The 125,217-nt window shown below is 31.9% G+C and overlaps 10 protein-coding genes and 3 non-coding genes across 23 annotated transcripts; 10 read left to right on the forward strand and 3 right to left on the reverse strand.

The window, feature by feature from the left end:
• The first annotated feature begins 2,164 nt into the window (after positions 1–2,164).
• Positions 2,165–10,121, forward strand: LOC105176444 (polyadenylate-binding protein 2). The gene is made up of 6 exons (XM_011099241.3): positions 2,165–2,330; positions 2,428–2,530; positions 4,033–4,103; positions 9,040–9,231; positions 9,599–9,726; positions 9,808–10,121. The coding sequence occupies exons 1-6, from the start codon at positions 2,220–2,222 to the stop codon at positions 9,854–9,856; spliced, it is 654 nt and encodes a 217-aa protein (XP_011097543.1). The 5' UTR covers positions 2,165–2,219; the 3' UTR covers positions 9,857–10,121.
• Positions 10,122–24,133: 14,012 nt separating this feature from the next.
• On the forward strand, positions 24,134–27,747 carry DHS1 (3-deoxy-D-arabino-heptulosonate 7-phosphate synthase 1). The gene is made up of 5 exons (XM_011099243.3): positions 24,134–24,822; positions 25,151–25,428; positions 25,818–26,094; positions 26,402–26,647; positions 27,158–27,747. Exons 1-5 carry the CDS (start codon positions 24,289–24,291, stop codon positions 27,410–27,412), a joined length of 1,590 nt encoding a protein of 529 aa, XP_011097545.1. The 5' UTR covers positions 24,134–24,288; the 3' UTR covers positions 27,413–27,747.
• Positions 27,748–30,282: 2,535 nt separating this feature from the next.
• Positions 30,283–34,017, forward strand: LOC105176447 (uncharacterized). Its single transcript, XM_011099249.3, has 3 exons — positions 30,283–31,140; positions 32,268–32,378; positions 33,507–34,017. The coding sequence occupies exons 1-3, from the start codon at positions 30,493–30,495 to the stop codon at positions 33,702–33,704; spliced, it is 957 nt and encodes a 318-aa protein (XP_011097551.1). The 5' UTR covers positions 30,283–30,492; the 3' UTR covers positions 33,705–34,017.
• A 311-nt stretch (positions 34,018–34,328) lies between these two features.
• Positions 34,329–42,630, reverse strand: LOC105176446 (F-box protein FBW2). Of its 5 annotated transcripts, none has more exons than XM_088877041.1 (5): positions 42,301–42,630; positions 38,027–38,150; positions 36,130–36,255; positions 35,663–36,008; positions 34,329–35,160 (listed from the first exon to the last, which is right to left on the reverse strand). In XM_088877041.1, the coding sequence occupies exons 4-5, from the start codon at positions 35,968–35,970 to the stop codon at positions 34,521–34,523; spliced, it is 948 nt and encodes a 315-aa protein (XP_088733167.1). In that variant the 5' UTR covers positions 35,971–36,008; positions 36,130–36,255; positions 38,027–38,150; positions 42,301–42,630; the 3' UTR covers positions 34,329–34,520. The 5 variants fall into 5 exon arrangements, with proteins under 5 accessions (XP_088733167.1, XP_088733166.1, XP_011097548.1 ...); XM_088877040.1 differs by having other exon boundaries at positions 36,130–36,258; XM_011099246.3 differs by lacking the exon at positions 36,130–36,255.
• Positions 42,631–54,493: 11,863 nt separating this feature from the next.
• LOC105176448 (EPIDERMAL PATTERNING FACTOR-like protein 1) lies at positions 54,494–55,187 on the forward strand. Its single transcript, XM_011099250.3, has 2 exons — positions 54,494–54,725; positions 54,840–55,187. Exons 1-2 carry the CDS (start codon positions 54,591–54,593, stop codon positions 55,077–55,079), a joined length of 375 nt encoding a protein of 124 aa, XP_011097552.1. The 5' UTR covers positions 54,494–54,590; the 3' UTR covers positions 55,080–55,187.
• Positions 55,188–57,173: 1,986 nt separating this feature from the next.
• TRNAM-CAU (transfer RNA methionine (anticodon CAU)) lies at positions 57,174–57,258 on the forward strand. The gene is given in 2 exon segments: positions 57,174–57,211; positions 57,223–57,258. It is a non-coding gene; the product is annotated as a tRNA-Met (tRNA).
• Positions 57,259–59,307: 2,049 nt separating this feature from the next.
• On the forward strand, positions 59,308–59,392 carry TRNAM-CAU (transfer RNA methionine (anticodon CAU)). Its single transcript is given in 2 exon segments — positions 59,308–59,345; positions 59,357–59,392. It is a non-coding gene; the product is annotated as a tRNA-Met (tRNA).
• Positions 59,393–60,701: 1,309 nt separating this feature from the next.
• LOC105155215 (wall-associated receptor kinase-like 20) lies at positions 60,702–61,776 on the forward strand. The gene is made up of 2 exons (XM_011071086.3): positions 60,702–61,585; positions 61,671–61,776. Exons 1-2 carry the CDS (start codon positions 60,745–60,747, stop codon positions 61,721–61,723), a joined length of 894 nt encoding a protein of 297 aa, XP_011069388.2. The 5' UTR covers positions 60,702–60,744; the 3' UTR covers positions 61,724–61,776.
• A 2,762-nt stretch (positions 61,777–64,538) lies between these two features.
• TRNAE-CUC (transfer RNA glutamic acid (anticodon CUC)) lies at positions 64,539–64,611 on the forward strand. Its single transcript has one exon. It is a non-coding gene; the product is annotated as a tRNA-Glu (tRNA).
• A 3,862-nt stretch (positions 64,612–68,473) lies between these two features.
• On the forward strand, positions 68,474–78,173 carry LOC105176451 (putative LRR receptor-like serine/threonine-protein kinase At5g10290). 5 transcript variants are annotated; one of them, XM_020698621.2, is made up of 14 exons: positions 68,474–68,724; positions 68,819–68,963; positions 69,577–69,758; positions 70,158–70,290; positions 70,469–70,540; positions 71,387–71,530; positions 71,615–71,686; positions 71,797–71,862; positions 72,024–72,088; positions 72,304–72,450; positions 72,656–72,997; positions 73,379–73,773; positions 74,330–74,645; positions 77,269–77,407. In XM_020698621.2, exons 3-13 carry the CDS (start codon positions 69,692–69,694, stop codon positions 74,642–74,644), a joined length of 1,818 nt encoding a protein of 605 aa, XP_020554280.1. In that variant the 5' UTR covers positions 68,474–68,724; positions 68,819–68,963; positions 69,577–69,691; the 3' UTR covers position 74,645; positions 77,269–77,407. The 5 variants fall into 5 exon arrangements, with proteins under 5 accessions (XP_020554280.1, XP_020554279.1, XP_011097557.1 ...); XM_020698620.2 differs by lacking the exon at positions 77,269–77,407 and adding an exon at positions 78,034–78,173 and having other exon boundaries at positions 68,475–68,724; XM_011099255.3 differs by lacking the exon at positions 77,269–77,407 and having other exon boundaries at positions 68,475–68,724; positions 74,330–74,744.
• Positions 77,534–79,212, forward strand: LOC105176452 (4-hydroxyphenylacetaldehyde oxime monooxygenase). Of its 3 annotated transcripts, none has more exons than XM_020698622.2 (3): positions 77,534–77,763; positions 77,834–78,440; positions 78,512–79,212. In XM_020698622.2, exons 1-3 carry the CDS (start codon positions 77,636–77,638, stop codon positions 79,142–79,144), a joined length of 1,368 nt encoding a protein of 455 aa, XP_020554281.1. In that variant the 5' UTR covers positions 77,534–77,635; the 3' UTR covers positions 79,145–79,212. The 3 variants fall into 3 exon arrangements, with proteins under 3 accessions (XP_020554281.1, XP_011097562.1, XP_011097561.1); XM_011099260.3 differs by having other exon boundaries at positions 77,843–78,440; XM_011099259.3 differs by having other exon boundaries at positions 77,534–78,440.
• Positions 79,213–97,006: 17,794 nt separating this feature from the next.
• LOC105176453 (uncharacterized) lies at positions 97,007–98,485 on the reverse strand. Its single transcript, XM_011099261.3, has one exon. The coding sequence runs from the start codon at positions 98,399–98,401 to the stop codon at positions 97,259–97,261; it is 1,143 nt and encodes a 380-aa protein (XP_011097563.1). The 5' UTR covers positions 98,402–98,485; the 3' UTR covers positions 97,007–97,258.
• Positions 98,486–111,261: 12,776 nt separating this feature from the next.
• Positions 111,262–113,331, reverse strand: LOC105176454 (transcription factor MYB53). The gene is made up of 3 exons (XM_088877157.1): positions 113,065–113,331; positions 112,824–112,953; positions 111,262–112,175 (listed from the first exon to the last, which is right to left on the reverse strand). Exons 1-3 carry the CDS (start codon positions 113,195–113,197, stop codon positions 111,461–111,463), a joined length of 978 nt encoding a protein of 325 aa, XP_088733283.1. The 5' UTR covers positions 113,198–113,331; the 3' UTR covers positions 111,262–111,460.
• Between the last annotated feature and the right edge of the window lie 11,886 nt (positions 113,332–125,217).

Here is a 125,217-nt window from a genome sequence, read left to right on the forward strand (position 1 = left end):
AGTTGAGAGACCCGCCAATTAATGTTGTCAATACGTGAATCCACCTTGGTGGAATATTAAATTATCAAATCCACCAAGAAATATTTGAATCCAAGTCATACATCCCAAATTTCTAACGTTTAATTTGCAATAAGTCAAAATACCCTCGAATTAATTTTATTGAGAACTCAAGTCAACACCAAAAGAGATCAAATCGTCAAGGTCCACCTTCAAAATCATCAAAGTGAAAGATCATTTTTTTTAACTGAATAATCAAAGGTTTCAAGTAGAGATTTTGTACCCACGAGATACTGAATTATATTAAAAAAATCATTTGTAATCATTATTCCCTTATAAGTATAAAAAATACATGAGAATGTTAAATGAGGAGCAAAATTAAAAATTTATGTAATTTCTTGTTAAAGTCAGCATTTTTCATCAAAGCCTTAACGGAAAGACGTTAGGTGTAAATGAAATTTTTTTGAAAAAAGTGAAAGTATAATTTGAAGTTTTTTTGAGGTGAAATATTAATTTCTAGCTATGTGTTTATCAATATATTGTGTAAATTTTCTTTGATCGTTAGTAATACATACTGAAATTCAATAAGACCACAAGAGTTGACGATGTTCAAAGAAATCGATAGTGTTATATCAAACTTTAATATGATCATATATTACTACTTTAGTACAATGATTAGTAGATGTAAATATATATTTTTCAATTGATAATGATGCATACAAAATTTTAACCGTACGAAAGATTTTTAGAAAATTTCTAAATCAACAGGACTAACCCTGTAAATTAAACATTAGCATTTTGAAGTTTAAGTCAGTAACATTTTATTAAGAAAAAGATGAAAGAAAAACTTGAATCAAAATAAGAATAATAGTAAAATATAATATTGAAGTAATATATATTCTTATAGAGTACAAAATATAAGCTTAAAACAACTTAAAATTGAGAGAGAGTTGAAATAATAAGTGAGAGTTTGAGAAAGAGGATTGATGTTACCAAATGATTGTATAAAATATCATTTTATAGACAATCGTGCAGCCAGACTCGGAGGGTGGTTGTCGAGTTCCTTACGCCGTTGGAAAGGTACACAAGTTGGCTATATTTTTGAAAAATTCTTTCGGGGTTTGGATAAGTATTGATTGAGATATGACTGATTTACTAGGTCTTGCCAGGTTTACTCAAAATCTGCTACTTGTAGAACCAGCTCGTTTGTCATCAATCTACTAGGAGCCAACTGAAAATATTTTAGAATGGGTGTCTTGATGTGTTGGCAAGTCGCATGACATGTTCTCCTAGATGTATGATAATATATCCGGCTGGAATGAACTTGATTCTTGGGCTTGCCAGTTCAATTTGACTTTATGAGCTTTATCTCCTTACCCGAGAGTTAGCCATTTGGTACCAATTGAGCTAGTGTGCATGCCTTGGGCCGGCTTCCTTTGCTTTGAAGTTTGAGAGAAATAAATATCTGAGTGGACATCATATATAATGATTTAATTATATATATAATTATATTATTTATACTATATTTTGATATTTATGGTCTGTTAAATATTTTTATATTTTTTGAAATACTCCTACTCTTCTTTTTCTCCTTTTTTTTTAAAAAAAATTGCGCTCTCTCACTATTTATTTTTAATATATTATATTTATATTTTATTATCAAGTGAAAGTACGTTTTTGGTATCTGATTTAATTATTGTCTTTCATTTATTTTTAATATTTTAAATTCTTATTTTTAACTTCTCCATTTATTATGGTATTTCAACTACCTTTTGATTCTTTTTTTTTTTCTCATTCATTTTTTGATTTATCCAACATTATGTATTATCTTTCTTACTAATACTTTTCTAAATGAAAAAATATTGATATTAACTTATTATCTTAATACATATTATTAAATTAATTTTTTAATGTACAAAAATTAATAATATAATTTATATAAATATTTTTATTTTAACTAATTTTAAAATTATATATATTAGGATGTGCCACACTCACTTGTTTAAATTATTTTGCATACGTATCTATATTATGGGCCTTGTTGGTGTTAACTTACGGATCCGACAACATTTGGGCTTATTGATGGGACTTATGGGCCTTCAAACTGAATCATAATCCAATCCAAAAGCCCATGTTCACATCCACTACAATGTGCAAACACAGTGGTTACCACTTTCACACACACACGGAGAGAGAGGGAGAGAGAGAGAGAGAAGAGAGAGATGGAGGAAGAGGAGCATGAGGTGTACGGCGGAGAGATACCGGATGAAGGAGAAATGGAGGCCGATGCCGATGTGGAGATGCCTGCAGCTGATGATGACGCAGCCGCCAAGGTTATTATGCATTTAATGTTATAGTTAGGGTAAAAATGGATTTGGCACGATAGTTATATGCCTATATGTGAGCTTGATTTGATCTACGATTTGTTAGGAATTGGATGAGATGAAGAAGCGATTGAAGGAGATGGAAGAGGAAGCGGCCGCGCTTCGTGAAATGCAGGCAAAAGTGGAGAAGGAGATGGGAGCTGTTCAAGGTCTTCTTTCTTTCTTTTCTTGTGTGAGATTTGAAATTTGAATTTACTGATGTCGTTTTCCTCTTTGTCATAATTTGTTTTGGGTGCTTTTTTTATTTTTTATTTTTTTGTGTATGTTAAGCAAAATCTACATTGATTTATATGCTAAAAACGTGGTCTTTTGATTGAATATACCCTTTTTTTGGAGAAAAGAATAGAAAAGATGGAACCTTTGAAGGGAATGGTAAATGAATATTTACGTATGCACACATAAATTACACCACACTGCATAACTTAAATATTGAAAGATTTTATGCTTGTGGGAGGTAACTCTGTGCAGTGTATTGTGCATTTGGGGTGTCTATTGCACGGCTATTTTGTTTCAATGGTTCACCAATATTTCTTGTTGTTAATGGAGTATCCTACTTTTAGTGGAATTAAGTGTTAGCTAGCTGAAAGTTTACTGGCTAGGAGGTGAAGGTGGGGACTTATGCCGAAGGTTAGACCTTGCTTTTGATTTGTGCTCACCACATAGCTGAGTAGTAGGTACTACTAGTAGCTACTACCCACCTTTAGATGTTTATATTCTAGTTCATATTACTGTATTTTATCAATAAGTCGCACTTTGAGAATCTCCATGAGATGAGTGTATGTTGAAAATCAGGCCAGTTACCAAGTACTAATCACAGAGCATCCTATTTCTTTCTAAAATTTTGTTGCTACTTGACCTCCTGTTATTATCAATTTTTACAAGTTGGGGTTTGTTCTTTGAAGTGGCAAGGAGTCTAGTGCAAACAAATTTGTTGTATCTTCTTCCATACTTTCATGAAAAGCTTGGGGCATCGCGTTTTTACAGGAACTTTACATAAAGATTTTGTATTGTTTATCACAAAACTTCATGGTGAAACATCAGTTGAGAAGTGTGACTTGTTAGCTCTGCTTCTTCCCATATGGGGTGCAAGACTGTCGGAAAAGAATTTATCTCTAGTTGATAATGTGATGAAATCTACTATCATGTGGTGCTGTCTCATGCCAAACATTTGCAGTTGGGACAACTTACGATTAGACTTTGTAGGTTAATCAAATTTGCGACTCTAATTGTTGTACAATGCAGATTGTTATAGGTAGTTTAATTTGTGATTCAGTAGTCTAGCATCTAATACTTTATGGAGTCTGGACCCATATGGTTAAAAAATGATAGCAGAGGAAGCAATCTTTGTCTCATTGAACTGTGAAGAATATGTGTTCGTATTAGCCATCATTGTAATTAATCTGTCAAGAATTGGTGATAATCTTGGTAGGATATATGTGGCTTACCTCAACAAAAATGAAAGCAAATGCATGGTAGACTGATAGTATTGGCATGTAAAACTGAATCCTGAAGAAGTTCTTTGGTTTGCACAGACTCCCAAGAACAGATTTAATGTGAGCTGTTCTTCTATTGTAGTGGGTTAATCGATTGGATTTGTCTGTGAATTTTTCCTTATGCTCTTTCCATCATGTACTTTTTTGTGGTCTTCTAGATCCTGCTAGTGCTGCTGCTGCCCAGGCAAGCAAGGAGGAAGTGGATTCACGATCAGTGTTCGTTGGCAATGTGAGTGGATGGATATGCTTGAGTGCATACTTGATATACATTTGAACATGTGCATGTCTATGTCGTCTAATTAATACTTTTTCTTCTCAAATATTTCTTTCCACGTAATTGCAGTAGTCTTGACTATCTTTTGTCAGAATTATCATATTTCTGCCTATAGTTTTTCTTATGTCTTGTGTCCTTATGTGCTTCTTGCCAAGTATTGTCTTGTCGGAGTTGATAGTCTGCTTCATGCTTTTTTAGATGACCATGGTTTTGTGTGCCTCTTATTCCTACATTGCTTAGACGCATTGGAAATAAATCATACCTGAACGCATTTTCCCTAGAATGAGAAACTGGTTTTTATGGTTTAAGTGGTGTTATACATTTGTCCGGTCGGGCTTCATGGATTTTTTCTGCCTCTTGTGCGCTAGAACAAAATATGTCTTGCATTAAAAGATGCAATATACACATCTATATATTCTATGTTGATGTCTTAATCCAGTTCTCTGCACTCCCCTGTTTTTCTTGGCATGCAGTCTTGTGCATTTCTTGTTTTCTTGCTGATCCATCTTATGAATATGTTTTTTGTTCTCTTATAACTGTCTGATTTGAAGATTAAAAAATTGGCTTTTGCAACAAAGTGGAAACTAAAAATTTTGCCCCTTCGCTATAACTTTGTCCAAACATTTGGTCCCCGTTCATTATCATTGCAGCTTTAACAATTGATGCATTCTCATTTTGAGACATCCAAGATCATATGTGTGCCAGGAAGGACAAAGGTTCAAATGAAATATATTGGTGGTCAGAGTATTATATACTGTTATTACTATTAATCTGCTTAGCTGACACTTGAAATGAACCTCTTAATGCAAAAGAAGTTGCACTTCTCTCAGCAAGTACCATAAGAGGTGATGGAATGCTAACTATCCTCTGGTTCATTGCTCAATTGTGGTATAGTTATCTGTGGGAGGAGTTGGTCTAGCTGTCGTCTTTGACGATAATAGATTTTCATGTTTGAAAAGGAAACATCTCAACTGGTGCTCTGTATGTGATCTCCTGCTTAGGTGAGTGGAGAAGAGCCAACTTTGCTGAGTGTTTCTTTTAGGAAGTATCCATAATACATAAGATAAGATTCTATATAATGTTTGCCATAAGAAATGGGAAGACAACATGAAAGGATTGAGAAGTCCGATTTTTTTTGCACTGTGCTAAATAGAAATACTACTATCTTCGTCCCATAAAGGATCAGTTTTCCATGAATTGTTTGTAGCGATTGTTTCCCAAAAATTATCCTTAATTGTTCAGTCTCACAAAGGATAGACAAAATTTATTCTAAACTCCCCATTTTACAGAACTTTCCATTTAAAAACAAACCATTTATTACAACAACATTATTAACTCCTAGGACAAATATGATGTTTATGGAAACTCATTGTTGGATTCAAAAGCAGTTCCAGCCATTTGCTGTCTATCAAATTTCAAAGTCTGTCCCTTGCATTATGGTAACAATGCTGTAATTTCCATTTCACAAGTTCTTACATGAAAGGTATAAACTGTCAGTTACAGGTCAATTGACTTTTGGACAAAACAAAATCCCAACATCCTATGTAGGGCTAAAGAAGTAACTTGTTACAGATTTGCGTTTTCCTTGTGAAAAGAAAAAGATTGTGACACATGCCCTTCTATTGTTGTTAACTAGACTTTCTGATATTAGAGCCTTTGGAAGGGCATGGGGTATCATATATGACACCTGCAACAAAATATGGACTGATAAGCTTGTGATGTTCATTTTGTTTGATAGTATAATAGTTAAGGTCTGAGTATCCAGTTTGATTCTAGAAAAGATGTGATGGTTTTTCACTTAAAAATGAGAGGTGGATGTTGTTTGCTTTATGCAGGTAGATGCTATTTTTCACTGATGCGTATGGAAGTAATCTCGAAATTAGCCTACTTGCCATGGCAAAACCAAACTTTTTGCAAAGTTTCTGACTGAGAGAAATTTTCTCAGAGAAAGACATGAAGGATGAGAATGGCGTGAATTGTAATTTGAAACAATATTAGACGCAACACCACTGAAAAGATAAACAGAAAGATAGATGACTTGTTGTTACATTTATTCTTTATAAAATTATAATTGAACCCTCGAGTTGGCATTCTCATGCCACAAACAATTCTTCAATGAATAAACTGATGCCAACATTTGTGTTTCCTTTGAATATGGTACTTCCCTTGGCAAATTTTGTGAACCTTTGCTTGATGAAAGAGAGTGCTTTGATTTGAATGGATGAACATAGATTGAGAGTTCAGTAGCCTCGGAACAAAGTAATCAGAAGACAAATTGCATCTATTACAAAGGGAAGAGAAACCTGTTTTGTCTATAGCTACAGGCATCAGGTCAAATTCTGCTTTTCTTTTGGTTCATTCATTGTGATTTTTGTACTTTTCCTTGTGGCTATCAAAGACCAGCCAGGAAAGGAGAACATCTGGATTAGGACATGACCAGTACCTAGCAGACTCTTGAAATGTGCCAGAAGGTTTCCCTTTCTTGGACCTGCTGACGGCATAATCAATTAGGAAATTAGTTACTTGATGGTCCCAAATGGCTAGGTGTTCCTTATAAGCAGTCTATCTTGTCCTTAGATGCGAATGCAAGTAATTTTTTAGCTGCATCCTTCGTTTATGAATTGTCAAGCCACAATTTGTTCTCCCCTGATATGTATCTGCCTTGCTTGTGAAGTTCCTACTCTTACCTGCTTTCAATCATTACAATCTGCAGTATTGTAAAATCTATGAGGAAAGTGGATTCTGAATGTGGCTACATGGACTTCTTACTGTTATCATTCTTTGATGTTGTCTGGAACACTTTCGTTCTTTTGGACTTAATGCTTCTCACTATGATCGCAGGGTGGATCATATCCCTGAGTAGCATTGGAATTAGCCTTGTATAGTGATGGTGAAAGCAGTTCTTGTGCCCTTAGGTGGGCATGCGTAGTATTACCTTTTGTACCTGCATATTTGTAAAAAGGCAAGTTTTTAATCAAAAAGGAGAAAAAAGTTAAAAGGTAATGAGAGAAAAATGTTATGATTTCCCCATGTTAAAAAACATTTCAAACTGAAGAATGGGGAAAAAGAAGGGGAAAAAAGAAGCAAAAAGCTAAAAGAAAAAAGAGAAAAAAAAAAGAGAAAGAATGCAAATGAGATATGCAGTAAATTCCTCAAGTTCATGCTATTATGTGAAGGCTAGTTTTGTCCTCAACATGAAATATCTCGTAGAGGTCAAATGTAGTCATGATCTGAAAATCCCTCAAGAGCCCTACTATTCTGCAAGAGGAATTGAAGAGTGGAGGCTGGTAAATGACATGCCAATATCAGTGGCGAGTTTGGTTGCTGATCGCTGGTGGATGTGGCGCATCAGATTTGATTGGTATAGAGCCTGATGTGGTGAGGTGTTGTTACTCTGATGTGCCCTTATTCTGCTTTCTCCCAATTTTCCTAGGTCAAACCAGTGAACCATTCGAAGAAGCCTCTCACACCCTTGATATAACAACTAAATTGCTTGGCATTGTTTGGGTAGACTAATAAACATATACTTTCCTGTGGATTAATTACTTGGAATTTCGTCTATTGTGCAGAATATTGCTTCACTCTTACTCCTCAGCCAACATGTAACAATTTGCGTATTGCATTTTTATTCAATTTTAAGTGCCTCATTCTGGATGCCATATCTTTTCTATGCTTTGCAAGAAATAAAGTGATGATAAGATAATGTTGCTGAATCTTCCCCTTCTGCAATAGGGGGGCGTAGCCTCATACTTGAGCCTAAGTTTACACGGATTATCTATTTCAGTTGTATTACAACTTAAATCTTTTATTTCTTTTTTTTTTTTTTTAATCAGAGCAGACTGGAAGGTGAACCAAAAGCCATTGGAGCTTCTCCATGTTTTTATTTGTCAAATCCTATTGTAATTCATTTATGGAATTTTTTTTGACGTGTCTGAATAAAACATGCCAATAACATGACTTGTAGGGATTAAGTTTGTGGTATTGAGAGATTGATAAGTGAATGAGATGCAATTTTTACTGCAAAAGCTTTGTTGTAACAGCATGATTCCTGTAGACTATGTTCTGCTCTGACAATTTTCTTCCCAAGCTTAGGTACTGCAACCTCAGAACCATTTCATTCGAAGTATTTTGACATCAGAGGTTGCAAAGTTAATAATCTGACATTTTTGTTAGAGAAAGAGTTGTGTCAAGGGGACAAGAGTGAGAAGCCAATTCTATGACCCATTATTACTCTTAAGAATCAGTTTCTTGCACGATGGGGGTTTTCTTCTGAATCTGATTTATAAATTGAAACCAAGTGTAGTAAACGCTGATGTGCTTGTTTTTTAGCAATGTTCTTTCTGGAATTACTAGGGGTTTCAGAATTACAAGAGCTGAAGTTTGTTTTTGTTCACTTGGTGACATTCCTGTTTTAATTATATGCAGCAAAACTTGGAAAAACTTGTGCTGCTGCATCTATAGCTGACATTTGTCACTAGTGTGATTTTGCTTCAGTGCTTGAATAGCAAACTGCTTTGCTTCCTGTGGTTAGGATAAGATATCTGTAACTTAGAGAATGGGCGATGATGCCGTAAATTTGTTTTTCAATTCTCTGAACCCTGTGCTGTAGAAACTGTGTAAGGTGATATGATTCATCTCCTGCTCTTTGCTTTCACAATTGCACAGGACACAGACTATCTTTGGAAGACTGTATAATGTATGGCAGAGAGTCCTCTTCGTTCTTGCTTAAAAGCACTTGTACACAAGTTATGCAATCTGAAATAGATCAGAAGAGATGAGAAGGAAAAAAATGTCATTGGAAATTTTGTTACTCTAGTTGCCGCTAATTGAACATTGTATTGGAGATGGTTTATTTCATTTGATTTGTCACTCATTGATTCTTCAATGACAGGTGGATTATGCATGCACTCCGGAGGAAGTTCAGCAGCATTTTCAAGCATGTGGAACAGTAAATCGTGTGACTATTTTGACTGATAAATTCGGGCAGCCCAAAGGTTTTGCATATGTTGAGTTTCTTGAACAAGAAGCTGTTCAAGAGGCCCTGCAACTGAATGAATCTGAGCTACATGGACGTCAATTGAAGGTTGCATAAATATAAGTATAATCACATGACATTCCTTGAGTTCTAATCGCATTATAAAAAATTCCCTAGGTCTTGAAAGTTACACATTTCCGTTGCAAATTCACCCTGAAAACTGATGCCAGGTGGAAGTTGTAATTTAGAACATGACTGCATGGATATAGGCTTAATTTTTCAATGTCGAGAAACTTTTTTATAATACGCCCAAACTTCAAGAAGGATTTATGTAGTTATTCCTAAAATTAATGTTCATGAAATATGTTGGATTTACCGAAAATATCTGCAAAATTTTCTTGCAGGCTATTCTCAGCAGTTATGCACTTGGTTGTCTTTATCACTCATTAGAATATTTTGTTTCTCATATTTGCAGGTTATGGTGAAAAGGACCAATGTTCCTGGAATGAAACAATACCGTCCAAGACGATTCAATCCTTACCTTGCATATGGATACAGGAGGCCTTATGTTCCCCCCTATTTCTATTCTCCCTATGGTTATGGGTGAGTTTCTCAAATTCCCTGCAATCACTTATACATAGAATTAAGACAAATCTAACCTGTGTGTTTAACATGTATTTACAGCAAGGTCCCAAGGTTCAGGCGTCCAAATCGCTACATGCCTTATTACTGAAATACCTGCTGCAATTCAGCTTGTCCAGATGCAGCATTCTAAAGTCAAGATCCATTTTATCGCACTTTAATAGATGTATGAGACTTGTCCGCATGATCTATACACTTTATGACTATACTTCGTCATGAGCAGTTTAATTGCGGGATATACTTGTTCTTGGCATTGTAAGGATCTTGCCATTCCATGCCTTTTATGTACCATTATCTTATCAGTAGACAAGCGTTCCTGTTAGAATATAGCACGGATGAGCATTTTCTTTCTTTTATCTATAGTCCTTTGCTATTTAATGGACATAAATTGTTGGTTTTCGATGGAAGCTAGACCTAGATATTGTGTTGGTTGCACATGGGATCAAACCCTAATGTTGTTACTAGCAAACCAGCAACATCCTTTTGCATTCTGGACCTAAAGGAGAAACTTACTAGTGTCATTTCAGGGCAGTCACTTTGTTGCATTATAAGGTTGAACTTTTTATCCAATGAGGCTTAATAAGTGGCGGAGCTGAAGCTTCACGACTTTTGACGTCAGTTGAAGCTGCATGACTTTAGGCGTCAAATTCAATCAGGATTCTCCTCCCTACTTTAAATTGTTGGTAAATTACTATGAGCTCGTTTAAAGTCTATTATAATTATAAATATTTTTAAACAATTAAAGGATAATTACATTCTTTTTCCTGAGGTTTGGTATAATTACATATAAATTTTTTGTGGTTTGAAAAATTACATGTAACACCCTTGAAAATTGTTTTTGTTTAACAAATAAGTTCATTCTTTAGTTAACATTATCGAGTTTGTTAATATTAACAAAATAAAAAATAAAAAACAAATTATATTAGCTCTTAATTGATTTATTATTGACTTATTTCAAATCAATAAATCTTTTTATAATCAAATTATCCTTATAAGTCTTCACGCGTCAATGCATATAAGGAGGTATATTTTCACTGTTATAAGGGTAGTTTAGTACGAAAAAAATTATTTGACCTGCAATAAGTCAGTAATCAGTCAATCAATGGTAAATATCAATTTTCATTCATTTTTTTATTAATATTAGCAAATTCAATGAGTTAACTTTTAACTACCGGGGACTTATTTGTTAGACGGAAGCAAATTTTAGAGGTGCTAGATTAATTTTCCAAATCGCAAAGGGTTTACGTGTAATTACACTAAACTTTAGAGAAAGGGAGTGTAATTATTCCTAAAGTTAATGGCCATCTAATGAGTACTCCCTCATGATAATTTATTCTAGAAGTATTTATCAAATGATTATTAATTTTATAGGGTACTTCTAATTTTTTAACAATGACAAAATATTTATAATTGTAGCAGATATAAGAGACATCCGTTGTACAATTGTTGTATTGCATTTCTCAACTCCGGCATACAATCCATTTTCCCTCATCTAGTGGTACGTTTTTGATTGAGCAAAACTGTGGCAACTAACACAATATATAGATTATGTATAGTGTAACAGTAGCAAAATGCTCATGTCATGACATATCCACCAAAATCATTTTGGTTCATCCCAATCAACTACACAAAAAACTTTATTAGTTTTCGACCCAAAACTGCATAAATTAAACTAATATCTCTTTCAACATGCCTAAACTATTCAAAGAAATAAATGAAAATTAGCATATGTCATTGTTGCGTGATGAAAGATAAACTGCAGCAACTATCATTATCTCTTTTATTATTCTAACAATACTACTCCATCACCACCGTAAAATATTCAATTTTTTTTCCTGCATCTATGCTTTTATGCATATACTTTTTAACAATAATATTATTGATATTAATTTGACCAAGTGAAGACATAAAAAATTCTAGACACTGTATTTGTCGATGTGGTTTGAAGTTAATGTCGAGGTGGAGGATCTACTAACCCGTACACTCAACTCCTAAGTTTCATAATGTCAAGTCGATTCTCGTTACTTTATACTGAGATATCGCGATTAGAATAATATCAGGTAGACCCTATTTAAATGCAGTATAATAGAAAATATATGATATTTGAATGACTGCCTTTTACTGTTTTCTTCCATGGCTGCTTATGACTTCACCAATTTCTTGTTAGTGATGCACTCAATCAAATTGCTTCCTTTAGACTTGAAATTCTAAAAGCCCTTTACTTTTTCAAGTGTAAGGCATTAATGGTTTTAATAAATAAACATAAGGGTTAAATACATTTGGAGTACTTTAAAAATATAAAATTATATTTTTTCCGTAAAAATTTTAAAATTCTACTTGTATCCTTTCCAAAAATTTACTGTTTACACTTATCCTCTTTCGCTAGAGTTTAAAAAAAAATACTGATGTTAGTGAAAAACTTGCGTAAATTTTCGATTTTATCTTTCATTTAACATTATCATGTAATAATTTTATACTTAATGGAAAAACATATAATAATGTCAACATCACTTCATAAATATATATTATATTTATCGCTTTACAAATACAAATATATATATATATATGTGCGAATATCAAATAAGGAGCAAAATTAAAATTTTATGCATTATTTCTCGTCCAAAGACTAACGAAAAGCAGACAGGTGTAAACGAAAAAATTTCAAAGTGGGTGTAAGTATGATTTCAAAACTCTTTTGAGGAAGAAAAAAAAGTATAATTTCGTATTTTCAAATAAAATGTAAGTGTAATTAATCCTAAAAATAATAATAATTCATTCTTTACTTATCCTTTTAAATCTCCTTCTTAATGATACAAAAAAAAAAATCAAACACGATTTTCGCATTAAATGTAGATTTATCACCAGCTATCATTCAAGCATACTCAATAATATTAGTCCGTTGCTGACTTAAGGGTAGGTGAGAAATAAAATCATTAGACCAAAATATTTTAAAATTTGTAATCATTGATGGGATAACGAAATTATTTTATATTTTATGCACATCTCATGGGATTATATATAACTCTATTTTCTTAAATAATAATATCTAGCAATTAAGCAATGTATATAATACATATAATGATTCACGTGTTTACTCTAATAAATTGAGAAATTAATAGGAAAAAAATATAGAATAAATTATATTGACAACCCCTGAAATTAAATCAAATTATATAAATACCTCATGTATTTTATAGAATTACAGCTACAATTTTTTATGGGTGTTAGTGTAAGTTTTGCCTTTAAACAGGGACTATAATTTTAAAGATTTAGTTATAATTTTATAAAAAATATAAAATATTTTTGTATTTTAGTCTAATCTCATAGATACCGATATAATTTAATTTACTAAAAAATATAATATAAGGTGGCTAGAATTAATTATGAGCTGATAAGAAGTAGAAATAATTAATTACTAATGGGGTTTGAATAGCTTTATTTATTCATTTAATTATTTCCTTTTTGTCCTTTTTTCTACTTTCCTTATTTTATTGTTTCTTGAATGGAACCCTAATGAGCTGCAATAAGCTTGATTCGGGTTTGAGATCACTGTGATCCTGAGAATGGTTTAATTCAAATAAGTATTTGAGATTTGAAGAAACAAAACAAATATTGTACAGATTTAGGTGTTTTTCAAGTATTACGGGATGGATGGTGGTGATAACGGGTCATTGAGTCAGGACAGATCAGGTCGACCTAATCGGAGTAAAAAATACGTGAATTTTTGGTCCTACTTAGACATTTAAAATCCTATATGGAGGAATTTTAGTCCGTCATGTAGCCTTCTTACTTTATCCCATCAACGCTCCTCCTCCTACTATTTGTAAAACGCGAATAGAAAAAAGAGTTAGCTCATAGTTTACGATCAATATAAAAAATGAGAAGAATATAATGAAGTAAGAAAAATTAAATGATAATCGCAATATTTTCATTAATTATACGTATCAAGTAATGATGTTTTTCTTTTTGTCATAGTAATGAATTTTATAATTGCAATGATGAGATCTAGTTTATAAAGTTGTTACTAGCAAGAATTAGTGGCAAAACATTTGTACTTAAAATTGTAACTAATAACAAAGAATGATACATGTGTAGTTACGATCCAATGACAATGAATAATATTTATCTCTATAAATGTGTCATTAATTATTTACAATAATAATTTTATCTATAATTCTTATTACTAATAATTTATTGTGGTATGATCATATTTTTTGGTTTTCTGGTACAAATAAGATCAAGCTTACTGTCACGTAATAAATATTTTTTTTAAAATTGTTACTTAATAATTTTTTATTGATATTATCTAGTGACTTTGATAATTCAACGACACTAGATCTTGTGCTGTCAATATGTATGTGTTATTAATTATCAATAGTGATAATTGGATCTTTTTTTTAAAAAATTTATTATAACAAATTAAAGTATATTTATAATGAAAATTTTGGGTTAACTTGATATTTTATTGCTAAAATTAATATTTATTATAGAGACAAAGGTCGCTAAAGAAATGAAAAGGAAGACTATATAAGTAGCGCCAAAGTTCATGTTAATTGTCAAAGCGCAATAAATTTTTATTAGTTGAAATAAATCCATTACAATTATTCTTGTCGGATATTATATAGCGAACAAAGACAAATAAAACAATTAGTATACTGATCAATAATATCAAATAAACTAAATGTAACCAACATCTGCATAAGTAGAAGCAACCACCTACTATGCAGTAGAAACAACATCACAAGCATATGACGGGGTTCAAACTAAGGTCATGGGGCCTCAATCTCGTCAACTGAATTAGGCATCATTGGCCGAATCATGAGTTTTGGAAGAAAAATGGAGGGGCAAAATTGTCATTTCATACATTGCCATAATTTTGATGGATGAAATAATAAAAAGTAAGTAGTTTGAAGGGTTTAAGTAACACATTAATAATTGGAACTAAAAATAATTTCAGCATAATCCGAAACGAATTAGAGTATATAATATTATAATCTCTACATTATTGAAATATTCAAAAACCCCTTTAATCACTGTAGCCACATCAATATATTAGTTATTGAGCTTGGTCATCGCGCGTGTGTGACTATTCATTTCACTTTATTTGAGTTATTATAATTTATATATCGTTGTCAGCCATATTGATGTATTGTTCGATATATCAAGATGAATTGCCAATTTAATGCAAGTATGATTTCTTTTCATCAAATATTTTCCATAATATATATATATATATATATGTTTTAAACATTATAATACATATGTTACGGCTTCAACATAACTCTTCAATATATAAAAGAAAGAATATATATAAATCAATACATTATATTTTTTTTTTAAAAAAAAAAGAAAGAAAGAAAGAAAGAAAGCTAAAAAAAAAAAACCAACTTACAGATATTATTAGTATAATAATAAAATTGGTGTTGCGATGTCATAGCCGCTATTTGTGAGAGAAAACAAGTATTTTCTTTTAATATAGTATAAATGTACCTAATTATTTAAAACATTAAGTTTATTATTTATAAATATCCAAAAAACTACCGTCATGTCTACAATATGATTATATTTTGCAAAATTGAATATATTGAATAAAATTTTTAAATAAATTACTAATATTGAATAATATTATTTGGGGTCGATTTTAGATAAAACTCAAAACCTACCCGAACGTAATTAAGTTTAAAAAATTAGAATCCGTCCCCAGATTGAAACCGTTCCAATCGAACAGATTAGAATTCGTCTCCAAATTAAAACTGTCGCGTTCGAATGAATTAAAATCCGTCCCCAAATTAAAACCGTTCCATTGGAACGAAAGCTGGTCCGAGACCCTACCTATCCACCCCAATTAACATCCCTAGTCACCACACACTGCACAATGACCTTTGAGGCCTAGAAAAGGTGCATCATGATGGAGTTTATGAATTGTATTTTTCAGGTTACATTTCAGACACAACTTTGATGATTGGAATGAAAGGGGACCAACATACCACCACAAGCACACATATACACTCAGAAAGTTGTATTTTTTGTCTTATAACTTAAGATTTTTTTATTTCTGATCTTATTGGTGATGAAATTCTCACTTTTGGTCTTATAACTTTTAAAAAGTATCACCTTTAGTCTCATGATACCTTTCTGTTAGATATCTAACGGAAAAGGCCATGTAGACCTTAAGTGTATGGGACCAAAAGGGCTATCTTTCGAAAGTTATGAGAACGAAAATGAAAATCTCGTAACATATGAGACCAAAAGTATAAAAACTCTAACGAATGTGCTTTTTCTATTAAAAACGGAATGAAGCCATGAATCAAAAGTGTTATTCCTTAGAAGTTACGAGATCAAAAATAAGAATCTCGTAACCAACGAGACAAAAAATAAAAAGGTCATAAGCTATAGGATGAAAAGTATTATTTTTTCGTACAAAAATATGTGTCATGGACAAAGTATGGAATTATGTAATTTTTCAAGATTTTAATTGGATCCGAAATTGCAAATTGTAGTACAACTTCTATAAATTAATACTCAATAAATTATAACTTCTCTAAAATAATATTTTTTCTCTGTCTCGACTTGGGCGCAAGATCTAAATTAATAAGTTAATATTTTTTTGGACCCTTATATAAATTTATAGTTCCTTCAATATCATAAATTAATAATTCTACAAAATTACAAATATAACTAGGACAACTTAGTATAATATGATTCTATTGTCATTTGCTTCTTTTTTAAAATTTAAACCTAGTTGTATTTCATCTCTAATTTTTCTTACTGCATTCAAAAGCTCCGACGTTTCGTCCTCATACTACAACAAAAAATTGCGAAGAGTTGTTATCACTACGAGTGCTCTCTTCCGTGTAATTGGTTGCAAAGACATTGTATCATATTCAGTTTCATCCTCAATAGGATTTTCAAAAACACTAGCTACAATTTCTTCTAAACTTTAGGCCTCTAGACATCCATTTTGTATATGTTTTAATCATAAAGAATAATGTAGATTCGTTGAATCGTAAAAAATCTCTTTAAATTAATAAATTATTAATTTATCAATTAATTATTATCTTTCTCAATTAATAAAATTACATAATCCCCGATATTATTAATTTATAAAAATTTTACTGTAAAATGTTAATTTTCCCTGGCCATTGTACTTGCATCATAAACTTACACAAAGATAATAGTAACAATAAATTTTTTGCCTTTAAAGAAAAAAAATTACACTTTTGAGTCAAAATTTAGATATACCTCAAGGGTTTTTTTAATGTAAATAAACTCAAAAATTATCTTTGCCTACTTAGTTTTCCTTATAATTTTAATTTCAATTTACCCCATTCAACTTATGACCTATTGTTTGTACATCGTGTTAAATTAATCTCTTGTCAATTAAGAGGGTGTCTGGCTAAGTTTATAAGCTACTCAAAATATTTTATAAGGTGTTTGAGAGCTTATAAGCTCTAAATATTTATTTGGCAAATTTTATTTTAAAGAGCTTATGAAATCTTAAAATAAAATATTTTGAATCTTATAAACTCTTTAAAAAAAAGTTAACTTTTCTAACTTTTTTTATAAGATCTTATAAGTTATATAAAATTAATATATCATAAGACAAAAATATCCCTATTCATATACTTATACACTCTCTCTCTCACCCACACCCACAAACACACTCTCTCTCTCTTTCACACACACACACACACAGACACACCCCTACACACACTCTCTAGGATTTATTTTTTTAATATTCGAAAAAGAGAAAATATCATTATCTAATAATAAATTATTATAGTTAAATAAAAATAAGATTGTTATATTGATATTATTATAGTTAAATAAAAATAAGATTTGAGTTGTGGTACACACGCTAATAATGCACGGGTTTTTTGTTTTTTACATGTAAAATGATAAAAATATTCTTGTTTATCAACTGTTGGATATTACTTTATATGAATCATTGTTTATATTTAGGTAATACAAATCAAGGGCCCAAATTTGTCAAATTAAAACCAAATGATTTAGATTTAGCTTAACAAATCTATAATTTATATTTTATTTGATCGAGATGAGTGGCTGATTTTATATAATTTGAATATTATATATAATATATAAATATATAATTAAATTACATGTACATAATATATATAGATACAGTTAAAAGATATATTTCTAATATATATATATATATGTAAAGAGAGAGAAGGGTGCGAGGCGGCGGCTGAGCGGGATCACGACGGAGGGGGAGGCCAGGAGCTGCGGCCGTGGGGGAGGGGGGTTCGGAAGGGGTCGGGGGCTGAGGGGGAAGGGAAGGAGGAGGCGAGGCTGCGATAGGGAAAGGGGAAGATGGCGATGGCGGCGGCTGAGGACGAGGGAGAGGGGCTACCGTTTGGGAAGGGGTAGGCTGCGGGGGGAAGAAGAAAGGTTGCAGTTTTGTTTTTCTTTTTTTTTTCACATTTTAAATTAATTTAATTGTTTATAATAAAGAGTATAAATGTTATTGTTTAAATAAAAATAAAAATAAAAAACGTAAAATTGCGCGAGGAATTATTTGCTAATTTATTTATCACAAGGGGTTTTTTAATATTTTTTAGAACATAAATTACTTTTCACCCTGAGTTACAATTAGCAAACATGTATTTGCCACTTCTATTTACAGAATGAAAGTCAAATGATGGGGGAAGAAGTATTTTTCCTTTCGTAATTTAGGTCTTTTTATTTTTGGTCTCATTGATTATGTGATTATCAATTTTGCTGTCGTAAATTTTAAAAGGTAGCACTTCTAGTTACATGATACGTTTTTCTTAAATATTTAATAGAAAATGTCATGGGGCCGTTAAATGCAAAAGATCTAAAGTGTTATTTTCTAAAAATTATGAGATAATAAGTAACAATTCCTTAATCTATATGATTAAACGTGGAAAGAACATAAATTGTGGGATTGAAAAATATTCACTATGTTTGTTTTCATTTTCAAGTTATCTTCGGGATGAGTCAAAATATACCTAATATTTGTCGTCATACAAAAACACCTTATTTGGGTGTTTTTAACTGTTTTAGTATAAATACATACATATATACACACACATATACATAAATATATATAAAAAAAATATGATTTGACAGTGATTTGTCAATGAACAGTTTTTTGTCTCCCAATACACAACATTAAAACATACAATACTTATTTTAAATAATCTCTAAAAACAAACCCAGACATACGTATTATCTCTAACACATACTTATTTATCTTTATTTTTCTTTCTCTCTATCAAACACAACAAAACACTTCGAAAATGAATCCAAATAATATGATTATTTTCCCACACTCCATGTATTTCAAAAGGGCATTTCAATAATATAATATAAAAAAACACATCAAAATCCCCTTATTAATAGTATAGATACTGTGTTTCCAAAAACTACTTATATAAGACATAAAATCAAGTGTCTTTTTTATTTAAAAAAAAAAGAAAAAAACTAATCTTAAGATTTGGTCCAAATACAGATCCAATCTCAAAAAATATTAAATTATACCTACCTTTTTAATACGAGCTGCCCACTAAAAAAACCCTGAAATGAATTTTTTTATTTAATAATTATGATTTCTATTAGTATCTTAGACAAATTTAAATACAGCGCTTGAATTGGATATTTAAAAATATAAGGCCATACTTAAATATTCCGGATAATTACATTTTGTTAAATTTTGGTGTAATTACATGTAAATTCCTTGTGGTTTGATAAATGACATCTAGCACCCTTGAAATTTGCTTCTGTCTAACAAATAAGTTTCTCAATTAGTCAAAATTTGTCGAATTTTGTGATATTAAAAAAAATTAAAAAAGAAAATCTACAATTACCTCTGATGGACTTATTACTAATTTATTATGATCAAATTACCCTCATACGTCTTCATGTGTTAATGCATAGGGCTGTCAATGAGTCGAGCTCGACCATTTTTGTCGAGCTCGAGCTCGAGCTCGACTCTGGAACTTCGAGCTCGAGCTCGACTCTAGAACTTCGAGCTCGAGCTCGAGCTCGACGAGCTCGCCAAGATGGAGCTCGAGCTCGAACTCGAGTTCGGTTTCTCGAGCTCGAGCCGAGCTCGAGCAGATTTCAGCTCAACGACTTTTTGTATTATTATTATTATTATTATTATTCTAATTATTATTATTATTATTATTATTATTATTATTATTATTATTATTATTATTATTATTATTATTACTACTACTACTACTAGTAACTACTTTTATTATTATTATTATTATTACTACTACTACTACTATTATTATTATTATTATTTTAAATCATAAGATCGTATCATAAAATTTTTACATAGATATAATTGAAATTAATATATGTTCACAATCTGAAAAATTTATATATTTATAAATGTTAATATGACATTGATGTAACTATCATGTTACATTATTGAACAAAATAGGTTAATCGAACCATCAAAATTCAGATCAGACTGTTAGATATGATAAAACTTACAAAAAAATACGTTTGGTAAAGTTTTAGACTTATTGGATATACGGATGTCGAGATATCGTACTCGAAACATAAGAGTAATCATTCAATACGGTGTATCGTTCAATCAGGCCATGTGATTTTAAATCATACCGTCTGATATGATCTAATGTGCACAATCTTGTATATGTTTAAATTTCGTATGAATCAGGTGCCCAGATTTTAAGATATCGTAATTATTGATTAAAATTTTTAATCTCATTATTTATATAATAAAATAATAATTAAAATTTTTCAACCATCATCATCATCATCATCATCATCATCATCATCATCATTATTATTATTATTATTATTATTATTATTATTATAATTTTTAGATAAGATTAATTCATAGGAATTACTAAATTTTGACATAAATTTATAAAAAATAAAAAATTATAAGTGAATTACTTGTCAATTTAAAAGATATTAACGTAATACAAATATATATTAAAATAAAACATAAAGACTAAAGTTCTATATATCATATTAAATAATAATTTTAATTATAAAAGATATTATAATTTACTAAGTTGTTGATTAAATTTATTTTTATATAAAGATTAAATGTATAAATAAAAGTACCATAATTTATTATTATCCAAAATAAAATGTATGATCTTAATTTAAAATTATAATATATGGTCAATTTATATTATAAAATTGATCAAATATAAAATATAAAACTAAATATATAAAAAATTCAAAAAAAAAATAAAAAATATATATATATTCACCAGCTCGCGAGCCAGCTCGCGAGCTGGTGAACAACAGAAACCCAGCTCGAGCTCGATAGGAGCTCGAGCTCGAGCTGGCTCGACTCGAGCTCGAATTTTTCGAGCTCGAGTCGAGCTCAAAGTCGAGCCGACTCGCCGAGCTCGCGAGCCGGCTCGACTCGCCTGCCACCCCAATAATGCATGTGAGGAGGTATATATTTACCGTTATAAGGGTAGTTTAGTCAGAAAAAATTTATTTAACCTGCAATAAGCCAGTACTAAGTCAATCGAGGGTAAATATCAATTTACATATAGTTTCTTTTTGTTAATATTAGCAAATTTGGTGAATTTTGACTAATGGAGGGACTTATTTGTTAGACGAAAACAAACTTTAGGGGTGCTACATGTAATTTTTAAACCATAAGAGGACTATATGTGATTACACCAAACCTCAACGAATGAGAGTGTAATTATGCTTAAATATTCTATACTAATATAGAGTCTTTTAAAATTATTCATGCATCGATCAAGCATACTATGAAGCCAATTTTTTTCTTTTTTTGGCACAATATATTAAAAATACTAACATAGATTTATGAAGTTAGGTCCAAATATATAAATAGTCATTGTCTTTTAAAAAATTATATTTATATTTCTTGAATTTGTAGTTGTAGTTACAAGTATACCTTTTATTCAGTAGTAAAAATTTACACAAACACACCTCAAAATACATCACATTGACCAGGAGGGCCTGGGTTTGTGGAAGCTCTTGTGATTCGTGAGGGACTATATCTGGCTGGGTGGAGAAACATCATTGTTGAGAGTAACTGTCTTACCGTTATCCATAAAATCCAGCAAGTCTGGGAGGATCTACCAACAGTTGATGTGATCATTTAGGATATCAAATTCTCTATTTCTCTTTTCGAGTGACGTTGTGGCTCATAACTTAACTCGATTTGCTTGTTCGTATTTGGTGGGCGACTTCTTTTCCACAACTAATGTTGAGCGTTTTCGCTTGAGCCTATTTGAATATATCATCACTGATTTTTTTTTTTTTTAAAAAAATATATTACACTAACACTCCTAAAAGGTGTATCCCGTAATTTTATAAAAAATAAGAAGTATTTCTGTTTTTGAACCAAACATAAAGGATTGCAATCTATATTCACCCTAAGTACTGTCATTGGTCGAATTAACTTTCCACGATGTTATCTTTTCTAACACTTATTAAAAAATAATAAAAAGGGAAAAGAAAATCAAGAAACGCACACGTGCGGAATTCTCACGTGCAACAAACAACGTGAAAAATGCCGAGAAAAGGGTAAAAGAATTGGGACAAGCAGCCTTGAAGCATCTCAGCATGTGCCTGTCTTGATTCTTCATCCTTAAAATACCCGTATTGCCCCTATCAACTCATATGCTCAATAAAAAATTGAAGTTTGGTGTAATTATATATGAATCCACTGTAGTTTGAGAAATTACATCTAACACTCCTGAGATTTATTTTTATCTAACAAACAAGTTCTTTCATTAGTCAAAATTCATCGAACTTGCTTATATTAACAAAAATATTAAAAATAATTTATATTTACCTCTGATTTATTTATTATTGATTTATTCCATATCAAATAAATTTTTTTATGATCAAATTACTATCATACATCTTCACGTATTAATGCATGCGAGGAGGTATATTTTTACCATTATAAGGGTAGTTTAGATAGAAAAAAAAAGTTTGAGTTGCTATAAGTAATAAGTCAATCGAGTGTAAATATCAATTTTTTTATTAATATTAACAAATTTAGTGAATTTGAACTGATGGATGGACTTATTTGTAATACTAAACCTAACCTCAGGGGTGCTAGACGTAAATTTTCACATCACAAGGGATCTACGTGTAATTACACCAATTTTTAGGAAATGAGAGTGTAATTATTCCTAAAAAAAACCCATTTGAAATACCTAAATTGCCCCTCTTTGCTCATATCTCCTAAAGAAATTCCACTTGCCCACCAACCCCAACAACCAGCCAAAATTAAATTAAATTAAAATAAATCGTGGGGTACTAATCATAGAATTAAAAATAATTCATTCTAAAACTATAACTATTATTTCTAATTATGCCCCAAAAAAATAGAGAAAATTATTAAAAAAAAACTCTCTTTTAGGCATAGATCATTTTTTTTTATAATTATAAAATGATGATTAAATTAATTAATGAGTGTTATTTGAAGTACGACTGATCAATCGTCTGTACCAATTGCATTACATTAAATCAATTTATATTTATAATCTCGTCACGATAAGTTAAATAGAGTGGTTTCGAAATAATAATTAGACTTTTATTTTAAATTCATATTTATTTCGGAGTTATTTATCATGCAATAGGAATAGGGTGTTGAATATTGAACATTTTGTAGAGACTTTTACTTTTATATACTCTAACAAGAAAATGTACAAACTAATTTCAATTTCAAAAAGTTTCAAAATTTTTTATTGAAAACCTAAAAGATTTGGATTAATATAGAATTAATATTATATATATTTTTAAAAAATAAATTATGATGAGCTCTCCGAGTTTCGTTATAATTACAAATACCATTTTGTTATTTGAAATATTACAAACACTTCTCTAAAATTAAGGATCGTGTAATAAACTGTTACTTCTAAACGAGTATTTATAATTTTATAAATAATAAAAAAAATTATAATTTGACAACTGTTATGGGTTTTCTCAAGATTTTTCATAATTCAAATATTATTTTTTTATTTAAAAAATTAGAAATACTCTTACAAAATTAATGGTCGTTTGGCAAATACTTTTTATTATGAACTATTATGAAGGTATTTGTTAGACGATTGTAGCTGAAGTATTTATAAATTTTTAAATAATAAAAAAATATTTATAATTCGATATATTTATGAAAGTTTGTTGAAATTTACATTATTAAAAAAAAAAAGAAAGAAAGAGAGAGAAGAAGAGAGTTAAGGGTAGAAATAACAACCACCCTCCTTTTGTACCACTCATGACACCTAACCTTCACAAACTCCTTCTTTGACTCCATTGAGATTCCACCAACCAAACCCAAACCCAAACCCTTCTTCCTTCTTCCTCAACACCCCCCACCACCCCACCCACCCCCTCTTTTTCTATATAAACCCTCATTGCATTTCATCTCTCTGTAGAGCAATCCTCCACCACACTCTCTCTTTCATCCTTCATCTCTTCTCTCCCTAGATTTCTTGCAAGAGAGAGAAAGGAAGTATAGAAGAAAAGGCAATTCAAGAAACAAAAGCAATGGCTCTACCAAACACCGCAGCCTTGTCCTCCAAATCACTCATCCAGCCCCAAGTTCTCCTCCCCGCCGCCGCCGCCCACCATTCCACCTCATTCTCCTGCAACCACACCCCCGCCGTCTCCCGCCGCCACATCTCTGCCGTGCATGCAGCTGAGCCTGCTAAAACTCCCGTCATCGCCACCACCAAGCTAACCGTAGCGCCACCGGCACCGGCGCCCTCCGCCACCAAGTGGGCCCCGGATACCTGGAAAAACAAGAACGCCCTGCAGCTCCCCGAGTACCCGGATGAAGCGGAGCTGGAATCTGTGTTGAAGACCATGGAAGCTTACCCTCCATTGGTCTTCGCCGGAGAAGTCCGCAGCCTGGAGGAGCGGCTGGCCGAGGCGGCATTGGGGAAAGCCTTCCTCTTGCAAGGTGGGGATTGCGCTGAGAGCTTCAAGGAGTTCAGTGCTAATAACATTCGTGACACTTTCAGAATTCTCCTCCAGATGAGTGTGGTCCTCTCTTTCGGTGGCCAATTGCCTGTTATTAAGGTAAAAAAGATGCAATCTTTCGTTTGCATTTTGTTTCAAGTTTTTGATTTTTTGCAAAGAATCTGCTGATTGGAATTAGGGTCCTGAAATTTGACTCTAGAAATGTCTGTAGATCTGCATAATATCTTGTTTGATGCGAATTCAAAGATTTACACCAGAAATTAATAATTTGAGCATAGTTGTTCGTAGTTAATTTGCTTTAAAATAGCTTACAAAGCCTTCTGTTATGCACAATTATCCATACCTTTAAAAACTTCTATTTTAATTTAGTGAATTCATCGGAATTGGGATGATCTAAAGTAGTTCTAATATGGATGGTTTCAATTAGGTTGGAAGAATGGCTGGTCAGTTTGCGAAACCAAGATCGGATCCATTCGAGGAAAGGGATGGAGTGAAGCTGCCTAGTTACAAAGGCGACAACATAAACGGCGATACCTTTGATGAGAAATCTAGAATTCCCGATCCTCATAGGATGATAAGGGCCTATTGCCAGGCTGCTTCAACGCTCAACCTTCTCAGGGCCTTTGCAACCGGAGGTTACGCCGCAATGCAGAGGGTTACTCAGTGGAATCTTGATTTCGTTGAGCACAGTGAGCAGGGAGACAGGTGTGTCTTAATGAATGCAATATGAAATTACAATCCTCAATGATCTACTGCACTACTTATTTTTGTCGTATTATGAATAGCCGGATGGTTGTTTGCTTATGACTGAAGGCAGAATGACTCTTTTCCGTAGTTTTATTGTATGTCCCTGTCATGTTTTATTGCTGCTTTGATCATTATGGGAATTATGACTCTGTTTGGATCATCTGTAAGTGTTTCTGGGAAAAGTATTTGGTTAGTGGGTGGCATATTTGGAGACTGGTTATAGATGAAACTATATGTTTAATTGATGATATAGTCAACATCATCCCTTCCCCATGTTGACATTTTAGTTTCACAATACGGTTAGGCCTTACATTGTCTAAAATCTTGGCGACTCAACTGGTCGGCAGGTATCAGGAACTGGCTCACAGGGTTGACGAAGCGTTGGGGTTCATGGAGGCAGCTGGACTTACTATCGACCACCCGGTTATGTCCACAACTGAGTTCTGGACTTCCCATGAATGCTTGCTTCTACCTTATGAACAAGCACTCACCCGGAAAGATTCAACTTCTGGCCTTCATTATGGCTGCTCTGCTCACATGCTCTGGGTTGGGGAACGTACCAGGCAATTGGATGGTGCACATGTTGAGTTCTTGAGAGGAGTCGCTAATCCACTTGGTATCAAGGTACCAATCTTGCGTATGTAGAATTTGTTTGAAATATCAGTATCATGAATTCCTACTGTTTGGATAACTACACCAACACTCCCTGCCAATGAGGTTTTCATTACATTGATTTGATGGTGGTTGAAGAAACATCAGTTATAGGAAGCTCCCATGTAATGAAAACATCACTGGTAGGAGTATCAACGTAATTATTCAAACAACAAGAGTAGAACGAATTCTTGGTTGGAGCATATCGAACAATTGTTCACATGATGTTTCTTACACTCGGCGTGAGATTGGAGGTCTAAGATTGAAACTCTTGTTGCAGGTGAGCCAAAAGATGGATCCTAACGAACTCACCAAGCTCATCGATATCTTGAATCCCACCAACAAGCCGGGAAGAATTACAGTTATAGTCAGAATGGGTGCTGAGAACATGCGGGTCAAGCTTCCTCATTTGATCAGGGCTGTGCGCCAAGCAGGGCAAGTTGTCACTTGGGTATGCGACCCGATGCATGGAAACACTATCAAGGCACCTTGCGGACTCAAAACTCGTGCTTTTGATGCAATCTTGGTATGCTCCTTTTTCCCATCTTGTGGCATTTTCATCGTCTGGTTGAAACTTCAAAAATCATGTCTCCATACTATGTGCACCTTTAAGCTTAATTAACCAATCTCTGTGTCAAAATCATTGGAATAGTACTTGTCTTTTATTTGTTCAGAAATACTGCAAATTAATTACTCCTTGAAGTATTGTTTCTTTAATTAAAAACTTAGCTACCACATCTCGTGCGAAATAATTGAGGTTGGTGAGTGACGGAAGTAGGTGCACGTTGTTCTCCTATGGTTGTTTATCACATGGTTCAATTAGTGATAGCTTATAAAATCAATAGGTGTCGTTGGTTGAAAGCTATAATTTATTGATCTAGACCTGTTCTAAAAAAGTCGGGGCATTTCGAATTACTTGTCGACACAGACAAAGTCACAGTTGTCGCTTTAATGCTACTTTTTCTTTTTTCTTTTTCAAAGCGACGATGACTGCATGGGTATATATGGGATTAACATTTGGTCCATCGAATTGTAGGCTGAGGTGAGGGCTTTCTTTGACGTGCACGAGCAAGAGGGGAGCAACCCTGGTGGGATCCATCTCGAAATGACGGGGCAGAATGTGACTGAGTGCATCGGAGGATCAAGAACCGTTACCTTCGACGACCTCAGCTCTCGATACCACACACATTGCGACCCGAGATTAAATGCTTCCCAGTCTCTCGAACTGGCCTTCATCGTCGCGGAGAGATTAAGGAAGAAGAGGATGGCATCTAGACCTCTGCTCTCTTAGTGCGTAAGGTGGTTCCACAAACCTTGTAGTAATTCTAATTAGTCGATAATGCCTGAAAAGTGTTGACATCGAAAACCTCGACTTCTGGCGACAAATATCGGTGTCAGAGAAACATCAGAGGTTGAAAGTCTGGAAAAGGGTTGAAGAAGGTTGCTGCTGAGAATGCAAAAGGGCAAGAATGTTGGATTGTATTTGTGAAGAATAATGTGTACAATGTATGTCTGAAGATTGTGTTTGATTATATTTATGTAGCATTTGTAGTATCAAGACATTGTGAACTTATAGAGATTTCTAAATTATTTCGGGAATAAGTTATGGTGCCTGTCTTTGTTTTATCTTTTTGGTCACTTTTTTTCTGAATTTATTGTTTGGTTGCAAATGGTAAAATTTTATAAGTACACCAGTCTAACTTAAATTACATCGACACCCCTGGTAAGGTATGCTTGTGACTTTGTAAGAGTAAATGTGTTTATGTAATTAAATTTAATTTTAAGGGTGTCGATGTAATTATTCTTAATTATAATTATATGGTATAGTTTGTGGTGCTAATGCTACCCTTCTAGTACTAAAATTTTGGTTGATGCGAACACCGAGACACAAATATTTCATTATTTGAAAAGGTTAAATGAAATTAGTGATTGTTTTATCTAAGAGATTCTAACAGTCATGAAATGTTCTTTTGAGTAATATTTAGGGATAATTTCATTCTCTTTTCTTGCAATTTAATATAATTACATGTAGATCTTATGTGATTTGTGAAATTATATTTAACACTTCTGAAGTTTGCTTTCGTCTAATAAATAAGTCCATTTGTTAGTCAAAATTTACTTCATTTGTTGATATTAACGAAAAACCTGAATGACAATTGATATTTACACTCGATTGATTTATTACTGATTAATAGCAGGTCAAATATTTTTTTGTTTTACTAAACTATCCTTATAACGGTGAAAATATACCTCCTCACATGCTTTAACGAGTGAAGATGTGTGAGGTTAATTTGATCATAAAAAAAATTATTTGACTTATAATAAGTCAGTAATAAGTCAATTTGGGATAAATATAGATTTTTGTCTGATTTTTTTGTTAATATCAGCAATTCGGTGAATTTGACTAACTAAAGAACTTATTTGTTAGATGAAAACAAACCTTAGGAGTGCTAAATATAATTTTTAAAACCACAAAAAATTTACATATAATTACACCAAATATCACAGAAAGGTAGTGTAATTATCCCTTATATTTACGAAGATATCCAATTTAGTCTCCATGGCCCCATTAAATGTATTAGAATTAAATTCAGTCTACATTAAGTAAATTGTAACAAATAAAAACCTACGGATAGTTATACAATCATTCCCAGAGGTTTAGTGTATATTACATATAAAATCGTTGCTTTAAAAATTACATCTAATATTTTCCTTATTTGTTTTAATGACTTTAACAACAGATCCACCCATTAGTCAAAATTCACGTATTTTTTTTGTATTAGTAAAAAAATTGAATGAAAAATCATATTTATTCCCGGTAGACTTACAGATTTACTATAAATCAAACAAATTTTTTCTGATCAAATTACTCTTTTAAAAGTGAAGATGATCCTCACATGCATGAGGTGTGAGATGCATAAAGATAGTTTGATCAACAAAAAATTTATTTGACCTACAATGGATTTTCAATCATTTTTTTGTTGATATAAAAATATAAATTAAATTCTAACTGACAGACGAATCTATTCCAAAAAATTAATAAAATTGAAACATGAGTATTTAGAGAAGTATAGGAGAGCTTAGAATTATAAAGTAGAGGAAATAAAAAGTGAAGTAAATTACTAAAATGTCCTCAAAGTAAACTTTTATTTATATAAAGGTTCATCAATCTTTTTATTCCAAAAGATTCATTTAATCAACTATGTGTTGGAAAAGGCAAACTTTAATTACTTTGACTGAATTACCCTTTAGATTATGGAGCTTAAAGTTACTCTTTTTTTTTTGGTTTAGTAAAATTCTTTTCTTTAGTGTTTCCAAAATGATTTGTTTTAGTACAAAACTTTAATTTTAATAAGTTAAATTTATGAAGAAAAAATTTCTTAAATTTTAGATAAAGGAATCCTAATGGAAGCTATTTTAATTTCATAATAAAATAAAATAAACAAAAAGATTAAAAAAAGAGATTAATCTTTCCAAATATTTGTATTAATAATAAAATTGAGTAAGAATAATTCAAAACCTCTTAAGTGCAAGAAGTTGAATGGTTTTTCCAAATGAAAAATTGGGAAAAATGATCCCAAGAGGTTTTTGAATATGTAAATTTTATGTAAGGGGTTTTAATAATTTTTGTCTAAAAGAGTAGGGACATAAAAGAACAAAAAATAAAGACAATTTTTTTTTTTTTTTGTTATGAAATTATTGGTCGTTCATTTTTTATTATGTAATTCACTCCATTTACACATTTAATTTTCTTTTTTTTTTACTAATTCGTTCATGAACATATTGCGCAACATCTTTTTATCTTTTTTGGGTAAAGTTAGTCCTGTATTGATAATTTTGATCCTATTTTATATTGATACATATTTTATTTTTTATTCTGTAACTATAAGTATTTAGCACCGAAATTATCAATATAAAATTAAATTGGCACTTAATAAATTGATTATATATAAGGTATTTAGGACTAAGTTTGTAAAAAAAATTAATAAATAGAATAAATTACAGAATTAAAAATGTATAACTATAGGACAAAAATGTAATTTTAAAAATAAAACATAGTAAGCGCATCCTAACTGGTGAGGCTCCAGAATTTCTAACGTGCGCGTGTAGTCTCCTGGCGTCAAGCGTTGAACACATCGCAGCCTTCGTGTGTGCGTGTGTGTGTGTCTCTCTCTCTCTCTCTCTCTCTCTCTCTCTCTCTCTCTCTCTCTCTCTCTCACACACACACACACACAGGTACCCAGAATTTCGCAGTTCTTGGTTCTGTAGCCATCAGTCATTCAAGAACCATGCCATTCTTCGCAATCCAAAGGCTTCTGAAGCATTAATGATTAACCCCTTAATGAAATCCACTCAAGACACTGCAACGAAATGTCGTTCACGCTTCGAGCCATCTTCACGAACAAGAATCCCACCTTTTCTCCTGCCACTCTCTCCCCAACCCGTTTGTTGAAATCTGTCAATTTGTCATTTTCAGCTACAAAATCAAGAATCCATTTCCCAAATCACAGGTTTTTGACATCCCAATGTCAGGTTTTCTCCATCACAAGAATTAAAGTCTCGTTGAATGAGTCTTATGGCACCTCAGAGAGCCAAGTTAATGGCAGTGGAAGCACGTTGAATCACTTCAGCTTCGATGCTTTTCTTTCAACTCTTGAATTCCTCAGCCTCGCTTCGTCGGCAGCGATTTCAGTCTACGTGGCGCTGAGCAGTGGTGTACAACAAGGCGGGGTTTTGGGGCGAGTGGGAAGCAAGATTTTGGTGTGGCAGTGTGTGGTTTTGGTGAGCTCTGTGGTGGTTGGGGCGGTGATACGGCGGCGGCAATGGAGGAGGATTTGTGGGGCTGGGTTTTCAAGAAGCTCGGCGTCTTATGGGGTTAATTTGTTGGGGAGAGTGGAGAAATTGGAGGAAGATTTACGAAGCTCGGCCACGATCATTCGGGTTTTGTCGAGGCAGCTTGAGAAGCTTGGAATTCGGGTCCGGGTCACCAGAAAAGCTCTCCAAGAACCCATTGCCGAGGTAATTTGTTTATGTGTTTCTTGTAGGGTTTACGTTTGGTATTAATCGAGCAAATTGTCTGAGAGATTCAAATACCATTTTCACTGGAGAAGAGGGGTAATTGTGCTATGAATCTTATTCTGTTTTGGAGTTGAAGATAAATTTAATAGAAAGTTTCAGGTTTTCTCTCACTAGAAACAGCCCCTTTTCATGTTGAATGCGGCTCAGTTGTTTCTCTTAATAGCTTAATTTTATGAAATGATGAGCTACTCCCTTGGTACTTTTGAGCATTTGGATGTTGGTTGTATTTTGGGATTGCTAGAAATTGTTAAGCTTGGGCGATAGAGAAACAATGATGTGAATTTGATCCACTTCAGCTCCATTTAGTATTAGTGCTTTCCATTTTTATTGTCTAAATAGGATAATGGTTCAGTATAGCCTTTGGAGAATTGGTATTTTTATAGGAGAATGATCAATTTGTTGAAGATGAGCCAAGCATGTTATACGCTAGAAAGTTGGACCTTTTAGTATAGTTGTTTGCAGGATGCTAAAATTATATTGGATCTTAAGGCTTCTACCAGCATTTGGGAGAGAGATTGGCATAAAATTCTGGGTCGGAAGGGGCACTGTTAGAACTGATGGTATAAACAAGTGCCCTTTAAGGTTGTAGGAATTGCTGCTCCATATTCTAACTTTGGTGCTTTACATTATGTTCGTCAATATTCAGATTGCAGACTGGAAATTGAGTCCTCTATCGGAAGTTGAAACATGAGTCCGTTCATATGAAGTTTGTGGAAAGTTAAAAAATTTAGGTTGAGATTCTTCTTTCATGTAACAGTTACCAGAATCACCCAATCGGATGCCAAATACATTTCAGTTGATGGATTGTGGTCCTTGTAGGCTGCAAGTCGAATCTGCTGTTTAATGATGAATCCACTTGTATGACAATAAATTTGAATTCTGAAAGCTAGTGTCTGGATATGAGTCTGATCCCTATCACCTTATGTAATAGTTAAAACAATTATGTTCCTCTTATATTTTTCACTTTGAGTACTCCTACACCTCATCATTTAGAGTCTGTGGTTGCGGGGAGGCATTGTTGGAACTAAAATTTCTAACTCCTACGCTTTGTTTATTATTTTTTTCAGACTGCAGCGTTGGCCCAGAAGAATTCTGAGGCTACTCGAGCATTGGCAGTACAAGAAGACATTCTAGAGAAGGAACTCGGTGAAATTCAGAAGGTTCTGCTGGCTATGCAGGTAGATATTGTTGATCGAATTTATGAGAATGAGAGAAGATCATTGCTGTTGCTTGATACTTCAAACTAGGGTGTCCGCACCATATGTTAATTTTGGGAAAATCCTTGCTTGAACATTTAGGTACATCCAACCAATCAATTGGCGAGTGTTGCCGCAACTGCCATGTGATTAGTTGCTTTTCCTGACTATATTCAGTTACATGGCAAGTTCAATTCACTCGTCATTATAATTTGCTTGGAATCAGCTGAAGCTGGTTTGCTAATTTCCCCAAGATTTAACGATTTTACGAGCAGCCCCTTTAAGTTTTGACTGCAATTTTTTAAACTAATTCACCACTATCTTCTAGGTCATATAGTAATATAGTTTGTGGAAGCACTTTGTGCGCCTCACCTTGTTTATTTATATTTGTTAGCACCTTTTGTTTCTTGAAGTCGATTTGCAAAACAGTTTACTGTGCAGGAAGTGAGATTATTTGGGTTGAGGTGCAGGGTAAAATTTTCTATGATGACCAATTCTTCTGTGATTTAGTGTGTTGATGTTAATGATTTAAGGCAATGAACGTTGTTATCCATGTTACTAATTTTATTTTTGTTTACTTCTAAAAGCTCTTTCTAGTCCAGTGCAATTTCATCCAAAATTATAGCCCACCACCTGTAGACTTAAAACATCTATGGTTTTCTAGTTTTGGACATGCATTCACTCTGGTTGTGGTTCTCTGGATATTTTTGTCCGAATTTTGCATCTGTGACGAAGTAATGAGCAAAGATGCAATCCGTTGTATTTGTAAAGTTGTCTCTCGTCTTTTGATGCCTTACTGTTCTTCTTTACATATTCCCTGTAAGAAAAACGAAAATATGGAAAGTTGCATTTGCTTCCACCTATGGTAATAGAGAAATTTTTCTTAGCTGGGGTTCATTCACTCTCTCCCTATATTTTTTATACTGCAGATGTTCATTTTTTTTATCATTTTATGGGGGCCTTGCGACGAATTTAGTTTAGAAAATACTCGGTGTTAGCTGCAAGATTGTTCGGCTATCTTTAGCTTGTCTTGTCATACTGACATGGTTGCATAATAATCAAAGTTCAAATATGGTGTTAATCGATTTCTACTATTTGTGTACCATGCAGGAGCAACAGCAAAAACAGCTTGAGCTGATTCTTGCAATAGGGAAAGCTGGGAAGTTGTGGGAAACGCAACGGCTACAAACCAAAGATCAGAATGTATCCGAGACGTCTAAACCAGCAGTTGAGGGGCTGCCAAATTTAGGAACAAACCAAATTGAGGCTCCGGCATTGAGAAGCCAAGCCGATAACAAAAGGTCCTAGACTTGCAGAAGAAATTTTGGCCGGATTTTCAGTCTTCTTGATGAGCAGAGACGATTGTTTACTTCCCATAGTTGAACTTTCAAGGTTAGTATATTCAGCATCTTCAGCATATCAAACACTCAGCTGGATTGACGTCTTCCAGTTTGTTGAGACGAGACGAGCATTCTTTGTAAAAAGGGATCACTGCAGTTTAACTCAGAACCTGGACTTGCATACAGGTTGATTTGTTCAGATATTTTGCTGTATTTGGTTATTTCTTTAGCATCCTGTCTCATTATATCTGAGTCAAATTTTCACAACACATCCATCTTCATATCATTTGTTCAGACCACCTTGTTAGGAAGAAACCTTTGCAACTCAAATCATGTGATGTAGTATCATTTGAATCTTGAATTTCAGGTACAGAATACTTTCAAGTGATCCGAAGTCTACATATGTGAATGCACAATACTATTGTCTCCCTCTCAAAAAAAAATAAAACTATTGTGTCCCAGTATTCTCATCCTCCCCTCACAACACGATAAAAGCTAGCAACATCGAACTCGGTCACTACAACGATGAAAATTCAATTCTATTATATATGATTCTTCAAAATACGAGTTCCATCGACAAACATGCATGAAGTTGAAAACAGAAGTGGCAAGCATTTCTTATTCAAGTAATTGCCAACACTTTGTTAGTCAAGCATTAGAAACATACAGAGTCAAATCCGTACATATTTATACCTCGTGAAAACTTGAAAACTTACATGTGCCATAAGCACAAGCTGGAGAGAGGGAGAGAGAGAGAGAGAGAGAGAGAGAGAACTTTAACACCTTAAGGAGATTGAGGCCAATCATAGCCAGCATCCACAACATTAACATCATCGTAGAACCTCATTTCAACATCCTCAATCTGATGTTCGTCTTCCCAGAAATCATCTGACATCTCAGCATAATCGCCCGCAACAAAGTCCCAAGCTAGGTAAGCGGAAGAACCTGAATAATCCGAGCAACTATCCCACCTATTCATATCACAATAATCCTCGACAAGGGGTCCGACAACCTTTAACCTAGGAAATCTTTTCATAAACTCCTCATCCAAACTTACATTCCAACATCCTCGGACATCTAGCAGCTCGAGCTGGTTACAGTTTTTAAGAATCTCAACGACACTGGATGTGTCCACAAGCAAGTAGGTTATCTCTAGATGCTTCAGTCTCGGCATTGTAGCAGCAATGGCCAGGGCTTCATCGTCTTGAGAAAGCTTGCCAATCACCTCTACAGGGTGCATTACTCGTCGCAAGGTAGTGAGAGATTTACAGTGCTTTCCGATTGCTTCAAGGGCGGGAGCTCCTATATGGATACAGTAACTCAAATCTAAGGAAGTGATAGTGGATAGCATCCCGGCAGCCTTTTCCATTACTGAATCATTTATTTTGCTTCTTGGCAGCCGCAAAGTTTGTAGAGATTGAGCACTTGCAACCATGATGAAACATATAAGATTTCTAGAAAAAATAAGAAATTGTTCCAAACTGGCTAAAATTATGCAAGTAACAAGACAAACATTGGATATGAACAACTATCGTAATTGGTTATTTCTACTAAGTCTATCCCTATTGAATTGGTTACTTCAACTAAGTCCAGATTTTTTAATTCCAAACTGGTATTCATCTTCTATCTGACGAGTATAAAATGTTCCTACAAGTATAACGAATTCTATGCATGTGGTTTCCAGTGAAATTGGAGATGCAACCCCAATTTGGAATAGAGGGTACAGACGGCTCTACAGTTAGCTGTAAAAAGCATCTGTAAGGAATGTAAGCAATCAAAATTAAATACGCAAAAAGATAAAAGAAGTGTTATGTGTTTCAAATTGCACACACTTTTCTAGTTTTCTTCCTAATTCAAGACAAATGAAATACTAGAAAGCATCGGAAAAAGTATTAAAGATCCGTAACACCATTACGTAATACTTACTGATTTGCTATGAAGAAAATGCTTTCATCACTTGCCAGACCAGAGAAACTGAGTTTCCGGAGTGAACCGCAGCTTCTTGGGATCAGTAACCGGAGCATTCGATCGACAATTTCAGGCTTGCGGTTCGTGCTCCATTCCTCAATGTCTATCTCTTGCCAACAATAAGGACCCATTACTGCTCTTCCCCACGACTTGCAAACTCTTGGTACTACTGTCAGTACCTCAAGAAGCGAAAGATTCTTGAATATTAGCCCAAGTGCATCTGGTATTAATTCATCCCATTTCCGAAAATCACTTCCCTCATCCATTTATCCTTAGCCTTCTGTTTTCTTAACTAGTAAAAGAACTGTAGAACAGCAATTCTCATAAATTAGATGATTCAAGCTAATCAAGAAATATGGGTATTGGACCCGTATGAAGTTCACAAAAACAGCATCCAATTCATAAAAAATGCATTGGTATATTACCTTCATTTTCCAGGAAAAATCAACATGAGCTTTGATTGAAAACTTATAACAAGATTTGCCACTCAATGCCAGAAAGAAATTTCCAAGTGACAAACTATGTTAAGGAACAGAGAATGAGATGACCAACTGCTGTAGCAGGAAAGCAAGAACGAATACACACAACAAATAAGACGATAAGCTACAGATCAAAGCCAGAGAATAGAAATTAAAACAGGACTAGGAAAGAGGGAAAATGGAAAAACATGAATAATTGGAACACCTCCAAAGAAATTCTGAAGTTTGCAACAGAAACAATACCCATTTAATGGAAACATTTCAATATCAACACAGCCATAATCAGGGGTCAAAGTTGCATCTCCAAAACCAAGTGCGACTTCTATAAATGAAAGCGCGATTGCAGGAGCTGAGGGAATTAGGGAGGAATTAAAAATTGCTGCTGCACACGATGTCGTTTCGAGGAACTTAGGGCACGAGGAGATAGGGGATTTAGCCAGGGACTTTGGGGCTGAATCAAGTGGTAATGGAGCAGACCAAGTGATACGTGGCAGCAAAGGATAGGTCGTGACTGGTGCGACAAAAGGCGCTGTCGTTTGAGATATCTGAGCCTATGAGGAGCTGGAGAAGGCTGAAAGCTGCACTACCTCTGCTATTTCTTAAAAGTTTTTTGGCTTCTTTGTTGTACAAATTCAATGTAATTTCCCATGTAAAAGGGATGCTGGACCTTGAGGAAATCATTATGAAATGAATTTAGCCTGCTATCTCTTCTCATCTCCTTGCTCTTCTTCTCATCCCACCCCCATTTCTGTTCTCATTTTCTGCAAATCTCACGTTCATTCATAACATACTTTGGACTCAGAGCCAAGACCTGTGGTAAAGAAAATATGGCTGATGGGACTAGACTCAAGGAACTACATGAGTTTCAAAAGAAAACTGAACTTATGCTAATGGATGAAAAGGCAAGAAGACAAGCCAGTGAGGAACAAATTCACTCTCGTTTAGACCAAATGAGTGAGACTCAAGACGGGCTTCAAGCTGCTGTCATGAACATAGAACATGCTATGTCTACAGTTCAAAAACAGCTCCACAGTGTGGTGGAGCAGTTGCAGCATTACAACAGGAACAAATCCATATTGGGAGAGGGGCTCACTGCAAACTTAGAAAGGGGGCCATCCTCAAAAGTAACAGCACAACAGTCCACTGCAGCAGAAGAACCAACGTCCAACAACTCTGCAAGTTACAACGCCATTCATAGAATGGAATTTCCTCTTTTCAATGGAGAGGAAGCAAGAATCTGGATTAGAAGGTGCCTGAGATATTTCCAAAGGATTCCCATTCCTGAGGATCAAAAGGTCCCTTTGACTGCAATCCATATGAAAGGGAGGGCAGAACTATGGTACTAGGGTCACATTGAGTGTCATCTTGGACAGAGCTCACTCTAGCTGTGCTTGAAAGATTTGAAAACTTGGACTATGAGAGGGTAGTGTCAGAATTCAATATACTGCATCAGGAAACTACAGTTAATGCTTATTTGGAAAAGTTTGAAGAAGTGGAGGCTCATATGCTTATCTTCAACAAGAGCTTACATGAAACTTTCTTTATGATGAAGTTTATAAGTGGACTGAAGGAGGAGATAAAAGGATATGTTGCCACTATGAAGCCTACTACCTTGAATCAGGCTATAGTGTTGGCTAGGAAACCAGAAAATATGGTGAATGCCATTCTCAAGAAGACCACACAATACCAAAGGAGTAATCCTAACAAACCTTCATACACACCCCCAAACAAAAATCAGCAGTATAAGCCTTCATTCAAGCCTTTCCTTTAGGGCAAGGATGACAACCCTCAAGCAAGGAGGTACCTTACTGAAGTTGAAGTGAAGCTTAGGAAGGAGAGAAACCTTTTCTACAAGTGTGATGAACCCTATACACCTGGACATAGGTGTAAAATCAGGCACGTTTCCATGTTGATGAGTGAGGAGGAAGCCAAAGCCTATGAAGAAGGGGAAGGGCATCTGGAAGAACCTGCAAAGGAAGAAGAGGGAGATGTTACAGTCTCATTTCATGCTTTGAATGGAGGCATCAACAGCAATACTCTGAGAGTTAATAGAAGGGTGAATGGCAAGGAAATCCACATTCTCATTGATAGTGGTAGCACCCACTGTCTTGTAGATGAAAAGGTGGCTCAAGTAATAGAGTGCAAACTTGAACCTACCACTCCTACGAAGGTGAGGGTTGCAGATGGAGGGAAAATACTAAGCAAATTTTTCTGTCCAACCTTTTGCTGGGAAGTGCAAGGCCATGAATTCTCACACCCTGCAGGAGTTTTAAAGTTAGGAGGCTATGACTGTATCTTAGGATGTGACTGGCTTAGTGCCCATAACCATGTGGAATTGGATTTCCATCTCTTGCAGGTCACTATCACTCAAGCTGGGAAGAAGATAACACTGAAGGCTTTGACAGAGGAAGCTAATCTAAAGACACTTTCAGTCTATTCCTTGAACAGGCTACTGAGAAAAGGTAATTGTGGTGAAAAAGGGGAACTCTATACAACAAAAAAGAGTACATCACACAATGAAAAGGACCCCAGACTACTTGAACTACTTCATCAGTTCAAGGATGTACTTCAGGAGCCTAGTACCTTACCACCTGAGAGGGCTATTGAGCACAACATTGAGCTTTTCACTGAGGCCATTCCCAAGAAGCAACATCCTTATAGATATGCATATGGGCAGAAAACTGAAATTGAAAACATGGTGAAGGAGATGCTGAAGAGTGGGATTATTAGAGCTAGCCAAAGCTCTTTTGCCTCACCTGTTCTACTAGTCAAGAAGAAGGATGGTGGTTGGAGGATGTGTGTTGATTACAGGTATCTAAACAAACTCATTATTAAACACAATTTCACTAGACCTGTTATTGATGAGTTATTGGATGAATTACATGGGGCCAGATATTTCTCAAAAAATAAACCTGAGGTCAGGGTATTTTCACATTCGAATGAAGGAAGAAGACATACCTAAGACCAACTTTATCACTCATAGTGGTCACTATGAATTTTTAGTAATACCTTTTGGATTATGCAATGCTCCTTCTACTTTGCAAGCTTTGACGAACCACGTTTTTGAACCATACCTCAGAAAATTTGTGCTAGTGTTCTTTGATGACATTCTAGTGTATAGCAAGGAGTGGAGGACACACATGATACGCTTGAAGAAGGTGTTAGAATTGCTGAGGAAACACCAGCTTTATGCAAAACAAAGCAAATGCTCTTTTGCTCAACTGCAGGTAGATTATCTGGGGCATGTGATCTCTGTGAAGGGTGTATCAACAAATCCTCAAAAGGTGGAATGCATGAGAAGCTGGCCAGTACTTACCTCTGTAAAAGCCCTCAGAGGATTCCCAGGACTCACAGGCTATTACAGAAAACTCATAAAAGGCTATGGCATCATCAGCAAGCATTTTACTTCTTTGCTTAAGAAGGATGCCTTCACTTGGAATTCTGAAGCAGAAATGGCCTTTAACAGAAAGTAAGTAATGTCTAGTGCTCCAGTGATGGCTTTACCAGATGTCTCTCAACCTTTTATAGTTGAGACAGATGCATATGGAGGGGTGATGCAAGGTGGCAGACCTATAGCATACTTGAGCAAGGCTCTAGCCCTTAAGAATTTCGGATTATCTACATATGAAAAGGAGTTCTTGCCCTTCTTGCTAGCTGTTAGAAAGTGGAACCATTACTTGCAAGGGAACCGTTTCATTATAAGGACTGATCAAAAAAGCTTAAAACATATACTTGATAAGAGGATTGATTTTGTATTACAACAAAAGTGGGTGACTAAGCTGCTGGGTCTAAACTATGAGGTTCAATACAAAAGAGGTAATGACAATAGAGCTGCAACGCATTGTCCAGGCTAGAACATCAGAAAGTGGGACCACAGTCCAAAGCCATCACCGCACAAATTCCTTTGTGGGTGCAAGAGTTACAAGATAGCTATGAAGGGAATACTCTATTCCAAACTGTCATTCAAGCAAAGAGTGTTGGCACGTCCTCCTATCTTGACTACAGCTATGAAACGGGACTGTTGAAGAGAGGAAACAGGATTTGTGTGGGAAGTCATGGAGGCATCAGGGATAAAATCATTAAGTCTATGCATGACTCAGCACTAACTGGGCATTCTGGGATCAATGGCACATATCAAAGGATAAAACCACTGTTTTATTGGCCAACACTAAAAGAAGATGTGCAGACTTGGGTGAACACATGTGAAACATGTTAGAGGTCCAAACATGACAACAGTCCATATCCTGGACTAGTGCAACCCTTACCCATACCTGATCAAGCTTGGTCTTGCATTTCTATGGATTTCATTAAGGGGCTACCTAACTCAGAAGGCAAGGACTCCATCTTGGTGATTGTAGACAGATTGACCAAGTACTCTCACTTCTTGGGCCTTAAACATCCCTATACTGCTGCCTCTATTGCTAAGGTATTCTTTGATAACATATAAACTGCATGGACTCCCAGTACGCATTGTAACTGACAGGGATAAAGTATGCACCAGTAAGTTTGGAAGGAACTCTTTTCTTTATCTGGTGAGTCATTAACATGTCATCTTCCTATCACCCAGAAAGAGATGGGCAAACAGAAAGGGTTGATCAGTGCTTGGAAAACTACTTGAGGTTCATGTGCCACCAAACGCCAAAGAAGCTGGCACAATGACTGACACTAGTAGAGTTTTGGTTTAACACCAATTTTCACACTGAACTGAAGGCTACCCCATTGCTTTATATGGTTCCCCCCCCCCCCCCAATGAACTAACCATTGGGCCTTACCTACAGAGTCATCACACTGATGTGATGGGACTTATGCAGGAGAGAGTCAAGATGATTGAGCTGTTGAAGGACAACTTACACCAGGCCCAGCAAAGAATGAAATTATACGCAGATAGAAAGAGGTCTGAGAGAGAGTTTGAGGTTGGGATGAAGTGTTCCTCAAATTACAGCCTTACACACAAACTTCTGTTGCTATGAGGAAGAAATTGAAGCTGTCATCTAAGTATTTTGGCCCCTACATGGTGGTGGAAAAGATAGGGAAGGTGGCTTACAAACTCTCCTTACCACCTGGAACCAAAATCCATCCAGTCTTCCACGTTTCTTTGCTGAAGAAGAAAATTGGAGCCAAATACTTCCCCTCAGTAAGTTTGCCTGAGTTTGAAGAAATCTACAAGGTCTATCCTGTGGTGATTTTAGCTAGGAGATTGATCCCAAGAAACGATATTGGAGTTGCTCAAGTGCTCATAGGTCTCATGCTACACCTGAAGAAGCAACATGTGAGGATCACAGTGAAATAGCTTCCAGGTGGAGGTTTGATCCTTGGGGACAAGGTGCTAAATAGGGGGGGAAGGAATGTTGCATCGCCAAAACCAAGTGCGACTTCTATAAATGAAAGCGCGATTGCAGGAGCTGAGGAAATTAGGGAGGAATGAAAAATTGCAGCTCCACACGACGTCGTTTCGAGGAACTTAGGGACGAGGGGATTGGGGATTTAGCTAGGGATTTTGGGGCTGAATTAAGTGGTAATGGAGCAGACCAAGTGACTCATGGCAGCGAAGGATAGGTCGTGGGTGGTGCGACAAAAGGCGCTGTCATTTTGAGAAATCTGAGCCTATGAGGAGCTGGAGAAGGACGAAAGCTGCACTACCTCTGCTATTTCTTAAATGTTTTTTGGCTTCTTTGTTTGTACAAATTCTATGTAATTTCCCATGTAAAAGGGATGCTGGACCTTGAGGAAATCATTATGAAATGATTTTAGTCTGTTATCTTTTCTCATCTCCTTGCTCTTCTTCTCATCCCACCCCCATTTCTGTTCTCATTTTCTGCAAATCTCACGTTCATTCATAACACATGCCCATATATTTATAGATCAGGCAAAGCCAGGCAGCAAAAAAGAAGAGCAACAAGCCAAGAAACAAGAACACATACAAAAGCAGAAATCTTGACAATATATCAAACACCAAGCGGGCATGAACACAAACGGAAAACCACTCAAATACCCACTTCATTTCACTACAAATTTCCATCCAGAAATGCAAAAAAGACATAATTAAACAACGGACGCCTCATCTCATCAAAACCAAAACCCAAGGGGGGAAAAAAACAGAGAGCAGAACAAAATTACCTACTAGCTTTCCAAGTAGTCTTGGATCTATGAAAACAACCAGTTTATCCGGCTGAACTGAAAAGGGTCATCAGGAATTCTCTCTTACATCCCTTCTCACTCTACAAGTTGAAAAGAACAGAAGCAAACAATCTGTATGTGCTTAACTGATGATCAAAAAGATAATCAAGATTCTTCTTCTCTCTTATCTTTTCCCTTTTCCCTGAGTGAAAAGAAATGCGGTAGCATGGGAAACTGGTATTATCTATTGTACGTACTTTGAATACGTGTTTTAGATTGAGTACACATAGCTATTCGGGATAAACAGAAACAGATGTGTCGAATTGTATCTTCTGCTCCAAAACCAGACTATTAATAGAACAAATTTGTCGTATTCACCTTATACAGTAAAATCTCTATAAATTAATACTTTATAAATTAATAAACTCTCTAAAATAATAAAATCTTCCGGTCCCGACTTGGGCCTTTGTAAAAAATCATCAAATTCGATAAGATAATAAAATAATATTTTTTTGAAAAATTCCTTTATAAATATTAGGTCCCATTAAAACTCTAAATTAATAATTCATAAATATTACAATTATAAATATTGTGGTAATTTACTAAAATGGGAAGTCTGTAATGCTTTATGCATTTGATCATTTATGGATGATTTTGCGATGCCTTTTAGATGAGAAGATATGGTTGGGTGTTATGATTTATTTTATTATCATATTGAGATTTATGTAGTATGCATGATGAATATATTTAATTGGGTATAATAGTTATTTAAGTGCAACGAATTAATGTAAACATGTATATTTAAGTTATTCCAATAAATTGATACATGTGTCTATGAATATAATAGTTAATTGTAAATAATGAATTGATATTATACATGAATATATTTAATTAGTTATAAAAAATTAATTGATGCATGAATATAATCAATGAAACATATATGAATTCATTTATTTTCAATACATATGTACTAAATTTGCTGAATTTAAAAAATCTCTCTTTTAATTAATAAAATATTAATTTATCGATAAATTAATATCACTCTAAATTAATAAAATTTCATGGTCCCAAGGTTATTCATTTATAGAGGTTTTACTGTATGTATAAAAAATTTCTTAAATAAAATAGAGTTAATTACGCACCCGAGTTTAAAAAATTATATCTAATTTTTTTTGAAATTTTACTTATATATAATAATAAGTTTATTTATAAATTAAAATTTATTAAATTTATTGATATTAATAAAAAAATTTAAAAAAAGATATATATTTATGTTTTATTAACTTATTACTGATTTAATGTAGATCAAATAAATTTTTTATGATTAAATACACCCATATGTCTTTATGTGTTAATGCATATGATAAGGTATATTCACCATTATAAGGATAGTTTAGTCGGAGAAAAATTTGTTTGACCTGCAATAAGTCAATTAGGGGTAAATATCAATTTTTATTGAATTTTTCTGTTCATATCAATAAGTTTAATATATTTGGCTAATAGAGGGACTTATTTGTTAGACGAAAGCAAACCTTAAGGGTTCTAAACGTAATTTTCAAATCACAAGAGATATACGTGTAATTACACTAAATCTCAGGGGAGGAAATCTAGTTATCGCATAAAAAAAGAGTTAATTACACTCTCTCTAAAAATATAAAATTATACTTTTTTTAAAAAAAAATTCAAATTACACTTACGTTCTCTTCAAGAATTTACTGTTTACACTTAACCCCTTTTGTTAAAGATTGGATAAAAAATGCTCACGTTAGGAAAAAAAAATCACATTCATTTGTTCATATATTTTCTTGTCTGGTAATTATTTTTCAGACACGGAATTTTGTGTAAACTCGCCATATCAGTCTTTGCAATGTCGTTTTACAAAATAGCTTCTAAAATCATTGCAAATCAACTTAAACCTTTCCTTGATAAAACCATTAGCCCTACACAAGCTATTTTTATTCTGGGATGCCTTATCACTTCTAATATCCTTATACCCTATGAACTTAATAATTTTCTGATGTCTAGAACTCAAGGTACAAAGAATTTTATGTCTTTGAAATTAGATATTAGTAAGGCGTATGACAAGACAGAGTGGGCATTTCTTAGGCGTGTGTTTATCTAGGTCTGCTTTTCCTGCTAAACTGGCCGATCTCATTATGTTATGTGTTGCTACTGTGTCTTACTCTTGTGGCCCATAGACAACAATTTGGTACTGTTACTCCTGAGCGTGGCCATAGAGAGGGGAACCTTTGTCTTCGCATTTTTTTTTTATTATGCACTGAAGCTTTAAGTTCTTTATTGAGCTCTGCCGAGCAGAAAAGTGTTTGATCAATGGGATTGCAGTCTGTTGAAGCCCACCCAAAATCTCTCACCTTCTCATGCTGATGATACCCTCATCTTTTTTGAGGCTTCGGATGATGCCATGAGACACATTGCTCTCTTTTAAGACATCTTCAAACGAGCTTCCGGCCAAGGAATTAATTTCAGCAAGTTGACTGTTGTTTTCCAGTCCTAAATCCGTCATATGGGCTAAGGCTATTTAGATCCAATTCTGTTACTATTAAAGTTTTCTAAGACTAAAGTGGTTGATATTCTACTGATGTTTGTTCATTTTAATATTAAAACCATATATTTTTAATTAGTAACCTTATGTACTATTGGTCACATTATGGAAAAATCAGTGGTGTAATTAGAGTAATTTTATGTTTATTATTTTAATTTGTCACTCATTCTTTTATAGGCCACTTATCATGTACTTTTATCCACCGTCTATTCACTTATTAAGCACTACCATTACTCTTTTCTCTATTACCGTTATATTATATTGCCATTTTGGCGTTAATTTGTCTCGTGAATGTAGGTTATATATTTCAACGATGCAACTATTCATTTTCTGTTTTTCTCTCTGTTTATCTAAAAAATTATATAAGAAGAGGGTTTTATTATTTGAAGGAATATTTTATCTTTTCATGATGAAATTTGGGACTAGACAATTTATTTAGAACGAGTGTTTGCAAAAATTTCTACTTTTAAAAATGTTATTTTCATATATTCATTTCCTGGTCCTTACATTTTGTTTTCTTGTTTGAACTCTGTTTTCTTGCTTTACTATATGAGAACTTATCAACTTTTTCTTGGAAAAAAAATGTCATTTTCGTAAAAAAATTAAAAGTTATAACAGAATCAAAAGTTAGTAGTATTTATAAAAAAAAAAAAAAAAGGAAAGAGCAGACAAAAACTAAATTTATTAATGTTTGAAAAAAAATCACTTCAAAAAAAAATTTAATTGATTAAAGATCATTTTATCCCTATTTGCTAAACGAATACTATTTTTGCTTATATTTACATTTGCTGTCAGTCATGATTATTTTTTCATAAAAAATAATAAATTTTATTTTGATTAATATATTTCATATTTAACTTTTTTGCAATATTAATAGAAAAAAGTGAATGTTTAATTTAATAATAATCCCACTAAATAATATAATTGTTGATACATACAATAAATAAACTTGCATGAATGCAAAAAAAAAAAAAATATTATTTTATTAATTAATTATAGCATTTAATTTATATTTAATAAAGTTAGAAAATATACCAAATAAATTATAAAAAAATTACAAATTATTTAGTATGTGAAAGTGTAAATTTGATTATTGTTAAATTATTTGAATTATTTAAAAATTTTAATATTAAGTTTAAATATGAAACTTTAAAGATAAATAAAAAACGGTAAGTTGAATTAAAATTATTATAATGAGGGTAAAATAAAAAAAATTAAGTTAAATATAATTACAAAAAAGTCAAAGCAGCTAGAAGCACCATCCAAGGTGATTTTTAACTTTTGGCCTAGAAGTACTTTTCTTAAACCAAAAATTGATAAGTATTTTATTGAATTTCGCACAAATATTTTCTTATTAAACTTGTGATGTACATTTCCAAGATTTTGTATCTAAAAAGGAGATTAAGTTAAGAAAATTACTACTAAATCAAAGAGAAAATTTTATGATATATTGTATCAACGCCCGTTGATATTAAATTTAATTGCACAAATATTTTTAAAATTATAGTTGTAATTATAAATGTTCCCCTACTTACGGAGAAAACTTTGCAAGTGTACCTCTATAATAAATATTATATCAACATCCATTGGAGGAGTGTTCTTGTAATTATACAAGCTTTTATTTCCACACATGCACCAATTCTTGCACGTACTTAAGATTTGAAATCCAAATCTTTTCAAAAGAGATCTTGAAATCTAAGCCGGTGGGCTGTCTTTTAGGACCAATTGTTCAAAATTGTACATACAACGCATTGGGCATCTTGTCAATTCAGCAAGCATTTAATTTTGAAGTGATTGCTTGTGCCAGTTACGATTTACGAATATTGGTGGTAGGGGCCGGGAATTACGGCCAAGATATACAGAAGACAATATACGAGGAGTAAAGAACGAAAACAAGAAATAGAAAAAACATTGGAAGTTGAAATACAAAGAGAAATCACGAGAATTTACAGACAAATAAATTTTGTGATTTCAATTGTTGCTCGAATTTGAATTTAATAACTAGGAGAAATATATTTTTTTTATTATGGTTAATTAAAGGTAAAAAATCGTCATGAATATTAATTAACCACAACTATGCAATGATTATTACTCGTTGTTTTTGCAAGTATGATCATAGCTAAAATGATACGGAATGTTGATTAATCGTAATCAAAGTTTAAGATTTTTACATTGATTTTGTGTTATTGTGGCCCTCAATATTAGTTTGTATAATTTTTAAGTCGTGGTAATTTATATCGAATGGGATAATTCTTTTTTTTCTTTTTCTTTTGGTAGCTGAGCTTATTTTCCTATTCAAGAAAAATGAATTAAAAACTTATTTTGAGCTCAATTTATCAGATATAATAAACTAAACACGAAGTATAACATAAAATTATTCGAGTCCTATTTGTGTTTGATTTAATTAGTGTTTGCTCGCTTACAATTTTGATTTGGAGATCAAACTAGAGTATTCGGATAAAACGGCTAAAGTACACCCCTACTTATATTTTATACCTTAGTAGGCTCTGTACCCACGTGTAAAGCAATCGAGTCGTACGGGCCTGAGTCCGACAGACTCATCACAAACATTTAAAATTGTATTAATCATTCACATAAAATCGTACAATTCAATCATATCTATAAATATATGAATACAACGTATGATGCATTGGCCTTTACTTACAAATTTAATTTCAAAATGACCTTACTGGATTAAAAACTCAAAGGCTATAACCTGGGTCGGCTTTCTAATATTATTCTCAGAAAATCTGTCTTGCAGGAATATTTGGAGTTTGTCGGAAATTATTGAACCTGATCTCATTTATAATCATACATGTATATGAACCCTAAATTGTGTACACGTAGATATGTCTTCTTACATACTAGTTGAATGTGGCATATTCGTTATACAAAAAATTTATAATAATTATATGATAATATAAGAATAATTATGATAAAAAAAATTGAAACAAAATATTTGAAGTAGGAGAAAGAGGAAAAAAAATATTAACTAAAAATAAAAATAATTTTTACTATTTTTAGGAAGTGGGAAAAATGTGAAACTTAATGGATAGAAAAAAATAAAAGTAGATAAAAAATAAAAGAAATATCAAAGTAGTCTTCCAGAGTATAGATAGATATGTAGTGGGCATTTCTTACATGTGTGGTGTGAAGACAGGCAAATAATTGAGGAGAGTTGATGTCTACCAAGCACCAACCTCATAATTAAGGCGAAGGGGACTTCAATTTCTGAAAACCATCGTTCAGCTGTTGTCATTCTCTCTTGTACTTTCAACGTAGGGTAATAAATGGAAAAAACACATGTATAATTGTAACAACTTGAATAATAATAATTAATTTATTGGAATGATTTTTTTTTAAAATTTGTAACCTTTTTTTTTTCTTTTTTGTAACGGCTAGGCATACCGTGGCTAAACGATGCGTTACAAAGTATTTGTAACGTCTTGCACAAAAGTTGTTACAAATTGTAACGGCTTTTTGTGACGGTTTGCTGTAGCCGTTACAAAACTAGTAACATGAATAAAAAAATTAATTTGGAACAGCTTTTGTAACTGCTGGATTGAATTTGAAATAAATGTTATTGTAACGGCCATTATAATTTAGGTATGATTTTGCCAGATATTTGGAACGATTTTTATAATATTCTTTGTAACTGTTTTGTATTATATTTGTATTTGTTTTTTGGCACTGCATTTGTAACTGTTTTTTTAACTTATTCTGTCACGATTTTGGAACGGCCTCTATTTTAATTTGTAACTGTTTTTGGCACATTCTTTGTAACGGCCTAACAATTATATATTTTATTGGTGTATTATAAAATTCGTTACAAATGCAGTTACAAAATTTATTATTTTTTAATATTTTTTAATGTTAATTTTATTTAAATTTGTTTTATATATTTTAAGATTTATTTTATTTAATATATTTGATTTTTTTTGTAAAAGCAAGTAAATAAATTTATATAAAACATACATAATATAAAAATAATAAAAATTAAAATATTATTAAAAAACATTGTTTTTACAATATACCAAAAAAATCCTAATCTAAATTATTATTAGCTGGAGTGCCGACACCCGATCATCTATGTTGAAGCTTGTCAAGTCACAGGAAGTCTGAAACGTATGAAGCAAAGTTCTTCACTATATAGTTGGAGGTTTCGAGTTCAGATACCAAGCAGTAGATCTTTGATGGAGTCACAAGACTTCTATGACAACTCTTCACGTTCTGATCGGTTAATCTCTTAGAAGCCACTGCAGTAATATTCTTATAATATTCAACTCGTCCACCAGTACGACATTTGAAAAATTGACAAAAAGAATTATATAAATAGTTAAACTTTAAAAATATAAATATTACTTATAATTAAATAATATTATTATTACCTTCAATTTTTGGAACTAGAATAGTTGGTGCTCCTGTGGGATTTGCAATATGTTGGCCCAAGGATGTAGATAATGCCCTTTGACTGGTACGACTTCCTTGGGCTGGTGTTCAATCTTAGTCCATTTGGACTCATCAACAACTCTCCGAGCCTTCATTTTACAAATAACTATCCAATCCGCTTTGTCCCTCTTCATACTTGGGTACTCAGTATAGTATACTTGTAGTGCTTGTTGTGCAAAGACCCAATGGAACATTACGCGACTTTTCTGCAAAATCTGGGTACATCCGGTCAAAATCCTTCCAAGCTTCGGCATTGGATGGATGACATGTTGACCCCTCCTCCGTCTAATGTGTGGCATGCCACATCATGTGCTCAGTAATTGCTCCCAAAGAATACAACCTCTGCAGACTGGAATAAGCGGTAGGTACCTAAGGACAGCATGCAGGTACTTCTTGCAACGTAGATCTCGCCCTTGGATCCGCTTGTACCTAGCATCCCCACAAAACTTGCAGTATTCCAAATCAACGTCGTCCTTCCAATACAACATGCAGCCATCCTTACACGCATCGATTTTCTCAACCGATAAACTTAAATCCTTTATCAACTTCTTCGTGTTGTAGTAATCTCTCGGCTAGGTGTGACCCGAGAGCAATATTTTATCAGCCCATTGGAATATTTGATCATATGATCGCTCAGAAATATGATCGTCCACCTTGATGTCCACCAACTCAGCAACAGCTGCGAATTGAGATTGGGTGCAACCGTTACACAATAGCTATTCGGCAGCATGCACTACAATGTGAAAATAATCTGTCAACCCTTACTCATAATCATAGGGGTCACCACCATAACAATATGAAGAAGGACTGGCATCAATAGGGCAGGACCTCTTACCATCATCAGGCATAGCATTGTGAGAAGGAGAAAAATAACTCAGCCCGACTGCATCAAAAACCATCAGTTGTGTCCAATCCGTATGTTGTTCATCATCCCAATGTGAATGATTACCCTCAAAATGGGCAGTGTGGGTTTGCTCCTCAAGCACTGGAAGGACAGTAACAGCGTCAAAGTACTCTTGCACCCTATCCTCGTCATGAGAAGTTCAATTATAATATTTTGGCATAAATTCTCACAAACGCAAGTGATAACTGACATTTTCGGGTGTTTTGAACTTTGTGTTTTTGCATTTTCGGCAAGGATACCTAATTTTGTCTCCATCCATTTGTCCGCACTAACACTTTGCCCATTCTATGAAAATCTTAAGCCCATCCTCAAACTCCAGCGTCAGACCTGCTCTCCCTGAGACGTTCTTATTATACATTCATCTCCTTAATTCTCGTAACATAATGATATACATATATATATATCATTGTATTCACACATAAAAATATATATCTAATGAATTTTTTAGTTTGACGACCTACATATTTATAAATATTACAGTACTAAATACACTATTTTGGAGAATATATATAATTAACATGATGTAAGATTAATAAAAAATTATAAAACTAACATAAGTAATATACTACAATTAATTTAATTAAACATAATAAAGTATTAAATTAGTTTTTATTACTTGGTCAACCCACTTAAGTGACGGTCCAAAATTTGAGTAATAATCTACAAGCTAGTCAAATGTATATGCACCAAAAATCAGAGTATTGAGAGTGTTTTGTGGTTAGTATATAATTTTTTACAACAAATAAAATTAAATGAATATATATAAAGTTTTTTTGTAACGGCCTTTGGAACGCCAAAGATAGCCGTTGAAACTAGCCATTAGAAAATATAGCCGTTATTTTGTAATGGCCTTTATAATGGCCTTCCCAAAAAAAAATAATAAAATAAAAAATAACCGTCCCTAATGTAACGGTTCTTGTAACATCGTCTTTTCATGTACTTTGGAATGATTTTTTTCACTGCCTTTGTAACTGCTTCATATCTGAAAAATCATCCGTTATAAAAATCATAACAAATTAGCAACGGCCTACAAATTGTAACGATTTTAGGCAGACAATTTTGTAGTGGGTTTTGTAACGGTTTTAGGCCATTACAAATTAGTCCATTTTCATTATCCTCTCAATGACGACGTCAATAAGTCAATTTCGTTACAAAGCCGTTACAAGGGTCGTGTGTATAGGCCGTTCCAAAAAAGCCATTACAAATTATGCTTTTTTTTATGGTGGTACGTAGTTAAAGCGGATAATATTTCACATAATGTACCACTAATCAAATACAAGCCATATCAATATTGAAAAATTTATAATTGAGTAGGTTAAACCTGCGTTAAAGTGAAAACACATTTTTTTTTATTTTTATACCATTTGGATCCTTTTCCTAGAATTACATATCGATCAAATTTTACCATAACCACGTTTTGACAAAAGCTTCAATATGTAGCTTTTAATACCACCTAATTTATTTTTCATCTAATTATCAGTTATACACATTAAATTTATTACTTGGTGGAATTTTTAACATAAAGATAAGGTTAATTTTGAAATTTAACTAAAATCTATAGTTGTATAATTAATCATGAAATTGTTATTCTAAACGTTATAATCACTTTTAATTTTAAAAATAAAAAAAGGCACCATTAATTTGTCAAGAATCCCACCAAAGAATTCTGCGTGTGGATTTATGTTGAAAGCTTGCAATAATAAAAGATAAATGCCCATTGTTAGAAATTATGGCCCAAATACAAAGGCCCACTCACAACAAGCCCATCGTCACTTGGAGGCCCACACCCGGTACCCGACCCGCTCCACTCAGTCCGACCCGGGTTTGACTATACATATATACTCTCTCACCCTCAAACCCTAATCTAATCTCTCTCTCCTTCTTGCGGTTTCCGCCGCTTCCCTCTTCCCTTCTCTCCCCCCTTCAAACCGATACAGCCGTTGGTCTCTCTCTCTCTTCACCGTTTCCGGCGGTTATCAAGAGCCAACTTAATGGCTCTTGAGAAACCGCCTAACGGACTCCCTCCGGGTGTTTCTTAGCCTATAAGAACGGAGGTCCTTCTCTTCTCTTGCTCTCGGCCGAACTTGAGAAAATCAGTGTTTCCTCCCTCAGTCTCTGTGATATATTTTCTGTGTGAGAACTTGCGTTGTGGTGAGCGATAGTGACTGGTCTTTGTGATCGGGGTGTTGAGGTTGGGTACCGTGAGTAGTGGAGCAACCGTGAGGGTTGTGGCTTGTGTGGTGGGTACGGTATCTGTGACCGTGTCCCTCGGAAATTGGATCTGGCTCTTTCCCCTGAGCCACATTCAAACAGCATTGTTTCTTTGTTCGGGTTCTCTATTTTTTTGTAACATTCATTCCTGTAAATATTTAGTGCTTTCGGCCTGTAATTTTTGAGGAGTTTCGTACTCCATCTCGTGTAATAGTTGATAGGATATATTTGAAGGAAATACCACTGGAGGGTTATACCCTACATCCATGATTAATATCAGTCACAAAAATTTAAGTGATAACTAATATAAACACTTTAACCTAATTTATGACTCTTTTGACCTTTTGACGATAAAGGCTAATAGTCTATCCTAATGCTCCAAGTGTAATATAAATAAATATTTTTTAATAAACCTAAACTCTTATAAGCATTTTAGCTGAGCATTAGCTATGTGATTCAAAATGAATGAATATATATAGATAAAATTGTTCGTAAAAAGTTATGTAGGAATAAAATTATCCAAAATTAGGTCAAAGTATTAAAATTAAGTAATTTTAAAAGTTACGGAACTAAAACTAATAAATTTAAAAATTAAAATTAATAACAGATAAATTTAAAAGATTAAATAAATAATTTTTTTTTTAATAATAAATGGATAGAATGAAGTATCTGATGTTAATAATGAGACCCCTTTCAATTATATATACGAAGACCTTTCACTTTCCACACAGCTACAATTGGCAGGAACTCAACAGCTTACAAGGACGAGCTCTTGGACCCCTACATTCTGATTACATTTCTCTCTTGTAATTATCCCCCCCTTCCCCCCTCCCCCACCCCAACCCCACCAATCAACTACATATATATATATATATATATATACACTTAAATATATTTTTCGTTTCGTAGCTTAAATTGTTTGGCATTTTCTTTTAACTTTTTGAGATAGCATTTTGATCCTATTATTTTTTAACTTTCCTGATTTAAGTCCTGTTTTTCGCTGGAGTTCACTCTTCTCACCTTTTATAATTAGGGTTATATATTGTTCCTTTTGTCAGCATTTTCGTCCTTAGCTCTTCATGCTAGCATTTTGGTCCTGCAATTTTTAATTTTATGATTTTAGTCATTTTTTCACCGGAGTTCACTCTCACTATAAAAAAAAAAAATAGTTCAATTGTTGCAAAAAGAACTGATGCTAAAATTAGCGTTGAACTAGTTAGCAAGTAAATTTCTCGTTGTTATTATGCATTAAACAATTTGTTGCTAAACTCGTTAGTAAGTATTTTTGTTGCTAAATCTATTAGCAAGTACATTTCATGTATTAAATAAGGTAAATTACAACAACCTCCCCTGAGGTTTGGCATAATTATGAATACCCCTCTTTGTTTAAAAAATTACAAATACCCCCCTAATATTTGATGAAATTATGTAATTCTTAGATAGAGGTATGAAATTGTCAACTCTGCTCTTACTGTAATTTTTTTAAAATAAAAGTTTGTAAAAAAAAATCAAACGGGCTTGACGGAAAATTTTTTAAAATTATATAAAAATTATTCACTTACTCCATAAAATTATCAACTTTTTTTAAAAATAAATAAAATTATAATTCTTAATCCACAAGGGTATTTTAATCAGTTCACCACAAAAAATGAATGAAAATTTAACAGATTGGGCTAATTGTTAAATGGCCGTTAAAATCAGGATGGCATTGATAATTCTTCAAACAACGATGGGGTATTCATAATTATGACAAACCTCAGGGTAGATCATTGTAATTTATCCTATTAAATAATGTAGATTGGCAACCAGAATTTTACATATTAATTAACTCAATCCTAATATTTTTCGTAGTTATTGAACCATTTTTTTGAAGTGTCTTCTCATAGGAGAAAATAAATTCCGACAAAAAAAAAAAGACTAAAATTGTCAAAATTAAAAAAAAAAATATAAGACAAAAATACTACTATAAAAAAATAAAAAACAAAAAAGTCGAATAAGGGACCAAAAACGCATTTAATCCAACTATATCATCTATATATTCTCCTACCTGTGTTTTCTATAAAGTAATCTTAAGTTTCCTTCTCTCTTTTGTCTCTCTGAATTATTATATATACCTGATATTAAAACAAATAACAATAATAATAATAGAAACAACATGCGGCCATGGCTATACCTTCTCCCATCTCAACAACATTAATTTCTCCTAAATCCATTCCATTAATTCTTGCCCTTTTCGTCCTTATTTTCTCTCCTTCATCGTATTCCTCAAAACACAAACATTCTTCGAACACTTTCAGGGTATCTATACATATACAAATTTATATATATATATAGTCTTGATCTTCTTGTTTCACTGTGTGTGAAAAATATGGTTAATTTGTGGCTGATGATGCTTTTTTGTACAATTTGCAGGGTTTTGAGGTGGAGAAAAAAGCAAGACTGGGTTCGACGCCGCCGAGCTGTCACAACAAGTGCAACCAGTGCCACCCATGCACGCCGGTGCAGGTGCCAACTCTGCCGCAAGGCCACCGGAGTTCAGCCCGAGAAAACCCTTCGAACTACCACTCATCATCAGCTGGGGAGATGTACTCCAATTACAAGCCACTTGGGTGGAAGTGCAGATGTGGTGGTCGATTTTACAACCCTAATTAATTCGGTTTTATTTTCAAAACCTTAATTATCTTATTTTCGGAAAAACTCTGTATTATTGTCAAGCGTTGCAGATGATGCCATGGAAATAGCCAAGAATTCTTGTTCAAATCAGGTGAGATACATAATCAATTATTGTATATATAGAGAGAGAAAATCGTAATTTTTAGTCCTCACATGACTTTTCTATCTAATAATTAACAGGTTTAATTCAATTTACCTTTTTGTGATATTGTAAATGAGCAAATTGCCCCTTATAAAAAATAAATAGCAATTTACCTTCTGTGTTTTTCAAAATGAAGTAATTTACCTCTATTAAAAATAGAGGTAAATTACTTCATTTTGAAAAATATAGGAGAGTAAATTGCTACACTTTTAAAAACATATGCAGATACATTCCTTTTTTTTTTTTTTGTAAGAAGATAATTTGCTCATTTACAATATCACAAGGTAGTTTAATTATCAGAGAAGTCAGTTGGTCCAGCCCATATTTGAACTAACGGCACTGTGATTTCTCCGCTAATTATTAGATGGAAAGGTCATTTGAGAGCTAAAAATAAAAAATTTATAACTTATAGAATACAAAATGAAAAAAATCATAACAGACTAAATTTAAAAAAAAGATAATATATGAGACCAAAATTAATACAACTTTTCCTATATTTTTATATTGTGGATCAATCACATCATAAATAATTTGGTGGAATGTTTTAAATAAGATCTAAATTAGTATTTTTGCAGAGCGATCTTTTGGATCCATCGAAATCTATGACATAAATAAAAATTCCTCATATAATTAATTAATACTAAATAATATAATTCGTTACTCCATAATTTATCGAGTTTTTTCAAATGTAGTCCGTACTAGAATTTTCCACTGAACTAAATAATATAAAACGTATTAGTTACGTTGGACCTTAAATATTCAACGTCACTAAAACAAAAATAATTTTTTGTCTATATTTTAATTGATATGTATTCAAAGTTATGATAAATAATTATTATTAATTATAATTAAATAAAATTAATACAAAAATCTAATTCATTCATTGAAAAAAATAACATTCGACATGACTCTTAGTCATGATAGAGCTATGACAATTTTTTAGCCACACAAGTTAAAATAACAATAAAAAAATATTATGAAACCGTCGTTAATGACTATTGACTATAATTATTTATTTTTAATTGTGATAATTAAGTACAATTGAATATTGTATTTGTTATCGTGCGTGGGTAGGTAATTAATTCATGATGAAGTGGGATTTGTATAATTTTCATGTATTAATTAGTTATAAATAGTGTAATAATTCTTTTTTTTATTTTTTTGCCCCCATTTTGGTGATGTTGAGAATAGGGTTGGTCAGATTGAGACGAGACACATTTAATGTGAGGATGTGTGGAAATCAAAACCCCTACGTAGACTGTAAGGAAGTTTATCATTACTGATGAATTCTTCAGACTGATTTCAGCTGGTTGTTGTTTGCATTTATTGCCATAACTTTTATTTCTTTCCTTGTGATTTAGAAAATTACATCTAGTATTTCTAGTATTTTTTTTTATTAGACGAAATTTATAAAATTTATTTATATTAACAAAAAAATCAATAACATCTTATATTTATCCCGAATTGACTGGTTAATGACTTATTACAAGTCACTCAAATCTTTTTCTAACTAAATTATCCTTGTACATATCACACGCAAATGTATGTGAGGAGGCATATCTTCGCCCTTATAAAGGTAGTTTGATAAAAAAAAAATTAGTTGACATGCAATAAGTCATTGATAAGTCAATCGGAGGTAAATATAAATTTTTATTTAATTTATTTTGTTAATATAAATAAGTTTGATGAATTTTGACTAATTGAGAAATCTATTTGTTAGACAAAAATAAATATTAGGATACTAAATTTTAAAAAAAAACAATATAATTATTTGAAGGGGGAAGCGGGATAATTTTTAGTCTATTTTAGAGAATATATTTCCTATTGGATCCTTTATTTTTGTTAACTTTTTAATTAAATGGGTGTAATAGTTGACAGGAAAATATCAATATTATGAACAGAAGGAACCTGTTCAGAAAACATAACAGCAAGGGGTGGTGGCGCAGTTGGCTAGCGCGTAGGTCTCATAGCTTCTGAGTAATCCTGAGGTCGAGAGTTCGAGCCTCTCTCACCCCACTATCATTTTACACAATAATTAGCATATCATCTATTTTGCTCCAACATTTTTTATATGTATTTCTGAAAAACACGTGACGGCTAAAATAGATGTATAACACTAATAAAGTAGGGACTTTGCTCCGGTTTTGCTCAATTAATTACCAGTGTTTATGCCCTGTCTCAGTTAATTCCGGATAATCGGCCATAAAATTACGATCGTTGGTCATGACTTTTATGAGTGTGGCTAATATATTTGTAATGGTGAAAAGTTATAGCAAAAATATTTGACATGGCTCATAGTCATGGCAAAAATAATTTTCATAGTAAATAAGTTGAGTTTTTACATTAATTTTTATTTTAACCGTGATTGAGTAAAAATTATTTACAACGGCTTTAATCCACATGAATAGTAATTTCTTTTTTTATTGCATAATGAGACTGCATGTCTGAAGTTAATGCTAAGAAACCTGTTGTAATTCTTTGCTTATTCAAATCAGAAACATACTGAAATAAGGCTGTGAGACAAGCTGAAAACATAACACCGAATCATGTATTGACCAAACTGTTCTAACTACTGCAATAGAAATGCATAATACTGAACAGAGTTAAAATAAATTAATCAAACTAATCACAAGGCCAACATTGAAATAAGGCTGTATATATTTATACATTTTTTTATGTGGGAGATATTTTTAATATACCATAGGAGACCTTTATCTTATAGTATCAAAGTCCGGAGGCTCTTGGAGACTTCGTAGAAGATAGAACACTTTAGGCTTAGATCCTGAATACATCGATAATCAGCTCAAACAATGAAGTATCTTTAAAACCTTCGTACACAATGTAAAGGACATCAGTCCTACACAGTTGGTGATGCAGTCACTTTTAATAGTATGGCAAGCATTGTCTCCTAGGACTACTTCCTGTCGCTATCTTGAGGATATGTACAGCCCACTGCCCACCATAGGATTATACTCTTGTCTAGGGTGCACACAAAATAGTACAATACAACCGACATCTATATATTGGCTCTCTCGTATCAATTACAACTTTGTGCTACTCCAACTCTTAAGCTCTTTAATGAGAGATATTGAATCCTCACTGACTCGAGCATCAGAAAGCCACTGCTTGAATCCCTTCCGGCATGGCTCTAACACTGTGTTCTTTGGCAGGATTATCACTGCACCAGAAAGGATATTTGGAGCATTTAAAAGTGGTGAAGACCTTAAACACTCACTACACATCATCCAGATACCTTATGGTATTTTTCGAGTACAACCAATTACAAAAGATTCATAGCCTTAATCAAAGAAATGAGAAGAAATTATATGTCATTGCTCAATATGACCGTTAGGAAATAGCAATATTGAGCATGAAAGTAACACAAAAAATAAAACAAAAAAATTCCCCAGAAGAAAGGAAAAGTAGCAAGCTCGACCTTTCTTTGATCTTTGTTGCAGCTTCTCGTGAATGGAGGAAATGAAAAATAGGTGAGGGAATATTGGACGGCGGGGAGGACAAGTTGATAATCTCTTTAAAATAATCTAAACAAGATATAAATTCACCGTCTTGTTCAAATGAGCTGACTAACCTCAATTAATAAACTCAAATCTACCAATAATTTATTAATTGAGGGCCAACAATGTTGGACCTAGGCCGCAACCCCGGGTTTCAAGTATCAGCAATTAAGATTTAATTATTTTTTATTATTAAAAAATAGAAAATAATAAAAATATACATTTAAAAGAATATAACAAGTCTTTGAACTTTCACAGGTTTTTTTAAAAAATTTTTATTGAATTCGCAAATCGCAACCGTGACTTAGATATTTAAAATATATATATTATGATCGTCAGTCTTCATTAAGATAAAAAAAAAATTTAATAAAAAGCTTGAAGTCACAGTCACCATCCGCAAAATGGAGTCGCGGAAAGGGTCCGTGACTCCTTAGGAAAAATCTTTTAAAAAAATGTGAAGTTGCGGACACATATAATTTTTTGTTATATTTTTATTATTATTATTTATAATAAAATAATAATAATATAATTGAAGAGGCAGGAACACAGAGGGGTGGTGGCGCAGTTGGCTAGCGCGTAGGTCTCATAGCTTCTGAGTGATCCTGAGGTCGAGAGTTCGAGCCTCTCTCACCCCACAATCCGTTTTAGCCCTTTAGAATTGCATATCATTTGGTAGATACACAATAAATATAATATAATCAACAACTCACGTATGCTTTTTAAAAGAAATTAAAAAATATATACATTTAATCAAAAGTTCAATAGGTTTAGAAAAAAAATAAATTAATTAATTAATTTTGTCATATTTTTTTAAAAATATATATTCAAAAAATTGATATATAATTACTTATTTTTATCTAAAAATAAATAGTTAATCACTTGATTTTATAATCAAATTAATGAAAACTTTTTATGAATTTGTTTTGTGTAGTTATTGTACTATTCATTACTTAAGTTTAAACTTATAAAATATAATAAAAATTCAACTATTTAATTCACTGATTATATTTTACTTTATTATAATTAAAAGATATTTTTTTAATTAAAACAATTTTAATTAAATTTAAAATGCAAAATTTTTAAAAAATAAATTCTTTGAACTAAATATACATACATATAATATAAGGGCAATATTGTCCATAAATTTAATTTCAGGGGATAAGTGTTATATTTATTAGTTTAGGGGGGGTAAATGTTACATCAAGATTAGTTCAGGGGGGCAAAGTGTATTTTACCCAAATTTTTTTTGCATACACGCTACATGTACAAATATTACATTATTAGTTTTATCTAAGAAAATATTTTATACACGTGCCGTGTATATATAAAATGAAATAAAAAATGAGAAATGAGTTGCAATAAATAATCCAATCCAGCTCATAAGATTGCAATATGAATGCCCTTCGAATGGCGAAATTATATTTTTAGTCACATAGGATATATAGAATAGGGGCAAAATACCTTTTCAGTCCCATAAAACAAGAGTAGAATTTGTTTTGGTACCACAACTTTGGCAAATATCGCTTTTAGTCCCATAAAACTCAAATTTTCATTAAAAAAAATGAACATGAAGTATACATATAATGTGCATGTCTATCAGTTGTATGAACAATCAAGTTGACAAACACGCACATTGTATTTGTCCTTGTCGTCTATTTTCTACATAAATTTAGATATGAGACTAAATATATTAGAGTTTTTAAAATTTTAAAACTATTTTAAAAATTTTATAAAATAGAAAATTAAAAATATCACACCCTTAGAATCGATCTTTCTTTCTCAACAACGCAATAGGCAAATTAAGTGACTGTTTAATAGATGCTTTTAAAGAAATCAAACACACATGAAGGAACCCTAAGATTCCCCATTTTCATTTCACCAATTCCTTAATAGATGCTCTTATAATTGTTACTTCATTTATATAACATAACAAATACTCACACCCATAGTCATAAATTTTTCCAACCCTTAGTGAGAGTGATAGAAAATGAACTCTCTTCTTCCCGTAATCTTGTTTATCTATCTCCACTTCATCCTCACTATGACCAAACCGACCTTAACGCTAGAACCCGCATGCAAGACCCGTTGCGGCACACTAGATGTCAAGTACCCGTTTGGCACCGGACCCGGATGCGGGTCGCCCCGTTTCCACCCCTACGTCGCCTGCTCGCCCGACGGCACCCAACTCCTACTCACGACCCATACCGGCTCCTACCCAATAACATCCATATCTTACGCAGACTCAACCCTAACCATCTCGCCACCATGCATGTCCAACTGCACGTCCATGCAGCCCGCTCCGCCCAAATTTGGTTTGGATTGGGCCGGCCCGTTTCAGCTCGGGTCGTCAACTTTCATCCTCTTAGCATGTTCATCCTCCACGATAAAGGGCAACCCGATTTGCGACCCGTCTTCGGCCTATCTCTGCCCATCCATCTACACCTGCCCCGGCGTGGTCTCCCTCGGGTTGCCCTTGTTTCCACCCACGAATAGTTGTTGTGTGTACTCGCCCGCGAATCTCAACTCGAATGTCGAACTGGATATCCGGGAGCTGAAGTGTGCAGGTTATACCTCGGTCGTTTCACTTGGAGATTTGCCTACGAATCCGGGTCAGTGGCTATATGGGGTTGCCCTGAAGTATACGCTGGGAGGGCTGGATAGTTACAATATTGCCCCTAGTTGCCGAGCTTGTGAAATGAGTGGAGGGGTTTGTGGGTATTCCCCCCCACGTAATTATTTCGTCTGCGTGTGCGCGAATGGCAACACGACAACAGATTGCTACAGCTACAGCTGGATTATTACTACGAGCTCGAGCTTGCAATACAGCAGTAAGGATATTATCATCTAGAATTATATAAAATAAATTAAATTATTATTTTTTTAATTTTTTTAATTTGTTTGTTTAATTTGCAGGAGATTTGCAGCTGGGAATTTTGGCAATTTTTGTTTTCTTCATAGTAATTTGACTAAATGAGAAATTAACCATTCCGAGTAATTATCTATTTATTTAAAATTATAAGTGTTCTATTTATATTTCACTTCACACATATATCCACATGTTTTATTAACTTATACATATATATATATATATATGAAATAAAATAGATAAAATTACATTCCCCTCCCCTGAGGTTTAGTGTACTTACACGCAGACCTCCTGTGATTTAAAAATTACATCTAATAGCGAGGTTGCTTCTATATAACTAATAAGTCCTTTTGTTAGTCAAAATTCACTGAATTTATTGATATTAACAATAAAAGTTGAATAGAACTTGATATGTACCTCTAATTGACTTATTACTAACTTATTGCAGGTCAAATAAATTTTTCTGACTAAACTAACGTTGAAGATGTACCTCCTCACGTGCATTAATGTGTGAAGATGTATAAAGGTAATTTGATTATAAAATAATTTATTGACATGCAATAAATCAATACTAAGTCAATTCGAAGTAAATATGAAATTTTTATCCTATTCTTTTATTAAGATCAGTAAATTCGGTGAATTTTAACTAAGGGAGGGACTTATTTGTTAAATGGAAGCAAACCTCGTAGGTATTAGATATAAATTTTTGAATTACAAAAACATCATATATATACGTAATTATATCAAACTTCAAGACAATGACGTGTAATTATTCTAATAAAATATAAAATGAAGTATTAATTTAAAAATTGAGAACATAAAATTGGGACCAAAAGGCAAAGAGTGTCTTTTGTGTTTGGCCATCCTTTTTCTTGCTTTTGTAGATTCAAATCCAATATTTAATTCTGCAAAGATTTGATGCTTTTGGTGAAAGATATGGGAAAAGAAATAGGTGAGAATATTATTATGTCAAAGAGGAATAAAGTAGAGCAGAATATGATTCTTGCAATATCAGAATATAGATGTTTTGTTCTATCATTTCACTCATTTATTTCATTATTCAAAAATTCAACTATGTCTTAAAATAAGAGGCAGATACATTTTACAAATATTTGAATGTGCGAGTAAGTCGGTATAACGCTTTGATCACGTGGTTTGACGGTATTAGAATTTCAAATAACTATAATTTTTTATCTGGCTGTAATATAGGACAATCTACCTATAATTTTGATTGTTTTCAAAGTAGAATCCAACCCCTCATGAGGGGTCATAGTTCGTTCGGAAATTTTATCATTTCGACCAATATTATGGTGATTCTTTAAATTGATTTTATTTTTCAGTCAACTTTATATATTTTTTTCTATTTTTATGGTTATCTTTTGAGCCTGATATTTTTTGAATTATTGTGAATGTGGTAGGATTTTTTTGTACCGAGTTTCATGAGCTTTTGAGCCTATCCAAGTTTTCAAATCAGTTTCAGGCTTCTTTTACTTAAACGTGAATCAATACTCTTTCTTTTAAATATCTAATAACTCTGTCAAGAGATTCATTCAATAGTAAAATTATTTTATCTTCAATTTGCAAGAATATTGAATATGTGTTCTTATTATTCTTTATTTTCAATTGCTTCCGTTCGACCAATCAGTGTATGAGAGAACACATTGCAAAGAACATTACATTTATTAAATGTTAACATTGGGATTAATTTAATATATTAGATCTTTTATTGTAAATTCATCTTATATATAGTTCATATTTGCAGATTATATATATATTATAACGTTAATTATACGTATAAAATTCACATTATCTGTATATTAGAAAATAATATATTATACTATTGTATGATATTAGATATAACATGAATTTAGAATAATAATGGGTTGATGCTCTTTTTATAAACCTCATGTCCCAAAAGGACTTTGGCTTAGCCCTCTCAAAATTTAATAATCATTACAAATTGATCAAAAAAATTTAAATTAATATAATTTATTATTGTAGGTTAAATACATATCATGACATAAATATAATTAATTCTTATAACTATTATTCCGACAACAAGTGGCAGCGTGAAATTTATGAGTCTGCATAGTTTGAAAATATTGCAAAACACTTCATCATTAATATCAACAAATATCTCCCACTCAATATAACAAATTATCAAGTTATTCAGTCATTCATCACATATCTTAATTATTTCACAATTCGATTTTGGCAATGTACATTGCTGAAAAAGTTCTTTCTATAGATATTGTTGCCCACAGATAATATCAACGGCAGTTCAATAAGACGCCACATGAATGAAAAAATCACTCAACAATCTTGACAGGAAGACTTGAAAAAATCAGGACAAATTGAAAACTCAAAACTTCGCCTCATTTTGAAGATATATATTTTGAGTTAGTCTTTTAAAAAACAATATTATGAGACGAAATATCATCATAATAAATCTTAGCAAGATGCATATATAAGTTTCGTAGTCTCTTAATAACAAATTTATCCATTCATTTAAAGTTAAAACCTTCATTTATATTTCACAATCAATTTTTATATTTAAGTTTGTTTATCTGTCCACTTGAATAAAATATATGAAGAAACACCATTCCTTCTTGGGCTTTCTCGTCAATTTCTCGTAATATGTCAAATAATTGGCTTATAATTTAAAATATATATATATATATATATATATCAAAATAGGCATTGGGTCAAAGCCTTCGTCCCAAAATCCTGTCAATACCAATCCATGCCTAAGATCACATAAGAAAAAAAGATTATTAATCATAGGCCAATAGCCCTTTATTTCGGGCCAAGCCCGATTAGCAACATGGCTTGACAGGGCTTGGAACCGCTACCTTTACACGTACGAAATACAGAACTAACTTTATAAATAATTAAGCAGCATTTGATATCCATAATCCGTTGTAGTCTAGATGGTTAGGATACTCGGCTCTCACCCGAGAGACCCGGGTTCGAGTCCCGGCAACGGAATTTTGACTTTTTATTTATCTGCTATTCATACATATTTCCTTTGTCATATTGTCAGCAACTCAAAGGCATTAATGACGAGTAAATTACCATGCATAGGGGAATTAATTCATATATTTTTAATACTTGGTACAATTTTTTTCCGGATTTGTAGACCTTAAATTTCCAATTTCTATCTAATTTTGGACATAGATAAAATTATATATGTAAGAATCAGGGTAAATTACATTTTTGGTCCCATAAGTGGACTCGATTCCAATTTTAGTCCCATACTAAGGGCAATTCGCACATTTGGTCCCGTAAGTGGATTTTTTTTTCAATTTCAGTCCCGATTGGGGATTTCCGTTAAAACTTAACGGCAGCTGCTGAAATCCGTTAGGTGCTGTTAAATATGAAGGGAAAGCATGTAGAATTGGAGGGAAAGCATGGAGAATTGGAGAAAAAATCAACAACTTGGTGGAAATTACACTATACCCTCTTCCTTCTAAAACAACACCATAAGTCAAGATACAACCAAAAAATAAACTAAAACAGTTTGTCTTCGTTGTATCTGTGCAATTTTGTCCTCAATTCTATTCAGTTTTCGAAGCAATCCGGGTATGATAACCTTTGTCCTTGCACACATCGGCAGATCTTCCCAATGAAAAAAACTACATCCGCTTCTTTTTTTTGTATACCCAAAAAACCTCCTACCTGAGTTGTCGTCGGTCCATGAGGTTTTCAAAATCACAAGCCTTCCACAATGACAAAAATTTTCTCTATTACCAGCCATATTTTGTGAGATTTTTTTCTACTAAATGCAAGAGAGAAATGAAGAAATGGGATTTAAATAGAAGGAAGAGGGTATAGTGTAATTTCCACCAAGTTGTTGATTTTTCCTCCAATTCTCCATGCTTTCCCTCCATATTTAACAGCACCTAACGGATTTCAGCAGCTGCCGTTAAGTTTTAATGGAAATCCCCAACCGGGACTGAAATTGGAAAAAAAATCCACTTACGGGACCAAATGTGCGAATTGCCCTTAGTATGGGACTAAAATTGGAATCGAGTCCACTTATGGGACCAAAAATGTAATTTACCCTAAGAATCACTTGGTTAAAATAAAATATGTTGTCACTAGAAATTATATATCTTATCACGACTCACTAGAAATATATATTAAGTGAATAATTTATACCTTGTCACTATATAAATATTAGGGATAAGAGTTATATATAAAGTTACACATTTCTTGTATAATGACAACAAATTGTTTATGGGTTTAATGTAATTTACCCCCATGAATGCGGGATTTGTAACGGCTTTTTTGAAATAATTTTTGTAGCAATTTTGAAAAGAAAAACAATTACTGATGTCACAACTTTTGTCAAAAGAATTTGGAACGGCTTTTCTTTTCGTGAAAGCTCGCCGTTTCAAAATCTGTTTCAAATGCAGTTTCAAATATATAATTCGCCATGGCCGTTACAAATACCGGTATAAATTTTTTACCACTACAAATTTACTATGATTTTGGAACGGCCATGTTGGTGTTTGTAATGGCCACTGAAAAAAAAAAAAAAAAAAGAAGAGCATTCGTTCCAAAAATTGAATATAAAGCCATTACAAAATAAAGTACAATTGAATTGTCTGCAAGCTGTTTCAATAGCCGTTCCAATTATTGAAATACTTAAGTTTATAATATTTTATGAATAACTTATTGATTTTTAAAGAAATATAAAAATTAATATTGGGAACGACCAAAAATTAAAAAAAATATGTTACGAAAAAGTTTCAAATTTACAATATTTGGCAGATCTATTTTGGTGCCTACTCAAAGTGTGGAGGGAAATTGAAATATTGGAACGACCATTATATAAAGTCGTTCTAAAAATCGGTACAATTTATTGGTTTGGTTGAAATTCTAATTTTTTGGGGGCGGGAAATCCAATTTTCGAATGGCCGTTCAAAGATTAGTGTAAAAAGTCGTTACAATTTGTTAATATAAAAAATCGTGTAAAAAGTCGTTATAATATGTTTTTAAATTTCAAAATTTATGTTTCCAAATACAATATCTTAAAATTTATGTACATGAATTCATGCCAAATTTAAATACATATAAGATTTATTGAACATTGACTCGTTTATTTATTCATCTATTATTTTCATTTAATTAAACAAGGGGGTAAAAATCTAAGGTGATTGTTCGTTTTTTATTTACCAGATTTTCAAATGAAAATTAAATGAATATGGACAGATGGCTTTAATCCACTCAATAATGTCTATATTTACTGCACACAGAATATTCCCCCTTGTGTGCATTAAATATAGGGCAAATTATAGTTATTTTTATTGAAGTTTGGTATAATTAAAAATATTTTTTATTATTTAAAAAATTATAAATACTTTTAAATTTTAATTTTGTATAATTTTTGTGTGAAATAAGAATATATTTGAATTAATTATTGATATTGTATTTTATATTGAATTATGATGCTAAATCAATATATTTTTAATCATAATACATAAAAACTAATATATTTCACCTTTAATTACTGTTTGAAAAACTGAAAATAAACATAGAAACAAACTAATAAGTTGTAAAAATTGATAGGAAATTGATTATAACTTTTTTTTTTGGCTTGAATTAATTTAATTTAGAGATAATTACACTCTTTTTTCTCGAAGTTTGTCGTAATTACATGCAGAGTCGCTGTGGTTTGAAAAATTACATCTAGCACCCCTAAAGTTTGCTTTCGTCTAACAAATAAGTCTCTCCATTAGTCAAAATTAACTGAATTTGCTGATATTAACAAAAAAACAGAATGAAAATCAATATTACCTTTGATTGACTTATTACTCACTTATAGCAGGTTGAATATTTTTTTTTTTTTCTGACTAAACTACTTTTATAATGGTGAAGATATACATCCTCGCATGCATTAACACTTGAAGACGTATGAGGGTAATTTGATCATAAAAAGATTTATTTGATTTGTAATAAATCAGTAATAAGTCAACCAAGGGCAAATATAATTTTTTTTTTCAATTTTTTTTTTGATAATATAAGTAAGTTTAGTAAATTTTGACTATTGGAGGGACTTATTTATTAGACAGATGCAAACCTGAGGAGTGCTAAATGTAATTCCCCAAATTACAGAGAATCTACGTGTAATTATACCAAACCTTAAGGGACGAAAGTGTAATTATCCCTTTAATTTAAAATTGTTGAAAAGCACGAGTGATAAGTTTAAAACAAATGTTTCAACTTATTTTTAATAATTAATAAATTATTATTAAGTTGTTACACATATTCTTTGAGATAATTACATTCTCATCCCCTAAAATTTGGTGTAATTATATATGCATCCGTGGCTTGAAAAATTACATTTAAAACCCTCGAAGTTCACTACTATCTAACAAATAAAATTTCTCCATTAATTAAAATTCACCGAATTTGCTGATATTAACTAAAAGGTCAGAAAAAATCTATATTTATCCCTGATTGACTTATTACCGACTTATAGCAGGTTAAATAAATCTTTTTATGATCAAATTACCTCATACATTTTCACGTGTTAATGCATGTGAAGAAATTTATCTTCACCATTATAAGGGTAGTTTAGGTCGAAAAAAATTGTTTGACCTGTAATAAGTCAATTAAGAATAAATTTCAAATTTTATTTATTTTTTGTAATTAATATCAATAAATTTAATGAATTTAATTAATAAAAAAATTATTTGCTAGACGGAAGCAAATGATAGATGTGCTAGACACAACTCCTCAAATTAATGATGATTTACATGTAACTATTTATATATTTATTTTTTTGGGTCGCATTGTATTGTAAAACGGAAAAGAGCAAAAGGAAAATCAGCAAAATGAGTCTTTCGTCTCCGTTTCCTTCTTTCGTGTTGCTTTTAGGCGTTTTGCTCCTGAAAATAGGCACCAACTTGCCAATAACATGGCCCACTTCCACCAACAATTTCTTCATTCTCTCTGCGAGAGAGAGAGAGAGAGAGAGAGAGAGAGAGAGAGAGAGAGAGAGAGAGAGAGAGAGAGAGAGAGATTGCTTGCTGTGTCACAAACTACACGCACTACGCAGCCAAACTACACGCAGCAAGGCATTAGCAAACAGAGGTTTTTTTTTGAGAAGCTTATCTCTCTTTTTCTTCTTTTTGCTTTGGATTTGCGCCAAAGTGCATAACGCTTGTTGGCTTCACCTCTCCTGCAGAATATAGCTGGCCCCTTTTCTGATCCTTCGCTCTGGTGCTTCTTCTCACTTCGTGTTTTGGTATTTTCTTGAAAAGTTTCACTCATAATGCTCACGCATGCATATAGAAACTGTGCTCGAGGGGATTTCTGTCGTTTTAGTGAAGGTAGGTGTTTTGTGTTGTGTTCTTGAATTTTATTAGGTGGGAATTTGGTGTTGATTTTGTTCTTTAATGCTTGTAGTAAAGATTGGAGCTTTATGTGAGAAAGAGTTCATTTTGGAGATATTTGCCATTACTTGAGTGTAACATAAACCTAAAGTTGAGTTTTTTTCTCGGATTTAATTAAGTGCAGGGATAACAATTTGGAAATTGAATCGGCGATTTATGACTTTGACTGAAATCTGTTAAATGGATAATTTGTTGAAGTGGCGTGATACTTTGTTAATCTCGTTTCTAACTTTTTACTTTATCTGCAATCCTTGAAATTGTTTCTTATGATAACTACTTAATGGATTCTTGGAGGGTTCGGAAATTTATCTTATGTTGGAAAGACGAGTGTTCATCATTTGTAAAATGATTTAGATGAATCTGGTATTTTCCCCTTAAATTGGCACTTTGTAAAGATGAATGATTGGGTAAAGATAATTTGTGTCAGAAATTAATTTTCCAGTAGCAATGGAAATGATTTTTATGCTAAGGCCATTGTCAGTTGGCGTTGCTGTGAATGTTTCGACAGGGAGAAATTATCATAATTAAGTTTGTGGAATGTTTTTTACAGATTTCTCACTCACTGGTTGCTCATGCACATAAGGTCTGCAATGCATTTTACCTCAGGGAAAACTCAGAAGTGGGTTCTAAGTTGCTATGCATAAGTTGATTTGTTATTATTGAAGATGGACCTGGTCATTGGAGTCTTAGCATTGGCATATTTATCTTCTTTCGTGGCCCCTGATGCACAAGGTATTGTTCCTAAGTCATTTGTTAAGTCATCTCACTAGTGTTTTATGAACAGTTATCTCGTGAATTTCTAGAATATCTCTATTGTCTCCTAGGAGCAAGTACAACCCATTAGCTTGTAGGCATATGCATACAAATTTAGGCATATGTAGCTTTTGGTTTTTGTCGTATCCAAGTATGGGCTTTGCTTCTTTTGCCAATTGTTCCCCGAATATATAAATTCCGAACTAACTCTTCAAATTGATGCAAAACCTTAGACAAATTATTCTTGAGTTTGACATGGTTTACTAAGTTTCTGCACAGGATATTTATGAGCATGACAAGCTTATTGCTGTATGATGAGTTCATCAATATATGTTACGATTATTTTAGGAACTTACTGACTCATGGAGCCTTTTTCAGGAGATGCATTGTATGCTTTTAAAACTTCACTTAATGCTTCAAGCAGTCAGCTCAGAGATTGGAATCCAGATCATGTTAATCCTTGCACTTGGTCCAAAATTGCGTGCGACGGTGAGAAGCATGTAACATCAGTGTAAGAAAGTTTAGATCATGTAGTTCCCCTCTCAAATTTCTGCCTACTTCAATATTGTTTCTGTGAATGCGATTGCTTGCCAGGTGTTGAATGATTTTCTCCCGCATTACATCTGAATTTAGATCTGTTTGTGAATTTCATATATATAAAATAATGTCTGATGATTGCATACTATCAGGATATTGCCTAATATGGGATTTTCTGGAACCCTGTCACCAAGAATAGGGATCTTGAAGATGCTGACCACACTGTACGTTGCGAACTTTCAGTTTTACAATGGTTTGACTTATGCTGATTTTAATTTGGTTATCTCAATTTCCATGTTCTGAAAATCTATTTAACTATTTATTATCTGTTTTATCCTTTATATGAATATTAATTGAGTTTCGTCACATACCATTTTTTCTCCTTATTATGAAAATTTGGCTTTTCGTGATTGTGTGCCCCCTTTTCCATCTAGTTTAGAAGCTGACCATGTGAATTAATGATAAATTGCTTCAGATGCACTAAACTTTGTCGTCGGAATGCTTATGAATATTAGTAACAGAAACTTTTCTTTGGAAGGAATAACTTTGAGCTGCCTATTTTCTTAACGAGAAGACATGGCAAAATTACTATCAGTTTGCCAGTTGGAATATTAGAGGAGACGAGATGTAACCTATTGCAATCTATTTGCTTTTTTTTGTTATGACTGGCCTGCTGAAGACCGAATTTTTTGCAATTTTGACTCTCAAGAGTTCATATATATCTACTGATTCTTGAGAGTGATGATTTAGAAGCTCTTCCTTTGTTTTCTGTGAATCACCATTCTGAAATCCGTTATTAATTGTTTATATTCTAGTCGGTATGTGGTGGGTGCTTTACTCCAAAGTACTTCTGTTTGTATTATATTATGGCATATGAGTGCACTAACAAAATAGCATTTAACCTGTGGGCCATGTGAACATTGTTCATCTAATTTTTCGATTGTTATTTCCATAAGAAATATTTTGTCTTTAGTTGTTCAACGAGAAGCTTTTAAGTTGTTAATATCATTTTGCACTTTAGCTCCTATTTTCCAGCCTAATTGACGTGGATCTTCATAACTTTCATTCAGTGATTTGCAAGGAAATGGCATAATTGGTAACATACCTGAAGAGCTTGGAAATTTGACAAGCCTGACTATGTTGGATCTAGAAAATAACCATTTAATTGGAGAAATACCATCTTCCCTAGGCAATCTGAAGAGGCTCACTTTTCTGTAAGCATGCAATAAGGCATTCACAAGCTTTTCTCCTTTTGGTTTATTCATGTTAAAGTGAGATGCACTTGTTCAACTGAGCAGGATTTTGAGTCAGAATAATCTCTCTGGATCAATTCCTGAATCACTTTCAAGTCTTTCAAACTTGACGGACCTGTAAGTGACAGACAACGCATAATAATATGTGCTTCGCTCATTGTATCGTAAAGTATATATCAACCTTAATTCAACTTCTCTTTACTCAACATTGATGAAATCTCTTGCAGCCAGCTTGCTTCAAATAGTCTAAGTGGACAAATACCTGAGCAGTTATTTCGGGTTTACAAGTACAAGTATGGACCCCTTCCAACTCTCTTGTGTTTGTAATGCGTGGACTAGGGACCTTGGTCGTGCTTATGCGCATGTTAGCGCATATGTAATTTATATTTAAGTATGAATGGTTGCATATGCATGAGACCAGTTTCTTCTATTGAAATTTAGTTGCTTCTTTCAGTTTTACAGGGAACCAGTTGAATTGCGGCATCAATTTTTCCCCACATTGTGCGTCTGGAAATGCAGGTAGATGCATTATTTACCCTATCAGTCAGCACTGCATGTCTAACTCGTACTTGTTGGATGCAAATGGTGTTTTGTCTTGGATAAATGATAGATAAAATCTTTAACAAAGACTACTGGAAGTCTCTGGGAAATACTACATTCTGTCTCCCGAAAATATTCAATTGTTAGAGATAATAAGGTGGAGTGTAATTAGCTGTTAGTTGCCAACTGTGCAGGTCGTTCAAGAAAATCGCGGACTGGTATGATAGTGGGAATTGTTGTTGCGCTCTTGATTATTCTACTTCTTGGATGTTTTCTCCTGTTACTTTTGTGGAAGGGTGGACATAAAGGCTACAGGCGCGAAGTCTTTGTTGATGTTGAAGGTTTGTTCTGATTATAGTTGGATAAAAGCGCTATGATACATTTTCTTTTCTTGTTCTTAACTAGTTTCCAATGTGCAATTTACTATTTTCTTCATCATGTCGAGGGATGTCATCTTCATCGTCCGTATTGTTCACGTACGAATCAGAACGTCAAAGTTGTGTTAGCATTGCTCTTTAGTTCTTGATTTAAGTTGCGTATGATCAGGTGAAGTTGACCGGAGAATTGAATTTGGTCAACTGAAAAGATTTGCCTGGAGAGAATTGCAGCTTGCTACAGACAGTTTCAGCGAAAAAAATGTCCTTGGACAAGGGGGCTTTGGGAAGGTTTATAAGGGAGTTCTTGCTGATAACACAAAGGTTGCTGTCAAACGTTTGACTGATTTTGAGAGTCCTGGGGGAGATGCAGCTTTCAGGCGTGAAGTTGAGATGATAAGCGTGGCTGTCCACAGAAATCTTTTACGTCTGATTGGCTTTTGCACCACGCCATCTGAACGCCTTTTGGTTTACCCTTTTATGCAAAACTTGAGCGTTGCCTCTCGTCTCCGAGGTATTCCATTTTTTGCTTTGATACTCAACTAAAATGATATTTTTCACTTTGGTATCAACCCGTTTTGTTCCATGGTTGATTTTACTCTTTACTGGAACCTACTTCATGTGACCAATTTTCTTCTAGTTAAAACTACTCTTTTTCTGCCTCTGAAGGATTATGGTGCTTTCTACTTTTCGACTAAAAGAGAAGTAAATACAGTGTCAATATGTCAAATGAGGCAATCAAACTTCTGTTCGTAAGAGTAACTTGCGCCAAGTTTACATATTGGTCGAGACTCGAGATTAGTTTGTAGATTCAACAATATGACTCTGCAATTCTTTGTTTAAGTAGAGAAATCAAATTATATTCATTTTTTTAATTTATTGGATATCTAAGCAGAGCTTAAACCGGGGGACCTTGTTTTGGATTGGCCTACACGAAAGCGGGTGGCACTCGGCACTGCACGTGGATTAGAGTACCTGCATGAACACTGTAATCCTAAAATCATTCACCGGGACGTTAAAGCTGCAAATGTCTTGCTGGACGAAGATTTTGAGGCTGTTGTTGGCGATTTTGGCTTGGCAAAGTTGGTTGATGTGAGAAAAACAAATGTAACAACTCAGGTAAGAGGAACGATGGGCCACATAGCTCCTGAATACTTGTCCACAGGAAAATCATCAGAAAAGACGGATGTTTTTGGCTACGGGATCATGCTTTTAGAGCTCGTGACTGGCAAGCGAGCTATAGACTTCTCGCGCTTGGAAGATGAGGACGATGTTTTGCTTCTTGACCACGTAAGCTACCAATCACATATAATTATATTTCAAATATTATGTATTTTATATAATTTTTTATGCATTTTCGAATAATTTTGATGAAATTTATATACATTTACATCTTCCTATTATTGTCTTAGTATGAAATTATGTATTTATCGTTATCTATCTATTGTCTTATATAACAAAAAAGAGGGTCAAATCTGTGGTGTCTTTGGGTCTGTAGGTAGTTTTTCTTATCCCTATTTTCTCTCTTTATCTATCAAACTTAAAGTTTCTCTTCATTTCTTTTTCCAACATTTTATTTATCTTTTGCTTTTGCTCGCTGATCTCTCTTTTCCCCTCCAATATTTTTTTTAATCCTTCCAACTTTAATATGAGTTTTAGAAATACTTTTCTATATTAACTAAAAAATAAATAAGTAGAAATATAAAATAAATTTATATTAAGAAATAAACAACTAATATATTAATTTCTATGCGCATGCATTTAAGTGTGCCATACATACTAATACTAATATCATAATGACATATGATGCTATAAAAGCCTGTATTTCGTGTGATTCACTTTGAAGGTCAAGAAATTGCAGCGAGAGAAAAGATTGGATGCCATTGTGGACCAAAACCTATGTAGAAACTACGACATCCATGATGTGGAGATGATAATTCAGGTTGCACTACTTTGTACTCAGTCTTCACCAGATGACCGTCCAGCAATGTCAGAAGTCGTCCGCATGCTGGAAGGAGAAGGGCTTGCCGAAAGGTGGGAGTTGTGGCAGCACCTTGAAATCACAAGGAGGCTCGAACATGAGAGGTTACAAAGAAGATTTGACTGGGGAGAAGATTCAATTCACAACCAGGCTGCTATTGAGTTGTCCGGCGGGCGATAAGGTAACTGATACAAACCATTGTGCAAACTTCTCCTAATACTGGTCTGATTAATGAACCATAATTCTGCAATATGTTCCTGTACTTGTGTTCTGCTGGTTCCTTTTCTTCTTGTTTTATCTAGTCATTTTAATGCCTCCCAAAGATCCCTTTCTGATTTCTGCTTCACACATGGTTCTAATGATTCAAAACCGTTGGACTGCCCCAATTCAAACCGCATTACAGCTAGCGGGTTAACAGTGGGTTGGGTTGGTTTTAGGCTATTTTCAAAGACTGCATTTTGGCAGTCGGAATTGGTTTTATATTAGTAGACTGTATAGACCGCGTTCGACCTTATTATTATTATTATTAACAACAACAACAACAATAAAAATATATGTTACAATGTTTTACAAATTTGTATAAAAATGATAATAGACAAATTAATATTAAAGACAATAATAAACAATTATGATACTCATTAATAACTTTTATTTGTATTATAGGGTTAAATATAGTTACCATACCTAAATTATCTACTCCACATCAATTACCACCCTAAAGTATTAAAACTTTGAAAAAAAATCCTTGACCTTTGCTTTTTAAGTTTGGTCTATTTTACCTTTACAAAATTGTTTTGTTAAAAAAAAAAAAAAAGATGTTTTTAAAATGCTAAAATCACCATTTGTCTAATTTTAGTTAATAAATAATTCATTTATTAAATAGATATTTTAAATTATTAAATTATTTATTTTAAAAAAATTATCCCTTCTTCCCTAGCTACCCCGCCATGCTCACCCTAACCACCGTTTTATTAAAATATCTTTTTAATAAATAAATAAATTTATTTTATTAATCCTAATTAGATTTATATAAAATGCATAAATTATTTTTAATTTTCATTTTAGTAAAACTTAGTTATAATAAAAATAGAGGATAACTAATCTTTTAATTTTAATAATTTCAAATAATATCTACAAGTGTGGTAAATTTTTAATTTAAACTTATAATCTATTAGTTAATTTTATTTATATATTGAATAATTTAATATTTTAATTATTAAAATATATAATTTTATATAGAGATGTCATAAAAAAGTTAATAAAATAATTAAAATTTAAAATAAAAATTGGTAATAATTATTAAAAAAATATATGGGGTCATATTACTAATCTTCATAAATATTACTTTGACACCCCTTGTACCTTTTGATAATTACAGAAACACCCTAAGGGCATTTCTGTCCTTAAAAAAATATTTTAAATGTTGACCTAATCAACAGGGGCTTTTGCTGGTTTTAAAAGCTGCCAGGGGTGGTTTCTCTAGTTTTTTAAAAGGCAGGGGTGGTTTGTGTAAAAAGACAATAAGTGAGGGGTGTAAATGTAATTATCCCTAAATTTTATAAATAATCAATTTATGGAAATACTTAATTTATTAGTATTATGATTATGTATTTAATTCATTTTAATTGCTAGTCTAACTTGTTAAATTATCTTTTGATTCCAATAAAAAAATGAGAATCTTATTTCATTATTAAATTTAAAATAAGATTTTCTTTAGTTTTGGCAAGTTCAATTTTTCTACATTAATTTAAGATTAGTTTGCGAGCTTTTTTATTTATGAAAATATTTTTTATAATAGGGTAAATTAAAATGACCTATCGTGAGTCTGTCATATTTACAAATATTCCCTCGTTTTTGAAAAATTACAAATACCCACCTAAAAGTTAGAAGAAATTATGTTATCGTTGGATGGAGGTATGAAATTGTTAACTTTGCTCTTACTATATTTTTTCTCTTTTTTTAAAAAAATAAAAATTTGTAAAATAATTGGACTGGTTAGATGGAAAAATTTGAAAAATTATAAAATTATCCACTTAGTCCGTAAAAAAATTAGAAAAATTATAAAATTATCCACTTAGTCCACAAGGGCATTTTGGTTAGTTCACCAGAAAAAATGGATGGAAACTTAACGGAGAATAACGGACTGGAGTAATTGGTAATTTTTCAAATAACGAGTTGGTATTCCTAATTATGCCAAACCTTAAGGGAGATCGTTGTAATTTACTCTTTATAATAATAACCAACATCATATTAAATGTTATTAAATAAATAGATAACTATTTAGCACCTTACACATAAGAGTAGATTTCATATATATTAGAAAAGTAAAAACACATTTTTTCTCTATCAAAGAATCAAACCACTTATCTTAAATGTTGGTGATTTGTTTGTTATGTAAATTTTTACTTGTGATCTTACAGTACTTTTTGGCACTACATGTCTCATGTATTTGGAATAGTTGAAGTCTAAAATTTACTTAATTTTATAGATGAGATGACTCTGCAAGTTATAAGAATATCAATTTTTTAAGGATGACAAAAACTGTTCCAACCCAATCAGACCTCAAAGTGCAGGTTTGATAGTTGTCGGATTGGGTTTGAACTAAGATTTTTGAAAACCGCAAATAATGTGTTGGACCGAAGAATTAATACTTAAATTGTCCAACCCGGCACCGTGTGCACTTATGCTTACACATTTATATGGGACCTTTGCATCTGTATATGTCTCTATACCTCGCATAGTCACAAGGATATATAGCAAACTTAGTCTAGATGAAACTGACAGAGGCAGCGCTGCTATGTCAGGAGATTAACCAATACTTTTGTCACTTATGCCTTGGGGAAGCCAGGTTGCCTGCTCTGTTTCTGTCTCCAAATGTTTGAGTTTGCTGACTAACTCCTCAGACAGCTTGATATCAAGCATATCTGAGAATGTATAGCTGATTCATGACGTAGAGAATCATCCATTCGGTCGTAGTTAAGCCATAAAGCTGATCTCCCATTGAGATCTTTGGGTCCCTGTCCAAGTACTAAATAAGAAAGGGTCATTGTTTTTGCGTAGTCCTAAGAAAATGTCTTCTGCAATTATGCATTTTCTTTTCCTGTTACTGCTTCTTCTTTTCATCCTCTTTCTTCTCGCCCTTCTGAGGAGGAAGAAGAAATCAATCGTTAGATGCGAACTCCCACCAAGTCCTCCAAAGCTTCCTATAATCGGCAATCTGCACCAACTAGGGAAGTTGCCTCACCAAAACCTCTGGGAACTCTCCCAAGAATATGGCCCTGCTATGCTGCTACAGCTAGGTAGTGTCCCCGCCTTGGTCGTCTCATCTGCTGATTTTGCAAAACAAGTCCTGAAAGATCATGACATTAGCTTCTGCAGCCGACCAAGATCACCCGGGCCAAAACGGATTTTCTATGGTTTCTTGGATGTGGCTTTCACTCCATACGGCGACCACTGGCGCAAAACGCGCAAAATATTCGTTCACCATCTTTTGGGTCCGAGGAGGGCTGAGTCCTTCTCGAGTGCGAGGGCAGTAGAAATCCGTCACTTAATCAATTATCTTTCTGCAGCCTCACCGAATCCAGTGAATCTTGATGACAAGATTTTTGATTTGGCTGATGGAGTTCTTGGTGCTGTTGCATTTGGTAAGAGCTATAGAGGGAAACAATTCGAGGGACAAGTGCTGAGAGAAGTTATAGTCGAAGCTATGCATATGATAGACAGCTTCTCAGCAGAGGACTTCTTTCCAAATTTCTTCGGTTGGACAATAGACCTTTTAACTGGGCACAAAGCAAGGCTGGATAAGTGCTTTCACAAACTTGATGGCTACTTAGAAATGGTGCTCAATGAGCATCTCGATCGAGAAAATACACGTAAAGGTGATGATGATGACGACCTAGTTGATGTCTTGCTTGGTTTGTCAAATGAAGAAACTGGCCTTCCCCTAAGCAAGGAGCACATCAAGGCTATTTTCATGGTAAAAGTGTTCGATAAAATCCTTTCTTATGATGTCTTTTTTCTGAGGGGCTAATGTTGTCTTCTTTTCAGAACGCATTTCTAGGTGGAGTTGACACAAGTGCAATAGTCATAATCTGGGCAATGTCTGAGCTCATTAGGAACCCTCAAACAATGCAAAAAGCTCAAGCAGAAATCAGAACAAAACTCGGAGCAAAGCCAACACTTGAGCCTGATGATCTTGGTAAGCTCACATTCTTGAAAATGATAGTTAAAGAAACCCTACGGCTGCACCCGCCGGTACCCCTCTTACTCCCCCGTGAAACCCGGCGTACGTGTCAGATACGTGCTGAAAACAACAACATTTACAATATTTCCCCTCGGACGAGGGTTTTGGTCAATGCTTGGGCAATAGGGAGAGACCCCAACAAATGGAATAACCCTAGTGAGTTTTCGCCCGAACGGTTCAAGGGGAACGAGGTTGATTTTCGGGGGCAACATTTCGAGTTTGTGCCGTTTGGAGGAGGGAGGAGAATATGCCCTGGCATAAGCAACTCCATTGCAACAATTGAGTTAACATTGGCCAACCTTTTGTACTGGTTTGATTGGGAAGTGGCAGAGGGTATGAAAGTGGAGGAGATTGGTAGCTTGGAAGAAGAGGGAGGAGTCACTACGCATAAAAGAACAAAACTCACTCTTGTGCCTATCAACTATGCTTGGCCGTGAAATGTCTTTTATGGGCTTGGACTGTTGCATTTTTGTAATAAATTTCTGGTGTGGATTTATTATTTTCATCTGAAATTTGAATTTAGTTTGAAATAATTTTTTATTTGCAAAAAGGGAAAAAAATGATTTTATTTTTTAATAAAAATGATAAAGTAGGTTCACATTGAAATATCTTAGTTTTAATTAAAAATAATTTATAACTGTAAACATATTGTCTTAATAGAAATTTAATATTTCTAAATACTAATATTTTAGACAAAGTAAGAAGCAGGGTTCTGTGCAAGTATTCACTACTTTGTACATCACAATAATGATGTAAATTAAGTTATTTAATTCTCAAGTAACAATCTTTTCCCCCTCTAATATATATATAGGGATATTTGCATTTATATTTCTGATTTATGATTTGTTTATACAAATCATGTATATTTTTTGTATAATTACGGAATCACTTTTTACAGTAAAAAAAATAGGGGTAGTTTGTACAATAATGTTGATATTTTTTAGAGTGTATGTGCAATTATCCAAAAAGTAGGAATAATTGTGAACATGATGTTGATGTTTTTAGTAGGTGCGTGTATGTGTTATTATTTAAAAAATAAGGATAATTTATGCTAACAGATTATATGTTAGAGGGTGTAATTGTAATTATCTATCTCTCTCTATATATATGATACTTGTTTTCCGGAGACATTGAACATACAGAGGGTGCTTATTATTACTTATGGTCTGTGGAGTTCAAATGTGCAGATAAATTAGTACTCCATCATAATTTTGTTTTCATGAATGTAATTACATGATTGTATTAATATTTTAATAAAGTGAGTAATATATTAATTCAATTAATTTATTAATATTAAACTTATTTGATGTATGAATATGGATACGGACATGGCGATATGAAAATGATACAACACAGACATGGAAATTTTTTAATTTAGAACACAATACGGCACTAATATTATTAGAACAAAAAATTACTATTGAATGAATATTGGTAAATAATTATTATTAATCATGGTTAAATAAACATCGATGCAAAATGTACATTATTCACCATGAAAACTATTTTTGCCATGACTATAAGCAATAATAAATATTTTTGCTATGACAATTGTTATAGAACACTGCTAACATCCATTGCGTGATCGATGTTAATAATTATTTACTATGACTATTTATTTTTAATCATAATAATTAATCATGATTAAATATTAAATTTCTTCTAGTGTGGTTATATATAATATATTTTTTATGATATATATTCTCAATCCATCATAAATTAAAACATGCAATATAAAAAGTATCAAGTTAAAACATAAATAAGCATCTTTTTATATATGTAAGTTTTTAAGCAAAATACGTAACTTAAAAAATTTATATAATCAATTTATTTAAAAAGCAAAATAACTATCAAAATTATCAATCTTCAATTAAAGTACAGAAGGAAAATTTTCTATTAATATAAATTAGTTAAATAATATTATAACTATCTCTCGAATCTTTAAGCAAGAAAAATACGCAACTAGTATGAAAAATTAAAATTTGATGATGAGATTGTTGACACAAAATTTTGTATTTGCAAAATTAATTACGAGACAAGAAAAATATAGACAAATGGATTTTATTAATTCAAAGAAAAAGTGGATACAATCTCTGATTTGAAAATAAGCCCTTGATTCTTCGCTCAGAATATGGATCCAAGGGCTTGAAGCTTGTTCTTGAATGTAGATACATAATCTCTTCTTGATTTGTGGAGCAAACTACGCGTCACTTTGAAATATGATATTAGGGTTTGATGATTTGATGCTAAGGAAGACGTAGAACCTTCGCGGTTGCAGTGCTTCGTTGCGGCAGAGAGCTTTTGGACTTGAGTCCCTTTGAATTTGTTGTGACTTGAATCCCTAATGAATTTGTTGTGACTTGTGTGTATGTCTTCCGGATATGTTGTATGTGTATCTTCTCTTGACTTGAGTGGTGGAGGCCTTTATTTATAGGAATGAGTAAGGTTACAGTATCTTGGGCTCACGTCTGTTGGGCTTGTACATTATGAACTTTGACATGTGTTAATGTCTTAATGGATTGTATTTGAATATGTATTTTTGGCCCAACTTAGTCAATTCACCAAAATAAATAAGATCCAAATTTATGCGAATTTGTCATCTTGAAGCCGTAGAAAATTCAAATTTATTATGAACTTTAGATTGAAACTTAATTATTAATTATTTTATTTTGGACATTTAATTAATAATTTATTCCAAAATTTTAGTGTAAACAAATTATCATGGGACAAGAGGCATTCATACATTAAAAATCAACATTCATACAAGTTATTTTGAGTATATCCTTGTGAATCCAAAAATTGCTTTCTTTGATGTCCAAATAATTGGACTATATTCTGCCAAAGAATTCCAAGTTCCCAAAGAATTTCAAGTTCCCAAAAGATCTGGAGAAAGAGAGAGAATGAGAAAAAAGCGAATATATATATATATATATATATAATTCAATCTTAGCCAAATTTTTTTTTAAAATTATTAAAAAAAAAATCTCAATGTGTCCTTATCGTGTTAGACATCACGTCTATTTTTTGTTTTTAATTTTATATTTTTATATTCATAGATATTGTGTTCGATATATATTTAAGATGTACCTGATACTGTATCAGATGGTTTTTTTGCTAGTGTGACTAATATTTTGTCACTACTTTTATTTTTGTCATGACTATAAATAGTTTTCATATCGAATAAGTTAAGTTTTTGTATTAATTTTTATTTAAAAGCCCACAAAACTCGACCCAAAAGTACCTTATAATGCTAGCAATAATTTTTTGAGAATAAGAAAAGTAGTTAAGATTGGAAAATAAAAAAATATAAAGAATCGCCCGAACAGTGGTTGAAACGATAGAATTTCACGAGAATGACAACTCCACACAGTTATAGTTGGATTCTTCTCTCGAAGACGATTGAAACGGTGGGTAGATCGTCACGTAACTTTAATCAAATAAAAAATTATGATTGTTTGAAGTTCCACCATCAAATCATGTAATCACAGTACTAAATTTTTGACTTTACGCCTATCCAAACGTTCAAAAATCGCATCCACCTTTTATTTTACATCACATAACCAAACACGTTGTTACATGTATGCTTCATTTATCTCTTAATTTGGTGCATAAAAATATAATTTTTAGTATAATCTTATCAAATCAAATGCGTACGTATATGTGTTGCCTATCTAATATGTTGGGATGAAAGTTTTAAACACAACAATCTGAGGGGAAAAAGAAAAAGAAGAAAGTGATTTTCAAAGAATTTAAGATGGAGAAGATAAATGAAGTTATGCTTTTGGTTAAAAGGTATTTACAGTTGGATAAATCAATTGAATTAAACTGAAATAAGAAAAAAAAGTTGGTATTTTCCAATTTAGTTCGATTTTAGTGTCCATTTAAGAAATCATACTAATATTTTTATGTATTTTTATACTAATTCTATATAAATATTTATACATTTTAATTGTTTAAAGAATAAATATAATTATTATTTTAATATTTAATATTTTACTTTCTTTAAACTTTCAATAATGCGATTCGTCGAATATCAAACTGAAATAGCCAAGAACGAAATTAGTAATTAGCACTAAAAATTGAAAAGTAAATATGAATTTCGTCACAACTTGACGTTTTCTATATGAACTGTAAATAATTTCTACAAAACATCTCAATTATTCTTAAATAAATGAATAAATAAACAATTCCAAGACATGGGAACAAAGATAATATGGCTACTTTTATCTGATCATAGTACAATAATGTCTCGTTTCAACAACGATAAATCTCTACAAAAAATTGCAAGCAATGGATATAAATGCAGTCGCAATTTTCCTACATTTTTCTTTATTCATAAATATCCAAAAAGTAATCATCACGTAGAGGAACACATTCTTCTTATTCATAAAATTCCACGAATTTTCGCCTATCCATGGGCCTCCATCAATACTCTCGTCATCATCTCCACGTTGATCATATAATAAGAACGGAATGGGAAATTCGTAATCTGCATTCTTTTGTTCTACTTTTTTCTCATCATCTTCTTCTTCATCATCAGCTAGTAAATGAGGCGGTATCTCCGATTCCATCTGCTCCCACTCGTCCATATCAAAGCCAACTTCTAGAAAGTTGGCTCCGGACATGGCTAGGGCTTCTAGTGACATTTGCATACCTAAATATTCGCGGAAAACGTAACTCAGGAAAGAGGAAAATTAATGTGGTAATAGAATGGAACTTGTTTTACAGAAGTTGCAGCAATGGTCCGTATATATATACTTGATCGTGTACGGAAAATTCAGAGTAACTTCAACTATATATCATGTTACAAGTTGAAGTTTTGGCAAAACATTCTTGTGACAAGTTTGTTAAAGATAATGATCTCATACATTACATAAGTTAAACATGCATGGACTTTTAGTTTTTGAGGAATTCAACGTTCAAATTTCCTTTATTCTTTGATATTTTAGAGTAGTCAAAGGAAGAACATTTTAGTACAATATATATATATATATATATATATAATTATTTATATAAGAGTATTAATTACATTTAGACCCTAATTGAAAATGTGAAATTACATTTTCTTTCAAAAAAAGATGTTATTTTGTACTTATAAAGAGAAAATGTAATGACGTTAACATCATTCCTTATATAGATATTATATTTATCTCTTTATAAATACAAAAATATGCATGAAAATGTTAAATAAAGGGCAAAATAAAAAATTTATAAAATTTCTTTTGCTTACATCAATAATTTTCGTTCAAACCCTAACGGAAGAGGGTAGGTGTAAACAGAGAATTTCCGATGGGGGAGTAAGTGTAACTTTAAAATTTTTTTGAGGAAAAGTACAATTCTGCATTTTACATCCCATAATCTATAGTTTACTTACAGAAACTATTTATGACAGTAAAAAAAACAGGGTAGTTTGTTTAAAGTTGTTGACATTTTTGAGAGAGTATATGTGTAATTTTTAAAAAAATAGGGATGGTTTTTTGTAATGATAATGACGTTTCTAATAAGTTTATGCACTAAAAATAGAAATGATTTGTGTAAATATACCATAGGTTAAGAGATGTAGATGTAATTATACCCAACTTTTAAATTTATCAATTCTTTTTCTAAACAATTTATAGAAAAAATTTATAGCATCTTAAATACTTTCATAATAAAGACACTTTATAAATATTTTAAATAGCTTATAAACTCACTTAAACACCCTTGAAACCATATTTGCTTTCTATTGGCATACTTATATGAAAATTCTTATTCAAATCGAGTCTGATCGAAAATCAATCACACAATATGCATGATATATTTATTAAGTTGATGGGCATCGAATCTATCAAAAATAATTCTTACGAACACTTTTGTAGAAGTGTGAGTAGGGTCGAATCTACAGGGATTGATTTTAAATTAATTCCTTCAAATAAAAATAATGGGGGGGGGGGCTTATGATTGTGAAAAAGAATAAAAATAAAAACTAAACTAAAAAACTAATAAAATTAAAAGAGATAAATATAAGAGAAGAGTATTCCAGTTAAAGACATGATCATGCTTAATTCCACGGTTGATCATAGATGCAAAGATAACAATTATTCATGATAGATAAATTGGTTATGACCATTGGTACAACCTAACGACCTCACATTTCTTTACCTTGTGGATAGTCAAGGAACGTCCGTTGACTAAATCCCTAATCAGTAAACAATCTTGGGAACGTTCTCAAGATTTAATTTATCGACAACATTAAGAACTAGAAAGACCCAATTCTAACTAATAAATTCCTACGAGGATTTATTAAGTTAGATTGTGCTTTCCCCACAACATAATCGAAAACTTCTACATAATCAATTATGATATGTTACCACTAGTTATTGAACTAAACAAACAATTACAAATTTGCAAGTTCAATTGGCTAGGTAAATATTCTTGACAATAAATCAGATTATTTGTAATAAAAGCATAGAGAACAACACAAATACTAATATGAATAAAAGTAGAAATCATAAATTAGATCTCACAATTCGTTGGATTTAAGTATTCACCAAGTCTTCAATCGGAATAAGAGAACTAGCTAGACATGCTAATGGAAGGATGCATGAAAAGCAAAATAAGAAAATATTATAAAAACGTAGAGAAATAGAAGAGTTCAAAAGTCGTATCTTAAAGTGAATTACATCACCTATTTATAATAGCTAGATACCTAATTCTACTAGGATTAAAAATAGATTCCTAATTGAACTAAAAGACTTATGAAATAAAATTATAATCCTAGTTAAACTCTTCATTCATCAAAAGGTAGTCCAAGCAGCTCCAAATTCTTGCCAAAAATTGTGTTTGAGTCTTGTCCGAATTTCCATTTTGGTGTTTTTCTTCAATTTTCATTTTATTTATCCTATGCTGCAAAATAATATTTAATTAGGAGCATTTGATGACAAAATAGGTCCAAATATTACATAAAATAAGCATAAAATGCGATCCTATCATAAGTAATCGATTATTTTTCTTAAATTATACATTAAATATAAATATATTATATTTAATATATAATTGATTTAAATATAATGAAATCAGATCGAAATTAAATTTTTTTCCCTTTTATAGGCCCTTCAAGGATGAAAGTTTTGAACATATAAGGAATACTGACAGCGGATTCCCGTGAACCCTCTCTCTCTCTCTCTCTCTCTCTCTCCTCTTTGAAGAGTCCGCGTGCATGAAGGACCCGTATGAACTGATTAATTGCTGAAGTGCTTTTTGACTTGGAATTTACTATGTAAAAGTAGAATGTAGAATTAGCCAATTACGAGCAAGTTGTGATGCGTAGAAGATAACAACCAAATAATTAAGCAAATAGTACACGAGCAGCCGTTGTTTTTGTAGACGATTATTAGTAATTGTTTCTTTATTCGTTGTTTTATAAGTAAAATTAAAATATTAATTATAGAGTAAAGTTACGTTAAATATTTGGTTATTGCTAATACCATAGCAAATATAAATTAATCATAATCATAATTTAATTTTATATTGAGTTTGTTTGACCACGGTAGATTGTATTATTTTATTATGACTTTTAAAACAACGCCATAATTTATAATGTAGGGAATAATCCGTAGTAGTATTTCCAAAACATTAATGATGAAAATGAATTCACGATAATACTTGGAAATAAAAAAATTCTTGTATGATAACTATAAAAATAAATCATTAAACACTAATTTTGTATGTACGTATTCTCATTGTAACAATTTTAAGTTTTTGGAATTATAATTAAAGTGAAAATATGTTTGTTTGTACGTATTTTTATTAGAAATGTATTAATTTAACACAAGTAATAACATAAAATTCCATCTCATTAACTAATCTAAATATATTCTCATTGCACAAAAAAAAACCTATACAAAATTGGAACCACACATTTTTCATCGAAAACTGAGAATTAAAAATGAAAACATAATGATGAAATAGAAGCAATGGAAAATAAAGAATAACAAGAACACGTCTCAAATATTCTTGACTCTAGATTGAAAGTAAAAATAACTTATTACTAAATCAATCTCTTAATAGACTTCCCAACTTTTTAAAGGAAAAGAGTCATAATCTTAGTGTTGGGAATTCATCGTGAAATGAGCCTAAGAAAATATTAACAAGCCCTAATCAAACTATTACAGAAAAATTAGTGGGATAGAAAAACCCTTAATACATGTGAATATTACAACAATAAATATTACAAAAATAATATATAGAAATGACAGAGTAATAATAACAGTAAATCAAGAACAGAATGAAAGGCTCAAGGAGCTAGATACGATGAAAAGCTCACAACCACCAAGACTGGCAACCCAACCACACCGGTTGCTCAAACTCACCCAAAAAACCGACCACAATCAAACCACACAGGTTTGTTACTGGATCACTTAGATCCCAAATCACAACCACAAAGGAACTAATCCACAAAGGACCACTTTCAACCACTTATGTTTTTCACACTGAAAATAGTTCGCAAAGAACCCCTATTTAATCGGAGCAAGCGAAGAAAGGGAAAAAGATTTTGTTTTCTGTTTTTAGTTCGGTTGTTCTATACCAAAAACCATGGGGAACCAATATATAAATATAACATTGAAGACTGAGAGAGAAAGAGGTGCGGCGATGAGGGGTTTCCAAGAGCATCGGAAATAGGAGGGGGGAAAAACCAGAGAAAGAGAGAGATGAGGAAGGAGAAACGACAGAGAGAGAGAGACAGCGGCCGAAGAGAAGTGAAAATAGGGTTATGATGATTTGGGGTTGAGTAGAAATTGGGTCAGGAAATGATTGGTTTAGTGGGCCGGGTCAGGGCATCCATATGTGGGCGTTGGGGTTGTGGGCTGGGCCTTCCAATTTTAGGTCCTTGGTAAAAAAATACCAAAAAATTCCCCCTTGGACCAAGACCCCTAAAAAAGGAAGCTAGTCCAAAGAGTCAGATCTGACAATTATCATTGCCAGAACGCTTGGATTGAACATCCAAGAGAAAACAGAGAAAGCTCCTTGTTTACAAGGGTTAGAATGGTGTAAGAAAAACAAATTAATAAGGTAATTTATAAAAATTTTCAAAACACTTCTCCAACATCTTATTCAGAAACCAGATTAGTATCTTCTTCATTTTTATCATTCCTTTTTGGCGTTTAATAAAATGCCCCTTTTTACCACAATTATAACATCTTCTATCCCAAGATTTTTCATTCTCATCTCTAGACTTAGACCTACTATGACTTCTATTCCTATATTTATTCTCAAAATTTTTATACTTGATTCTTCCCCCAACATGGTTTACTTCGATTTGAACTTGATTAGCTACATTGGTTTTAAGGTCCATTTCTTTACTTTTTAGGCCACTAATTACAGTGTTCAAATTTATATTATCTCGACCATACTTTATAGCAGCTTTAACACCACTGCAAGTTTCAGGAATGACATTCAATAAAACAATTGGAGAGTAATCATCAATATTTTTATCTTTTTAAGTTTTATGTCTTGAATTAATTTTGTAAAATCATCCAAATTTTCTCAATATTTTTAGACAAATCAAGTTTGTAAATGAAGAGTTTTTCAAGTAAAAACAGTTTACTAGGCAAAAAGGCTTCAATATACAATTCTTCTAACTTATTCCACAAATCTTTTACAGTTTCTCGTTTTTCAACTTTTCTCAAAGCTGTATCAGATGAGATTTAGGATTATAGAGGAATAAACATACTCATCATTTTCAATTTTTTTTTCTTCAGAAACATTTTAAGGATATCTTTCAACAATTACTTTTAAAACTTTTTGTTGAATTAAAATCCCTTTCATCTTTTTTTGTCAAATAGAAAAATCAAATTTTTCATCAGAAAGTTGTAAATTATAACCATCCGTTAGAAATATTAGCAACAAATGCAGTAGAATACAATTAAGACATAATATCAAATGATATAGAATAATATCAACAGGGAACCTTAGCTTAACTTCAAATAGATACCAGACAACCTCAAGGGCTCGATTAAGTGAAGGATAAGCAAGGTAATAGGTCAGGATTTAGAAATAATCACAAAAGAGTATACAATATTGCACTAAGCATAAATATCTCAAGCACTTAGCAAAAAACTAATTTACGATATAAAAAGAGGACTAAGCAGAAAAATAACATGCTAAACAGAAATATTCCAAAAACATCACAAATTAGATTAAATTAGATTCACTAAACAGATTTAGCACAAAGCAATAAATCGTATCCAAACACTAAATCAGGTTACATTCAAAAAATAAGGGCCATGCACCCCAAGAAAACAGACGATTTAATTGCCGATTCACTAAAAAAAAATTGAATTTCTCTAATTTAATTGTTGATTCAGAAGAGATATCAATATATAGACGAGAAAAGAAAAGACTTGTGTACAAAATCAAACTAGAAACACTCAACAAAATAATCCAATGCCAATCTTCAATAAAAAATTTCTTCCCTCAACAGTTAATATGCCAAATCCAAAATCTTTCCTTTACAAAAGATATTCATTTTCTTCAAATACTTTAAAAAGTGGTATTTATAAATCAAGAAATACCAACCACCTCAATCAGTCAGAGCTACTGAAACTAAACCTGAGAAAGAACTTAAAGATTTTCTTTGCCTTAAATATTTTCTACTACAAATAGCAGAATCAATATACATAATTTTTTTTTTCAGATTAATATTCAGACAAAGCAGACAAATGCAGAAATCTCACAAAGAGAAAATATTTTGCAGCAAGAAAAATAGGAATGATATTACCGGTGTTAGAATCAGAGAAGCTGCAGACTCTGATAACACTGTTGGGAATTTATCCCGCAGTGAGCCCAAGAAAACAAACCCTAATGAAACTATTAACAGAAAAATTAGTGGGTTACAAAAACCCTTAATACAGGCCAATATTATAACAAAAATATTACAAGAATAATATACAAAAATGACAGAGTAATAATAAGCAGTAAATCAAGAATAGAATAAAAGACTCAAGGAGCCAGATCCAGTGATAAGCCTACAACCACCAAGGCCGGCAGCTCAACCACACCAGTTGCTCAAACCCACTAAGGGACTCGTTCATAAAGGACCCAAAAAATCGACCACAGTCAAACCACATAGGTTTGTTATTGGATTACTTAGACCCCAAATCACAACCACAAAGGAACCAATCCACAAAGGACCACTCTCAACCACTTAGCTTTTCCACACAGAAAAATAATTCACAGAGAACCCCTTTTTAACCGGAGCAATCAAAGAAAGGGAAGAATATTTCTTTTTCTATTTTTGGTTCGATTGTTCTATACCAGAAACCATGGGGGACTAATATATAGATAGAACATTGAAGACGGATGGAGAAAGAGGTGCAGCAGTGAGGGGTTTCCGAGACCATCGGAAACGGGAAGGGGGAGAAAACAAGAGAAAGAGAGAGATGAGGAAGGAGAAACGACAGAGAGAGCGCGGCCGAAGAGAAGTGAAAATAGGGTTACGGTGATTTGAGGTTGTGTAGAAATTGGGTCGGGAAATGGGTCTGTGGGCCGGGTCAGGCTACCTAGGTGTGGGGGTTGGGCCTACCAATTTTAGGTCCTGGGCCAAAGAAATACCAACACTTAGTTTAGGTAAAACAGACCTGAAACTGGTTAAAATTTGAACTGTTTTAAAAGCCCACGAGACTGGACCCAAAAAGTACCCTATCATGCTAGCAATAATCTTGAAGAACAGCAGGCCTAAAAGACAACTACAGAAAATAAGAAAAGTAGTTAAGATTGGCAAAATAAAAAATCTAAAGAATCGCCAGAACAGTGGTCGAAACAATGAAATTTCATGAGAATGATGACCCCGCACAATGATAGTTGGATTGTTCTCTGGAAGTCGACAATTGAAATGGTGGGTAGATCATCACATAATTTCAATCGAACAAAAAATTATGATTGTTTGAAGTTCCACCATCAAACCACGCAACCGAAGCACTTAATTTTTTATTTGCGTCCATCCAAATGCTCGAAAAATACATCCACCTTTTATTCTACATCACATAAATAACATGCTGTAAGTATGTATGTTACATTTTGCGCTTAATTGGTTTATAAAAATATCATACAATATAATATTATCGAATCAAATGCGTACGTATATGTGTTGCCTATCTAATGTTCGGATGAAAGTTATAAACACAACAATTTGAGGGAATAAAAGAGAAGAAAGTGATTTTTAAAGAATTTAAGATGGGGAAGATGAATAAAGATATGTTTCTAATTAAAAGGTATTCACAGTTCGATGTAAATCGATTGAATTCAACCGAAATAATAAAAAGAAAAGTTAGTAGGTCCCAATTTAGTTTAATTCTAGTGTCTATTTAGCAATTTTACCAAATACGAAATATTATTTTTATTTATTTTTATACTTATTTTTATATACACATTTATACATATTAATTGTTTAATATTATTGTTGTTATTTAAGTACTTATTAAAAAAATTAAAAAGAAAAGAAATAAAATTATTATTTTTAATATTTAATGTTTTACTATTTTTTAGATTAATTTCAAAAAATAATTCAATTTATCGAATATCAAACTGAACTTCCCAAAAATAAATTAGTAATTAGCACTACAAAATTGAAAAGTTAAAATCCGAATTTCATCACAAAACTTGAGATTGTACGAACTGTAAATAATTTTTACAAAATATCTTAATTATTCATAAATAAATGAATAAATAAACAATTACAAGACATGGGGACAAAGATAATATGGCTACTTTTATCTGATCATAGAACAATAATGTCTCATTTCAACGACGATATATCTCTACAAAAAATTGCAAGCAACGGACATAAATGCAGTCACTATTTTTCTACATTTCTCCTTATTCATAAATATCCAAAAAATAATCATCATGTAAAGAATTGCATTCTTCTTATTCATAAAATTCCACCAATTTTCGCCTATCCATGGTCCTCCATCAATACTCTTGTCATCATCTCCACGTTGATCATGTAATAAGAACGGAACGTGGAATTCATAATCTGCATTCTTCCATTCGACTTTTTTTTCATCATCATCTTCTCCTTCTTCTTCATCAGCTAGTAAATGGGGCGGTATCTCCGATTCCATCTGCTCCCACTCGTCCGTATCAAAGCCAACTTCAAGAAAGTTGGCTCCAGACATGGCTAGGGCTTCTAGTGACATTTGCGTACCTATATATTCACGAAAAACGTATCTCGAGAAAGAGGAAAATTGATGTGGTAATAGAATTGAACTTGTTTTAGAGAAGTTGCATTTGTTTCTTGAGGAATAATCAATAAATAGGCAGCAGCAATGGTATGTATATATATAGTTGATCGTGTACGGAAAATTCCAAGTGACTTCAACTATATATCATGTCACAAGTTGACGTTTTGGCGAAATATTCTTGTGACAAGTTTGCTAAAGATAATGATCTCATACATGACATAAGTTAAACATGCATGGACTTTTAGTTTTTGAGGAATTCAACGTTCAAATTTCATTTATTCTTTGATATTTTCGAGTAGTCAAAAGAAGAACATTTTATTACAATATATATAAGGGTTAATTATACTTAGACCATCTTTAAAAATTTGAAATTACACTTTTTCTCAAAAAAGATATTATTGTCTACTTATAAAGAAGAAACGTAATGGCGTTGACCTCATTCCATGTATAGATATTATATTTATCTATTTACAAATACAAAAATATACATGAAAATATTAAATGAATGACAAAATTAAAAATTTATATAATTTCTTTTGCGAACATAAGTATTGTTCATCCAATTCCTAACGAAAGGGGCCAGGTGTAGTCAGAGAATTTTTGGTAGGGTCATATAATTTTAAAAAAAATTTTAAAAAAAATATAAGTCTTTAATTTTATTGAGGATTTATGTATAATTAATCCTATATATAATACATATGACTATAGCTAATTTTGCTATTGATTTCATACACGACATGTATATCAAATGAAAAGAAAAGAAAAAAAAAACAAAAGAAACCAACTCGATCGCATGCTGAAGCCACAAGAAAGTTCGAGTTTGACCAGGAATTCAGGATGTAATAAAGAAGAAAATATGATCAGCCAATTGGGAGCAGGGCTTGCATAATATCTCATGAGAGTAGAGTAGTCTACTTTGATGTTCAGCACTTCACAAGTATAATGTGGTTTGTCTGAAAACGAGATGTATATATGAAACTAACATGTAAAACATGTAAACAACCTTTTCAACTGTGAAAAATATCCATTCATGTGAGTTTTTTGCACAAGTATCATGCTTAAATATATGGATGGCTTACAGTCATTACAAAAAATAAATAAAAAAAAAATAAATAAATTTTCGCTATACTATGAATAATCACGATTTAAAAATCATCGTAAAATCAATACTATATATTAACTATAGTTAAACAAAAATCACCACAATTAATTAATATTTACCATGACTTTTAGCCATAGCTAAAACATTCGCCATGGTTTTAGCCATGGCTGATGTTGTGGCTACACATGCAGAAACAATGGCTAATAGCCATGACGAAGCCATAGTTGATTCATATTAATTTGCTACAATTTTTTTCTTTTGACTATAATAATTAATCGCAGTGAAAAATTATATTTTTTCTAGTGAATCTAATGCGAGACTAGGTGTTACAAGAAAAAAATATGACATTTTGTTATGATTAACTGTAATGATCAAAAGTAAAAAATAATTACGAACACTAATTAACTACAATTATAAGTCGTTGTTTTTTGGAAGTAAGATCAAAATATTATTCATAACTAAAAATCATGAAAAATATTTTAACAATAGTTAAAAATCATGTCAAAATATTGATCTTGACTAATCGTGATAAACACGATATTGATTTGTCATAATTTTTAAGTCCTAATCATTGATAATGTAAGAAATAATTCATCTATTCGTATTTCGTAGTGCCCCATGATCCACGCATGCTGAGTAAAATATATTTTTAAGGTTGTAATTTTTCAATTATAAATGCCAATAATTTATTTTCACTATGAGTAAAATATTGTGGAATTTTCAGAAAAAGATACGAGTTATTTTGGGAAAAATTATAATTTTTGTCCTGTAACTTGAGGGAATTATAATTTTGGTCTAGCATGAATTAAATTTTTGTAATTTAATCCTATAAATTTAAAAATTTGACAATTTTGATCCCATCTTGATCAGAAACTCCCAATTATAAAGGTCATGTACCCGATACATGTAATTTTCGATCGAAGTGGACTAAAATTATCAAATTATTAAAATTATATAAATATATTGTAAAAATCAATTTATATAGAACTAAAATCATTACCATTAAATTACATAATTAAAATTAAAATTTTTCCTACATAAACAGTACAATGGTCGAAATAAGGCACTTGATTGATATACAATTTTAAATTTTAAATTTCAAACTTTTTGTTGGCTATAATTTCTAATACAATAACAAACGCCTTATCTACACATATATGTAGTCAACTAAAACTCATTACTTTCATAGTTATATGTACAGAGTTTCGGATGTATGTCGATTTTTTATAATAATTTGTTATTTTTATATCTCGTTTGAGTATATGTATCTATTAATATAATAAATCGCATGCTATAAAAAAAATTCTCAGACTATTATTAGCTACAATGCATGAATATATACATGTTATCTTTGCTAGAAAATTTTAGGACCTAAACATATATGTATGCTTGTTTCGAGATAGTAGAAACCACCATTTTCTTTTAACATACCAAAATATTTCAGTATATCAATTCAAAACTTTTGTACATCATGGGAAGTATAAATATTGGGTAGGAACAAAATATGTCGAAAAAATAACATATCATGCAAAAATATTGGACAACTATCAAAAAGTCAATTGCAAAAAGGTTGGGTTGCAGCATGCTTCGCTAGAAGATCAGCTGACCTATTAACTTCCCGATAGCCAAAAATTAAGTGGACATTTTGAAATCTATCCACAGCACCTTGCTAAATTTATAATTTTTAAATTATAGAAAATCTACATGTAATTTTAACAAATTTTAGGGAAAAAGGAATGTAATTATCCCTAAATTTTAGGGGATGGCCCTATAATTATTATACTAATAAATAATATTAAATTTTAATTGGGTTTGATAAGGATTGAAATGAGTGTTGCGCATCTCAAAGAGAACCCACGTGCCTCTAACACTCTGCTGCCCTCACACAATTAGGACCAAATCTCTATGCTAAGAATATTATGTAGGGTGAAAGATCAGCAGCTGTGCATGGATCAAAACTTAATACACATGAACCGGTAGTTCAAATCGAATTTTCGTAAAATATGAATTCCTTCCCGGTTTTAAATATTTAATTTGATTACCAATACCATACATTTTTTATTGAAGGTTTGCAGTTCAGCTCCTATGCATATATGAAATGGAAAAATGGCAACCAATTTTTATGTGATATTAATTATAAAAAAATTAAGTTTTCGTTATATTGCGGTTTAAATTTGTACCACGATTAATCAATATTCACAATGATTTTTAGCCATAGCAAAAACACTAGTGTTTTGGCCGCACTTGTAGAAACAACGTCTAATGACTATTGCAAAGCCATGAATGATTCATATTTTCTCTAGTTATTATAAATGAACAAATTACCCTCTTATAACAAATAAAATAACAATTTATCCGCTTGTATTTTATTAAATACAGCAATTTACCCCGTGTATTTTTTTTAAATGAACCAATTTTTTCATAATATAATTTTTTCTAAATATTTTGCATCAGATATGGGGATTTGCACTTAATTATTATTTAATATAATTATGTATGTAATTGTTTCGTTAAATAAAACAAGAGTCCAATGACCCACTTGCTCATTAATTACTCTTAAAATGAACAAATTTTCAATGTTGTGCGCTGCTGCAAGTCCAGTAGTGATGTTCCTTCAAACTCATACATTTGCTGTCAATCGCACTTATTGATTCTTTAATCGTAGCTTTGAGGGGTAATTAAATTGTATTTATTTAATATAATTAGACGTGAATTCTTTATAATTTAAAAAATTATATTTAATATTCATAACATTAATTTTTATTTAATAAATAAATCTTTTTTATTAGTTAAAATTAACAGAAATTTGTTAACATTAGCAAAAAATTATAATAAAAATATATATATTTATTCGAATTGACTTATTTGTGACTTGTTGCAAGTCAAATAAATTTTATTTGACCAAACTACTCTTATACATCTTCATATGCATATGAGAAGGTTTATGTTTACTCAAAATGAGTATTAACAAATTAAAATTCCTTTCACCCAAAGCATAAGTGCTTGCAAACACGACCTTAAGAGTAGTTTTTTTTTGTTTTTCTTTCCCCTTAAATATACTCCTTTGTTTAGCATATGATATCTGGCCCAGCGAATAATGTAATAAACTATATATAAAATTTTACTATGTGTGTATTAGTATATCAATATTGTCATTTTTAGACATATAAAATGTAGTATGTTTTCTATTTAAAAAGAACATAAATAACATCTCATCACTCAGTTTTTAACAGGACATGATGTTGATACAACTAATTATATGACAATAAGTGTTGGAAACACTTTTTTAGGTAAATACAAAAAATCAAGAATAAGTCCATGAATGGCACTAACATATTAAGGACAATTTATTTTTGTCTGTAGAATAAATAATCGATATGGTCAAATTATAGAATATAATAAAATAATAATTTTTGTTGGTATTTATTTTATGGAATAAAATGTGGGATCTAATCAAATTATACTTTTATTCCTCCAAGATTGAATACATTATCGGGCCCTATCCAAGTTTGATAAAATCGTCATTTCTTACAGTAAACTATAATTAGGGTGGATTAAAAGCCCGAGTCACCCTTGTCTTCACAAATTATTTTGTCCACCAATCTCTTCCCGTTTCCAGCCACCAACCAATGAACAGAACAGTTATTTAATTTTATCACCCAAGCTTGAACATCCTTATTCCTTCATCAAGGGCTGCAAGGCAGACAACAAATTCATCTTGAACAACAATTCTTGGCTGTGTTAAGTCCACAGGCAAAACAGGAGATCCATGAACTGAAATCACCATCAGCACATCAACCATGCCCAGAATCACATCACATTCATCAAGATCACAACACAACAATACACAAATCTTCTCTTGATGATCTGTTTCCCAAAGTTAACAAATTCCTCATTTTTTCATATCTGAATTTTGTGATCAACTGGATAAAGGGATGTTAAATTGAAGCAGGAAAGTGAAACGACAACGGGTATCAAGAAAATCTATCTGTCTCAATGCAGAATAGAAGAAGCCTTACATAAAGACTTCAACTTTTATTAGGAAATCAGAACAAGAACAGCCTAAGTATCTGGAAATGAAGTAATGAACATCTCTCCTACAAGAAGTGAGAGCTAATTTATTAGTACAACAAAGAATACAAGAAATCCATCATATACATACAAGGCAAAGCAAAATGTCCAAGAACAAGTAGTATTAGTGCAAAAGCTGTCTTTTTCTCCCATCATCAAAAGTTAAAGAACCCCTCCATTCCAGAACCTAAAGTATTCACAGAATTCGGAGAATTCAACACATCTTCAAAGCAATAATTGTCAATCAAACCAAATCCATCCATCGGCCCCTCAAAAAGACCATTATTGCTCTCCAATCCACAAGTCATCCCAACACCAACACCCTTCACATTCATCTCCTCCTCCTCCTCATCATCATCCACCACCATAACCGCCGCCATGCTCTTCCCTTTCTCCTCCTTCCCGTCATCCACCACCGCCGGCATATGGCCCTCGAACAAAGCCATGTGCCCGAACAACTTATCCTTCCGCGAAAAGCTCGTCCCGCAAGAACACCTCCACTTGCTCTCCCCACAATGCTTCAAATGGCTCTTCAAATCCGCCACAACGGAGAAACTCTTCTTATTGCAACGATTGCAAGAATACATCTTGGGGCAGTGGCTCCTCTTGAAGTGATTCTTCACACAAATCGCACTCTTCAGAGGCCTGAACTTCTTGTGCTGCTTGTTCCTATTGCAGCCCACGTACGGGCAAGAAAACCTCGTCCTCTGTCCGATCAATTCCCCGCCTTTTTCGGGCTTCGCCAGCGCTTCGGGAGTCTTGAACTGATTCCCATGCGCCCTCATGTGCATCCTCAGATTCGCGTCCCGCTTGAACCCTTTCCCACAAATCTCGCAAAAATGCACGTGCTCTGCCAGCAGCTCCACCGCGTCCAGCTCGATTATCTCGTAATCATCCAACACCTCATCCTCCTGGATCTCAACCTTAGGATTCAGCACCGATTTCCCAGGGTTCTGTAAGCCCTTTTCCTTCTCCTCTGTGTTTTCGACCCCGTACGATGAGGAAAGAGACGGAGTAGAGGACAATAGGGCTGCGCCATTAACGATGATCTGGTGGATGGCGGAGGCGATCTCGGAGGAAACCATGTCCATTTGAGGCTGACCCAGCAAAGTGTTGCTGTTGACTGAATCAGACAGGAATTTCTGGAGACAATCCATGCGGGTTTGGACTATGGACAAGTTCATCAAAGGGACTCGGGGATCAGCGCCGCCGGACAACTGGGGTGGGACGACGGAAGAGGCGCCGCTGGGCGGCTTCGTGGCTGCGGGAGTGTGACGTATGTCGCTGAAAAATGACATCTTTTTGTCTGTGGAGAATTATTTTATGCGAAAATTGTTGGGTGTAGGGTGGAAAAAAGGGTGGATAGGTTTGGTTGGGGGCGAGTACTTATGTGGGTGAAGGTGAAGTAGTTTGACTTTTCCTTTGGGGAGCAATGAGGGGGCCACAGGAGATAAATGGACACGTGTTGAAGTTGGACATGGACGTCGGGAACGTTCAATTATGTCGGGGAATGCTGCGTATCTTTATACGTATTATGTATAGTACATCTCCTTGGGAGCTTTGGTTGCTGCTTGATTGTGTGGACTAGGTTCAAATCCTGTTCGTATTCTACTTCTACTATTGTATTTAAGTATTATTTTTTAGTTTATCTATATTAATATAAAAAAAATTATTTATAATCAAACGATGATTAATAATATTATCGTATCACTCTTTTGTGAAATTAAAAATATCCTTCATAATAAATAACTAACTTATCTTCTTTTTAAAAATTTACATTAATCAATCAATTTTTATTTTTATATACTAGTCATCATGACACGCCGCTATACTAATATAAAAAGAAAAGTTCATCCACGTTTACAAACGGCGGTTAATAACACCGCTGCACAATTTTCTTGTGAAGTAAAAATAATAAAATAATTAACTTTGTCAATTTTTCAAAAATTTATGTTAATTGATAAATTTTTATTTTTATTAATATAATATATTGATTTATATATTTTACTCTTATTTATAATCTATACTAATAGAAAGGATTTTTTGTCTATTTTTAAAATAAATAAGAGTTTTTAGCAGAATTTTTAAAACATCTTACTAAATATTAATTAATGAACTTTTGATTATCTTAGAAATATTGTGGTAGTGTGGAGATGAGTCATATTTGGTCCAACTTCTGGGACCATTTCCTTTTGTGTTGTCAAATGAGGAGAAGATAGCCATCGCGTTTTGGAATTTATTGAAATAAAAAAAATATTACAAATAATTTTTGAATTTAATTATATTTTTTACAGGTACAAAATCTCTACTTAAAATTTATGATTCTTCACTTTAAAAAAATGCAATCTTCTATTTTGACAACTTCGAATATGGAACTTGGTGTTTTAATTTTCTTCGATGTCGACTCAGATCTTCAATAATGTTAATTTAGGAGTTTTTTGACTTATTCTCGAATTAAACATATACATTTGGAGAACTTGACTTGAACTCGAATATTTCTTTATGCATTTGAAGTTTTGATCTTCTGTCAAGATGAATCTGTGTCTCGATAACGTTAATTCGCAGGTCGTTCAACTTCTTCTCAAATCAAACGTTAACTGTGGATGATCTTCGAGATGTACGCCTTGATTTTTGCTTCGAACGTCGTGGATTTTTCTTTATTTTCGCTTGAGAGGATTTTGAAACTTCTCGTATGCTCTCTTACTCGTGTCTTCAATTGTATCTTCAATTTTTTGTCTGCTATTGGAGACCATTCTTATTTATAATTGTAGGATGGAAGACTTTTATATTTACTTGATGAGGTAACGCGATTGGATTGACCCTCTACGATTTGTTTGACATTTGCTCCCAATTTACAATTACCATTTTATTTCTAAATTGCCTTGCACTTGCTTGATTTGAAAAATATGATGCAATTGTCAAAAATATGAAATTTGACACCTAATTTGATTGGTTGAAAAATAAATATTAATATTAATTAAATAACTATTTACTTTAGAAAATAAATTTAATTAAAGTCCCAAATATAAATAATATTTAATATATTATTTTTCAAGTCGCACAATTTTATAGAGCATATATTTAATTTGTCTACAAATACCCCTTGCAAACTTCGATTCTCTTATGTTTTTTGGACAAGATACGTGAAGGCCCCTTTAACTTATATATATATAAGCACACACACTAAATTAAAAACACACACACAGATTGCACAGCAAAACAGGATTTCGAAGTGAAAGCATTCAACAATTTTCCATTTAATAATTAAATTGTTGTACGGTCGAAGTAAGTAAATAATTAGTATTATCTATATATGTTTTTTTTTTTGTGATGTTATTGTTATATAAGTCTGTGATTCACGCCGAAACTGAATTATTTGTAATATATGAGTGGTGGATGATTTAATTTGAATGATTAAATTGTGAGAAATACGTTGAAGTATTACATTTAAGGAATGATGTGTTGTTGGTGCTGGTAAATGAAAATGTATGTGTGAAGATCTGAAGTAGAACAGAAATTGTAAAGGAAGATTCCACAGAACCAGTGAACTCGATTTACAAGAAGCAAATGTGTAATTTGTTCTCTGTTACAGTTCTTGAGAGTGTATCTATATATATTGTGCCTTGAAGAAGATAAAACTACTTAACCGATTAAAACTGCTATTAACAACCTAAACTAACTAAGAGTTGCAGTAGTTAAAGAAAGCGTGGATGCGAGATAAGTTTTACTTATCTCGCATTTACATAGGCGCCAAAACAGAGATCCTAACTCGCGACGCTTTTATAAGTAAAAAGGCGATTCTATGAGAGCATGCTTGATAAACGCTTTACAAGTCGAGGAAGCGTTTCTATAACTAAAGCACGATTTCCTGAATTAGAGTTCTGTCTTCATTTTAAAGATAGCAGATTGCAAGTGTTGAGCTGGGCAAGTATGGTGGAGATGATCAGCATTTCTTTACAGTATCAATATATGATTTTACGTCATTAGCTACTTACACGAGTGATGATATATGAAAACGAGAGAGTGGTGGAAATAGAATATAATTGTGATGCGAATACCATTTGATGTTGTTGAATAGCCTATGTGACAAAATAATAACAAAAGAGCTATAATGCAATGTGAAAAGAGCTGTGATGCGAATTAAAAAGAGCTATGATGCGAAATGAGATTAATGAGCCTTCGTGGTGTGTGAAGGGGATTCACTTAAACATTATATAATAAATGGTGAGATTGAATTGATGGAGAGGAATACTATATCACCTTTTAATAAACAGACTAGGAGAAGAAGAGTTTAATTGATTGTCTTATTATGAGTTGGCTATGTTATGAAATAAAGTTAGTTATGTTGGAGCTAAATTGATTATATATATATTGCCCATCTTGTCTTGTCTGGATTACATTTGATGTACATATATAGATAATGCCAGTTATTTACTTACTAAGTTGCAGACTCATTCCTCTACTAACATTTTTCAGGTATAGATCTTTTACCCACCAAGGATTAGGTATAAATCTTGCATTTCAATTAGATTAGGCCAGTATGCAATTTCTTTCTCACGCGCTAATAAAAATAGAAATCAACTTTTGGGGTTGTGCAAATATGAATTAGAAATGAGGATGGTAAATGAGCCAATTATAACAGTTCTATTTTATAATATTTGGTAGACATATGTATAATCTGGTGATTGAAAAATTCGGTAGCGGCGATGATGAGATCATGTGTAGATATATTCCGCGGGGATTGGATTATGATGGTATTTACATGTATAAACAGGGTTTACTTTAAGTGAGATACTTGAGGATGATATATATAATTATAATGTCGTTAGAGAGTGCTACATCAATATTTCTTCTTTCATTAGTTATGTACTCACCATTGGAGGTGATGTAGTATCTTGGATGTTCTTAAAACAAACTTGTATAACTTGTTCAATAAGGAAACCAAGTCTATAGCTTTAGATAAAGTTGTACAAGAAGTCGATTGGCTTTCTAATTTCTTGGAGGACATTCCTTGTTGGACAAAACAACTACATGTAATTATTGTTGGGTATTTACCCCCTTCAGCGGAAGCTTGAAATAACCTATTCAACTATTACAGATTTAGAGTACACAACCCCTTAAATAATATTATAGGTCAATATACAATAATATAATAAAACATATATCACAAAGACAGTGGAATGTGGATTAAAGGCTGAGAGTGCCAGATCCAGAATGGGGACAACGGTCACAAGGCACCGCACCCAAAACACCCACAGCTGCACCACTAAGGTAACCGACCATTACGAAGATTTTGGTCACTGAGACCCGACTAACCAACCGATCACTAAGACTCAATCGAAACAGATTTAGTTCACTAAGAATTATCAGTGAGATGCTCAAGAGAGTTCAATCGATTAGATGGCCGACGGCCAAAATTCCCGTATAAAGGGATGAAGTAATGTGGAAGAAGAGGGGCCAATAGAGAGTTCCAAAGTCCTTGAAAATAGCAATGGACCATTCTCAAGAAATCGAGTGAGAGGAGGAGTAGAAGGGAGAGGTGCAGTCAATACAGATAGAGAGGGAAAGTGGGCAGTTAAGTAGTAACCAGGGTCGGGTCGGTGGTAGGTCGAGCAGTGGGCCTCCAAGTGGATGTGGGTTTGGGCCTTTTAATCTTTGGGCCTACTAATAATTAATGGGTCATGGGCCACCCAATTCTTACAATTATGATAGTCAAACGACTATAAAAAAATGACCCAAACCATCTCAAGTACTCCAAGCTAAGTATTATCCTAATAATTCTCCTCTCTCAACCTCACTTGGTCATAGATCATTTCTCACTTGGAGGTCTATTCTTAGTGCGAAGGATATGATTTATACAGGTGGAGAATTGGATCCGACTTGAATGTGAGCATTTGGAAGGATAAATGGATCCGTCGGCCATCGACCTTAAAAATAATTTCTAGGGCGCCAAAGGGCATGAAGGATGTTAAGGTTGCCGGACTTATTGATCCTTATTCACTAGACGTAGTAATAATGTTATTGCTCATAATCTAGCTAGGATTTTTGGTACTTCTCCTGCCGACACCAGTTTTTTTTCAGCTAACGATGTTCTTGGAGAAAATGCAAGCAACCATCCCGTGATATTATTGCAAATAAGAAAATTACCTTTTATGAAAAAATATTAGCAATCTTCCTCCTTCCCTATATTTTTTAAAATACATCAATTTACCCCCCTCCCCCTCTATTTTTGTAAAATGAAACAATTTACATCCCTAAACAGTGAGTAAATTGCATTAATTTAAAAAACACATGAGGATAAACTATTATTTTTTTACATTAAAAGATAATTTTTTCATTTATAATATTATAAGTAGATAAATCACATTAAAACCCGATGTTCTTAGATTTCATTTGTCAGACCTTCTCATTAATTACCGGTATATATTCCATTTCCCTTTGAAACGAAAACAAAAATTACAGGGCTTGGGCTTTTGACGAGAAAGCGCATTCAACAAATGATATGTAAACAAAGGGTCATTAATTAACACTAATGGGCCAATTATTAACATGCTTGAGACCAAATTAGCCTACTAATAATAAAGACTTTGGGTCCAATAAGGTTACTTGGAAATTGGCTCTTTTATTCTTGAAAAACACAAAAGTTATATAAGCAACTGTCAAACTCTTGCAGTATTTTGGTTAAATTATAAATATTAAACTGTTTTTTCAAATACTTCAATTTTAACTTTGTTTTTTTCAAAATGCACTCAACTTGTATAATTATTGAACTTACAGCTTACACCCACCACAATATCAAAAATTATTGCAGAACTGTGTCATTGCTCAACACCAAGATAACTACAATTTGATTCATTATTCAAACAAGAAAAGGTTTTGACAATGCAAAAGTTGAGTTGAGTTACACCCAACATAAAGGTTGGATTAGGTGGTGACTATTTGCTTCTCATTTAATTTAAATAAATACTTATACACCTAAGTAGTTATAATATTATACATGTATATATATATATATGATGTAATTCATTCAAAATATATGAAAAGAAACATTAAGTGAATTCTTTTTCAAGATCAATCTATAGTATAAAAATACGTTGGAGGTGTCGTGTTATATCATGCGATAATTTTCCAACCCTCGAATCAGAATCGATCTGATCGCTTTAATGTTCCAATTAATATTAGAACTATTATATCTATCCAAATATATATTATTTATTATTATTTTCTATCACTTTTTTTTTTTCAATCCCCATACACATATGCCTGTGTAAAATAATGTAAAGGGTAAATTACAAAGGACTTCCCTAATGTTTGACACAATTACAAACACCTCCTCATTGTTTGAAAAATTATAAATATCTTTTGGAATTATGGACGTCTGACAGATACCCTTTACAATTGATTGTCATGAAAGTATTTCAAACGACCATTAATATGAGGAGTACTTATAATTTTTTAAACAATGAAAAAGTAATTGTAATTACGGCAAACTTCAGGGAAGTCGATTGTAATTTACCATAATTTAAATATTGTTTGATAATAAACATTAATTAATGTGTTGACTTTGGATAAAAAGCAACCTCTTTTTTTCCAGAAAACCTTGAAATGTAGTTTACTTACTTGTAAGAACTAAGTGATCAACGTTGCCATTAACTGTCATTACAAGAAACGTACATCTATGAATTTACAAGTACTTACAACAACTTCGAAATATTGTTATTCTAGAACATTTAAATTAATAGTGATTAAGGGTTCGGTAATTAAGTGTGAGTTGAATAGTCAATGTCTTGTTAGAAAAGGAAGAATGCATGTCCAACTACTCATTCAGGAAATATGTTCTCCTATTTTCTTAGGGTTTTCTTCTTAGGACTCCCTCTTGTAAGAAAGGACGACGTTGTTAATTTGTCTGAGATCACTCATTTCTTCAAATCTCTTCACTTCTACACGTAATTAAGGACCAGGCCTAGCTTCTCTATTTTCTTTCCTTGACTGTCATTATGTATGTGTTGTGCTTTAAATACGATGCTGATAGTTTTATTTTTGTATTATCGAATTTGTTTTAGTAATCTTGTCATGTAATTTTTTATAAATGGATTAAATGTATTTTGGTCTTGTAATTTGGGTTATTTAACGTTTTTGTTCTTTAAGTTTTTAGAGTAGCATTTTTTGGTTCGGTGTCTTTTTAATTTTTGCCATTTTAGTTCTTTTCTCCCCAGAGTTCACCTCCACCGCGAGAACAGTGAACGAACTAAAATTGTGAAAATTAAAAAGATATTGGACCAAAATGCCCCTAAAAAATCAAAGGATAAAAATGCTGGAAAAAATGAACCAATTGGAATAGTAGCCCCAATTTTTAAAAGGTCACATAAGATGTACATGCACTTTTCCAGCGAGAATGGTGACCTCCAGCAAAAAAAGGACTAAAAAGTTGGTTTGGTTCAAATGAGAGGAAAATGAAAGTGAAGGGGCAAGGGGAAGTGAAAGAGGGAGAGCAAGGGAAAGAATTAAAGTTTTTTTTTTCAAGTTGTTCGGTATAATTGTAAAGCAAGTAAATCTCAAATATTTCTGCTTGTTTGGTAAAAAAAAAATTGAGAAAAAAAATTAATTTTATAATTTACTGAATAGTCCTTCTCTTCATTTAAAATAAATAATTTAATATTATACTAATATAATTCTAGTATATCAAAATTTTAAAATCTTATTAATAAAAACATTTATCAAACAAGAACTAGAATATTTTTTATTAATAAAAATATTAATCGTTGACTTCACTGGAATAGTTTCTCAACGATTTTGTTATTTTTTTTCTGGTGATTATATACGATATTACCAGCAAGAAGGAGAAAAGAATTAGAAAAAAAATTATATATATATATATATGGACAATAGAGTAAATAAAATTAAATTTTTTTTAATCTTTTGTGCCTTATACCTTCACTTTTCCGTCTAATTTTAAACAAAAACAAACTTGAACTGTAGAGAGGTTTTATATACGTCGAGTTTTACTAAACTACCTCTTATACATTCCTTTTTACTTTCACTTTTCTTATACTCTCACTTTTTACCCCAACCAAACATACTCGAAGTCGCAAAAATTCAAAAAATTCAGGACCAAAATGCTACCTTAAAAAGCCAAAATCCAAGAACATCAATGCTCTAAGTTATGAGACCAAAAGCGCATTTAAACCTTTAATAGGTCTCATCGTTGAGGACAAATACAATAAGAATTTGCTAAAATTGCACATAGCCAACTTAATTTTGGGTACTTTTTGGTCATTTTTGTTCCCAATGTATGAGCTTTTTTAAAAATAGTTACATAAAAAAAATTATCGAAATAAATTCACTAAGAACTAAAATTACCCCCTATATTTACTCTAATTTTCCCAATTATAAAACATTATGAACACACCTTGCTTAATTTTTGGGCATTAGTTACAGTCAAGTCATAGCAGATGCACATAAATCTATATTTATAGCTAATTTTGAGTTCTATACCTAGTTAACCAGTCATGACTCTGAATATTTTGAATTTTGTAGTAATATCATGGTTATAAAAGTTGGTAGTTATTTTTATTTTTTTTATACTATGCAATTCTTTATATCATTTAATACCTCCAAATTTAAAGACTGCTGATTCGTTACATCAAGAATTCAAATCAATTCATACGTTTAATCGAGATAAATAAATAAGAAACTATATAGAACTAAATTGTCAAAAAAATAATTAAATGTGTAGATGGGGTAAGTTACAGAACCAAAAGAGCCAATCACCTAAAATTACATGACAAAAAATATAATTTTGCCTTTTATTTAAGTAAAGATTTTATACACATGACGTGTATATGGTAAATGACACAGATTTTACAACTAAAATCTGATCCGAGCACAATCATGCATGCTCATTTTGATCGATCGACGTCTCCAACACGATTCATGTATGCGCACCAACACAATAGGAATTAAGTTCAGTTTCACTAAATCATCGTCAGATCATAATACATTTATATAAAATACTTTATATTTAATTTCTATAAAATATATTACCATAAATTAAGATAAGTTTCTAAGTAGATCAATTATATTTTTATGTACGGTGTACGATATATGTTCAATTTCCCACAAGAAATCGACATAAATCATAATGCACCCTATCATCATAGGACTAATTAATAATATTCAGCAAAGATTTTGAATTCCTTGCAACCTTGTCCATGAAATTCTCACCAACTGCTATTTAATCCCTACTTGCAGCAAAGGATGTTATATGGTTTTATAGCATGTATATGCATGACTATGATCAAGACAACATAAAAGCATAAAAAACACAGACACACCTGCGTGTGTGTGTTTGCATTGCCTTAAAAAATGTAGGTGGTAGTCAAAAGTACGTAGTATTGGTCTGAACCAACCAATTTTAGATGCCTATTGTTCCAATTCAAGCAAGCAATAGCTAACACAGGTCATCATTACCTGCCCTTTTGAAACTATTGTATACCAATTCCTTTTTATAATTTTAATCCTATTTTATGAAATTTTTAAAAGATGATTCTAAAATTAAGAAAAACTCGACACATTTAATCTTGTACTTTACGAAGTTTTCAAAATAGTCCAAACATATTGAAAAGCCTTGACACATTTAATCCCATAAAGCAGAGGACTAGATGTGCCGAATTTTCTTAATTTTGTGTCATTTTAAAAATTCCGCAAAATATAGAACTAAATGTGTAATATATATTGAATTTTTAGGACTTTTAAAAATCTCATAAAGCGGACTAAAAAGTGTTGAATCCCCTATTGTATGGGATTAAAAATATAATTTTACCTTTTTCTACTGAACGTGGAGTAAATCATAGAAATTCTCCTTCATTATATATAAAATATTATGATTAATTAATCCTTTAGTCAACTCACCCCTAACTCTCATCACCCCAAATTCATAGGTTGTTTTACAATGGATTAAGTAGATATAACTGTTCTGTAATTAATTATTAGTGATGTCAGGACCTTCCTGCAAAATACCTAGGAATTCCAAATAAATTATGGATTCCATCCTTTTAATTCAAAGTTTTTACAATTTCAACTCTGGCACATTCAAAATATGGACACACCATCATTATTAAATCATTTTGGCGTCTATCATTCATACAATTGAAGTAAATTTCATAAATATTCGTTATTCATACAACAACTATAATTTTTACTATCCATATATTCATACGACCTTCGCTACCCTCTTCTTACAATGTAATGTTAGTCATGTAATTTATGGGAGGTGATATTTTTTTATCATACACGATTAATTTTAGTAATTTAGTTCTATAATTTTAAAATTTTGATAATTTTCATACTTTTTCAGCCAAATTGCTCGAAAAAATGCATGTAACTTGTACATGACCTATTAAATTGTAATTTTAGTCGGCATATTTAGTCCCGTAACTTAAGAGAGTTGATATTTTTCTTATCTTGTACGCATTAATTTACATGATCAAAATTATAATTTAATTAGATTTGCGCAAGTAACGTGCAATTTTCTAGTCAAATTAGTCAAAAATGACTAAAATTGCTAAAATTATAAAGTTACAAAATTAAATTATAAAAATCAAATAAAAAATGCCATTCTTCCTCGATTACAAGAATAAAATTATAATTTTTTCAATCACATTTTAAAAATTCGAGGCAGATCTCTTTCATTTGGAATGGCTATCACCTAAAATCAGTTTAAAAATATTTCTGAACAAGAATTAGTATTTTGAAATAATTACTTGAGAATGTCATATCCAACGTCGTCGACATCCAATTTGATATTCAAACTAATGTAATAATATTGTGACATATATATATTTTATGTTGACATGAAATCTGCAGTGGTTGGATAAAAAGGTTAAAGGTTGGGTCGGAAATTTTGGTCAAGCTTTTTACCAGGAAACCACGATAATAATTAATATATATATATATATATATATATATATATATAATTTCGGAAGTAGGTTATTGGAAATCAACATAAACAATAATATAAAAATAATAATTGAACACTATTATAAAAGAAGAACTATATGATTTAAAGGGTGCATTTGTAAGTTTTTAAAAATATTTTATGAAATTTATGATTTAATTATAAGATCTTGTTAATTACGAATTTAACGACAGAGGAAAATCTTGGTGTAATTTGTCTGTATTGTGATGGACACTAGAAAAAATATTAATTATAAAATTAATTTATATTAATAATACGGTAAGTATAATTCACGCATCATTATATGATATATATGGTATACATTAGATTCAATCTAACCCAATTAAAATTAAAATATTTTTCTGCATTTAGGGAAAATTTATATATAGACCGACGTGAAAATACTAAAAAATTTAAATTATGTTGTATGACCATTTTGTGGATTTTTGTAATTATGTACTTACACTAAAAAAAGATATGGGTTATTTTTTATATACAGTAAACCACTATAGTTTAAAATTTATGAAAAATTAATACGATCTATTAGAATTAAATAAAATCACAATGGTTTGTCAACATTTGTGATTTTACCTATTGTGAAAATATTAGTCATAATTTATATCTTATTATTAAGAGAGAGCACCTATTTGATGTCTCTCCCTTTTTTGGTCTGTTTTTTTATATTTAATTTACTTTTTTATTCATCTTATAACTCCCATTTCCTCCATTATCTTTTGATATTTACTTATTTATGTTTATTTTCATGCATCTTTTATTGACACTATTTGTTGGGTGAAAATCTAGCCCAAAAAATAAACATTAATCAACTATTACAACGAATCATTGGTTACGAAAGCCCCTTAATATTACGAACCAATATTATAGCAAATATCAACAAATATTTACAAATTTCGACGAACAACAAAAATAGATAAAACGGGAACAAAAAAGGTGGTTGGCTCAAGGAGCCAAATCTAGAGAAGGAAGCCCACAACCACTAAGGCTGGCAACCACACATGGGTTGCTAAAACCCAAAACACGCCACCAAGGCCAGTCCACAAAGGACAATAAAAAACACTTAGAACAACACCCAAATGAACCACTAAAGCTTAGTCACAGAAACTCATCAGGTTTTCATTAAGAAAATGCTCATAGAAAACCTTTTTCTCGTTCAGTTCTGTTCCACCTGTGAGTTTTATTCTTGTCAGGAGCCGTGAAAGGGTTTTATAGAGAGGCCATTGATGATAGAAAGAGAAAAGAACATCGGAGGAAGAAATCGAAAGAGAGAGAGAGAGAGAGAGAGAGAGAGAGAGAGAGAGATCTGAGAAAGAGACGAGGAGACAGATGAAAAATAGGGTTAGGGTTTCATCTGCAAAAGAGGGAGGGAAAATAAATGCAATAGAGAGCCGGGTAGGAGGAATTGGCCTGAGCCAAAAAAATGGGCAAAGGCACCAAGAAATTGGACAGCCATCCAGGTGTCTGGTTTTTGGTGGTGTGGGTGAGGCCTTCCCAATTGAGTCATGGGCTATATTTTTCCAACATTTTCTTATTATAAACTTAATATTAACTTATATTTTCTGAATATTTTATTAAATAATAAATATTTTTAAAGTATTATGTTTTAAATAGTATTGTAAAATTTGCACATACATAGTATGTGCCCCAAATACTAGTTGTAAATAACATTTTACCATTGTTTGTAGAAACAACAGCTAATCGTCCTTGTGCAACTATGGCCAATTAGTATTCGTCATAACTTTTACTTTTAACCATAATAATTAACCATCACAAACAATATTTTAATTTACAGTTTTCAGTGAGAAATTTGTAATTTTAATTTTGTATAGATTTTAGTAAAAAAATTAAAATATATTGGAATTAGTTCAAAATATTATATTTTATATAAAATTATAGTGTCAAATCAATATATTTTAATCAAAATATATATAATAAACAAACATGTTTGCACTTGATTGAAAATTGAAACTTGAAAATGCAAACATAAACAAACAGCCTGGGCATAAGGATTTTCAATAAATAGAGATCAGTATATTTATATATGTATATTAAAGATAAATAATAATCTTTATTAATAAGACATAATTATATCATAATTTTCCTGCAAAAGAGAGATCAAATATATAAAATAAGAAATGTGAAATAACAAATAGCTAAAGACTAATAATCCCAATAGATATTCAAAGTGCGTATAGATTATCAATACATTTATTGACAATATTGTTAATTTTTGTTTTCTATTCAGAAAAAAAAAAAAAAAAAAAAGAAAGAAAGATAAAAGAGAAGATCATGACAACAAAAACTCACAGAAAACGAAGGCAAAAGTGCTTGTAGCTACAGATGACATACGTATATGTGTGTGTATGTATATAATTACACAGTACTAAGCAATCTCATGGAAAATAGGATCATCCAGAAGATCAGACCACATTTGAGCACCGCCGTAGCTGGACGTGCTGCAAGCATCCACCGTGTTAGTAATGGAATTCTCAGTCACCGGCGCCGCCGCAGATGGTGGCGACGGAGACAGATTCTGCCTGATCAGCCACGGGGAAGAAGACCCCGGCGAGTTCTCCACTGCACAAAAATCAGAACCCTGACCCACGCCGCCGCCGCACTTGCTCAAGGAACTCTGATCATTAATAACGCTGCATGGGGCTTGTAAATCAGGTAAATGGGAGAAAGGCGCCACCGGGTCCTGGAGAAAACTGGCAGCCAGAGCCGGCGGCGCCACCGGGGTTTCCAGGTGGCTGAAAAGATTGAAAGCAGACATATCTGCAGGAACAGTAGTAGCAGCGGTGGGGAATGGCGCCGGGGGCTGGTGGTGGAGGAGGGTCTGGAGGTACTGGTTGAGGCGAGCGATGTGGAGAGCTTCGGCAGCTTGGAGGCGCATGGCTTGTTCTTCCGGCCATGAAGGGTTGTCGATGAGGTTAGCGAGGGCGATGAGGTGAGGGAGAGTGGAGAAGATGTCGGTTCGTGGGCGGTGGGTCATGGGGTCGAACCCCATCTGGATCAGCTTCTTCTTCAGATGTGTGTTCCAGAAATTCTTTATCTCATTGTCTGTTCTCCCCGGCAGGTGAGTTGCTATTGCAGACCACCTTTCAAAACCCAAAACAAAATAAATAAAATGTAAATAATATATAAAGTTGCAATTTATTTGAATTAAGTGCAAATAAAATGTAATTTTTCGATCAAACTGACCATAAAAGAATTAAAATATTTAAAATTTTAAAATTACAAAACTAAATTGCAAAAAATAATTCGTGCACGACCAAAAAAATCACCCTCCACAAATTCTAGATTAGAATTATAATTTAATTGGATTATATATAAGTCACATACAATTTTTTGGTCAAATTGATCAGAAAATGATGAAAATTGCCAAAAAATTATAAAAATCGATTCACACAGGATAAAAAATACAACCTCCCATGCACGACAATAATTTCCAAATTGGTAATATATAGCCATAGTTTTAACTAAATGTAATTCATATATAAATTTTGAGATTATAGAGGAAAATTAATATAAGAGAGTGGACCACCTAATCCAGCCCCTACTAGCCAATTACTTTTTTTAGATATAATTAAAATTAAATGTAAATCATAATGGCGTATATATATATATATATATATTATAAAAACATAATTAAAATTAATTTATATATTTTGATGAGAGGGAAAATATTGATATAAAAACAAGAATAAATTTGAACATGGGAATTAACGAAAGTAGGAATGAATTACTTGTTGCCAAGAATGGCATGGAGATTGAGAATGGTTTGCTCTTCTTCTTGAGAGAACTTTCCTCTCTTGATATCTGGTCTTAAATAGTTAGTCCATCGCAGCCTGCAGCTCTTCCCGCACCTGTTTAACCCTTCATCAACAGTACATAATATAGCCAACCATCATCATTAATTACCTCAAAATAATTAAGGTAATTGTACTGCTAATTAATCTATATATATATACATATGTGTGTGTGTACCAGCAAGTTTGGGGAGAGCTCTCCAGCTTCCATGTCCGTGTTTCTGTATGTATTTGATGAGCTTGTCATCTTCTTCAGGAGTCCATGGCCCTTTCTTCAACCCACTCTCATCACAGCATGGTGATCTTCCCATTCTTTGCACCTTCTCTCTCTCTATATCTATATCTTGTTCTTGTAAGATTTGATGTTGTCAGAATCTGGTTATGACATATGTAATACGGGCAGCTGCCTTTTGCCTTTGCCTCCCTCCACTCCAACCAAAGAAGTGGGAAGCTGAGGGGGTATATATATAACTCAATAACTCTTTCCTCTTACCCTCATTTGTCCTCTTCTTGTATGCCTCCACCTTTCATATCCCTCCTTCCTCTTCAAATTACAATTATGCCCTTCCACTTCTATTTAATTACGTGAAAAAAACCACGTGCTGGTAATTGTGACTGCTTGTGACTAATTATGCCCGTTTCGTCCTTTTTTTTAGCAAGTAGAAAAAATAATTAAAATAAATTTAATAAGAGAAAAAAGATGCAAGTATTTAAATGAGAGAAAATTATAATAAAAAATGATGGTGTAGTGAGAATTTAATTATAAAATTGATAGACCAATATACATACTCTTTATTTTTCGGATGTTTCAATTTTAAATTTTTTATTTTTTTCCATTATTTATTGTAAATTTGTAAATACTCTCCGTTGATTTTATTTTAATTTAAAATTATAGTTTTTTTTTTAAAGTACAGCACTTTTTCATATACAAATTCTCGCAGACACTCTCTTTTTTAATCACCCACAAAATAAATAGGAACATAAACTGATGGGATGAGGGGCAATTAGGGGAATTCATGTGCTTTCAATATCAACAATCATCAATGGAAGATAGGAAATGCATAAAAAAGGTGAAGAAAGTCAACATCAGGAACAGGTGGCGGCTGCCATCTGGTCAGAGCAACACACACAATGCACGCAATGCCGGCCCCACCCTTTCGTCATTCTTTCTTTTTTATATTTATTTATTTATTTTTATATATAACTGCATGGCAAAAATTTCATTAATTTTATTTTATTTATATATGTACATATACGGTGACGTACAATTCAAATTAAGTGATGGATAGAGTGTGCGACTGTACAATTAGATTTTCGTTATTGAGTACTACGTAACCAATATTTGATCGTTGTGGTTATAATTTTTTTTTATTTTAATTAGATTTAATCAAATTAAATGAATTATATAATAATATTTATCACGTAATTAATTATTTTTTTAAATAGTACATCAATCACACTTTATATATAGTCAAACTCGACCCAAATTAGAATTTCCCACATGATCACTAGTCTAGAGGCATGTAGTTTGAATTTTTAATGAATTAATTTCTTGTTTATTGCATTACTAGTAGGGAAATAAAATGTAAAAAATCTGTATGGATCAAATACAACATTTTCGCTAAATCTAATAATTTTTTGATGAATCTATAAAGATATGATATTTATTTTTAATTGATTACATATAATTAGATCATGAATTGCGATTATTAATAATAAATATACTAATTATCAATATATATTTTCAAATATATGTACTATATATATCAAATGTAGTCTATTGATGTATACTAATTAGAATGTATTATATATATATATATATATATGGGATAATTACACTCATTTCCTTTGAGATTTGGTGTAATTACATGTAGACCTTCTGTTATTTAAGAAAGTACATCTAGCATCCCTGATGTTTGCTTTTGTTTAACAATAAATCCCCCGTTAGTCAAAATTCATGAAATTTGCTGATATTAACAAAATAAATAAATAAAAAATAATATTTACCTCGATTGACTTATTATTGATTTATTGCAGGTCAAATAATTTTTTTCGGACCAACTACCCTTATAATGGTAAAAATATATCTTCTCACATGCATTAATGCGTGAAGAAGTATGAGGATAATTTGGTTATAAAAGAATTATTTAACCTACAATAAGACAGTAATAAGTCAATAGGGGATAAATATATATATATATTTATTTTTTTTATTAATATCAACAAATTTGGTGAAGTTTGACTAATAGAAGGAATTATATATTAGACGAAAACAAACCTCACGAGTGTTAGATGTAATTCTGCAAATCACAAAAAATTTACGTGCAGAATAACAATGGATCAGTGAATATAGTATGCAAAAAGAAAATCGTAATCCACCTACTAAACCACACGTAATGTGGTGATTATATTGAAGTAGTTAGAGGAACTCCACAATTTAATCACAATGATAATAAGACTCGACCATAACTCCATGTATATATTTATATATATATATATATAGGGATAAATTATACTTCCCTCCCTTCAGATACAAATGCTTGTACGTGTGTATGCATGTGTGTATAAATAGATGCATACATATATAGATATATATATATGCTCTGATATCATCGAAAAACGTTGCTTCAGCAGAGAAGTGAAAACCAAACTAAGATGGTGACATGAAGAGATAGACGTCCCCTTAACCATTTCTATTTGTGTAATTTGACCATTGAGAGAGAGAGAGAGAGAGAGAGAGAGAGAGAGAGAGAGAGAGGGTTAGAGGAGAAGTTGGTGCAGCAAACTTTCTACTAGTTCACTTTCACCATCTTTATTAATATAACACATACATTTTAGTTAGGAGACGATTATATTTACACTGCCTAATTTTTAATCTATTTATATAACTCGTTTTTTATCTTTTGCATCATTACAGAATCATTCCGAGCAATCAAAAAATAAGAATAGTTTGCGTAATATATTGAGTTTTTTTAAGGTATATGTGCAATTTTTCGAAAAACAGGGGTGGTTGGGTAAATATTATTGATATTTTTAATGGGTATATGTGCAATTTTTCAAAAAAGTTAAAGATAATTTTTATAAATAAATCATAGGTCAAGGGTGTAGATGTAATTATATATCCCCTTTAGTTAATTATGCATTTATTTTAGATAAATAAGGCATTCACATTGGTTCCTAAATAAAAATTAAACGTATGCAAAGTAATTGAAAAGTACTGCCTAAAAGATAATATCAGCAACAAAAAATTAAGTAATAATATCAAAATTTTCGTTATATTTATATATATATATATATGTCACCTGATCATGATATTTAAGAATTTTATTTTGTCATTCAGGGTTAATTATTTTTTTATTATAAAAATAATTATATAAATAATATTTTTTAAATATATTAATAAATTTATATCGAGTTGTGGACAACATAATATTTTAATTTTAAAAAAATCATCCATCAAGTCATGGATGTGATGAGGAATATTTTTTTTAAAAAAATAAAGGCCGAGTCGTGGACGCTGTTCAAGGCTCCATTCTTATTTTTAAAAAATTATATTAAAATTATTAATGATAAATTTAAACATTATAATTACAATAATTTGTTATAAATATTATAATAAAAATACAAATATTAAAAATATTCGTTCGTTCCTTAATTGCGTCTGTGGCATTGAAGGCCAAGGTTTTCTTATTTTTCTCGCCTACATTTTGTATTGATTCATTTGGTTCATCATTATCATTACCACCAGAATTAATGTGCAACCGACTTGATGATACTGCAGAACTAGACTTCACATTATCACGATATGCACTAAATACTGGAAATGAAATTGGTAAAATGTTATATCATGGTGCATATAGTTGATCAATGTCAAGGCCAATGTCAAGATCTACATGTGAAGAATAAGCTCTTGCATGGCTTGACATATATGAAGCCGATTGGAACCAATCATCTTGTGGCGATTGAGCCATGTAGTAATCTTGAGACAGTTGAGACACATAATAATCTTGAGGCATATACACTATAGAAGGACCAGCTATATCCACCCCAACATCATCACATTCAACTGATCCAATAGACATTCGGCTAGAACTTCTCTTTTACTTGTGGAATGTGCTGGGAGCATTTTCAGATGACGTTGCAATTTGTTATAGCTGATGTGTTAGGGCTTCCTTGATAATTTGTATTCCATGTGCGAATCGATCCACCAATGGGCGGTACTCTTCAATATCTAGTGGTCTAGATCGATAAATTGCTTCAAGGGCATTTACCTCTTTTTTTTAAGATCGTAGAAAAATGATAAATTTTAATATAAAAAAAAGTGTTTAAAATAAAGCATGTGATATTATATAACATACCACAATCTGAAGATAGGTGATCTCCAGGTTGGTATCAGCTTTTCACAGTCTGTCAGTAGATAACAACACGAAATGACGTGTTATGTTGTCGTATCATTCTCAATACCCTAGTTTGTATCTTTTCTGTTGGAAATGGATAGACTTTATACAGTCGTGTCATATCATTTTTGTTATCTAGTGATGTATTGTATGTGTTGCAGGTTCCAATATATACCTTATACAGGCTCATATCCCGAGTATTTGCCACTTTTGGAATATTTTACCTCATCCTAAATTGGAGAAGGACCTGTTTGGAATGATGTATTTCCACTATTGTATAGAATATTAAAGGACATGTTGATCTCCACGATTGGGGGTTAAAATCAGCTGTATATGCCATAATGACATCTGAGTTCATATCATATGGCTGCCAGATAAACTCTAATAAATGAAACGTTGTAAGTTAATGTGCATTAAATATTCTTATAGATGTATGTAATGTCTTGAATATAAAATACCTGATCAGACTGCATCTCATCATCTCTTATAACTAAGACAGTTGTTCGTAATGTTATAGTGAAATTGTGCTCACAGTTCCATATTGCACCACATAGTGCTGTTGGGAGCAAACGATTATTATCTATTTGGATTTGGCCCATATATACAAGTTCCACAGCAAATCCAGGGCAAAGTGGAGTGGTACGTGACCAGGCCCACATCTGCAAAAAAAATATAAATTTTTGTTATTATTTTAAAAAAATATTTGTCTATGAATTTAATAATTCAATGTTACTTGTAACAACTGCAATGCTCCACCAATTGCAGCTTTGCCTTTGATGTTGACATTACATAATTCACGGTATAAAAATACCAGGAACAACACTGCCCCAAATATGTCGACTTCATCTTCTTGCATAGAAATTTTATGCAAAGACAACACTGCCCCAGTTTTATATCTTTATTTTCTTCCAAATATGTCGACTTCATCTTCTCGCATAGAAATTTTTGTGTATTTTGATGGTGAATTATCTAGTAATGGTTGGTCTGTTACAAATGATCATATGCCTACGGCGACGATGAGGAGATCTCGTTCATCAACTTATGCTCAATTTCTATCAAAAAATTATCAAAAGATTGGTATTGATAGCAACGAATACTTATTGAAAGTATCTGCGAAACATTCATGCCAATATCTCAATCGCATTAAAAAAACTCTCATACAAATCAAAGATGACGACACTTTGTCATACAAATCAGCCAAAAAAGAACTATAATTACCAAAATTTTAAAATTATAAGATTAAAATACGAAAATCAATTCGTGCAAAATAAAAAATATTAGCGCTTCTAAACTATAGGACTAAAATGGTAATTTTTCCTATCCACCACAGAAAAGTCAACACTATTGTAAAAATATAGTTGAGACATGGAAAAAGCTCAAATAATTAATTATTTTTTTTAAACCTCAAGTAATGAATGATGTCCTATATATCCTCAACTAGGTAATAGAGAGAAAATTAAAAACATGCACTGAATTAAATAATTCAAAAAATATAGAGGTGCCGATATACATTTCTTGAGGTTGAAGTACTCATGTTTATGCTCATATATCTAACATAATATCAAAAATGGCTACTTTAATATTTTCTTTAATTTCTTAATAGAAATAATAATGATATTATATAAAAATATTGATTTAATATCAAATTAAAAAAATAATAATGGGAAACACACTGTGAATTACATAAAATTATATAAATTCCATAATTTTGCAATAAAATTTTGGGATAAATCACCACATTTTCTCTCTATCAAATACTAATAATATTTCAGTCTAATGATTAAGGGTGGGATCCTATAAACAAATTTGAGGTTACAATTTTTGACCCCATCTCATGTACATGTAGGTATTGGTCTTACTTAATATGAGTTTTTTGTATTTTTTTATATTAATTTAAAATCGAATATCGATGTATTTTAATTAAACTGATATATTACTGAATTTATTGAGATTTTAATATAATTATATAAAATCAACTATTGAGATATCAATATAATCATATAATTATCATTTACTGAAAAGAAAACATCAAATAACTACCCCATTCAGAATAAATATTAGGGTAAATTACAATGACCTTCCTGAGGTTTGGCATAATTACGAATACCCCCTAGTTGTTTGAAAAAATTACCAATATCCACCTGATTTTAACGGCCGTATAACAATTAGCCCAATCCCATTAGGTTTCCATCCATTTTTTATGGTAAACTGACCAAAATTATCTTATGATTAAAAATTATAATTTTATTTATTTTTTTATGGGCTAAGTAGATATTTTTTTTATAATTTTTAAAATTTTTCCATCCCTCTCGTTCAATTTTTTTAAAAGTTTTAATTTTTTAAAAAAAATAAAAAAATACAGGAAGGGCAAAGTTGTTAATTTCATACCTTCATTCAAGAATTACATAATTTCATCAAACATCAGGGGGTATTTGTAATTTTTTAAACAATAAGAAGATATTCATAATTATGCCAAATTTAAAAAAAAATTATTGTAATTTACTCTAAATATTAACATTCACTTGACTAATTATAAATTCATAGTCTTATGTTTATCAGTACGTACAAAATACCAACTAGAATTATATAAACTTCTCTTAGTTTAATTTTAGCAATCTAAATTTTTTAATGGGATAGTAATTAATTATCAATGATATTGGCACTCTACTCCTATATATATACTTCATCAAATATAATATGAATTTTTTTATTTTTATTTTTTAAGATAGAAGAGGTAATTACATGATTATATCAATATTTAAATAAATTAAACAATATATCAATTTAATCTATACAGTAATATAAGTAAAAATCATATAAAATAAAAATTATAATAAACTCACATAAAAGTCAGAAAAATACGTACATGACAGGTGGGACTTAAAATAATAACCTTGAACTAAGAAAGCATTTGGAAAAACTTTTGCTTTTAGAGAAATGATTTTTACAGAAAAAGTTGGAAGTTGTAGCAGAATCAAAAGTAGCCAGTAAAAAAATAATGAAAAGCAAATAAAAGTCAAATTGGATAGTGTTTTGACAAAGATCACTTCTAAAATAAACTGAATTGATTAAAGATAATTTTGTCCCCATTTGTTAAAAAGATACTATTTTTGCTTATGTTTGTACTTGTTGTTTGTCAATAATAATTTATTTTTTGAAAATAATAATATATTTTATTTTTATTAGTATACTTCATATTCAATTTTTTTTATCGATTAATAGAAAAAGTGAATGTTTAATTTAATAATCCTCCCACTAAGTAATATAATTGTTGATCATACACAATAATTAAACTTGCATGATTGTAAAAAAATATCATTTTATTAATTAATCACAACCATTAAATTTATATTTTTAATGATACAGGAATAACATAATTAAACAATATAGCAAATAAAATAAAAAAATTCTAAAATATTTAATATTTGAAAGTGTAAATTTTAATTATTTTTAAATATGTAATTTTGAAAAAAAATAAAAACTATAAAGTTGAATTAAGATTATTATAATGATGATAAAGTAGTCAAAAATAAATTTGAATTTATTTACAGAAAAACTAAAGCATGATGCTTTCAGCTTTTGGCTTTAGCAATTTTAAAAATAAAAGGTGGCATTTCAAATACCTCAAAAGTATTTAATTAGTTATATTTATTATTATTATGCTGTCACTACAACTTTCCTTATGTACTACATTAGTAGTAGCAATTTTTATATAATTGTTACTATCGGATTATAAAATCGTACGAATCATTATATATTCTGATGAAATACAAATTATTATTGTATATTTTAAAATTAATTTTAAATTATTGCTACAGTATATTTATACTAATATAAAAATAAAATGACTTCCATATTCACAAATGACGATTAATGACACCTCTGTACATACAACAATGTCCCACGATTACTAATATTTGTTTATAGTTTGTGGGTAAGATCATGGTATAATTAGCATTCTAATTCTGTTTAATAATTTAATTGGATGAAATAGGCCCTACCCAGAAATCCAAAGTCCAACATCTTACTTCATCATATGCCTCTGTCAAACCTACACTGGATTCGTAAGTGTCAGCATCAGCAAACCAACTACCCTCAAGGTTGCAATGACGTGGATGTTTAGGACCAGAGTCCCCCAGATTTTTAATACATCTTTTATCTGTATTAGTTGGTAAATTTGAGGCATCATAATAAAAAAAATTATTGGTTTGGGCTCTATAAATATGAGTATATGTATGTTTATTATGTTAAAATTATATTTTTAATCTCATAAGATATCAATATTTTTAATTATTTGTTTTGCGGGTTTTTTTAAATAATCACAAAATTGAGAAAATTCGACACATTTGGTCTTCTGTTTTATGAAATTTCAAAATAATCCCAGAATTTGAAAAAATTCGGCACACTTAGTTTTTTGCTTTGTTGAATTTACGGGAATAAATGTATTGAATTTTTCAATTTTAGGATTATCTTGAAAACTACGTAAAGCATAGAACTATATGTGTTGAGATTTTTCAATTCTTGGGCCATTTAAAGCTGATGATTACAATTATTTAACCCCTATCCGATGGGACTAAAAGTGTAATTTCGCCGTATACTTCTATAGTATTAGTTGTTTCTTTAACTTGTCAACAGTATTAGTTGATTTGCATTATTGATATATCGGATCAGTATTTCAATTTAAATGTATTGAATTATATAATAAATTGCATATTGTACTTTAAAAAAAAAAAGGAGAAAATATATTTTATCACAAACTCAAACCCCAGCCTTTTGATTTCAAGTGAATTTTCTTTCTTTAAGGCTACGCATATAGATATTTAGGTGAGATTGACCGAAACTACGGATATGTTTAGGTCATCTAAAATTTTGCTTTTGTACTTATTTATATATATGGTGTGAAATTAAACAATTCAATCATAAATTAAAATTCTTGTTTTGGAATATTAGGTTTTATGTTTTTTTTTTCTTGGTATTCTTTTTCTCTTTGTGAACATATGAATATTTTTTTTATATTAAACAAATTATATTATTTAATATTCAAATTCATAGATTAATGCAATACATCAATAATTTAAATCAATGAATATGTTTAAACGAGAAAAAGAAACAAAAAACTACTATAACAATAGTACATTCAAATGGGAGGAAAACTAACTCAGACTCGTATTTTTTTTTTTAAGTAAGAGCGATGAAATGTTATTAATTGAAATAAATTGATTACAATTATTCTTGCTAGATATCAATATCTAACAAATTATTACAATATTTAGACTCTGATTAATAATATCAAATATTAAATTTAATCAACGTCTACTATTACAGTAGATACACTACCTACTATTCAGTAGAAATAACATTCTATGAATAAGGCGGAGTTCGTATTATATAATACACCTACTATTCAGTAGAAACTAACTCATCACTCCGCGTATTATTAGGATCTAAATTGTAATTATGAATAGTTAGTAATATACATTGTGATTATTTAACAATAATTACAAAAATTATTATCATGATTTAGGATAATGTTGTTATTGTTGCTATATATATATAATCATTAATAATCTATTGTAGCTTATCTTGCAACAGTGCCAAATTGTGATCACTAATAAAAATTATTTTTGTTAATTTTTCTGTAATAATAATATATATAAACTTAATAATCATGATAAGAAAGTATATATAAGTTCATTATAATTTATTTCATCATTATTCTTAATTATAATATTAATTTATTGATTGAATCGATATATCACTCAATTTATTGAGATATTAATGTAATTATCGTCTCAAATATATAAACATATGTATGTATAAGTTGCCTCTATTTGGTATTAGTAGCACATGTACTATAAGAATGTAATGATCACGAATATATAATTATCTAATAATTATGACAATATTTGTTGTATTTAAATTATTATTATTATATATATATTGCTAATTATTAATAATAACAATTTACGTACAATTCTTGTGTTACAAACTGTTCACAAGGGCAGAATTCTTATTATTATTAAATACGCATACAAATTTTATTATTTTGACAAGATAAATATTTATACCAGCCATTATATATATAATTAGGAATAACTTTGAAATAGCACGCTATATAATTACTTAATTCTTCCCAAAAAATTTAGTTAATAGTGATAAATTAAGGTTATTTAATTTAATTATTATTACACATCCCAAACAGTCAATTACAATGTAGTGACAGATGGTTTTTTAGAAAAAAAATATATATATATATATATATATATATTAAAGACTTTAATTTTTTTAATTTAAAAACTAATTATTAATTGACTTCGGACATATATGTATACATGTTTCTTACGATATACGCATAATTAATCAATAGTTAGGTAAAATGCTGTCGGCCCAAGTGATCTTAATCATCGAAATTAAACCTAAAAAGAAAATTACTATTGCCTATAATTCTAGTGATTGTGGATTTTTAATAATAGTAAATAATTATTATTAATTATGATTAAATAAAAATTAATATAAAATTTTAATTTATTCACCCTGAAAATTATTTTTGCTATGGTCATGACAAATGTATTAGCCTTAAAAATCTCAATTAATAACCGTTGCATAATCGTAGTCAATGATTTTTACTACGATTATTAATTTTTAATCATGACAATTAAATTATGATAAAATATTATATTTCTCATAATAATAAATAAAATTAAGATAAACCTTCACCGCTTTATATCGATAGCTCTGAATCAATGTTGCTATTATTAAAATATTTAGTATGCAATACATTAATATTTCTAAATCAACCAACAAATTTAAAAGTAAACAAAAAAAAAATAACGTATTACTATTAAAAATAAATTAAATACTTAAATACAGAGAACTTGAACTTACAACCTTTTAATTATGGAATCTCAACCTCACGTCTTTGCTTATAATTCACACGTATCACTCTTTGCCATTTCTTCATATCTCTTAAGTATTTTGGCGGAACGCCACATGCTTAATTCTTCGTCCTTTTGAATAATGGTTACGTACTTAGCACGTGACGATATTTTTTGTTGAAATACTAACGAAATTTAATAAAAATAATTATAAATGAGATTTTTTTTTAAATTTATTAGACCATTAACAAAAAAATTATTACTAATGAAATAAAAGTGAACTGATCCTAAAATAAGGGACGGAAGATGCTTTCTAACAAGCCGTTAATGAACCATTTTTCGACATATTAATTAATATTTCTAATGCTTAATTTGGAAAACAAAAAGTTAAATAAAGAAAATAATCAAACATTGATAGAGATGGAAATATATATAGATATAGATATGTATGTATATATTGCTTGTTGATCTGAGGTTCCTTGTCGGTTGCAGCAGTCCCTCCACCCCCAACAATATACATACTTAGTATTAATTATTACAAATCTTGTAAAGGAACAGGTTCAATTAGTTTAAAGGACCAGACAAAGTCTCTTGATTAACTAATTAATATAGTAATTATATATTGTGTAATGATTGATCTAGCGTCAGCTAATTAAACAACTATTTGCTTGCTGTGATGGGTTTCTACTCTCTATCAATTTTCCATGCACATTTTTGTGGATGTCCTCCACCTGTTATTTACTCCTAGTTATATACTAAAATACATGCAACAATGACTCTTCTCTTATGCATCTACATTAACTCGATTACAATTATATCATAAATTTTAATCGTGAATTATTAATATACGTAAATTATCAATATTAATAAGTATAATTATTCCATGACTATTATTACAGTAGATCAACGATTACTATTAAAATAAACTAATATCCGTGCGCATATTGGTGAAACTCAAACTCATGCCCTTTTGGTCATTGATGGAGTCTCAACTTCGCCAACTAAATTAGACATCGTGAACCATACACAGAAAAGTTGTATTTTTCAGATCCTATATGT

This window comes from Sesamum indicum, linkage group LG13 (assembly GCF_026168435.1).
Source record: "Sesamum indicum cultivar Baizhima isolate 11 linkage group LG13, ASM2616843v1, whole genome shotgun sequence".
Lineage (NCBI taxonomy): Eukaryota > Viridiplantae > Streptophyta > Magnoliopsida > Lamiales > Pedaliaceae > Sesamum > Sesamum indicum.

Bases quoted from the DNA above. Each gene is read 5' to 3' on its own strand.
- LOC105176444 (XM_011099241.3), top strand. From the start codon at position 2,220: ATGGAGGAAGAGGAGCATGAGGTGTACGGCGGAGAGATACCGGATGAA. The intron at 2,531-4,032 runs GTCTTCTTTCTT...GTGGTCTTCTAG, and splicing joins GGAGATGGGAGCTGTTCAAG to ATCCTGCTAGTGCTGCTGCT. The intron at 9,232-9,598 runs GTTGCATAAATA...TCATATTTGCAG, and splicing joins TACATGGACGTCAATTGAAG to GTTATGGTGAAAAGGACCAA.
- DHS1 (XM_011099243.3), top strand. From the start codon at position 24,289: ATGGCTCTACCAAACACCGCAGCCTTGTCCTCCAAATCACTCATCCAG. The intron at 24,823-25,150 runs GTAAAAAAGATG...GGTTTCAATTAG, and splicing joins GCCAATTGCCTGTTATTAAG to GTTGGAAGAATGGCTGGTCA. The intron at 26,095-26,401 runs GTACCAATCTTG...CTCTTGTTGCAG, and splicing joins CTAATCCACTTGGTATCAAG to GTGAGCCAAAAGATGGATCC.
- LOC105176447 (XM_011099249.3), top strand. From the start codon at position 30,493: ATGTCGTTCACGCTTCGAGCCATCTTCACGAACAAGAATCCCACCTTT. The intron at 31,141-32,267 runs GTAATTTGTTTA...TATTTTTTTCAG, and splicing joins TCCAAGAACCCATTGCCGAG to ACTGCAGCGTTGGCCCAGAA. The intron at 32,379-33,506 runs GTAGATATTGTT...TGTACCATGCAG, and splicing joins AGGTTCTGCTGGCTATGCAG to GAGCAACAGCAAAAACAGCT.
- LOC105176446 (XM_011099246.3), bottom strand. From the start codon at position 35,970: ATGGATGAGGGAAGTGATTTTCGGAAATGGGATGAATTAATACCAGAT. The intron at 35,161-35,662 runs GTAAGTATTACG...CATGGTTGCAAG, and splicing joins ATTTTCTTCATAGCAAATCA to TGCTCAATCTCTACAAACTT.
- LOC105176448 (XM_011099250.3), top strand. From the start codon at position 54,591: ATGGCTATACCTTCTCCCATCTCAACAACATTAATTTCTCCTAAATCC. The intron at 54,726-54,839 runs GTATCTATACAT...TACAATTTGCAG, and splicing joins ATTCTTCGAACACTTTCAGG to GGTTTTGAGGTGGAGAAAAA.
- LOC105155215 (XM_011071086.3), top strand. From the start codon at position 60,745: ATGAACTCTCTTCTTCCCGTAATCTTGTTTATCTATCTCCACTTCATC. The intron at 61,586-61,670 runs GTAAGGATATTA...TTTAATTTGCAG, and splicing joins CTCGAGCTTGCAATACAGCA to GAGATTTGCAGCTGGGAATT.
- LOC105176451 (XM_020698621.2), top strand. From the start codon at position 69,692: ATGGACCTGGTCATTGGAGTCTTAGCATTGGCATATTTATCTTCTTTC. The intron at 71,687-71,796 runs GTAAGTGACAGA...AATCTCTTGCAG, and splicing joins CTTTCAAACTTGACGGACCT to CCAGCTTGCTTCAAATAGTC. The intron at 73,774-74,329 runs GTAAGCTACCAA...TTCACTTTGAAG, and splicing joins ATGTTTTGCTTCTTGACCAC to GTCAAGAAATTGCAGCGAGA.
- LOC105176452 (XM_011099259.3), top strand. From the start codon at position 77,535: ATGTCTTCTGCAATTATGCATTTTCTTTTCCTGTTACTGCTTCTTCTT. The intron at 78,441-78,511 runs GTAAAAGTGTTC...TCTTCTTTTCAG, and splicing joins ACATCAAGGCTATTTTCATG to AACGCATTTCTAGGTGGAGT.
- LOC105176453 (XM_011099261.3), bottom strand. From the start codon at position 98,401: ATGTCATTTTTCAGCGACATACGTCACACTCCCGCAGCCACGAAGCCG.
- LOC105176454 (XM_088877157.1), bottom strand. From the start codon at position 113,197: ATGGGAAGATCACCATGCTGTGATGAGAGTGGGTTGAAGAAAGGGCCA. The intron at 112,954-113,064 runs GTACACACACAC...CTGTTGATGAAG, and splicing joins AGCTCTCCCCAAACTTGCTG to GGTTAAACAGGTGCGGGAAG. The intron at 112,176-112,823 runs GTAATTCATTCC...GGGTTTTGAAAG, and splicing joins CATGCCATTCTTGGCAACAA to GTGGTCTGCAATAGCAACTC.